Below are 137,997 nucleotides of genomic sequence, written 5' to 3'. Positions count from 1 at the left end.
GCAGACTTGCGTTGAAGAGTGTGGAACTAACAGCGAAGTCTAAGACTGGATGACTCCGTCTTTCGCACGGAAATGATTCTTATCGCTCGGTCCACATCGTTCTGATAAGAGGCTCTTCACTACGAACGCCTGAGCTCCTCTAACAGCGCTTGTGATGGTTGAGTTCCAACAGTCCCAGAATATGGTACGGGGGCGGGCCCTGAAATAGCCTAAATACAGGTTTCCTGTGCAGTGTCCGACTGTACAACGGGGGTACAGTGTCATTTTGTAGGAAATGTGTTGTTGATACAGTGTATTTATTATTTGTGCCTGGAGGATCGAGCTCTTAGTTCTTGGATCCCGCCTTTCTAACCGTTAGTTTGTCTAAAGTTCTAACTCCTGGCTTGATTTCCTCTCATATCTGTTGTATATACTTCTCTCTAACAGATACACATATCCCCAGGAAGCAGCCCGTAGCAGTTATCTAATTCACAGGTTCCTATTTGCTGCTAGGTGAACGGAGGCATCAGGGTGCGAGAAACTCTGCCCAGTTGTTTCTGCCTTGGTTGGGGATCAAACCCGTCCCTTGGGATTACGACCGTTGAGCGTTCTCCACTCGGCCATGTGTGAAACACACATTGTATGTATGTAATTACCCAAGTGTAAATTACCTAAGTGTTGTTACAGGATGAGAGCTACAATCGTGGTGTCCCGTCTTCCCAGCACTCTTTGTCATATGTACCCACCTATTTGTGCTTGCGGGGGTTGAGTTCTGGCTCTTTGGTCCCGCCTCTCAACTGTCAATCAACTGGTGTACTGGTTCCTGAGCTTACTAGACTCTATCTTATCTACACTTGAAACAGTGTGTTTGTGTGTGTTTGTTTTGTATTCACCTAGTTGTGCTTGCGGGGGATGAGCTCTGCTCTTTCGGCCCGCCTCTCAACTGTCAATCAACGATCATTTTTTCCACACACCCCCAGGAAACAGCCCATAACAGGTGTCTAACTACCAGGTACGTATTTACTGCTAGGTGAACAGGAACATCAGGGTGAAAGAAACTCTGCCCATTTGTCTCCGCATAGTCGGGGATTGGTCCCCGGTCCCCAGATTGCGAGTCCCGAGTGCTGTCCACTTAGCTACCAGGCTGAGTGGACGAATTCCGCTCAGCTACCAGACGCCCCTTTGTACTCACCTAATTGTGCTCACCTAATTGTGCTTGCGGGGGTTGAGCTCTGGCTCTTTGGTCCCGCCTCTCAACCGTCAATCAACTGGTGTACAGATTCCTGAGCCTATTGGGCTCTATCATATCTACATTTGAAACTGTGAATGGAGTCAGCCTCCACCACATCACTTCCTAATGCATTCCATTTGCTAACTACTCTGACACTGAAAAAGTTCTTTCTAACGTCTCTGTGGCTCATTTGGGTACTCAGCTTCCACCTGTGTCCCCTTGTTCGCGTCCCACCAGTGTTGAAAAGTTCGTCCTTGTTTACCCGGTCGATTCCCCTGAGGATTTTGTAGGTTGTGATCATGTCCCCCCTTACTCTTCTGTCTTCCAGTGTCGTGAGGTGCATTTCCCGCAGCCTTTCCTCATAACTCATGCCTCTTAGTTCTGGGACTAGTCTAGTAGCATACCTTTGGACTTTTTCCAGCTTCGTCTTGTGCTTGACAAGGTACGGGCTCCATGCTGGGGCCGCATACTCCAGGATTGGTCTTACATATGTGGTGTACAAGATTCTGAATGATTCCTTACACAGGTTCCTGAACGCCGTTCTGATGTTAGCCAGCCTCGCATATGCCGCAGACGTTATTCTCTTTATGTGGGCTTCAGGAGACAGGTTTTGTGTGTGTGTGTGTGTGTGTGTGTGTGTGTGTGTGTGTGTGTGTGTGTGTGTGTGTGCGCGCGCGCGCGCGCCTCGGTTTTATAATCATAATTTATCTCAGATAAACTGTTATCGTTATCAACCAGTGATCCCTAGGACGCCCAACGTGCCTTCATTAGCTATGACATATAGGACACAGACACACTAAGAATCACCGAAGCAAACATACCTGTCCGAAAAACAAACAGACGTGGGCCTAAAAAAAACACGTATGTGTGTAAAACAAACACTCGGATCGAAGTACCGTACATTGAAACGGATTGTAAGCCAACGTGCGAAATCAGGCGTTTGGAAACGTGCCCATGCAACAGGAACGTAGATGCGCATTCGCTCAAACACACATGAAAACTGCCCTACAAGCACATACGCAGTTATTCATAGCGATGCGTATACCCGTACAGATAAATGCAGACAGAAATATACATCTATTCAAGCGCATACATAATATAAAAGCATTCACCCATACACACATGCACACACACTCAAGAAGTATATCCATACTAAGATACACATGAAGCAAATCACAGGGTTTGAGTCGGGACCAAAGAGCTGAAGTTCAACCATTTGCAAGCACAATTAGGTGAATACAAAGTATGCACTCATGCAAAATCATATATTTATACAAGGGGCATATACAATGTATGCGCCTATATAAATACAAAGAAATACACCTATACAATTGAATACACTCATACAAAGGCATCCCCTCTCATATTTATACATGAGCAAGGCATAGTCACATAAAAAGACATACATGCATACAGTCCACCCCCCTCCCCCCCCACACCCCCACTGCACCAATATTTATTTTGCTTCAAAAACTTACGGCAATAAGATAACCAACACATCGAGCAGATAACGTATGATCATTATCTATGTAACTGCCTCAAGACAGACGTAAATTGCTCGGGGTTAGAGAATATTGTGGCCCAGTTCTTGAACCAACTGTGCTCTTTAATTAAGACTGTTTATATATATAATTAATATATATATATGTATATATATGGTGTGATTATATATAGGTGTATATATAGGTATATATATATATAGGTGATTTGGTAAAAATGCTATGCCCAAGATTACTATCCGAGTGCCGGCGGTGGGGTGGTTCAAATAGCCTCGGCTATCACCTCATTTTGTCCGGTCGTGATGGTCAAGTGGATTAAGGCGTCTTGTACATACCAGTTGCGTTGCTTCTGGGAGTATGGGTTCGAGTCACTTCTGGGGTGTGAGTTTTCAGTTGCATATTGTCCTGGGGACCATTCAGGCTTGTTCGCATATATATATATATATATATATATATATATATATATATATATATATATATATATATATATATATATATATATATATATATATATGCACCTTTTACTGTGTAACTAGCTTATGTAGATTATCTGATTGGCTAAATGAATTTTGGGGTTCATTTCCTGAGCCCATCATGTGCTTCTTTAACCTTTACCCACTACCGCCCATGGGATGGGTATGGGGTCCACTACCGCCCATGGGATGGGTATGGGGTCCACTACCGCCCATGGGATGGGTATGGGGTCCACTACCGCCCATGGGATGGGTATGGGGTCCACTACCGCCCATGGGATGGGTATGGGGTCCACTACCGCCCATGGGATGGGTATGGGGTCCGCTACCGCCCATGGGATGGGTATGGGGTCCACTACCGCCCATGGGATGGGTATGGGGTCCACTACCGCCCACGGGATGGGTATGGGGTCCACTACCGCCCATGGGATGGGTATGGGGTCCACTACCGCCCATGGGATGGGTATGGGGTCCACTACCGCCCACGGGATGGGTATGGGGTCCACTACCGCCCACGGGATGGGTATGGGGGTCCACTACCGCCCATGGGATAGGTATGGGGGTCCACTACCGCCAAGAAAATGGCCATTAGGTGCATAATAAATGAAATAAAAGACGAACCACGAGCAGCCCCACATTGCTGGGGGCAACATACTGTATCTAACATAGGGAAAGGTTTTAATATTTAAGCCAATTGACCGAACAGGATTGTTAATACTGCAATCTACCTTTCTTTCTATTACAGCAAACTTCTGGATCAAGGTAGAGGCTGTGTATATTTTATATATATATTATTTTACAATTTCCCAGTGTAATATAATTGATTGATAAAGATTAAGCCACCCAAGAGAGCAAAATAATTATTATGGTCTGATCTTATCAGCAAAGACTGAGGACTTCGTTATCATGTCGCCAGCGTTGAGATAGACGGAACTGCAGTATTGTGATAGTTCCCACCAGTGTTGTGGCGTTCTGCTTGTAATTATCAAACTGTGATGGAAACTGCGGACGATGGACGATGAGGAAGTACAGATGGATTCTTTTTGGGGAGAGATAATGGTGAGTTTAGTGTTGGGTTTAAGGCCTATCTATCATCCGCTGGAAGGGTGTTACGGCCACCACAATAGCTGGCTGATCCATCAGCAAGTATAATTTAGTTCCGAACAGAGTCCAGAATTAAAGTAAACTCGATGTATATAAATCGATTAATGGGGTAAACCCCCATTAATCGATTAATGGGGTATATATCCTTTGTTGTTGTGAGAGGTATGTCTTGGCTGACACTCCACTCCCCGAACCCCACTACTAACATCCTGTCAACAGTGCAAATGTTTTAAAGAATTAATTGTTTCCTGGTCCTCTTCACCTGTTTTTCTAGGTACCACTAAATGTAGAATATGATGACCAAACCACACAACAGAAGATGGAGGAACGACACCGTTTCGGTCCGTTCTGGAACATTCAACAGTCTCCGTGGTGTAGTGGTAAGACACTCGCCTGGCGTTCCGCGAGCGCTATGTCATGGGTTCGTATCCTGGCCGGGGAGGATTTACTGGGCGCAATTCCTTAACTGTAGCCTCTGTTTAACGCAACAGTAAAATGTGTACTTGGATGAAAAAACGATTCTTCGCGGCAGGGGATCGTATTCCAGGGACCATAGGATTAAGGACTTGCCCGAAACGCTACGCGTACTAGTGGCTGAACAAGAATGTAACAATTCTTGTATAGATCTCAAAAAAACCGTGTGTGATGGTCCAGGACGGACCGAAACGTCGTCATTTCTCCATCTTCTGCTGTGAGTTTTAGTCATCATATCTTCAGTCACGTTAATGTAACTCATCGACGAAATGTATAATACTTAATAGTGGCTAAGCTAATTGTTCAAGAGGTCACTTAACGACCACTGAAAGGCCAGTACTTAAACTGCTAGGGTAGATATTTGAAGTTATATAAAAGTTAACCAAGAGCAACTGATGACCTGTCTGGACATCATTTTTATGTTGTTTTTGTTGTTTAAGATTCAGCTACTGGGAACAAAAAGTTCCAAGTAGCACGGGCTATGGTGAGCCCGTATTAGACTTACCTGGCACAGGAGCGGGGCTGTAACTGCATCCTTTTTTTTTAAGCTCTTGCATTAATACTAATACAGAATCAGCATCCGGGTGAGATGAACCTGGAGGCGGTGACGAGTGCGCTGCAGCAGGGAGCTCCTGTGGATGGAGACGAAGGGGCCCTTCTGACGCCCCTTCAGCACGCAGCACACACTTCCAACCTCCGCCTCGCCCGGATCCTCTGTGATTTCAACGCCAGCCTGGAACTCCCAACCAGATTACACGAAGGTAACTCCTTCGGGAATGTGTGAAATCATATATACCTTTATTGAGGTAAAATACACACAAAGGGATGAGGTAGCTCAAGCTATTCTCACCCCGTTCAGTACAACGTGTTAGTACATACATAGACACACATCACAAACAATAAACCTGTTACCTGTATCCCATTATTGAACCTCGTATATGAGTTAATGAACAAATATGTAAATTTCTCAGATCTGATCTTAGATTATTTACTTGGTTAAGCAGGATGTACAGCAATGCACTTAGCTACGCGGGCAGGAAACGAGGCTATGGTGCTGCTGCTGGTGGCCATGGGTGCCCGAGTCGACGCCAAGGATGATAGAGGTAAATTAAAGCAGTTTACGGTATGAACTTTTAATTCCAACATTTACTGGAAAAGAAAACGTTCGTTTATGACAGGCAAGACTCTTCACTCGTCCATGTGGTCACAATTGTTCTGCTCATTATTGTTGTATCATTGTACCGTTTAATTACTGTTCACTGTATCACTATGTTATTTTCATCCATTTTACCATTTTTTTAGCTTACAGGCGCCACTGTATTTTTTTTTTATTTATTATTTTCTACCCCAAACGTGGCCACACATTTACAATGCTAAGCAGCATATATACATTATCTTCTGTCCTCCATGGACAGGGTTAGAGATCTATTAAACATATTGTTCAGTGATTTATTGAACAATCAACCACAGAAGATGATTGTAGTGCTTTTAAAAGGTTAATCAAGCCTACATACATAAATGCACAGAGTCGCTGTTGTGGTAGGAAAGAGTCGTGGTTTCATCAATTACGCAAGTACTTACAAACCTGTACAGCTTTTTTCCGTCTTTGGCGGCTTTGTTTACATTTATTACACAGTTTGAGCTACGGAGCACCAAGAGGCTGTTTATAACAACACCATTTGATTGGGAAGTTTCGATGTTTGTAAACATCGCTAGAAATTGAGAAAAGATGTGCAGGTTTGTAAATATTTGCGTAACTGCTTGATGAATCCTGGGTTAACCCAGCCGCTTGACTAATAGCAGGCTGAAGGGGAAGTCTTGGTCCTGGGAAATCGCCGTGGTGCAGAGTTCTATCTTCATTCTTGTAGGGTATCTTCTTTCCTCTTTTGGTGTCGTCATTCTTGGTGGTGTTGGCTCTCCTGCTAGTGCTGCTTCGTCTGAATCTTTTTTTCTGCTTCGCTGGACTCCTCGTAGTCACGCTGCTGGAATTATCATAACCGTCTGGTTAAAGTTGGTAGTATTGATAAGGTCTGAATGAAGAATGACGGTATCGCAGACCTGGAAGATTGTTTGGGATTAACTGGCATCGCTTTTTCACACGCTGGATCAATTTCGTTATCTTGCTTGTGTTTTTCAATAAAGACTGTGCTGGAGATTCTTCTGTTTTCTGGTGTTCCTTGAATTCCCTGGAGTATTTTTTATATTCGAGATCTTTGAATATGTGGATCCTCGATCTTCGCATAATAAAAATTATGCCTTGGGTGTCATAATTTTTGTATGTGGCTACTTGATCGGTAGATGTGGTGGATACATCAGTGTCATCCACTCGTATTTCGTCATCAAATGAAGTGAAGTCGTCGTTATCAGAAACCTCGGTTCCTGCAGCTGGTTTGGTGACTGGTGGTGCAGACGTTGAAGTTGCAAAGTTGCAGATGTAGGTGGTTGAGGCTGAGTTGCAAGGGTGACAGGATCAGCTGAAAGATCTGTGGGATCTGTAATCTCAGCAGACGGCATTGCTGGAGCAAGAAGCTCTGCTTTGCAAGTTTCAGGAAGTGCTGTTTTTTGCAAGTATTGTAGATTATCTGATGAGCTGTTGCTAGAACAGGAGGTTCTGGGGTCGATGGTGCGGTTTCAAGAGAAGTAAACAAATTATCTTGTATATAGACGGCTGGCAATCCCTGTCCAGCAAGTAAACTGTTGATTGTCATGAAGATCAGTTTGTTGATGGACCCAGCAATCCTTTTCGCAAGGTGAAGTAGTACAAGAACTGTACAGTTGTTTGGTTGGTGGTAGAGTAGGATTCTGGCTGTGGCTTCCCCAGGGAGTAGGCCGTAGTGTGATAGCACCATTGCTTGTTAAAGCTCGAAACATTTCTGGCTGCATGTTGTAGGATGTTGACGGTCGAGTGGTGGTTGAAACTTGTCTGTCGCCAGACAAGTTTCTGGATCTCTGTTTTTGTGATCGGGCATTCAGGTAAAATTACTATGTGTGCTTTATCACAGAGTATGTACCGTTTGTGCAGCACATTGCAGTTATTGTAGTTGTGATCGAGGGAACAGATGCTACACTTTCCCCTCTAGCAGGGTACACTTCTGGGTGTAGTGGTCGCATCTGTAGCGCTTGTAGCATTGCCGAAGTTGAAAGAACCTCTCTTTCGTTACTTGGTTGACTAAATATCAGAGTATTTGAATCCATTGTTTATAGAGAGGGTAGCTTTCATTAGCAAAGTTGAAGGTAAGCCTCAGTGTCGGTCGCTCGTGGCCTTCACTCTCAAAGATTTTTTCTGAAACCGCAATTGGTGCAGGATTTTGGGTTTTGATGTTATCGATGATGTCGACAGTAGGCCGGTCGGGGAGATAGAGGTGCTGAGGCGCCTAACAAAGACGATCCTCTCTGCCAGGTATCGTCGTAAAGGAGGGAAATAATGCTAAGTTGGCTTCATTTTGCTCGCTCAGGAGTGAAGGCGTCTGAAGTGCTTCCTCTCTACAGAACAGGAGTTGGGCGCCATTGCTGACTTATTTCATGTCACTCGGTGCAACTTCAGTGATGCTGCCAAGAATGCAGAGTATTTCCTTCCTGGTAAAGGTATCGGTTCCTCGAAACTGCACCTTAATTTTGTGAACTATGGTACCTGTTAACTTGAACCGTGAAAGAATTGATGAAGATTAAGCCACCCAAGAGGTGGCACGGGTATGAATAGCTCGTAAGTGGTGGCCCTTTTGAGCCATTTCCAGTATCAAGAGCTGATACTGGAGATCTGTGGAGGTGCGACTGCACCCTGCGTGACGGGAGATGTCTCCCGGACCAAGTGGTGACCAGATGGTGTTGAACCGTGGGCGAGAACTAATGCTGGAGCAATTCAGCTGCTGCCCACCTCAACGGCCCGCAATAGCAATGGAAGATTAGGTTGCTCTCTCACTTTTCGTAGAGATTGCCTACACTGTCATTTATATTTGGACCACATGGTTTTTTCGATTCAGCTACACGAAACTATAAATTCCGTGCAGCACACGCAATTATAATCTAGTCAACTTTTACTTCTTAAAACGGTTATTGTTAAAAATCCGTTATTTTGAACAAAAAGTTCTAAGTAACACGGGCTATGGTGAGCCCGTAGAGGACTTTTCTTAAATGTTGTTGTTTAACATTCGCTACCTGGAACAAAAAGTCCCAAGTAGCACGGGCTTTGGCGAGCACGTAGTAGACCCTTCTTACAACACCAGTAATACTTTAATTTGATACTACTGTGTACAATAAGCTTAGAGTATTACTGTGCCATATTATTATTCTTAGTATTCCTCACTATCACTTTAGGATAATATCACCATTATTTTGCCATAATATTATTATTACTTTATTACTTCATTCCTATTATCTACTATAATATCACTATTTGTGTGTGGCAGTATTTACATAGAACTAAGTGTAATATTTTCTCGCAGGACGAACACCGCTACACTTTGCTGCAGAGGCTGGTCATAACGATATAGTGGACCTCTTGCTTAGTTACGGAGCTCCCGTTGACGTCAAGGATGCAGCAGGTATATAACGACTACCTTTGTTTACAATTTGTTGCAAACTCTGACAACCAATTGTCTGCTGTCAGTGTCTGTTGCAAACTACTTACAGCTTGAACCCCTGTTTGCAACAAAAGTTCAAGATGCAAACTTTAACTATCCCTCATTATCTAATGTTTACATCAAAGACGCAGAGGTAAGCTCCGTTTAATATTTTATTTCCTGTGACATCTGTTCAGTCCTCTCATTACTCTAAGATGCACTATTTCCTTATTCTAAGTTTAGGGCTCTATAGTAAGTTATGGGTTTGTCTTTTTCATACGTAGACGATTTCTTTAAGTTTCACGCTGCCTGCATGCTGTATCTTGACTGGAGAAACTTTATTTCTGTTATATATTTTTTCTATATAAATATTTTATCGACGATCGTTCACATCTAACTTGTTTTTGTATCTGATACTGTTAGATTAAGTTAGTTTAGAAAAACTTAAGAGGCTTTTTATTCGAATTAATTTATGGCAGATTGACTGTGGTATTTGGGACAAACCACTGCAACCTTAAAGTTAACCAGGGCTTAGTATTCTTATCAGTGTGTCTACAGGTAATTTTATTTCTGTAATCTGTGGCATACTCTTGAATATCTTATCTCAGGTACTATCTGCACTACACTACCTTTATGCACTACATAATTTAACACAAATATTGTTTCCAATTTTTTTCCACCCACTTGGGCTGGACGGTAGAGCGACTGTCTTTCTTCATGTAGGTCGATGTTCAATCCCCGACCGTCCAAGTGGTTGGGCACCATTCCTTTCACCCGTCCCATCCCAAATCCTTATCCTGATCCCTTCCAAGTACTATATAGTCGTAATGCCTTGGCGATTTCTCCTGATCCCTTCATTCCCAATTATTTAATTTTATGTTTACTTTTATATTCCATATTGTAACTTTTCCAAAATTGTATTATGATACACTGTTTTTGCATTATAAATATTTTTTGATCGACTTCTGAGTTTTGGTTACACGTCAGGTTCTTAGTTTACCTCTGAAGAGGTGCAGGTGAAGAAAACAGTTTTGGAAATGTGGTATATAGAGTAAGTTATGACAGCAGGCGGGCTGCCCGCCTTTCTGACTTGCTTACCTATCTATGTTGGAGAATTTACACACAGCGACCACCTAACAACGGGTTACTTTAGGGGTAACTTTTTGAGCCATAAATGTTTTAACCGGACGAAATAATGTGTATGGCCCTCTCTCATCTCTGTATATAATAGTTATATATTTCCATACTAATATGTGTAATATCTATACTTATAAATCTGAATGTATCTGAGGTTGGGGCCAAACACTGGCCCCCAACTGTTGGGAATTGGATTAGAAGTTAGACGACTTCAAATTCTTTTGTACAGTCAGTGTGGCCTAGTGGTAACAGTACTGTACACCCCAAGGGGCATGGAGCCCTGGGTTCCAATCCTTCAGAGGTAAAGAGTATTTGATGCCAACTCAACCCACCTATTACGTACCTAACAGCAATTACTTGGACAAACATTTCCAATTATAAATGGCAAACACAAAAATACAGTCAACGTAAGTGCCCAACACTAATTGTAAATACTTAGGAAGCATTGATTTTGAACCTGCAAACACTGATCTATAGAAAGAATAAAACTGTGGTAGATGAGGCTTATTCTCTTTGTTTACTAATAAATAGGTCTCAACCTCTCCTCTCGAATAGTACATCTTTTTTTTAAGTAAAAATCCCAAACGTAAAAATATGATATACTATAAATCATAGCGGCTCGCTAAATTGACGACTGTCACGTTTCCTATTCATGGAGTTATCGGTTAAGTTCGGGCAAATTGGTTCATCATTTTTTTGATGTGGCAACTCGAGAGGCCGTGTAAATAGTTAACATTATTCACATTAAAGTTTAACATGGAATTTATCCTTAGTCTAAGGTATCGTAAGTAACCGCTTAAATAAATTGTTACGAAAATATAATCACCCGGTTCTTAAATCCTAATTACTTGAGTGTACCATAATTATAATTTTGACTCTTTTTATGCATTCAAATGAGTACTTCTCAGCATTTAGAGTCAAAAACGAATTTTGAATGTTGCAAATAAACATTATTAATTTGTAGATTATCGTTCTTGTGCTCTAAACGTCCTAGCATAATTATACAATTGGCATGAAACCCTATTTAATATGCTATCCGCAGTAGATTTATTTATATCAAAACAGTATATTTAATATATGTAGAATAAATCATTTAAATAAAATTTTCACGCCTTTTCAAAAGAGGTTAATTAAAAGTTATTAATAGTAGTACTTATGTAACGTATTGGAAAATGAATGAGGAAAGAAATGAAGTAATGGGTGAGTTTGGGGTAGAGAGGTGGATCATCATTGAAGTTCGAACTTAATAGCCAGAGTTGCCTAAGAAGACGAATTTTCCTGAAATATTTTTTTTTCTAATGGAATGATGATTTTTCGTTGTATTATATATTAAAAAAAAAATTATATGAATCAAAATTAACATGGAAATATGAAGAAACCTAACCTACCCAACCTAACTTAATCAAATAAGTCCTAACTAAACATAACAAAATTAGGAAAATAATTTATATTCCAAATATAAAATAATATTGTCATAGTAGAACTGATTTGAAAAGAACGAAAATCGCTCTTCCTGTTAAGCAAATCAGACCTTGCTATGATCGATTTGAACCATTTCTAAAAAAATATATGCATGTCAGTAACCTTTTGCAATCTTATAAACAAAGTGTTAAAATAATCCAAATTATAATGGTCTAATCCAAGTATTACAATATTATAAATTCATACGTAATAAAATATAGAAAATTATTTTGAAATTTTATATGATTATGAATCACGGAAAATAAGTCCTATGGCACATTGGCCAGCGAGTTCGAGTTCAATTCCCATGGCAGTAGAGAAGCGTTTGAGTACCGTTTCCTTTCCCCTGATGGTCTGTTCGCCAAGAAGTAAACAAGCACCCGTAATTCAGATATCGATGTTGGGTCGCATCCTGAGACTAGTCGATAGCTGGCCTAGAGGGATCTCAGTAATCCTAACAGACTATTAATCCCAGACCATTCGAAACCCCCAGAGTAATAAATCACAATGGAACATTACATTATAACGACATAGGAAAATATTCGACCTGAGATAGATACGCAGTTGATCGGAGAGACCTGTCAAGTAGCAGCATTGAAGCACATACTTTACAAGGGTACAGAAATGAAAACTGATGAAATTAGGATCTGGCTTGCAAAGGCCAATAGGCCTACTACAGTGCACTTTTCATCTAACGTTCATACAGATTGACCAGTGTGTTGCAAAGCAACTAGCAGCAATAATTACTAGTAAGTTCTAATATAATAATTCTGCAAAAATTATCAGATTATCTGATCAAGGAATTCCCCAGAGCAACATATTTCCGGTTTGAGGATAACATTACATTCCCTCTTGTCGTTACTGATAAGGTCGCCCAGATAGGTTAAGTGCTTGTTTATACTGATGAAACAATCAGTAAAATAGGTTTTGGTGTATTTGATTACGACTTTCAGCCTCTTAGATGCAGTGACCATATTTTCTGAATATTGCATATCATTGACATGTTCAATTGTATATATCAGTTAGCTGTTGCAAAGTCTCAACACGGGCAGGAAGGCGTGCCATACCTTCAATATAGCTTTGATTGTTAACACAAGCAATTTATAATTGAAAACAGCTGCAGAATCTAAGAAGCATGAGAACTCCGACGACCCTTTCTCTTTTGAGTTATGTGGTTACTTATAGTCCTCAGGATTTAGAATATGCATATCTTTGCACTAAGTTTTAAGTATGTTGTTAAGCGTAGATATTTTTTTTAGTATATGATTACTTAGTTAATTTAGCTTTCGATCATCATCAGAATACTAGTATTCTTACTGGTTGGTAAGTAAGCCATTTCGGTTGCCTTAATAACCCTCTAATAGCTTATAGGTGTAAACCCAACACCAAACCAAATCTTGTGTAAACCGAAATTGGGTGATTGTAGTTAATCCAGGATCAGAATTGTTAAACATTTGATTCCGTTGGGGTAATTGCTACAAGAATTAAATTTTATTTATTTTGTTGGATCTATTGTATTTGGTGTATTAACAACCTCAGCTCATTAGCACATGAATCTGGGTCAGCAAAATGTTAGCAAAGTACAGAACACACTAGACCATGCATTAAGGCTTTTATTAAAGGGTCTAAGTCAGACGATATCTATGAAAAATTATGTAAGGTATGTTTGCTTCCGGGGTTTTAATATAGTTATCACTGTACATGAATGAACACAAGAGTTGATAACGTACGATCGAAATGACTGTCCATAATTACAATGTCTTATGAGTAAGAGTACGTAGCATCTGGCTCACATTATAAAAGTTAATTTTGTTGTTTAAGTAGCTGATACTGCTACTCGTATACCATTGAAATTAAATAATGAAAGAAACAGAGTGTGTGTATGAGAAAAACACAAAATAGTTATACCAATTAAATACATAATCATTCTGTTCTCGGACAGGCCATACTCCTGTCCTGTACGCCGCGAGGGAAGGCCACACACACACTCTAAAGACACTGATCGACCATGGCTGTAGTCTTCACACCCTTGACCAAGATGGAGCGACGCCGCTCCACCTGGCGGCCGAGCGAGGTCACCTGCGCACCGTATGCATGCTCCTGGTGAGCGGTGTTTCGCCTGACATTGAGGACAACAACCGGTGCAAGGCCGAGGACCGAGCACTCCGCAGGGGATGGACTGTGGTGGTAGACTTGCTACAGCACCCACAGGACGCCGGCGACATCTTGGTCAGTATGATACGAGTCAATTTGATGTAAAATACTGGGGCCAGATTCACGAAAGCACTTACGCAAACACTTACGAACCTGTACATCTTTTTCTCAATCTTTGGAGGCTTTGTTTCCAATTATTAAACAGTTAATGAGCTCGGAAGCACCAGGAGGCTGTTTATAACAATAACAACAGTTGAATGGGAAGTTTTCATGCTTGTAAACTGTTTAATAAATGTAACCAAAGCCGTCAAAGATTGAGGAAAGATGTACACGATCGTAAGTGCTTTCGTGAATCTGGCCCCTGGTGTCTTAATTCATGGTGGCTGTCTCAGCTTATACACTCTTTCAATAATGATAGTCCTACAACAACTGTTTGGTTAAATGTATAAAAATGGACTGTTGGATCCCAAAAAATTCACGAATTGAATTGTTGAGTTAGCCCAAATGGCATACTAGAAAATGGAAAAGCAGCTAGGCTGCTAGAGAACCTAATCTGTCCAAAGCAATCCTAGGCCCATTATTCGTTATCTTAGGCCTAATTTAGCTCATATCTGTGCTATACTAGGCCTAGAAATGTTTACTTTGACTTTTGGCTTATTTTCTCATGCCCATCTCCAAATTCAGTAATACAAAACGTGAACATTTTACAAAACAGTCACACTTTGTACTTTCGACTAAATAGTTGCTTTTAAGTACTATCTTTTTATGAATAATTGCACTTAATTCCTGCATTAAATGTTCGGGGGTATCAATTACGATTGTGTGTATATGTGTACTCACCTTGTTGTGCTTGCGAGGGTTGAGCTATGGCTCTTTGTGTGTGTGTGTGTGTGTGTAATTACTATTTGTTTCTGCAGAATCGAGCTATTAGCTCTTGGACCCCGCCTTCTAACCAATTTATTTTCCCTCTATTATGTCTACTACATATATATTTCTCTTGTACTCGTGTACACACACACACACACACACACACACACACACACACACACACACACACACACACACACACACACACACACACACACACACACACACATCCCCAGGAAGCGGCCCATGGCAGCTGTCTAACTTCCTGGTGCCTATTCACTGCGAGGTGAACAGGTGAAGCGCATCAGGGTGAAATAAACTTTGCCCATTTGTTTCTGATTTCCCCTGGTAATCGAACCCGGACCCTAAGGACTATGACCCCCCGAGCGCTCTCCACTCAGCCGCGAGGCCCCCTATTTGGTCAGTATTTGTGTGTGTGTGTGTGTGTGTGTTAGTGCCATGCAGTGAAGATAGCGTTACACAACCAGTAGAATGCCATCAAACCGCAGAATTTTCTTTTGCTTCAGGAGCAATTTGCACTTGAGGAGAGAGCTGGAGGCGGCGATGAAGACGACAACCTCCTAGACAGCCTGGACGTTCGTAGCGAAGTCAGGGGCTATCTAAAACCTGATGACCGAACCGCTAGTGGAATGGAACCCGAGTTATCAGCTTTTGATGACAACACGAGAGTTGAGCCTTCATCTGCGTCCTTCGTTGATATTGATGTGGATCCAGAAGCTTCAGGTCTTGCAGAAGCTATTAATAAAATAAGATTAGTTCCTTTGGCAGCTCTTGATGATAATGGACCGGAATCCTTGGCTCCTCCTGCTTTTGATAATAACAATGACTCAAGAATGTCTTTTCTCCCTACTGCTGATGTCAAGCGTGTTGCCGAAAGTTGTATAGAACAAGAGTATTCGTATCCTGCTGGTGGTGATGATAAAAGCCCAGATCTCCTGAGGTTTGATGATAGAGATGATGGTACTTGCAAAGAATCCTCAGCTTCTTCGGCTGTTGGGGATAGTTTAGAAGCAGGGTCCTCGATTAGCACTTGTGGGGCTGGAAATATAGAACAAAGATCCTTACCTATTGCTAGAGGTGACAGTATGGAAGCACAGACTCTGTGTTTTTCCAGCGGTGATGATGGTATGGAACCAGAGCCTTCATGTCTTTCCAGCGGTGATGATGGATTGGAACAAGAGCCTTCGTGTCTTTCCAGCGGTGATGATGGATTGGAACAAGAGCCTTTGTGTCTTTCCAGCGGTGATGATGGATTGGAACCAGAGCCTTCGTGTCTTTCCAGCGGTGATGATGGATTGGAACAAGAACATAATGATGGTTGTAGCGTTAACACCGAGCCTAATCGTTCATCTGCTTTTGGTGGTGGATGTGTTGTGGAGCAACAGTCTCCAGCTAATACTTATGACTCTTGTACTACTGGAGATCCTCCAGGTAGAGGAAGTGGGGACCCAGGCCTCAACTTAGACAACATTAGGCCATCCAAACAGGATTTAAACAAAAAGGTAAGAAATTGGGAATTGTCATCTGTTGATAGTGTTTTTGTCATTATTACTTTTATCCGTTCTCCAATTTCATTATCTGAGGAGAATTCGGAATATAATAAGTGGCTCAGAAAGGAAGGGTTATGTTGCGAGAGATCACATTAGGGACATCGTTGACACTAACACACTCATTATCATCACCGAGGACGGCTTGGGGCTGTACTCTGCAGTGTACCAATATATATATATATATATATATATATATATATATATATATATATATATATATATATATATATATATATATAATATGTATATGTCGTACCTAATAGCCAGAACGCACTTCTCAGCCTAATATGCAAGGCCCGATTTGCCTAATAAGCCAAGTTTTCATGAATTAATGTTTTTTCGACTACCTAACCTAACCTATTTTTTTCGGCTACCTAACCTAACCTAACCTATAAAGATAGGTTAGGTTAGGTTAGGTAGGGTTGGTTAGGTTCGGTCATATATCTACGTTAATTTTAACTCCAATAAAAAAATTGACCTCATACATAATGAAATGTGTAGCTTTATCATTTCATAAGAAAAAATTAGAGAAAATATATTAATTCAGTAAAACTTGGCTTATTAGGCAAATCGAGCCTTGCATAGTAGGCTGAGAAGTGCGTTCTGGGTACTAGGTACGACATATATATATATATATATATATATATATATATATATATATATATATATATATATATATATATATATATTATTGGTACTCTGGGGCCATTGGTACTTGTTATAATATTTATGATGTAAGGCAATCACTAATTACATCCATTGTTCTGTGTCAGCTGTTAGCAGCGGCGGCGGAGGGACTGGTGAGGGAGATGGAGTTAATGGTGGAGCGTGGGGCCGACCTCTCCAGCACCAGCACCAACCCTGGCGAGGAAGGTCAGTCTACACCCGCTCCTCTACACCTAAAACTACATCTACCAGACTTAGAATACACATTTTACCCGTCACTATATCTGAGAGCTCACCCGAAACACTGTTGTCCGCTAGACTTAGTGTGATATTACAGTACAGTCACTACAATCACGCCACCTTTACACCCAACCTACCGTCACAGTCTTCTTACCACAACACCCTACTAATTACAGTATTCTCCAAGTCATCAGTAACCTCCATACTCTCCACAGGGCTGCAGGCGCTTCACCTGGCGTGCTGGGGCGGCCACACCGAGGTGGTGGCGAAGCTCCTGGATTATGGTGTCGACCCCAGAGCTGTGGCAGCTGGTGAGACAGAGGTGTATCCTGTATCTCGGTGTTTATACAATGAGAATACACCTACTGGTTCACTAGTAAGCGTGTGTAGCAGTGATAACTATTCTGCTGCTCATACTCTCGTATCAATCCGTCAGGTCGCGAGGGTGTTCACTGGGCAGCATTTGGGGGTCACGTGACCGTGTTGCGACTACTGAAGGAGCGAGGGTGTGACGTCACTGCTGCTTCCACCCCGGACGGGTCGACACCACTCCATCTGGCGGCCGACAACGGCAACCTGGACGCTATCCGCTGGCTGGTCCAACATGGGGTTAAGATCCATGCCGTCGACGGCATGGGACGCACTGCACTGGAACTGGCTCAAGCTTCCAGAGCCAAGCTTGTGGTAGATTATCTGGAACGTAAAAGTGATGAGGTTAGTTCTGGCAAAATACAGAAGTTAGTTTTAGTTTAGTCCATGCATTATGAACCTGATACGCATCTGTAAATTGGCGACTCTTGATCTCTTGCCTTAACATCTTCATTTTAATTATAAATTGTTAATTTGAGTGTGATTTTGATGACAAAATATGTAACTTTATCAACCCTGATTGTCCTAATTTATAAATGTATTTATTTGTTATTTTTGTGTTTACTTTTTTCTCATTTAACTAGAGTCAAGAGCAAAAACAGAAATCATCTTTCAGTTGACAATGAAATCCGCATGTGTTTATTTAAGTACAACCCGGAATAATTTCAAGGGTACTTTCTAGGGGCCGATATCGATCTCCAGTTAAGAATGACTGGTACTATCGTTACAGTATATTTCAGATTTGAAAAGTAAAATATGCGAGGATAGGTTGGCCAAACTAAACTTGTAGTTCTTGGTGCATCGCAGATGAGCTTCTTCCTGGATCGTCTAGAAAGAAATTTAATCGAAAATGTTTATATTAAATGATATTATATTAAATGATATATTTATAATTGATGTTGAGGGTAAACCTACTCTTCAAATCCAGTTCTCAGACCTCTCAGCTTCTGATTCCCTACCTGTCTTCCTTGCCATCCTCCTTTCTCCTCCTACTTCAATCTCCTTCTCGTCCTCCAACCTCCCCCTCTACACGAAGGCGGGTGTGGTGAAGTCGGAAGGTATGGCTTAACATCTCTGGTTCCTTCACTAGGAGCTACTATTGCGAGCTGCCGCGTGTGGGCTGACTAACTCTGCAAAGACGCTGATAGAGAAGGGAGTGAACGTGAATGCTGGCAGTTACTTAGAGTCCCAGGAGGGTAAGACTTCGGTCAAACAATTATTATTATTATTAACATCTTTATTGACAAAATTAATTACAATTTTGCCCAATCTGAGGATTTCAATTAAAATCTTATTAAAGTGAGAATAATGCTGGTATAGATTGGTTTGATCTTGGGCTTAAGAGCTATTAACCGTGGGAAAGTTATTTGTAGGTTCAAAATAATAACAGAAAGATGGCACTATTAATTTAGAAATCAAGGTGATTTTCATATTCCATAAAGACTTCAGTTATATTTTATATGAGCTACATGTTGTGTATTTGCAGTAATACATGTTTCTATAAAAACACAGTTATGGAAATTTAACTTAATCTGAATGATTGTTATTTCTACTGACTGCTTACTGCATTGTAGAAATTTAAATTTATTTATAAATCTTTGTAATCGACCGACTCCAAGGGGGCCCGTCGGCCGAGCGGACAGCACGCGGGACTTGTGATCCTGTGGTCCTGGGTTCGATCCCAGGCGCCGGCGAGAAACAATGGGTAGAGTTTCTTTCACCCTATGCCCCTGTTACCTAGCAGTAAAATAGGTACCTGGGTGTTAGTCAGCTGTCACAGGCTGCTTCCTGGGGGTGGAGGCCTGGTCGAGGACCGGGCCGCGGGGACACTGAAGCCCCGAAATCATCTCAAGATAACCTCAAGATATAGCTGCGTTAGTCACAACTCTTTAGCGCTTCCTAACTTTTTAAGACCCTATTTTCTAATACTCAAAACACCTGCGTTCCCCTTCCTCCCCCGCAGTTTAATAATTTAAATAATTGCATAATGAAGATACCACTTACTAATTTTCCATGCTTCAGATATACTAGTACTCAGAATTTAGGTTCCGCGACTCAACAGAAAACGTTTCACGACCTACCAGAAAACGTTCGCAGTCTACCAGAAAACATTTCTCGACCCTCCGGTTGTGAACCCCTGCTGTAGAGGAACGCCAATATTAGAATAATAATGATAAAGTTTCCCCTGAAAGGTCTCAACCAAATTTAATCAAACCTTTCACAAGTTTTCTTAAAGAAGTTTAGTCTGGTCTTTGTTTTTCCATACAAAGTAGAATTTGGTCAGAGTTAAAACAAAATATATTTTAGATGTAATTGTGAACTAATGTAATCAAGAAAAACCAATTGAAATATTAAATTTCTTGTTCCTAAACCCTGTAAGTTAAGTTTCTTAAGTTTTACCACATTATTGAGTTTATTGAATAACATAAATTGAGTCGTGTTGGTTGATAAATGGTGAGGTTCAAACGTCACGTGAGTATTACATGTACAGGTATTCAAGGAACATGAATGTGTAGTTATTGCTTGATTCATACCTTTGTGTCAGTCATACCTTTGTGTCAGGATGGCGAGCGCTTCACCTGGCTGCTGACGGTGGTCACAAGGGAGTGGTAGAGGTCCTCCTCCAGGCCGGGGTCCTCCTCGACGTTACAAACGCTCAAGGTTAGTCTTGGAATATTTGCTGAGGAAAAAGTTCGAGAATGAGTATGTGTTTGGGGGTGGGTGGGTGGGGTGTACTCACCTTGGGAGCCGAGCGGACAGCACACTGGACTTGTGATCCTGTGGTCCCAGGTTCGATCCCGGACGCCGGCGAGAAACAATGGGCAGAGTTTCACCCTATGCCCCTGTTACCTAGCAGTAAAATAGGTACCTGGGTGTTAGTCAGCTGTCACGGGCTGCTTCCTGGGGGTGGAGGCCTGGTCGAGGACCGGGCCGCGGGGACACTAAAGCCCCGAAATCATCTCACGATAACCTCAAGATAAGATAACCTTTGTCGGAAACAAAAAACGCCACATGTTCCTTGTGTCAAATTCATCAATTTATTAGAATAATTCATGTATTAATGTAACCGTAATTAATAACCTCATTTGTGAAGTACTTAGAATAAATTAACGTAATTTTAATGTAAAGAATCAATTTCTCTTAGTCAACAAAAGCAGATTCCCATATAGAAGATGGGAATTATTTTTCAGTACACAGAAATTAAGTACCACCTTTGGTAATTCAGTAAATTAGAGAAATAAATTCAAGTATGATCCAGTATTGTAGTTATTAATCAACTCTGCTCAAGTATCTAGGTAATTTTCCAATGGTTTTGAATAATGATTAGGTCACCTTTAGTGACAAATACATGATTAAGTTAGTAAACATCTTTGAAGATTAATTTGGCAGCTAAGCCTAGGTTGAGCCATCCCTCTTAGCTTTGAAAGAGCAGGTTAAAGCCAATGTGGTGGGCTGGCATCTGAGGTCAATATCTACCTCCAGAAGGCCAGGCTAACATCTGGCTTGGCTTGGGATAACGGTAAAGTGCTTACGAGGTGGTACAGTTCCTTTTTAGATTCATTAATCACTGCCTCTATTTTAGAGAGAATGCCAGTTAGAATATATTTCAGTTGAGTGAGTGTTCATTTGTCTCATTATAATAATTTTGTTTCAATAAACATGAGTGATTTCAAGTTTAGTAAGTCTTACTCAAAAAGATATATATAGTCTTTATCACGGAATCCACGTGTCGGTAGTTTTTTGAATGAGTCGCCGGTGTACTTTTCAAGCAAACCTTATCTATTTAATATCGTATATATATTCCCTTGGGTTTCGAATTAATCCACACTTAACGTAAAGTCATCCATCCCTTTTCAATTAATTGTGGATCAACCCTCAAGTTCAAGTATGTTTATTGAGATAAGCAATAAATACATCTCAAAGGGATAGAGTAGCTTAGGCTATTTCTACCCCCCAAGGATCAACCCTCTCGGAATTAATATGTAATTGATTGACTCAGCCCGGAATCAATTATTAGTTAGAAGTAAGTCAGGTTGGTGGTGACAGCTGGAAGATCTTGAGTTTGCTAGGGACCCAGTACAGTGTTCTCGTGTATGTAGTATCTGGGGCGATCAACCGTCTAAGATCACGAGGATTGGACTGAAGTCTACAGTAGAACTCTGGTTTCTTAAGTATAGTTAACTAACGACCAGCATTTAATTAGTTAAGTGAGGTTAAAGCCTGCATGGTCCCCCGTTACAGCGCAAGCGGGTGCTAATCTAACTGTGCTTGTGATGACTGAGCTTTAGTTTCTGTGTCTCGCCTCGGAAACCTTATTCGACTAGAGTTGCAGTTCACTAGCCAATTGGTTCAGCCATATGAACCGGTAGGTATGAACATCAGAGGTCCACGGTTGTTCAACGTCCTACCAGCGAGCATCAGAAATATTACAGGAACAACCGTGGACATCTTCAAGAGGAAACTAGACTGTTTCATTCAAGGAGTGCCGGACCAACCGGGCTGTGGTGGGTATGTGGGCCTGCGGGCCGCTCCAAGCAACAGTCTGGTGGACCAAACTCTCACAAGTCAAGTCTGGCCTCGGGCCGGGCTTGGGGAGTCGAAGAACTCCCAGAACCCCATTAACCAGGTATATAGCTTCCTTAGCCAACGGGGAGACTGTTCGCCCAACAGTTTATTACCAGAACACGAGTGATCGAGTGACACACACATCAACCATTGAGCCAGTCTACTGAGTACTCTCCATTGTATGATGTGTCTGTAGCCAACCTTTTCACGCACTTCACTGCTCAAGGCATGCCGCTTATTCACTCATTAGTTACCAAACAAATTATGTCTATTGCTCATTCGACTTGTGCCCCTTTTGCTCGTGTACCAGCAACATCGTCATTAGGTCATCTCTGTGGCATCCGACGTACATAAGCCATCATTCATGGCTCTTATGGTATAAAGAGGCTTCGGCAATCACTATACAGAGGTGGTAAGAATAAAGAAAACATTTCATATATGATTTTCTTCCTAAAACACCCTTAAAGAATTCAGGATTAAAATGGACTTTTAGTGAATATATTTCTCTTGATGCATATACAATAAGTATATACACTTGCTTATTTTTGGTGTCGATCACCGTGTACTTAATCTCCAAACATTTCATAATTCCTAACAGAGATGAGGAAGAAAGTTAATGAAGTGAATATATAGTGAGATATACTCAACTCGGCATATTTACCTGTTAATGTTTAAGAACCTTTCCCTGTCAGCATCTTGTAGGCTGCAAACTATATTTTCAGGAATTTCTAACCTAACTGAGCCTGCGAGAAGTGTAGATGAATGTGTCCACTGGTGGTGGGTAAAGTGAGCCTGACTCACCTGACTCGCATGAGTGTTTGGCAATGGGATCTCTGATGATGTACTTAGATAATACAGATATTTTCTTTACAGGAATGACTGCGGCACATATAGCGGCCCAGGCGGGCCATCTGGAGATTCTCCAGCTCCTTATAGGCAAGTTGCCTCCCATAGAAGCAGAAAATAACGGTATGTTTATATTATAACTTATTTAATTATATAAATAATTCATGAGTCAATGTATACTCAGCAGTACAGTGAAGTAGTCTCTCAGGGCATCAGCTAGTGAACTCAGCAGTTATATATTGAATTAACGGGTTAATGCAATGGTGCATTGGACAGCTGTTAAGAAAACTAATCATTCTTTCAGGAACTTAGATGAAGAATTACTTGGGCAAATATTGGTTTAAAAAAAAAAAGGTTGTTGATTAACGGAACTAATACATGAGGTATCACTGTATTGTTTCAAGCGTAGGTTAGACATATGTGTAATTTTTGGTGATAATAAATAAGAGCTGTCTCGCATGGGTCAATAGAACTAAGGTGTTGTTTTTAGATTCAGCTATTCCGAACAAAAAGTTCCAAGCAGCACGGGCTATGGTGACCCCGTCGTACTTACCTGGCACATGAGATGTGCTCCGCACTCCTGTGGGTTATTATGTTCTTAGGGCCATAATGCAACTGTAACCCTTCCACCACCGCCCACAGGATGGCCATGGAGGGTCAGAAATTAATTAAGCTCACCTATCAGGGCGTCATCTGGTGCACTGGGCAGCTATAGGAGGGTACGTACCAGTGCTGAATTATCTCCAGACGAAAAAGTACAACTTGAAGGTTACAACCGGCAAGGAGGAGACAGCGTTGCACCTTGCGGCAGACCACGGTAACCTGGAAGCCGTCCAGTGGCTGGTCAAGCAAGGGATCAACTTCAACCTGAGAGATAACAAGGGATTCACGGCCGAAGACTTCGCCAGGAAGGAGCACCACAGGGAGGTTTACAGCTTCCTTCGTAACTTAGCCAAAGTACAAGAAGCCAAGGTAATTAGAACTATAAACTGACATTGCAATTATATTTCTTTTGATGAGTTTAAGAAGCTTGTTAGTGCATAAGAACATGCATGAATCGCCAAGGTTAGCTAGAGTGTATTAGTATAACATAGAGGGGAATAGGATTCCTCAAGGCTGTGATGAAGAGAGGGTTCTTTCCCACAGTTGCTGGAGGCAGCGAGTGAAGGCCACATGCGCGGGGTTTCGCGGCTGCTTGACTGCGGCGTCAACGTTGACTGCGCGTGTCAGGACGCCGACAACCGTGGTGAGTGGCAAACTGCCAATAGTTATAGGGCCTCGTTAATCGCTAACAGCTTAAGTAAGTGTGAAGCGAACCTGTTGCCGAACTGGACTATTCTACACTTATTTAAATAGCAATTAGAAAGTTTAGTTTAGTGCTTAACACAAGACTAACTTTAAACTTTTATATATAATTATAAAATATATTATATAATAGACTAGACGTATTTTGCATAAATAGAGACATTATTATTTTATTTTTTTTAAATAAAATATTAAAATTAATATTGATTTAAAACGTTAATATATAAAATAAATATTTGAATAACAGAACTTGTAAATTTTATTAATCAAGTCATTCCAGGTCGAAGACCGATACACTTCGCGGCTCATAAGGGTAACCTAGATGTCCTGCAGGCGCTTCTCCTGGCGGGCGCCAAACGCGAGGTAACCGACATCAAAGGTAAGTAGAGAACAACCTTCACGATTTAGCCATCATAACTCTGCCCCCTCAACTTGCTCTTCCTTGAGTTTTTCAACCCGTTCTCGCACTTTCGTATAGTCAATATTGACTTATTAAATACGTGCATATGTGACATACTAAACAAACTAGTTTACCATGAAAAGCTTCATAGAAAACACCGACCTTACCTAACCTTCTTAGTATGTTAAGATAAGCATCTTATTGCTTCGTAATTACAATTATTACTTAACCTATTATAGGTATAGGTTAAGTATTAATTGTAATTACGAAGCAAAAAGATGCTTATCTTGACATACTAAGAAGGTTAGGTAAGGTCGGTGTTTTCTATGGAGCTTTTCAAGGTTAACTAGTATGTTTAGTATGTCACATATGCACGTATTTAATAAGTCAATATTGACTGTAAGAAAGTGCAAGAACGGGTTGAGTTTTTAGGCCTGTCATATGGCTCAAGTCCCATCACCCACGGAAGGGTTATAATCCACCACAATAGCTTACTGACCAGCCAGCAAGCATACTTTAGCCTTGAACATAGTCCAGAACTAAAGAAAACAGTGTATACACACCAGGAAGTGGGAGACACGTGTTAATGTATAAATTCCTTCCTAGGAGGTTGGGCACTGGCTGTCGTGGGGTGAGGTCGTTTCACCTGACCCCGTGTTGTGGGCTCACACTGTCGGCCTCGAGTTTACTGGCAAGACTACCCTGCCGTGGAGCTGGTGTTTTGTGAGGTGCTGGATGTAGACATGGGGGTCATCCATGGTGTGGAACTAGTCTCTTCTCATCGAGCAATGGTGAAATTTGCTGCCGCTGAGGGTTATCGGGGTGTTTTTAAGCCGCTTAGTGGGGCGGTCTTTCTACGGCCGGACGGTGCTGGTTCGGTGGTTATCTCCGATCGGAGTGGTATCCTCACATACGTCATTGTCTATGGTGTGTGTTTTGAATTCCCGGAGGCACTGCTGAAGCCGTACTTCGGGCAGTTTGGCATTCTCTTGAGTGTGGGTTGAATGTGATTTCTTCCGGGCGGTTACGCGGCATACGGAATGGTATCCGGATTCTAGGGATGCGGCTGCGTTCAGACTTCCACAGCCGACTTCAGACTGTGAAGCGTATGGACTTGTGTACTATGTGCGGCAGCCTCTCACGTGCTTTCGATATGGATTCTCGGGCCACCTGGTTGCTGGCTGCCCGGCTGCTGTCGTCGTGAGGGCCAATCTTTTTTGAAAAGGATTTCCCACTGCTGGCTGTCGACGAGGTTCCGGCATGTGGGGCTGTGCAGGTGCCCGTGGATGTCGTGTCTCGCCAGGTATCGGATTTAGCGCCTGCTCTTGATGAGGTTCGGGCGCCAGATGCTGTGTAATTGCCAGGTGTGTGTTCGGTGGCTGTTGGTGGTGATGCTGGTGTGGATGTGGCCCGGTCGGAGGCTTTATCTCTGCCTCTGTCTTCTGTGGATGTTCTGTCCGGTTCTCCTGTGGCAGGGACCCTGTAGTGCCCGAGTCCCCTGCGGTCAAAATAAAAAATAAAATTCCTTCCCAGAGTTATGAGGGTCACAGCCCATTTTCAGAGATATTGGCCAAATGCTCGTTAATCCAGCCTCCAAACCCCCTGTTTATGAATAAAAAAAAACACTTTACACACGACTCGCCTGATTACTTTCCAACTTTTCTTGAACAGCGCTTTGCTCACTTCGTGTGTTCGAATCGGACCTCTCTAAATTCTTCAACCGCACTGTACTAATACAAATAATTGCCTATAGAATCAAAACACATAACCTGTCCTATGCTTAGGTATTCATCAAATTATATATTAACATTAATTATCGGGCAAATACTCTTATTAGATAAAGAGTAAGTTTAACACCTGCATCTTTGGGGTACATCGCAGCTTGGACGAGAACACTGATTACGGGATGGCTTCAATGGAGAAAACGTTTGCTGAATAAACTACTGTTTCAGCGGAGAAACTTATAATTTCATGGTATAATGTAGATCAGGTTTGACCGAAATTGGTCATGTTGTTAATGAGAATTGTCATCAGATCACTAGCTTACAAACCACACACACGAGGATGACCAAAGCTAATAAAATAAAGTGCAGATTAGTAGTGCAAACTTTGTTTACTTCAGTAATAAAAAGAATTATCTGGAAAGCAACAAAATTTATTAATTTAACCCATGTAATGAATTTATTGATGCCTCATTTTGTATTATTCACATGATTAATCAACTACATACAATATTTCCATGATTAATCAACTATATGCGATTTATTATGAAAATAATCCTTACTTTCGGTTGTCCCCCAGGAAACACAGCCATGCACTGGGCAGCACTCGGAGGGCAGCTCAAAACCATGCAATTTCTCCGGGCCAACAACTGTAAGGTAGCAGTTCTAAACTGCTGCAGGGAGACCCCTCTACACTTTGCTGCTTCGGCGAACCACCCGGAGGTGCTGAAGTGGCTACTGGCGCAGGGTGTCGACCGAAACATCAAGTCGAGTTCGGGGATCACAGCTGAAGACATAGCCAGCAGAAGACGCCATCATGAGGCTGCCGAAGTACTTCATAACTTCGGAAAGAACATCGATGCTATTACTGCCTAGAGCTTTAAGCCTGTGACAAAACAACCTTCTGTCCCCCTTTCGGTCTTTCATCAAAAGCTAAACACTGCTGGGGTTTTACGAAAAGGTGGGCCTTTTTTAAGTTTAATGAAAATTTAACTCCTATCAGATTTCATTGAAAACTTGGGATTGATTTTAGGTTTCATAAAAAGCTGTGCCCTTTTCAGGATTAATAAAAAAAATGCCTTTTTCAGGTTTCATCAAAGCCGAACCCTTTTCGTATTTCCAAACCAGCACATATCCAGGGGCCATGGAAAAACAGCTGTTCAATCCATGGTATTAACTTTTTCGGGGTCCAATTCGAAAAAAACATGACTCGAAGCAGTAAAAGTTTGCTGACAAACACAGAGTTGCTCAAAACATTGTGGTAATGTTGCATGTTTGCTGGGCAAAGATTACGAGAGACAGTAGGGTACTGCAAGAAAACCTTGACTATCTGCTGAAGGGAGATAAATTGATGCCTGAGTTCAAACCATAACTGTTACCAATGTTAACTGGTAACTGTTTAAACTGTTACCACTTTGGTAACTAACCCTTGTTGCCATACGGGGTACAGTAAATAGATGCAGACTTCAGGGAGTTATGTTGGATAGTGAATATATAACCGGCTTTTATGTTATGATGTGTGTATTGTTAAAGCTGTTCATTCCATAGCATCTGGTGCTGTGTAGCAAGATATCGTCTGGCCAGTGTTGGAAACTAGATGGCTGTTTTGTTTTTGTTGAAAGATTAGGGGGTGGGGGGACACGATGATGTAAGGCGTATACCTGCTTCTCAATTTCCAGTTTTTATGCTATTATTTTTTTTTTTACTAATGGAGACATTTATTAACTTTGTCAAGTTTTGTACTAGTTAAAATGATTTAATTGTTATTTTACCGATTGACCCCTTTATGATTAAAGTATAAATCCTGCATATTCGCAGTATAAATTCTACATATCCACATTATAAATCTCCAGTATATATGGGCTCACCATAGCCCGTGCTACTTGGAACTTCGTTCCAGGTAGCGAATCTTTAACAACAACAAATCTACAGTATAAATCCCGAGTATTAATCCTGCTTACAGACCAGCATGTATACTTTGGTCTTGAACCTAGACCAGAACTAAAGTAAATTTTCAGCATACACAGAAAACCGGGCTATACACCCCTCGGTGTGTATTTATCGCTTGATTCCTCGAATCACACACCTTTCAGTTTTGGGTCTAAATCTGCTGACATGCCTTTCAACTTTTTTCCAACTTAAATTTATGTGAGAGAATAGTTAAATGGATACATCGGTAGATAGATACATCACACTATTGTGATTTCTGTGTGTAATGAAGTAAGGGCGAAGAGGTAGAACAGCTTATTGACAGAGCTCTGGTGCATGGAATTGTGTAAAAACCTGGTTTGTGTCTTGGAGAGACTGCAGGATCCGTGGTAGGTCAAGTCGATTTCCCGGTTGCAGTTCTTATACCATGTCGTAGCTCAGTTGAATACGGCGCGTCTGGGATCCTCTCGGACGTAGGTTCGAACCCTCGTCACGGCCCTTGTAGATTTGTTCATTAGATATCTGACTCTTAAGTGAATATAGACACTTGTAAGTAAAATACATGTTGCAACATAGTGATTCGACAGTATATTTTTAATGGTAATGTATTGTGAGACACCAGTATGTTTACTGAGGCTGTAAAAGAAGGCAGGGATTTTACACCGTGCGAGGAAGGCAGTTGCAGGACTCAGGAAAAACATACAAATATGATAACACTGGCTGCATATAGAATGCAGTAAACACTCACACACCCAAGTTCGATTCCCGGCAGTGGCAGAAACAAACTGGCAGCGATTTTTTAACCTGATGCCTCTGTTCATCTTGTGAATAGGTACCTGTTGCGGGCTGCATCCTAGGGATGTGTGCGTGTGCAAATAAACGGACCGTCGGAAGGAGGGGCTGAGGAGTCCTCTTGGCAAGACACTCGCCCGGTGCTTCGCGAGCGCTTTGGCCTCGGTTCGTATCCTGACCGGGGAGGATTGACCAGGTGCCAATCCTTAACTGTAGCCTCTTTTCACCCAGCAGTGAATGGGTACCTGGTGGTTAAACGACTTGGCGGGACGTATTCCAGGGGGGAAAAATTGGGTTAAGGACCTGCCCGAAACGCTATGCGTGCTGGTGGCTGTACAAGACTGTAAGAACTTTTGTGTGACATTATATATATAAAGGGGGGGGGGGTGAGAGAAGACAATATGTGCCAGAGCACGAGAGCACGACAAGGCTCCCCAGGGTGCTGCATATCGTCTTCTTCGAGGCCTAAGGGTCTTTACAAACAAAAAGAGGTGGTACCGCATATATATATATATATATATATATATATATATATATATATATATATATATATATATATATATATATATACATATATATATATATATATATGTCGTACCTAGTAGCCAGAACTCACTTCTCAGCCTACTATGCAAGGCCCGATTTGCCTAATAAGCCAAGTTTTCATGAATTAATGTTTTTTCGTCTACCTAACCTACCTAACCTAACCTAACCTAGCTTTTTTTGGCTACCTAACCTAACCTTACCTATATATATAGGTTAGGTTAGGTTAGGTTAGGTAGGGTTGGTTAGGTTCGGTCATATATCTACGTTAATTTTAACTCCAATAAAAAAAAATTGACCTCATACATAGTGAAAAGGGTAGCTTTATCATTTCATAAGAAAAAAATTATAGTAAATATATTAATTCAGGAAAACTTGGCCTATTAGGCAAATCGGGCCTTGAATAGTAGGCTGAGAAGTGAGTTCTGGCTACTAGGTACGACATATATATATATATATATACATATATATATATATATATATATATATATATATATATATATATATATATATATATATACATATATATATATATATATATATATATATATATATATATATATATATATATATATATATATAATACGGGTACCACCTCTGGTATATATAATATAAATAAGAGAATTCTCTCCACCCACAAGCACATTTACGTGATTACATTAAGATAAGCACATCACATATACACCTGTTACAACACCTGTCAATTCTTTACATTTTAGTAACTTTAATCTTAAGAGTGTTAAGTCTCAACAGATCTACTATTATTAAATCGCTAACGTAAAATCGCTAACCTTAAAAAAAAAAAATTTCATTAAATAATTAAGTTTACCAAACATTATTCTCGTTTTCATTGGTGTTATGTCTATAGAAAATTTTATTCTGCTATGGCTAATTTATTTAATTCAATTTTCTTGTTCTTACAAATAGTCTTGTAAAGCCACTAGCACGCATAGCTTTTCCGGCATCTCCTTAATCTTAATTTTCCCTGGAATACGACCCGCCAAATCATTTAACAACCAGGTACCCATTCACTGCTGGGTGAACAGAGGCATACAGTTACGGATTGGTGCCTGGTCAATCCTCCCCGGCCAGGATACGGCTCGAGAAGCGCAGGACAAGAGTTTATATTTATATATTGTATTTATTTAATTTACTTGTTCATAACTAAATGTGGTTATTAGGGATATCTGCCTGTGCATAGAGTGCATTGATTTGCTCTCATTTGCATTGATTTGGGATGCTGGGAACTCGTTTGCAAGACTGTGGTTGATGGCACTATACCCTTACCAAATAGGAATATTGATTTTTTTTATTATTCTTTATTATTTTTATTTATATACAAGAAGGTACATTGGGGTGTGAGTACTTAATAGGGATGTTCTTTCAGTATTGCAGTCACTAACACGCACAGCGTTTTGGACAGGTTTGATCCAAATATTTGGGGAATATAAATACTGTATATAATATAAGTACGTACTATAATGTAAGGCGTACTATAATATAAGTACGCCGTGTTAAGCTGTAAACGCAAGAACACTACAGCAGTTCAGAATGTAACTCGATATAATCAATAGGACAACTAACTAAAAACTAACCTCCCACACACAGCTCTTCTATATATTAATCACCTTCAGTGATTAAGTGCTTAATTGCACACTAGTTTCTCTGTCAGCTATCTCACCCTGTCAGAGTAAGAGACAAATGTATGTATATATGTATATGTACGTATGTGTGTATGTATATGTATGTGTATAAAGTATATATGGAAGCTGATCCATATATACTTTACATTTCACCTTTGTAAATGCACATTAATGACACTATGTAAAAGACACATCGAACACTTTATGTAGGGCATACGAAAATCTGTGTATCTATGTATTTACGTATGTAGGTTAGCTTAGTATTTTAAAAGCACCGAATCACCTTCTGTGGTTGAGTGTTCAATAAACCCTTGAACTATATGTTTAACACATCTCTAACTCTGTCCATGGTGGACAGAAGAAAATGTATATATGCTGATTAGCATTGTAAATGTGTGGCCACGTCTGTGGTAGAAAATGATGATAATAAAAAAAACAGCTCTTCTGTCCTCGGCGTGGCCACTAGAGAGATAGTGGCCCTCAAGTAGATTCAGGTATGTTATTTCGTGTTATCTTTCATTAGATTACATTCATTTTTATGATAGTTTGTTTCCGTTTTTTTGTTATATTGGCAGTAAAAAGCACGTCTTTGTTTATTTATTAGAGAATAACACATCCTGTATTGTGGTATTGAAGAATTTTGTTGATTTAAGTATGTCTTTAGTAAGCCTTGGGTTATTTATCCTTTGGCTTGTCTTGTTTAGGCAGCATAGGGCAGTGAATGTTAAAAAGAGGCTTAGATTTTTATGTCGAAATGATTACACACCTGTAAGTGTTTCACATTGAATTTTTCTTCATCCTAGAAAAATTAATATTTTCTATTTCTCAAAAAAGACCCGATCTTATGCCCTTATTATATTTTTAACAAGAACACGGACTTTTTAGTACTTGAAAAAAGTGTTGATTTGTATGTCCGTTTAGAGTAGAAACATTCAGTTTGACCCAAGGACACACCGGTGCTCCCTCTAGTATAGATGTATGCCTCTATTGTGTATATATTCCAAGATAGCTCTAGTTAATAGTGCAATCTTAGAATATATATGTACACTACAAGAAACTTGGAAAATATACACACTTGAGGAATCGCAAGTGACTCTATTGTCGCCTAGCTTGTCACATGTACTCGCCCAACCCGTTCTCGCACTTGCTTTCTGTCAATATTGGCTTATTTAATAAGTGCATATGTGACATACTAATTGATTGTGAATATTTTAGTTTACCTTGAAAAGCTTCATAGAAAACACCGACTTCACCTCACTCACCAGAGACCTATAGGAACATACACACTAGAGAGAAAACGCCAGTGACCTGTGGCTCGGTTAAAAATCAAAACTTTAAATTTTGACCCTAACGTCACAGTATTCGAATAAAATGATTGTAACATAAAGTAAAAAAACAAACACAATCCTTCGTACATTTTATTTTGTTATTATTTAAGGTACAAAAGAAATACATAATAGGCAAAAATTAAAGGATGTATGAAATTAAAATGCACGTCCAGGTAATGTTTATTTCTGACATCCGTTTTCATCGCTCTTGTGAGTTAGACGTTTCGGACACCTTATACGGCTATACACCGTGAGAGCGAGACATTTTGGACACGGCTGAACCCAGATGAAACACCACCAAAAAATTAGGGCATTTATAGTTTGTTAAAAATTGGGTGTTGACAATATGGCCTTTCAAAACCATTCGCTTATTGTTGATCATTATTTGTCCATTCCTAATCGTATATTTCTCCTACTTCCTCGTCTCCTCCTCTCTCGTCTCTTCCTCCCTCGTCTCCTCCTCCCTCGTCTCTTCCCCCCTCGTCTCTTCCCCCCTCGTCTCTTCCCCCCTCGTCTCCTCCTCCCTCGTCTCTTCCCCCCTCGTCTCTTCCCCCCTCGTCTCTTCCTCCCTCGTCTCTTCCTCCCTAGTCTCGTTTTCGTTAAAACGCCGTTTTTCCCATTGCTTATATGCAAGATCTATTAAGTGTTCTATACCTTCAAAACTTGCTGCTAGTTGCCTCTCGTTTTCTATGAAATATAAAATTAAAGTTTCCGCTCCTTTTTCTAGTTAAAAAGAAAACCTGCCTTTAATTGTGATAAAATCAATCTTAAATAGATTTACAACATTTTTTTACATCTTCCAAAAATATTCCCACAGCTTTGCCACAAACAAGTGTCAAAGTATATATCAATATTGCTTCAAAAGTGCTTCAGAATCTATCTCAAAATATATTCAACATTTGTCATAAACAGGCAGAGTAAGTCACGTTAACGTAGCTGAAAATTAGATACTCAACCCACACATATGATAAGAGTTGGAAACGTCGTCACAAAAAGATCCAGAACGGACGGACCGAAACGTTGTCACTTGCTTCTTTTTCAAATGTATTAGTTGGGTGTTTTGTTGTAAACATTCTTCAGTGTGTCTGAAAACGAGTACCAACTCAAACGTATTCTCCAATACGATTCTAAAATCTACGCTATATGGACTACAACCTGCACGCTTCACAGGTAATACATGTTTTCCCTACCCCAGCTAAGGGACTGAAGTACTTACTCCTGCTCTTACACTACTTAAAACAAAATAGGAACATCCATTTCACTTTGTACCTTAAACTCAACCTGATTTGTGTTTATGTAATATATATATATATATATATATATATATATATATATATATATATATATATATATATATATATATATATGTCGTACCTAGTAGCCAGAACTCACTTTTCAGCCTACAATGCAAGGCCCGATTTGCCTAATAAGCCAAGTTTTCATGAATTAATATATTTTCTCTAATTTTTTTCTTATGAAATGATAAAGCAACTCATTTCATTATGTAAGATGTCAATTTTTTTTTATTGGAGTTAAAATTAACGTAGATATATGACCGAACCTAACCAACCCTACCTAACCTAACCTATCTTTATAGGTTAGGTTAGGTTAGGTAGCCGAAAAAGTTAGGTTAGGTTAGGTAGGTTAGGTAGTCGAAAAGCAATTAATTCATGAAAACTTGGCTTATTAGGCAAATCGGGCCTTGCATTGTAGGCTGAAAAGTGAGTTCTGGCTACTAGGTACGACATATATATATATATATATATATATATATATATATATATATATATATATATATATAATGTCGTACCTAGTAGCCAGAACTCACTTTTCAGCCTACAATGCAAGGCCCGATTTGCCTAATAAGCCAAGTTTTCATGAATTAATATATTTTCTCTAATTTTTTTCTTATGAAATGATAAAGCAACTCATTTCATTATGTAAGATGTCAATTTTTTTTTATTGGAGTTAAAATTAACGTAGATATATGACCGAACCTAACCAACCCTACCTAACCTAACCTATCTTTATAGGTTAGGTTAGGTTAGGTAGCCGAAAAAGTTAGGTTAGGTTAGGTAGGTTAGGTAGTCGAAAAGCAATTAATTCATGAAAACTTGGCTTATTACGCAAATCGGGCCTTGCATTGTAGGCTGAAAAGTGAGTTCTGGCTACTAGGTACGACATATATATATATATATATATATATATATATATATATATATATATATATATATATATATATATATATATATATATATATATATATATAAAGGAAGAAATCACAGAAATCATTTTGGCGTGATATATCAGTGAGGAAAACCTTTTTCTCACTGACATGTCAATGAGAACATTTTGATTTATTGATCACCCCATTGTGATTTCTTTGTTATCTGAAGGAGAGGCGTATGGGTGTAAACCCCCATTACCCGCAGGCCGTAGTGTAGGCAGACCGACTATAAAAATCCTAGTTGGGCTACAGCTCAGGGCCTCCAGAACCTCCCAGTGAATTCAGTAGTTAAGGATTGGTCGGCTTTTGGCCTATCGTGGCCGAATGGGTTAAGGCAGGTGTTTGGGAATCACCAGAACGCCAGTTCAATTCCCCCTATTGCCTCAAAATGATGACCTTATATATATATATATATATATATATATATATATATATATATATATATATATATATATATATATATATATATATATATATATATACATACATACATTTATATATTTGACGACGTGGTTTCAAGCACCACTAAAAGCCCCTTAAATTGTTTTCTTACAAATTAGAGTAATTCTCTTTACACTTCAACACAGCGATCTGTCTCCGTTCTTAAAATGTATGGTGAAAGGCCCTTCACTGCTACATAACCGGAGTGGATAATTTTGTGCACTTCGCTAAGATTGATGATGATAATTAAGCCACCCAAGAGGTGGCACAAGCATGAATAGCCCGTAAATTACTAAGATTTGAGCCAAGTTTTATATAGGCAAGCCTCACCTCAGTTTATTGACAGATCCCTGGTAACTGTTGACAACGAAACATTGTCTTAAGGACCATACATATATAACATTTATATTAAAGGGAAAGGTACAAAATAAAAATTAACATTTATGTAAAAATAAATATTCTAAAAAGGCGTTCAAAGCAGGAATCCCCTCACCTTTTATCCGCCACAAATATTAAATGGCACCAAACCACGAGTTAAAACAAAATACGAGAGTTTGCTATTGGGCTTAGGGCCTGTCAACCTCTCAACCCGTTCTCGCAAATTTAATAAGTCAATATTGACTTATTAAATATGTGCATAGGTGACATACTTAACATAATAGTTTCCCTTGAAAAGCTTCATAGAAAACACCGACCTGACCTAACCTACTTAGTATGTTAAGATAAGCATCTTATTGCTTCGTAATTACAATTATTACCTAACCTATACCTATAATAGGTTAAGTAACAATTGTAATTACGAAGCTATAAGATGCTTATTTTAACATACTAAGTAGGTTAGGTAAGGTCGGTGTTTTCTATGAAGCTTTTCAAGGGAAACTATTATGTTTAGTATGTCACCTATGCACGCAACTAATAAGTCAATATTGACTTATTAAATTTGCGAGAACGGGTTGCAACCTCTGGGGGGTTATTAAGGCGGCTATAAGTGCTTACTGACCAACCAGCAAGTATTCTGTAGATACATTCATAAGCCAGGACTTAAATAATATCTCGTCGTATGTATATACGAGAACAGAGGAAAATCTTTCACTGTACCTAACCTTGAGAGAGGACCTAGACTTAAATTATAGGAAAGATTACCCAATAGGGGGAAGAGAAATAGATGGTGAAGATTTTAGTGGGAAAAATTACGCAAAGAAATTAGCCTGACGCTCTGAGCAGTTACTACTGAAGATTTCCTTGAGTTTGCCTCGTAGTGGACCTGAAGTTTGATGTTAATTTTTTCACTTTTCTCCTAGGCCCCTCTTCCTCTTTCTCTTCCTCCTCCTCCTGCTCTTCTCCCTCCTCTTCTTCCTCCAGATAACCAAACGGTAGTATATTTACATTCATGGTTGTTAAAATAAAGGCTATATAGAGAATATATTTTGTCTTGTGACAGACCTGATTACCACCGTCTACATAACTCAAAGCATCGCTGTTTGTACATTATGTAAGACAAACGCACAAATGTAGTTGTGTAAATAATAAAAGCACATTCAGAATTAACTCTAACTTTTTTGTACAAATGATCAGTGACGAGTTTGATGAAAGTACATAGATTTACGAGGCTTTGGTTACGATATAACTTTAAGTAATTATCTGCTCATAAAATCCTGAGATTAGACAGATAGTATAAGAAATTATAAGTCTTTCTTCGCGACAGGAGAAGCGTGGAGTCTCTCTCTATCTCTCGATATCTTTACTCGTACTAAGTAAAATATGGCATTATATATGCCCTGTTATATATTTCCTGTTACAGATGGCGAATCTTTTGGAAATAGATTAGTTAGGGGTAAAAGTTTAATATATGAAAATGAGTCATCAAAAATTTGTCAAAGAAAATGGTGAGCTGACTTTATTGAAACACTTTCCTCACAGGTCGCTTCCCTTTATAAGACATGCGGCCCATCAGCTCCCCTCAGTGGACTCGCGTCCTGTCACCTGCGAATGCACTCGCTCGCAAAAACTCGCTCGCAAAAATAACATCCAACCCACGGAACCATTGTGGACTGGAAAATATATACATTTATCTTCCAAACAATGGAATTTCACAATCTGAAGATTCCCCCAGAAAGCTTTCCCAGAAGAAACCCCATGAAGGAGTCTCTGAAGACGTCTCAAACAATGCCCACCAACACACTCCCGCTGGAGGTAATCACCAAGAGATACAGTATTTTCCCGGGGCACGCAACACAAGTCGCAAGATAAATGAGACCCACGAAAATACAAATTAACAAATAATCCCAAGCAAATACAAAAAAATTAAAAGTATTGATACAAAATGTTCTCGGTCCTGTAGTATGAATTGTAGTTATGAAAAATAGAAAGATGGTACAGAAAACGATGAAAGAAGAAAGAGATAAAGAGTGAGAATAAGAGACAGTTGAAATAAAAGTAATAAACTATAAATTTTTGAGATGAAAACAGGTGGTTAGGAAGAGTGATTGAAGTATATATATGTAATAAAATAAATGAACTATCAAGAAACTTTGTAGCTCTAACAAACTTCAGAATATCTTTCCTGAGATAAACTCGTACAATTCCAGTTGTAAACCCCATTGGTGTGGGGTCGCGTGTGCCTCTCTAGCAGGGGGTCAAGTGTACCTCTCTAGCAGGGGTTCAAGTGTACCCCTCTAGCAGGGGGTCAAGTGTACCCCTCTAGCAGGGGGTCAAGTGTACCCCTCTAGCAGGGGGTCATGTGTACCCCTCTAGCAGGGGTTCAAGTGTACCCCTCTAGCAGGGGGTCAAGTGTACCCCTCTAGCAGGGGGTCAAGTGTACCCCTCTAGCAGGGGGTCAAGTGTACCCCTCTAGCAGGGGGTCAAGTGTACCCCTCTAGCAGGGGGTCAAGTGTACCCCTCTAGCAGGGGGTCAAGTGTACCCCTCTAGCAGGGGGTCAAGTGTACCCCTCTAGCAGGGGGTCAAGTGTACCCCTCTAGCAGGGGGTCAAGTGTACCCCTCTAGCAAACCGGTACAACCATAAACATTTCCTGAGGTCCCACTCGTAATGGAACCAACTGCATTGTATTCAAGAGCAAGGCTATTAATGTTGATTTTACGTAAAATCAACACCGTTCTTGGATATAGCGCCCACTGCTGTCCAACTGGGAAGCACATCATCGCCGAAAATTGTTTTCCATCATAATGTGAACACAAATATAGAACAGTAAAGATCCCTGAAACTCTTGCTTCCAAAAAAAATAAGAGCTATAAAAAGTCAACATCGACGTCACAAAGCTTATTTTTTCTCAGTCATGCGCCCCCCCTCAAAGGAAGACTCGACAGCAGATCTAAAAAAAATAAGATCATTGGATTCCTTTGGCATCATCTTACACCTGTTTCCAGATTCTCTTGAGGACTTTCAGACTTTCTTGATGTAGAAGACGCAGAGGGCAACCTGGACGAGCAGGAGGAGGAGAATGATGACTCCGCTTATCACCGCTGCCCGTCCTGCTGCTCCTGCTGAGGCTGCTGCAGAAGCATGGTCTGATGCTGCTGAGTCTCTGTACCCATAGTCTCGTCCCCCCGCCACGCCTGGAGAAGCTAACCTCGAAGTGGCAGTATCCCTCTCTCCGGGCTCTGTGAAGGAAGGGAAGTATCAGGAGAAAGCGCCAAGCCGTTACGACTATATAGCACTTGGAATAGATCAGGATAAGGATTTGAGATGGGACGGTTGGGGCGGGGGGAAGGGGAAGGAATGGTGCCCAAGCACTTGGACGGTCGGGGATTGAACGCCGACCTGCTTGAAGAGAGACCGTCGTTCTTCCGTCCTTTCCAAGTGGTTGGGCATCATTCCTTTTCCCCCGACCCGTCCCATCCCAAATCCTTATCCTGATCTATTACAAGTGTTATACAGTCGTTCAATTTATTTATTTAACTTGAACGTTAATGATGGATATATAAGAATTTCTCTCTCTCACTCTCTCTCTCTCTCTCTCTTCTCTCTCTTCTCTCTCTCTTCTCTCTTCTCTCTCTCTCTCTCTCTCTCTCTCTCTCTCTCTCTCTCTCTCTCTCTCTCTCTCTCTCTCTCTCTCTCTCTCTCTCTCTCTCTCTCTTCTCTCTCTCTTCTCTCTCTCTCTCTCTCTCTCTTCTCTCTCTTCTCTCTCTCTTCTCTCTTCTCTCTCTCTCTCTCTCTCTCTCTCTCTCTCTCTCTCTCTCTCTCTCTCTCTCTCTCTCTCTCTCTCTCTCCTCTCTCCTCTCTCTCTCTCTCCTCTCTCTCTCTCTCTCTCCTCTCTCTCTCTCTCCTCTCTCTCTCTCTCTCTCTCTCTCTCTCTCTCTCTCTCTCTCTCTCTCTCTCTCTCTCTCTCTCTCTCTCTCTCTCTCTCTCTCTCTCTCTCTCCTCTCTCTCTCTCTCTCCTCTCTCTCTCTCTCTCTCTCTCTCTCTCTCTCTCTCTCTCTCTCTCTCTCTCTCTCTCTCTCTCTCTCTCTCTCTCTCTCTCTCTCCCCTTCTCTCACGTGTGGTCATGACGGTGAGGGTGACCCGATCCGGCTGAGCTTGTGGAGCGACGCAGGCGTACGTCCCTCCGTCCGACGGATGGAGCGACCTGACTTCAAGCTCCGACTCCACCACGGCACCTCCCCAGGACTCTCGCACCACCACCTGCATCACGATACGACCAGGTCAGCACCAGTCAACCAGGTCAGCACCAGTCAACCAGGTCAGCACCAGTCAACCAGGTCAGTACCAGTCAACCAGGTCAGTACCAGTCAACCAGGTCAGTACCAGTCAACCAGGTCAGCACCAGTCAACCAGGTCAGTACCAGTCAACCAGGTCAGTACCAGTCAACCAGGTCAGTACCAGTCAACCAGGTCAGCACGAGTCAACCAGGTCAGTACCAGTCAACCAGGTCAGTGCTTGTCAACCAGGTCCGTACCAGTCAACCAGGCCAGCACCAGTCAACCAGGCCAGCACCAGTCAACCAGGCCAGCACCAGTCAACCAGGCCAGCACCAGTCAACCTGGTCAGCACCAGTCAACCAGGCCAGCATCAGTCAACCAGGCCAGCATCAGTCAACCAGGCCAGCACCAGTCAACCTGGTCAGCACCAGTCAACCAGGCCAGCATCAGTCAACCAGGTCAGCACCAGTCAACCAGGTCAGTACCAGTCAACCAGGCCAGTACCAGTCAACCAGGCCAGCACCAGTCAACCAGGCCAGCACCAGTCAACCAGGTCAGCACCAGTCAACCAGGTCAGTACCAGTCAACCAGGCCAGCACCAGTCAACCAGGTCAGTACCAGTCAACCAGGCCAGCACCAGTCAACCAGGTCAGTACCAGTCAACCAGGTCAGCACCAGTCAACCAGGCCAGCACCAGTCAACCAGGTCAGCACCAGTCAACCAGGTCAGTACCAGTCAACCAGGCCAGCACCAGTCAACCAGGCCAGTACCAGTCAACCAGGCCAGCACCAGTCAACCAGGTCCGTACCAGTCAACCAGGTAAGCATTAAATATATATTCAGGGATAATATATCTTTTCATTTTTTAATTTATTGTTATTTGGTAATGAAACTAAAGTTCCAACAAATTATTGTTCTCGTGTAAATAATGGAACAGTTACTCAACAAGTTACATACATGAGTAATAAAGTGTACAAGGACAAAATTATTCAAGAAAGAACAATTAAATACTCATAAAAACCAAAGGAAATACAAAATATGAAAGGAGTAGAGGAAAATTTGAAAAAAAAATCAAAGTATAAAAATCACATTTGTAAGACTAGACAAATTAGAAATTATGTAAGAGACTAATTAGTAAATAATTGCACAAGAAACAGAGAAGTAGAGAAATAATGAAAAAGTGGAGAAGTAGGCTAAAAAGTAGAGAAGGCAAAAAAGTGAAGAAGTAGGCCAAAAAAAGTAGAGAAGTAGGCCAAAAAAAAATAGAAAAGTAGGCAAAAGTATGTCAAAAATTAGAGAAGTAGGCAAAAAAAGTAGAGAAGTAGGCCAAAAAAAGTAGAAAAGTGGGCAAAAGTAGAAAAGTATGTCAAAAATTAGAGAAGTAGGCACCAAAAACGGAAGAGAAGTAGTGTAGTAGTAGCATCACAACATCACCTTATTGTGATGCCAGAGTGTGGTGACAGGAATGCCGTCTAGGGTCCAGGAGATGAGCGGATCATTGTAGAGCAGCGAATACTCGTGCAGTTCCGTCAAGGCCTTGCCCGAGGCCTCGCATACCAGCCGCAGGGCGCCTCCCGCAGGCAGCCGCACCCACCGCTGCCCCAGCACCCGCAGCCGCAACGTCGCTTCGTCCTCTGCGGGTTTGGCTGGAGGTGGGGGAGAAGATAGGGGTTAGGCCGGGGTGTTGGTGGTCATTGTGGTGGTTATGGAAGAAATGGTGATGGGGGGAAATGGTGGTAGTGGTGATGGGGGAAATGGTGGTAGTGGTGATGGGGGAAATGGTGGTAGTGGTGATGGGGGAAATGGTGGTAGTGGTGATGGGGGAAATGGTGGTAGTGGTGATGGGGGAAATGGTGGTAGTGGTGATGGGGGAAATGGTGGTAGTGGTAATGGGGGAAATGGTGGTAGTGGTGATGGGGGAAATGGTGGTAGTGGTGATGGGGGAAATGGTGGTAGTGGTGAAGGATTTCATAATGATTTTATTAAATGATTCCCCCCCCCACCCTTCACTGTATTTTGCATTATTAACTAAGTGTCTCACATAGTCACACACACACACACACACACACACACACACACACACGCACGCACGCACACGCGCCTCTCATTTGAGAGGCGCGCCCAAAGAGCCAGAGCTCAATCCCCGCAAGCACAACTAGGTGAGTACACACACACACACACACACACACACACACACACACACACACACACACACACACACACACACACAGGTCTGGTAGCTGAGTGGACAGAGCGCAGGGCTCGTAATTCTGTGGTCCGGGTTCGATTCCCGGACCAGGCAGAAACAAATGGGCAAAGTTTCTTTGACCCTGATGCCTCTGTTACCTAGCAGTAAATAGGTACTTGGGATTAGCCAGCTGTTACGGGCTGCTTCCTGGGTATGTGGACCCTAGGATTATGAATCCCGAGCGCTGATTACTCAGCCACCAGATCCCACCCCCCCCCAAAATACCCAGGTTTGTGTGTGTGTGTGTGTGTGTGTGTGTGTGTGTGTGTGTGTGTGTGTGTGTGTGTGTGTGTGTGTGTGTGTGTGTGTGTGTGTGTGAAAACATCTATTTATGGCGTAGACTGGTACATCGCAAATGAAATTCTAAGTTGTTGCTTTTGGAAGGAGTGTGTTTACACTGAGAGCCACACACGTGTAGGTAGAAATTCGTCACATTTAATACGTCCTGCGATGGCCCAAGTGAGTCGATCTTTACAAAATAATCAAAATAAATGTATGTAACCTGAGGGCCACTAACACTCTAGTGGCTTTGGGGTAAATTCAGGCAAATATCTGGATTAGGTTGATATCTTCATGCGTCTAGAAACCTCTCTCCTACTCTTACCCTCACATTACGCCTTATCTTGCAGTTTTGCCTCATCCCCTACCCTTGCCCTCCCATGCCTTCCCTCCCTTTCCCCTATCCCCTCCTTCATTTCCCCCACTTCCCCAATCCTCCCAAAGACCTCCCTTCCCCACAACTCGGTCACTTACCTTCGGGCTGGGAGATGACACCAGTGTCCGACACAGGGATGTCCAAGATCGACACTTGTCCTGCCAAGAAATAATAGATATGAAGGAACTTAGTCGAGAGGAAGACTGTACTAAAACACATTCATTATTTTTCAAGGTAATTGACGCTTTAGGCCCTAATGATTTGAAAGAGATTGACACATTGGCCTATTCGTTTGAAGGTGATTGACGCCTTAGGCACAATAGTTTGAAAAGTGATTGACGCCTTAGGCACAATAGTTTGAAAAGTGATTGACGCCTTAGGCACAATAGTTTGAAAAGTGACTGACACCTTGCTCTAATAGTTTGAAGGTGATTGACACCTTCACCTAATAGTAATTGTCTCCTTTGAGTTAATCATTTGATCTGGTTAAGATGTAGCCTTCGTTACAAAAGACCCTTACAAGAAAACTTACAAAACCCTACAAAAAGCTACAAAACTACCTTACCTCTAATGAGGAGGCTGGCTTACATTATATGTACTTGGTGGTCTAGATGAGTTGACAACACGTACATCCATTTTTGCTCAGAACTCCGCTCTAATCAAACATTTTCCAGCTAATATAATGAGTTGGGAATTCATAGACCCATTTCTAACACAATTTATGTATTTGCTGATTTATGGTGCCTACAGCTGTGTGGTGGTGAACTGGAGTGTAGTGTTCATGGTGAGATAATGTGCTCTTGAGCTGCATATAACTGTGAACTGGTAACTGTTCATTACATTACTGTGAACTGTAATTCGCAGTTCCTCTTTCTATGTAACATTATATATCTGTTTTCTGATTCACTTATTTTAGTTTTATACTTTACAAAACGAGGTTTTTTACTATGTACATAAAGGTATAGTACAAATATGAAGATGGATTGTATACTGCATATTGCATATAATAGAATGTAGGCTGCTTACCGTATGCAACGTACTGTATGATGAGAAAACGGGACATAACACTTGTGAAGGATGGATATTGTCAATGGCGCAGACGATCAGACACCAGTTAAGGCAACAGGTGGACCTTCTCTCGCTTGCAGGTATTACCTCACACAACAGTCTTGATTTAAGTAATTCCTTTTATCGTCGCTAATAATGTTTACAGTGGAAACCTGGCAATCACAGGAGTGTTTGGAGGGAGGGAGGTGATGGGAAAGGAAGGAGGGGTAACTGAAGCAAACACACAGCTATGCAGACCACAGCTGGTTAAAGAGCACCTTAATGAGGGTAGCACTAGAGTGCTTGATATTATCAAGCACTCTAGTGCTACCTGGTGAGGCAGTCTGCCTGGTGAGGCAGGCGAGGCAGACATTTATCACTAAATGCCCCGACCGAAAACATCTTCCGTGACCTTGTATGATTCTCGGGCGCCAGTCCAACATCTCGGACGGCAAACCAGCCCAGAAACAAAGCCCACCCTGGGAGGTTAAACTCGTGTGGGTCCTCCATGTTGAACTCAACATCGCTCGTCCCTTTGAGTGCGTTCACGGCACTGAACAAAAGCTTTGGTGGTTCATGCGTGGGTTCAAGATCTCTTGTTCGAAATCTTACGGTGGCTGTGGTAGTTTTTAGAGTTGTCTGAACGAGTTAGAGACCTCGCGCCCAAGATCTTCACATACAATAAAATAAGGTCGAGCAGTGCGTTGGTGTGCGTGAAGACTTCCGTTTTAGGTAGGACAATATACTCGGGATTTTCCATTAGCAACCCCGAAGGCAGTAAGAGGCACATGTTGTAAACCTCTAAACCTTCGCACTGCTGTGGTTCTCAGCCTTTCTGCCAAAATTCACACCGAATAAAGGGTTATTTGCGGCGAGTCAGAAACCGACAACAGACCACGATACACAACCTCAAAACCACCGCATTTGAAAGGAAAGAGTCACGTCTACGCCGGTGACCTGACACCAGAAAAATATCAATATTGTTCTTGTGGTAAAAAGTGCACTTCACCAGATCAATTAAGCACACAAGTATCTCCAGTGTAACATAGCCTGGACATGCAAATTGGACGCATAATCCCACAACATATCAATTATATTCGTAATTTGATATTTATAATAATAGCAGGTCCAAAATGGAGGCAAAATAACATATAATGTTAAATTAACCAGTGAAATCATTAACCAATAAAATCGTAATCCGATAAAATGTTATTAGATATTAAAATAATAGAAGACCCAATAAAATGTTAGTAACTTAATGACTGATAATTAACAGACTGTTAATGAATTAACCAATAAAATGTTAATAATTTCATTACGTCTGTGGTATCCGTGAAAACTGAAAGTTAAAATTAATGAAGTGGAGCTTTATGAATCGTGAAGGATGACCTTGAGGTCAAACTTGGCGTCCTTTAGGTATGATTCCAAGGCGGTCTGTGATGCACATGTGTAACACAGTCTCTTTGCCACTATGTAAATAACCCAACTAAACTATCGAGCCTGATGCATAGAAAACGCATATGTTTGTGACCGTTACCTTAAAAGGTGGCATTTGTAACGTCAATCGATAACGTAAAAAATGTGACCTATTGTGAGGGCGGGTTCCTGTTCAGTGGACTTGTTATGACAGAACTTGATGCACCTGTTCAGGGTAAAGGACCTTGATATGGAACTATCATAAGCCTCCGTATCAAGAAATAAATGGGTTAAGTTTGAACTTTTAAATACGCGTATCGGATGAGAGCCATTTAATGTGGAACTTGCGATACCTGTATTGGGTGGGGCAGCTAAAGATTCAGTGTGAACTTGGCCTACCTGTGTCAGGTAGGATCTTGAGGTGAAACTTGGTGGAAATCTTAGGGTGAGTATTTACTTGGCAATCATAGGTGCCATCGTCAGAGATCGTCACTCCACGCACTTCTAGTAGCCAGTCTTCGGTGTCCTCGGGGTGCACAACCTGAGGGCAAGACAGACTCATTACCACCTGAGGAAGAGAGCTTCATTATCATTTAGAGAGGAGGGACTCAAGAACACAATCTCCAAAGCTCTAGGACACACTCTCATCTCCAAAGCTCTAGGAAACAATCTCCGAAGCTCTAGGAAACAATCTCTAGCGCTCTAGAAAACAATCTCCATGGGCTCTCGCAAGAAATGTCCGATGCTCTTTGAAATAATCTCTGAGGGGTCTTGGTAAATATCTTTGAGGCTATTGACAATATCTCTGGGCACTTATCGTTATCTTTAAGTGTCACTTGGCACCCTGCCCGCCTCTCACTACAGTTTTTTGGGCATTCATCAATCTGGGAAGCGGAGGAAGATTACAGGGGAGGGATGGGTACAGGAAAGTTAGGGGTTACAGGGGAGGCAAGATTACAGGCGAGGCAGGGTTACAGGCGAGGCAGGGTTACAGGCGAGGCAGGGTTACAGGCGAGGCAGGGTTACAGGCGAGGCAGGGTTACAGGCGAGGCAGGGTTACAGGCGAGGCAGGGTTACAGACGAGGCAGGGTTACAGGCGAGGCAGGGTTACAGGTGAGGCAGGGTTACAGGCGAGGCAGGGTTACAGGCGAGGCAGGGTTACAGACGAGGCAGGGTTACAGACGAGGCAGGGTTACAGGCGAGGCAGGGTTACAGGCGAGGCAGGGTTACAGGCGAGGCAGGGTTACAGGCGAGGCAGGATTACAGGCGAGGCAGGGTTACAGGCGAGGCAGGGTTACACGCGAGGCAGGGTTACAGGCGAGGCAGGATTACAGGCGAGGCAGGGTTACAGGCGAGGCAAGGTTACAGGCGAAGAATGGTTACAAAATGTGATAAATGAATGCATCGTCGTATGTTCAAAGCGAACAGAAACAGCACGATGGAACACAGATGGAAAGTTCACCACACAAATAAGTCAATGAAGTGCAAGAAAGAACCTGATACGTAAGAGTAAATACAATTATAATTAAGATAACAGGGGTCATTAACGTAAATAATTAGTCCACGCACACACGCGCACGCACGCACGCACACACATAGGCGGGACCAAAGAGCCAGAGCTCAACCCCCGCAAGCACAATTAGGTGAGTACACAGATGAGTACCCAGATGAGTCACAGAGACGTTAGAAAGAATTGTTTCAGTGTCAGAGTAGTTAATAAATGGAATGCATTAGGAAGTGATGTGGTGGAGGCTGACTCCATACACAGTTTCAAAAGTAGATATGATAAGAGCCCAGTAGGCTCAGGAATCTGTACACCAGTTGATTGACAGTTGAGAGGCGGGACTAAAGAGCCAAAGCTCAACCCCCGCAAGCACAATTAGGTGAGTACAATTAGGTGAGTACACACAGTAAAGCAAAGGAAAGAAACAAAAGGGCGTTGAGGAAGTTCCTAAATAACAGAACAGAAGAAAGCAGAGAGAGATACCAGAGAGCCAAGAATAAGTATGTCAGAGTGAAAAGAGAAGCAGGGAGACAGTATGAAAATGATACAGCAAATAAAACTAAGACCGCACCAAAACTGCTCAACAGTCACATCAGGGGGAAAAACAACAGTGAAAGAACAGGTGTTGAAACTTAAAATGGGTGAGGACAGGTACACAGAGAATGACAAAGAGGTGTGTGAAGAACTCAACGAGAGGATCCAGGAGGTCTTCACAATAGAACGAGGTGAAGTCCTTGAGCTAGGAGAGGTGGTGGTAAACCATGAGGCCTTGGAAGGGTTCGAAATTACCAGAGATGAGGTTAAGAGGCATCTGTTGGATCTGGATGTGAGAAAGGCTGTTAATCCGGACGGAATCTCACCATGGGTACTGAAAGACTGTGCAGAAGTACTTTGCTTGCTACTCTCCATGGTGTATAGTAGGTCACTGGAGACGGGAAACATACCAGAAATATGGAAGACGGGTAATGGAGTCAAAATATACAAAAAGGGTGACACTACAGGCCAATGTCTTTAGTATACCGTGCAAGGTGATCGAGAAGATCATGAGAAAATACCTAGTAACACATCTGGAGAGAAGAGACTTCGTGACACACCATCAACATGGGTTCAGGGAAGATAAATCTTGCTTCACTGGTTTAATAGAATTTTACGATCAGGTGACAAAGATTTAGCTAGAAAGAAAAGGTTGGGCAGATTTAATTTTCTTGAACTGTCGGAAAGCGTTTGACACATTACCCCATAAGAGGCTGGTGCATAAGTTGGAGAAACAGGCAAGAGTAACTGGTAGGGCGCTCCAGTGGATAAGGGAAAACCTAAGCAATAGGAACCATGGAGTTACACTGAGGGGTGAGACCTCAGATTGGCGTGAAGTCACAAGCGGAGTCCCACAGGGTTCTGTACTCGGACCTATCCTGTTTCTGATATACGTAAATGATCTTCCAGAGAGTATAGACTCATTCCTCTCAATGTTTGCTGACGATGCCAAAATTATGAGAAGGATTAAGTCAGAGGAGGACAGCATGAGGCTTCAAGAAGACCTGGTTAAACTGAAGGAATGGTCCAACAAATGGTTGATAGAGTTTAACCAGCGCAAATGTAATGAAATAAAGATAGGTGTAGGGAGCAGAAGGCCAGATGTCATTTGGGAGATGAAATTCTTCTAAAATCAGAGAGGGAGAGAGAGAGAAAGACCTGGGGGTTGATATCACGCCAGACCTGTCCCATGCATGAAGCCCATACCAAGAGGATCACATCAGAAGCGTGTGCCAGGTTGGTCAACATAAGAACGGCCTTTAGAAACTTGTGTAAGGAATTATTCAGAATCTTGTATACCACGTACGTCAGACCAATTCTGAATTATGCAGCTCCAGCATGGAGTCCATATCTCGTCAAGCATAAAACTAAATTGGAGAAGGTTCAGAGGTTTGCCACCAAACTAGTGCTCGAATTGAGGGGCATGAGCTATGAGGAAAGACTACGGGAATTAAACCTCACGTCGCTGAAATACAGAAGAGTTAGGGGAGATATGATCACCACATACAAGATTCTCAATGGAATGGATAGGGTAGATAAAGGTAGAGTTTATTTAACACAAGGGGCTCACACACTAGGGGACAAAGGTGGAAATTGAGTACCCAAATGAGCCATAAAGACATTATAAAGAATTGTATAGTGTCAGAGTAATTAATAAATGGAATGCATTAGAAAGTGATGCGATGGAGGCAGAATCCACACAGAGTTTAAAATGAAGATATGATAAGAGCCCAGTAGGTTCAGGAATCGGGACACCAGTTGACTGACAGTTGAGAGGCGGGACCAAAGAGCCAGAGCTCAACCCCCTCAAGTACATCTAGATGAGTACAACTAGGTAAGTACAACTAGGTAAGTAAACACACACACATACACACACACACACACACACACACACACACACACACACACACACACACACACACACACACACACACACACACACACACACACACACACACTTACTCTCACTCTCACACATACACCTGTTGATGCACAGTACATATTTACTAACCGAAAACCGTGCATCTGTTGTAACGGTGAGCTGGTCCACCGCCAACACCGTAAGGTCCCGTGACCTTATCCATGACACCTGTAACGACACAGAAACACATCTATTAACAACGATCCACAATATCAAGAGATGATGATTCGTCACATCTGTCAGCCAGGACGGCACCTGTTATTAATGTTCAACAACACCTGTTAAAGGTTTTATACGCAGCTGTTGATAATCTTAACTGCTTGTGAATGATCAATACACATCTGTTAATAATGATCGAGTTATGCACCCGTTAAAAATTATCAGCAGACATCTCTCAGTATTGATCTAATACACACACACCTGTTAAAACTGATCCAGTAACTAGCTTTTGCTAAGTATTGATCACATGTGTTACTTTTATGTCACGTGTGTTAATATTGATCCCCAACATCTGTTAAGGGGACCAAAACATACGTAATTGCTATACCTTTATTATTTAAGTATCAGTATTTTAATTTTTTTCTCTATTATTTGTGTATCTAAATAACAAAACAATTGATAATTTTTTTTTAATGTTTTAAGACTAAAAAACAATAATCAGTAGTGGGCGTTTTCGTGTTAGGTGTAAAACCGTATTGATGTGAAATCTAAGTGTACTTAATTGTATAAACATTTGAACTGCTCAAGCAAGGTCCTGTTAGGACCTCAGTACATCAGTATGTGTGTGTGTGTGTGTGTGTGTGTGTGTGTGTGTGTGTGTGTGTGTGTGTGTGTGTGTGTGTGTGCTGGCTAAGAGCCACACTTCCGCTACAAATCCACTCTACTCATCTCGACAGCCAACACCCCTCCCCTCTATCCCCACACCCCCTAATACCCCTCTTTCCCATTTCCCCTCCCCCCATTTTCCCTCTTCCCCCATTTCCCAATGTTCCTTCCCTCCCCTGCACGTAGCATCCCCTAGAGATCACATCTCGGGAGAAGAAAAATGATCTTCGCTCCATCTGACATTATTTGTTCTCAGGTGGGCAATTCTACTCCAACAGATCTTCCAAGTTGAGATTAGTGTCCCAATTGCTGGCATCTTTGATCGAGCACGCTGTTATTGTCTGCAGGTTACCCTCAGGCAGCAGACTCCACCCCTGACGACAGCTGAGGTAGCAGACTCCACCCCTGACGACAGCTGAGGCAGCAGACCCTACACCTGACGACAGCTGAGGCAGCAGACCCCAGCACGTGACAACAGGACTTTTATGTAGATCTGCCTAATGGACTTGGTATAGTAACAATGACGCCAATGTCTGGAGAGTTTCCAAAGCTCTACTGCTGTTGTTACTTCTCCCTCTCTCCCTCCATCCCTCCCTCCCTCCCTCCCTCTCTCCCTCTCTCTCTCTTCCCCCCTCTCTCTCTCTTCCCCCCTCTCTCTCTCCCTCCCTCCCTCTCTCTTTCCCTCCCTCCCTCTCTCCCTCCCTCTCTCTCTCTCTCTCTCCCTCTCTCTCTCTCTCCCTCCCTCCCTCTTCTAAGCTATCAGGAGTGTTCTTGAAGGAATTCCTCTTCTAAGACCTGTACTATGTGTTCGACGCCATCCTGAAGGAATTTTTCTCCTCTCTGGGTACACCGATCACGTGGGCTTGGCTGGCTTCTTGGTGCTTTGCTTCCTTCCACACCGTGAACGTTCTCACAAAGTGAACTTACCAATAATGTGGAGATACTCATCGATAAAGTAGGCTTACTCATCAAGAAAGTAGACTTACTCATCGAGAATCATTAGTATGTTGTGGCGTAGTGGTCTGCGCAGGCGACTCTCAACCGAAAGGTTCTGGGTTCGATTCCCGAGCAGGACGAGACGTTTGGGCACGTTTCAAATGCACTTGATGCCTCTATTCACCTAACAGTAAATAGGTACCCGGGAGTTAGGCATCTGTTGTGGACTGCATCCTGGGGAAGGTCAGACGTTGGCTTAATTAAGGCGACCTCTATATAAGCCGTATATAAGGCTTCCTGTCCCCATCAATGGAACGCCAAGTATCATAGACAACTCAAGTAATTAGCACCAGGTCAAGATTGTATTATTGACGCGTCGAAATACGCCCAAAAATTTGTTAGAAATCAGTGACTAAATATGTCTTCAGACTAACATAGTTTCCCCCTTGACCAGGGCCTCCAGTCAGGCTGGACAACCGCCAGGTTGACTAGGCTTCTTTACCAATCTTTTGGGAAATGCACTTTAGCGCGCGGGAATGTATGATATTTACAACCTGGAGGTCAACCTCGGGGAGAAAATACACCAGATGGTATTTCAGGGGACGTAAATTCACTGGACAAGTGTGCGCGGTTAGCTTGGAGTACCGGCAGGTATTTTCAGTGAATTGTGTTGAGTATTTCTCGGTTCTCGTGGCTTTGTTTAACCTCAGATATATAAACAAGGTATTAGTCCTCCCACTCGTGAAGTGTTTTGTGTGCGTGCGTGCGTGTGTGCGTGCGTGCGTGTGTGTGTGTGTGTGTGTGTGTGTGTAATTACCTAAGTGTAGTTACAGGATGAGAGCCTACCGTGGTGTCCCGTCTTCCCAATAGTTTTTGTAATATTTTGAAACTGATGCTGGTATTGGCATCCACCACGAATGTACCTCTCATCCTGTAACTCCACTTTGGTAATTGCCCTCAGGTAATTACACACACAGAATCATGGCAGAGCTCATATTTATGACGCTTGAGAATGGTCTAAATCTCACATGAACGTACAAAATTAAAAATAACTAACCCGGTTCCCTGCGAATGTGCTGAACGAATGTCATCTACACATCCCTCCATTATTTGCGAACGGAGAGGGTGAACGACCTTCCCTTCGAACACACAAAATATTTTTTTCTGAAGTGTGAAACACTCCAAAAGTCAACGGCTTATTGATTTAGTTATACTTGTATTATTCACTCATAGAAAACGAAATATATACATCGAGATGCATTTGGGTTATGCATTGGGATTAAGGCCTATCATCCTCTGAAGGATTATTGATTCCACCGTAAGAGTTTACTAATCAACCAGCAAGTATACATTAGTCTTGAATATAGTCCAAGGTTAAAGTAAACTCAGTGAATTTACACCAAGCGGCAGTACACATCTCGTTGAATATGCTGGTTGAGAGTCGTTTTCCGCTTATCAGTGTGTTACTTACTGAGATTTAATACGCACTCCACAGTCATCTTGTAAGCAGTAGCGCAAAAAAAAAAAATACAGAGGGCACAGAAGATCTTAATCAGACTTCAGCGGAGACATTTACATTAATAATAACATCTAACTTGCACACTTATAATTATAATGACACCTAGTTACAAACACTTTTATTACAATATCCATGTATTTACAATAGAATATATTGTTCATTGAAGGTAGGTAATTTGTTAACAAATAAAATCATTTCTGAGAGTATTCTTTAGTTCTGGACTATACTCAGTACTAAAGTATACTTAAGATATAAGCCCACACACACACACACACACACACACACAAAATAAAAAATTCTGATCATAATATTTTTCGTTTGGCTTGTCGTAGGATGAATAAAGTATCAAGTGATTGCAGAAATAATGCTGAATGATGACATTGAATAAAAGACCAAGTGTGGTAGAAATTTTACAAAGGGGATTTGTTCATGTTACACAAAATACTGAAAGAATGAAATACAATGAAATACAATGAAAGAATGAAATAATGAAATACTCAAAGTAACGCTAGTTCACCGCATTTCTAACATGCTTAAGAAATTATATGTTTTGTAGAAACTATCTTAATAGACTGGGAGAGCTAGCTTATGGGGATTTCTGAGAGGAGCATTTGCTTGAGTGTTTTACATATGTACAAAATGTATTTAATAGGTTAATATGTTAGGTTTTGTGTTGGGCTTAAGACAAATCAACCTCTGGAGAGTTTGCTGTCCAGCCAGCAATTATTAAGACCAAGTCTTCAAACAAACAAAAAATAAGTTCCTTCGACAGTAGGGTCGCATCTTCTATTTGTATGCAGGCGATGAGTCACAATAACGTGGCTAAAGTATGTTGACCAAACCACACACTAGAAGGTGAAGGGACGACGACGTTACGGTCCTTCCTGGACCATTCTCAAGTCGATTGTGTTAAGAGAGTCGACTTGAGAATGGTCCAGAACGGACCGAAACGTCGTCGTCCCTTCACCTTCTAGTGTGTAGTCTGGTCAACATTCTATTTGTATGTTGTTTTAGATTTAGCTTCTCAGAACGAAATGTCGACGTAGCGCGGGCTATGGTGAACCTGTAATTCTATGTGTGAGACATATGCCTCCATATTCATAAGGCCTGATTCTTCATTAACAAGTGAACGTGAGGCCCTGGAAACACAAACCTTAACTGTCTCTATTTTCCGCTTGTTACAACTTGTAATAAAGTTGTTACATCTTGGCTTAACGTGTTTATGACGTATTAGAACGTTGTTACAACTTGCTATATTGGTTGTTATAACTGGTTAGGAGGTGTTAAAACTTGTTCGAACGTTGTACCAACGTCGTAGTTTCGGTGTGTGTTTGGCGGGGGGTCTAATCTTTCATAAATAAATTCCCCACATCTAGGCAATAGCTTAAGAGATTAGAATCACGGCTGCAACCACCTCTTTCACTTCCCCCATAATCCACCACCCCCAAACCAGAGACTTCCCCCATTTAGACCGACCCCCACCAATGCAAGACACCCATACTAAGAACCCCCTCTGTGAGATCAACACCTTAAGACACCCCTCCCCCACTTCCCAATCCCCAATACACTCTCGCCATTCTCCGCCCTGTCGGAGTATATCAAGCTCCATACTAAAGATATACTGTGTTTTCTCAGTCAGTATATTCAGTCCTTTTTTAATTATAAAGACGTAGTATGTCGCATACCTTTCTGCGTGATGGTAGATATTGAAGGGGTAGTAGGGTCTCCCTGGTAAGAGCAACTGAGATATCTTCCACTCTTGTGTTGGTATATTCTATATGTTGTGTGTGGATTGGTATATCATCCGTTTTGGTATATTCTGTTTGTTGTGTATAAGTTGCGTCAACTTGAGTTAACTGGAAGTGTTTCGAACCAGGTATACTTAAGTGGATTGTGGCGTTTGTTCATGAAGCGAGTTGATGAGCCGTTAGTAATTGATGTGTGTGTGTGTGTGTGTGTGTGTGTGTGTGTGTGTGTGTGTGTGTGTGTGTGTGTGTGTGTGTGTGTGTGTGTGTTTACTAGTTGTGTTTTTACGGGGGTTGAGCTTTGCTCTTTCGGCCCGCCTCTCAACTGTCAATCAACTGTTTACTAACTACTTTTTTTTTTTTTTCCACACCACACACACACACACCCCAGGAAGCAGCCCGTGACAGCTGACTAACTCCCAGGTACCTATTTACTGCTAGGTAACAGGGGCATTCAGGGTGAAAGAAACTTTTGCCCATTTGTTTCTGCCTCGTGCGGGAATCGAACCCGCGCCACAGAATTACGAATCCTGCGCGCTATCCACCAGGCTACGAGGCCCCTGTGTGTGTGTGTGTGTGTGTGTGTGTGTGTGTGTGTGTGTGTGTGTGTGTGTGTGTGTGTGTGTGTGTGTGTGTGTTTGTGACTCAGACTTATCTCCACTAAGATATCCCCTTAAAAGTCTGATTTTGGAGCTAATCAGTACGAACGAACCCATAAATTTCAACTGCTTGTAACTTTTTGACAAAGAAATTAACAAAATCCGCCACATAATAGCTCCCTTACCTTGAGATCATTTCGGGGCTTAGTGTCCCCGCGGCCCGGTTGTCGACCAGGCCTCCTTTGCTCAACGCAAATTTAAACGTGTTTGGTGGCATGACGTTCATTTCTTTCAATTTTTACTGTATAATTTGCATTATTTTTAATATTTTATAATCCGACCAAACTTTTGTCGGATTGACATGTGATATCCTTACACATGTCATACACGTGTACGATTTTCATAGGATTTTCCATTTCTGCTTTGATACTGGTGCCCGTATTCTGATTTTCGACTAGGCCCTCTAACGAGACTAGTGCAAAAACTATTTTCCTATTTCACTCTATTTTTATATATATTTAACTATATTTCTCTCATCCCGCTCCCTTGCCAGGTGAGGGGGGTATCTGGGGATCGGGGGTGGTGGGGGTATTCAAGTTCAAGTACGTTTATTGAGGCAGTAAGATAGATCTCAAAAGGATAGCGTAGCTTAGGCTATTTCTAACCTCTACGGGGATAGGGGGGGGGGGTTGGACGGGACGTGGGGAGGGGGGAGGGGGAGGAGGGGTGTCGCCCGATCAGATAGCACCTAAGATATTGGACACCATCGGCGCTGACATCAGACATTTCAGCCTTGCACGTGGGGCAAGGGGAGGGGGGAAATAGTCCCACGGGAGCGTAAAAGATAGACAGTAAGGCTGTATATTATATAAATCATCAGGACTTCGCGGTTAATGCAACATCGCAGAAACTCACCGCCATGTATAACCAGTTCGCGGCGATAATGAAAAACAACAGTTTTGTTTTTTGTAATATTTTTACTTTTAACGGGATAAGTAATGCCGATTGCTTTTTACTTATCACTTAAGGGATTGCCGACAGATTACAGCAAATGTATATCCCCATTTCAGTGAGAAATAGAGTTGTATACCATCTCATCATCCTTTAATACGACTTCTGCAGCGGTCGTGTTGAAATGCTGCAATATGTTTATTATTGTTCGTATTCCTGTGCTCGAATTCATTTGGTTCACGTCATACCGATTTCCTTAGAATGTTTTCAGAGTAGGAGGCCGTGTTGACTTCCTGGAATGGACGACACCATGAAACATTAAATTTTCCTTAATGTAATCCCAAGGCCGATTCTTAGGCTTTATGACAATAGTCTGCAAAAACTTTTAGAAAATCCAACAGAGGCTGAAGGGTATAGAGGGAAGGAGACACTGGAAATGTAACTTCCAGAGTGCTGGAAAAGATGGGAGAAGTAGCAGGAGGAAAACTGGGACTGGCAGAGAGAGAGGAGAGACAGTGGAGACGAGGAGAAATAGAGAGTGAAAGATTAGGAGGACGAAGAATGAGAGAATGATTAGTGACCGAAGGAGATTTAATTCTTTCGAAATGGGGGACACGAGATGGAACAGAAACATATAGATAAGATGAAGTACGAGAATAAATGAGGGAAAGTAATTGAGAAAGTAATGATCAAGGAATGAGAGGAATATGGAGGAAGGGAAAGAGAGCGAGAAAGAGAGGATAATGAGCAAGAATGGGTGGAACATGGCGTCAGACAGAGCTACACATAAGCGCCAAGGTTTACCTGCCTTGTGTTAGGCTCTAATGCGCAAGTAATTTGATATATATCATTATAATGTTAACTTACTGTGCATGTAAACAGCGCGAAGCCCAATAGACGTCGGTCGTGCGTACCATGTGAACTTAACCGAGGAAATATACTTGACAAAGAGGGCGGAACATATTGTGCCTCTTTGTTTTTTAACAGGTGGCTACAGTTGTAGGCGCTTTACCCTACTAGTTTTACCCTGGAACACGATTCGTTAATAGGTTTTACTCCCAGATGAAGGTTGGGTGGACAGGGAAGAGCGGTAGTGGATTGGTTCCCAGTCAGTCCTCCTCGGGGTTTTATCACGGGACGAATGAGAGTGTATCATGTATGCGGTGTATCCCGTGTGTAGTGTTGCGTATGTGTACGCGTGTCTGTGTATGCCTAACTATGAGGTCAATACTTGGGATCAACCCAGGATGCAACCTCCAGAAACTTCCAAGTCCCAATTTACTACTAGGTGAACAGGGCCATGAGGTGAAAGTAAATGCTGTCAAATTGTTTCCTCTCATGCCGGGATTCCTTCGGTTGAGAATTGAAGTAGTTCACTGTTAGACCTCTCAGCTCTCGTCTCTCTCTCTCTCTCTCTCTCTCTCTCTCTCTCTCTCTCTCTCTCTCTCTCTCTCTCTCTCTCTCTCTCCTTCTCTTTCTCTTTCTTTCTCAACAGGATCCACCTGGTTCATATACACCAGGACAGCACCAGCTGGGCGAGGCCTTGGTCTGGCAGGACCACACACACACACACACACACACACACACACACACACACACACACACACACACTATTAAGCACCAACTGTTCCAACATTTCTAACATAAGGAAAACGGGGGGTACAGCTGACCGCCTTTTATATAAACATTATTGTTGCTAGTTGTTACTAGTTGTTGTTATTTCTTACTTTTGTTGCTAATTATAACTATTGTTACTATTGTAAATGTACCTAGTTGACTATTGTTGCTGCAGTTGACTTTTTGATGAATGTGACTTGATGCTAGTTGCTTTCATTGTCACTAGATGTGACTACAAGTCTTTTTATTAAATATTATTTTTCTCTATTATTAATATTGTTGATTAAATTATTATTGTTATGCTTCACGATTAAATGTGTTTACCTTTTTTATGTTATTATTCTTTTTATAAACATATCACGTGTTAGTTACTAAGTTATTCAGACAATAGTATTTTTGTACAATTTCCTGTAGGTTATTAGTCGTTTATTTGCAAGTCGTTTGAACGTTGAAGGTGTTTGTTTTGGTAAACCTATTTTAAAGATAAGTTCCATGTTATTTTGTATTTTGCATGAAACGAGCCATTGAAATTGCTCTTCGAGCATAGGAAATGTATATTTTAGTTATCTGTGGCACCTGTTTGGTGTGTTATTCTTGAGGGAGGGAATTGTAGAGATCCTTAGTGTAAGGTGTTTTTTTTTTATAATACACAGACCAGCCATGTCTCTTGTGTTGACAGGGCAGAATCTAAGATTCCAAAACATTGGGTCGGGTTATTTCAGTTTAGTGAACCTGTATTTTTTGTTTTTTTGCAACTTTAGGTAAATACGAAGACAAAACTCCAAAAATATTACCTAGTATTTAAATTCATTTAATTTAATTTATTTACTATACACCCCATACCCATCCCGTGCGCGGTGGTGTAAAGGGTTACAGAGGCACATTAACGGTTCAGGAACTGAACCCTCATAGTTCGTTTAACTAAGTGACAAATCTTGTGAAGCTAGTTACACAATTGTTAGTACAGTATTACATACATATGTACAAATATTTAACTGTTCAGTATATTTAATGGCAACATGTCATTCAGTATATTTAATGGGGGCCTCGTAGCCTGGTGGATAGCGCGCAGGACTCGTGATTCTGTGGCGCGGGTTCGATTCCCGCACGAGGTAGAAACAAATGGGCAAAGTTTCTTTCACCCTGAATGCCCCTGTTACCTAGCAGTAAATAGGTACCTGGGTGTTAGTCAGCTGTCACGGGCTGCTTCCTGGGGGTGGAGGCCTGGTCGAGGACCGGGCCGCGGGGACACTAAAGCCCCGAAATCATCTCAAGATAACATGTCTTATTCAGATTTGTTTTCAATATCTCTGACAAATACATTATACGCTGAAGGATGTTCAGGTAGATTTTAATTTTAACTATGAATTCAATTAGCATTTATCTCATGTTACTAATGATTATAATGATTAGAATTATAACCTGCTGGTATTTCTGATTTACATATTTGTTTTTCGAGCAGAAAAGAACAAGGCAGTGCATTTTGTTTCCCTTTTCTATTATCTGTAGTGTCGCAAGCATCTGAGGACAGGGGAAACTAATGGGAATTCTTCGAGTTCCCGGATAGATAAGCTCTGTAGGTCATGCGGTAATAAACACCTTGTAATGTTTAGAGAGAGAGAGAGAGAGAGGGAGAGGGAGGGAGAGAGAGAGAGAGAGAGAGGGAAGGATAGAGGAGGAGGGAAGGAGGGAGGGAGGGAGGGAAGGAGAGAGAAGAGTTATTACACACCAGCTGTGAGGCAAATATTTGTCAAGTAAACAATGTCACATTCCAACGTTAAAATGCTGCTCTCTAAAGCGCCTCGCTCTGGTGTCGTTCCTTTCACTAATGAGTTGATCATAGTCAATATTATCACTAACATTACTACACTATAAGAGGCATACCTGACCTGTCGTGCAACAGAAAGGTTTCACATTTTCGTTTGGACTTTCAAATTAAATTCAAACTCAAAATCTCGGGCCGACTAAGATAAGTAGAGTTAACCAGGTAATGATGTTAGTGGGAATGACAAGAGTGTCCCACTGAAAAAACTTTTAATTCATCTTTATCTACAAATTAAAATATTTAGCTCTCTGACGATGAAAGCCAGACACTTGGGGCTAGCCTCACCCAATTTTAACAGTAATTGTTGTTGGGTAAATACCCAACATGGGCGGGTATCAATGAAATGAGTACCACTTGACAATGCCAAAGTCACCTCGCACAACAAACCTTGCTATATAAATCTATATAAAACCTTGCTATATAAATCGACTCTATTTCTTACTATACTGTAAAACATTAAACACTGATGTTCGCAAAATTTTTAACTATCAAATTTTGGTTGTAATAACCATTAATGTGTGTTCATGTTGTCATCAACACTGGTTTCTTTCCCACCACACTCCCCCATACATCCATACCCGGCCTCCAGTGTCTGCCTACACACTGGTACCAAGTGAGACACAGACCAAGAAAGACAATGACAGACGATCAAAGGGGCAGACAAAAAAACACAAAAACAAACAGACAAATATTTGGCAGACATTTTGAACTATAGACAACAGCAGGGAGAGAGAGACAGAAACTGGTGGAATAGGGTGATGTGTCCTGGTTCAGTAGGGTGAAGAGTCCTGATACAGTAGTGTGAGGGGGTCGTGGTACAGTAGTGTGAGGGGGGTCGTGGTACAGTAGTGTGAGGGGTCGTGGTACAGTAGTGTGAGGGGTCGTGGTACAGTAGTGTGAGGGGTCGTGGTACAGTAGTGTGAGGGGTCCTGGTACAGTAGTGTGAGGGACCCCCGATACAGTAGTGTGAGGGGTCTTGATACAGTAGTGTGAGGGGCCCCTGATACAGTAGTGTGAGGGGTCTTGATACAGTAGTGTGAGGGGTCCTGGTACAGTAGTGTGAGGAGTCCTGGTACAGTAGTGTGAGGGGCCCCTGATACAGTAGTGTGAGGGGCCCCTGATACAGTAGTGTGAGGGGCCCCTGATACAGTAGTGTGAGGGGTCTTGATACAGTAGTGTGAAGGGTCCTGGCATTGTGGGGGGGGGGCGGTTACAACCATGGGGGGGTGGTATGCGGGTACAGCTGGTGAAGGTGTGGGTACAGCCGGGTGAAGGTGCGGGTACAGCCGGGTGAATATGTGGATGCTCTTTATATCACCAAGATGCACCACATCAAAGCCTCGCGCCGCATATAACACTGTTATCCCCCGGCTTAACGTTTCCTTGACCCGTCTGTTTCCATCAAAGCCTTGAGGTACAGCACCCTCTTACCCCCAGCGTTGAAGCCTCGGAGTAAAAGCATTGAAGATTTGTTTGTTTGTTTGTTTGTTTACAGGTGCATAATTATTTAATTTATGGGACCTTGAGCGTTGACTGTCGTAAATAAATTGGTCTGTTAGTTTATTTAATTGTTTTGTAAATCCTTTTGCTTTATCATGAATAAGCAATGAGGCGAGTAATTCTTCAGTGGCTGAGCTTGGTTGAGCTAGGCTGTGCTCGGTTGAACATGGCTGAGTTTTATTGAGCATGGCTGAACTTGCAGGAGCTTCGCAGAGCTTCGTAGAGCACGGCTAAACTTGGATGTGTTCGGCTGAGCTCGGTAACGGGCTTAATCACACCTGCTGGGTCTAAAGTGACATATATATAATATACCTGTCTTTCTACGTTGACAAATATCAGTTCATAAGGTGACGGGTTTATTTAATTCAACCTGGACGCTCTCTCTCTCTCTCTCTCTCTCTCTCTCTGTCTCTCTCTCTCTCTCTCTCTCTCTCTCTCTCTCTCTCTCTCTCTCTCTCTCTCTCTCTTCTACAATATCACCAATAGCACTACAAGAGTACATGTCAGCATGTCTTTTATAATTAATTTTTAAAAATTAAATCATTCCCCATTGGTTTAACCGATAGTCAGTTTTATGCTACCTAAAGTATGATAGATAAAAATATTACATTAACTTTCCAGAAGTCATTGCATAATGGTTCAGATTTAAACTTTTATGCAAAAAATATTTAAAAACAAAATAATTGCTTTGACATTTTGTTTTCAAAATATTTAGTCAGGTGTAGACGGCAGCCAGGGCCAAAATCAGTCATAGAAGGAACAGTATCCAGTCATGGTACACTGATGCCCTCTTGAATTCTTGCGACCCATTCCCGATCATGTTGGGCACGTACCCAACATGATCAGGAATCAGGGTACAAAATTGTGTGAGGCTAGCCCCAAGCATCGAACTTCGGACAAACAGATAGACAGTTCATAAATCAATACACAGAAATTGTACCCACTGGAAGAGAGGGATCTGTATGCAGTGGAAGAGCAGCTTGATGATGAAAGAGTTGCAGAAGTGGAGAAGATAGTCAGGGTAAGGATATTGCCCTACCCTAACCTAGCAAGCGCGATAAGGTTTGGTGTTCGATGGTTTGAAGAGCCACAATACTGTTAAGGGTGTTCTTATGCAGCCTGTCCTCCTAAAGCTCCAAAACGTCAAGAAAACGGTTAATTTAAAGTGTCCTCTCCAAACTTACCAGAGGACCCAAAACAGAAAACGGGACAGTACGTCACTTTCGCGAGCCACTTCCATTTTCAAATACGAAAATGTTTGACCTTAGTAACGCATACAACCGAAAAGCGACGTTCTTTGTAGGACAGGTTGTCTTATGATGGCGCATTTCTATCGTCCAGCTTTTTAGATGTGGCTCGTTGGGTCTTCAAGACTCCTGTGTATTTCCTTTTCCTGTCTCTTGCAAGGGTACATTGAACTTCTTGGTACCATATCCTGTGCTGCCACAGTCGCCGTGCTAATTCTCTGTCGCAGTTGATAATAATAAAGGGGGGGGGTAAAAATAGCCTAAGCTACTTTATCCCTTTGAGATGTATTTATTGCTTATCTCAATAAACATACTTGAACTTGAACTTGATAATAATAAAAAAAAGTATACGGATAACCTCAGCAAAAATTTACATTGGATAATAAGAATTAATTGAAATCGTCAGATAAGGCAAAATTGTAATTAATTTTGTCAATAAAGATAATAATAATAATTAGATGATATTGTAACCTCAAATGAATTGCATAAAAAATCAAATTCGAAAGCATAATCAATCGTGAAGTGGTACACACACACACACACACACACACACACACACACACACACACACACACACACACACACACACACACACACACACACACACACACACACTGTCCACGGGCCTCGCGGCTGAGTGGACAGCGCTTGGGGGTCGAAGTCCTAATGGCTCTGGTTCGATTCCCGGCGGAGGCGGAAACAGATGGGCACAGTTTCTTTCACCCAGATGCTCCTGTTATCTAGCGGTAAATAAGTACCTGGTAGTTAGACAGCTGCTACGGGCTGCTTCCTGGGAATGTGTGTGTGTGTGTGTGTGTGTGTATATGTGTGTGTGTGTGTGTGTGTGTGTGTGTGTGTGTGTGTGTGTGTGTGTGTGTGTGTGTGTTTTAGAGAGAAATATATGTAAAAGATATAACAAAAGAAAATAGATTGGTTAGAAAGGCGGGGTCTAAGAGCTAATAGCTCGATTCTGCATACACGAATAGTAAATACAAATAGTAAATACACACCAGTTGATTGACAGTCGAGAGGCGGGAGCATAGAGCTGAAGTTCAACCCCGGCAAGCACAACTAGGTGAGAACGAAACACAAACACACAGTCACCCGCATGCATATAATATCTGTATTAAGTATTACAATCACAGCAGGGGTTAAATTTACACTCACAGCTGCACGCAATATCACCCCCCCAACGCTCACACACACACACACACACACCCGCCCATCTGCTACCCGCCCCCACCCACCACCATACAGATACATATGTGGAGGGACACACTCAGGCAGATATGTAAGCAACATCCATTCACAGCTTCAAGAGCGCGTACGAATATGAACTTCAGGAAGGTATAAATATCCCAGGTGCAAAAGACACGCGGATCTCTTGAGCTAAAGCACACGCTCCATGGATACCACTAGATGGACACATATAGGTTAGAGCGAAAACACGAAGATTCACACACAAACAGAAACGACTTGTGACTTGTCCTCTACCGCTGCCAAAGAAAAAAGTTATTTGTCGTTGATGCCAGAGCCCTGCTCCTGTTACCTTTACTCAACACACACACACACACACACACACATAGTTGTAAGGTTTAGTGTGTGTGTGTGTGAGTGAGTCTGCACACACAATAAACTTCACAACCATAGAGAAGAAATAGTAGGAATATGATCACAACATGCAAGATACTGTTGGTCATGTGGAATGCACTCAATTCATGGAAGCCACATGTGTCCTTCTTAATGTGATCACCGTTGGGTTCTGTGTACGCAGAGTTCAGCATTATGGTTCCCGTGTGCTTGTAGCACAGACAGATCTTACTAATTCTATCTTCAATACTAAATAACTTCTGGCAACAAAGTTTATTTATTTTGGGAAATATATAACAATCAAGAAACATGAAATCAATTTGACTATATAATATCTGTATGGTTTCAGTGATTAACAGACATCAGCGGTGGGAGACTGATATTGATTGATTTTAGGCATCATATTTCTAGCATGAGTTTTGATATTGGAATTAGGGTCACCATAATTACCGACCAACTAGCAAGTATACTTTAATTTCTGAACATAACCCATAATTAAGGTATAGTCTTAAGTGTATATTTCCTGAGAAGTGAGGAATATCTCTCGGAATGCTTGGTTTAAGGCCAGCACAACAGCTTATTTACCAATAATATTACTTATATATATATATATATATATATATATATATATATATATATATATATATATGTCGTACCTAATAGCCAGAACGCACTTCTGAGCCTACTATGCAAGGCCCGATTTGCCTAATAAGCCAAGTTTTCATGAAATAATTGTTTTTCGACTACCTAACCTACCTAACCTAACCTAACCTAGCTTTTTCGGCTACCTAACCTAACCTAACCTATAAAGAAAGGTTAGGTTAGGTTAGGTAGGGTTGGTTAGGTTCGGTCATATATCTGCATTAATTTTAACTCCAATAAAAAAAAATGACCTCATACATAATGAAATGGGTAGCTTTATCATTTCGTAAGAAAAAAATTAGAGAAAATATATTAATTCAGGAAAACTTGGCTTATTAGGCAAATTAGGCCTTGCATAGTAGGCTGAAAAGTGCGTTCTGGCTACTAGGTACGACATATATATATATATATATATATATATATATATATATATATACACACACACACACACACCCATGGAGGGTATATATATATATATACCCACCTGACGCCATGGAGGGATGGTAAGCAGGTTGTGTGGGACTACACATGTGCGTATACATTGACTGATACATATCTATCTCGCAATACAGGTGAGGGAGGCGGGACGGCCACCTTCAGGGAGACCCAGAAAACTAACAAGTATAAGGACCTCGAACGTTGTTACAGGTTCGTGCTGAGCTCTGAAACCCTGGGCGCCTGGGGTAAAGGTGAACTTTAGTTCCTAAAGGAGGTGGGTGAGGAACTCATTGGGAAAACTAAAGACTTGAGACTGCCCAGTTTTCTGTTCCAGCACCTCCTTGTCGCGGTCCAGAGAGCAAATGCGTGCAGTATCTTGGGCACGCATCCAACCACCAAAGAGCTGGATGAGGTCTTCGAACATTTTTATATGTGTGTGGTTTTCTGTGAACTGTAGCAATGTAATAAAACAAAATAAAATATAAGAAAACAAAAAAATACGAAAATATCAGTGTTTAGTAAGAATCCACAAGGTGTTCTCTGAATGCCCTTTATTTTCTTCTTGGAGGCTGTGGGTCCCTACAATTGCACCAGAGGTACCCCTGGTAATATATATATATATATATATATATATATATATATATATATATATATATATATATATATATATATATATATAATATATAACTTTGTAGCAAGTTCTATTGCATCTTCATCCCTATCTTAAAGTCTACTGCAGACGGAGAGGTGAACTGAACTGAGGCCTCGGAAGAATGTCACAGATCAGCATCTCTTGGCTGTTTGTTACTGTCGAAACCTGGATTCAGTTTGCGATCTGTCTTCTTTCTTTTCGTTTATGTCAATTTTTGGTGATTCATTTTCCCAATTTATATTTTGCATTTAGACACTCTTTTTAGGTATCAAGATAAAATTTACTAAAGAGCCGCCAGACTCGGAGCCTCGTAGATTGCATGGTCGCCAAGGAACGAGTGGGACTTTGCTTTGACAACAAGAAAAGAATAAAGGAAGGAGGCTGGTAGTCGCGAATCTTGAGGATAGAATGAGGTGAGAGAGGTTTAAGGATGTTAGGCAAGTAGATGGACGGATGATTAGGCTGTTGGTTCTGGCGGTGCTGTTGTTGTGACTCCATTAATTAAGACCACTTACCAGTTTTAGGACCCTTCGCGACCCACTCGACCTTCGAGGGGAGCGCAGCAGCAGATGGATTTGAGCAGGGCGGTGGGCGGATGATTGAATTTCAAGTCCCTTGCTGTTTTTGTCTCCCTTCGGCAGACGTCATCGCTATCATTATACTGTGAGGGCAACGCCATCATTGTCACCATCATTATACACATTTGTTATTGTTGGTAGCATTATACAACAACGCTACTGCCAACGTTATCAGATGTGACTAATATTGGTACTGTCATCACTACCACGCCACCACCCCCCACCACAACCACCACCCCCCCATCACCATCCCGCCACCTCCCACTACCACCCCTTCACCACTTCCCAGCACCATCCCATCACCACCACCACCACCCATTCTTCCCAGTGCTGACAGTGAGTAGTTTTTCTCGTGCTTACGAGGACATGTCTGGTGTCAGCCATGTAAGATAGTGGTCATTTTCTTGCTCGCTGACACCTGTGGCTTGTGACTGACACTCTTGTCATCAATGATGTAGCACCTGTCACTTCGTTGTCATTCCGAATCTAAATGATGCCGACAGTAATAGTTGAATTGTATGGACCATGAATCTAGCAAATTGAAGCAGATAATGACAGACGTTAACCATTATATATTCTTATGTAAACATTAACAATAAACATTACTAGTCAACATTACCCATCTACATTATCATATACATTATCATATACATTTCCTTACACATTAATATACACATTGCCGTACACATTTATTGTGAGTAGAGCAATAATACACTCAGATCATTTTCCATTATATTCGAATCTAGTACATTAAATTCTAAAATGTGACCTCACTCGAGTCTGATCTCATTCAAGTGCTACCTCATTAAAGTGTAACCTCGACTGTAAACTCAAGCTGGTTTTACCGGTTCAGATATGGAGGTGTTACTGGTTACTGTGGAGTGACAGGGTGATGTGGTCGTGTTAGCGTGGGCTGTACCTGGGAACATGACTGTACCAGGCAGGTGATAGGGGTGTGTTGACGTGGGGGTCACACATTAACATTTTTTTGTCGTTCAATGGTGCTGGCTGGATTGTGTGTGTGGTGTGGTGTGGTGTGGTGTGTGTGTGTGTGTGTGTGTGTGTGTGTGTGTGTGTGTGTGTGTGTGTGTGTGTGTGTGTGTGTGTGTGTGTGTGTGCATGTGAGTGTGTACTCGCCTATTTGTGTTTGCGGGGGTTGAGCTTTGTCTCTTTGGTCCCGCCTTTCTGTATGTGCGCATATATGTGTGTATGTGTGTGTGGGCTTGCGCGTGTGTGCGTTTAAATGAGTATGTGTTCGCAGGCAAGTACAATGCAGGTGTATGAATTTGCATGCATACCTGTATGAATGCTTGCATATATGTACATACATCCTCTATATATATATATATATATATATATATATATATATATATATATATATATATATATATATATATATATATATATATATATATATATATATAGGTAGCAATCTTTCTTGGAAACATATGTTGTTGAATATAACCGAAAAGGTAAGACTAATGATTCTAACACGAATCTTCTCAATATTTCTTATGTTTTTCTTCACTGTCGAAGGAAGTTGAAAAATTAACTTTCCAAAGTTCATTTTCACGCTATATTTATGGTCTGACGCCTAAGGAAGCATTTCGCCTGGCACTCCTCCCATAGTAGAACCATTGACAGAGCCCGGGTGCATGGGGGGAATTGTGTAAAACCCTGGTTTGTGTCTCGGAGAGGCTGCAGGATCCGTGTGAGGACAGATGAACTCCCGGTTGCAATACTTTTACCATGTCGTGACTCAGTCGATTAAGGCGCGTCTGTGATCCTCCCGGACGTAGGTTCGAACCCTCATCACGGCCCTTGTGGATTTGTTCATTTAACGCCAACTTCCCCTTGAGGGTAATCATGGCTTCATATTGCTAATGTATTTTCTTAAATAAAGATAAAAAAAAATGTTATTGTATGGTTTAACAGAGAAGGAGTTCAAGGCGATTATCTTCCTCATTGTTGCCTTCAGATTGGATCCTGTTTCTTGATTAGGAGTGTGTGTGTGTGGGGGGGGGGGGACGCGGCTCCTGTGAGTCCCGTCTCTTGTGGATTGGAAGGGTGTGTGTGTGTGTGTGTGTGTGTGTGTGGAGACTCCTGTGAATCCTGTCTCTTGAGATCTAGGTGTGTGGAAGGGCTCCTGTGAGCCTTGCCTCTCAAGTACCTAGAGGGCGTGTGTAAGAATCCTGTGTAACACTTACCAGGATCGGAATGTCTTAACAGATGTTTATGTAACACTAACCATAAAATACGATCACTGTCCCAAAGGGTTGAGGCGGCTGACTTAGAAGAGAAAAGCCTTTAAGGTTTACACACCTAAAAAAATTAAAACAAATTAAGTTTTACTTTTCATTTTTAAGTGACGTGGTCCTTTTCGTCTTCGAGATGTTATGTTGTGTTTACATACAGCCGTGTACGAACCCAACCACACACGCGTGCTCGAGCGCACACGCACACATAAAGGAATTGACAGGGGGTAGATAAAGATAGACTTTTTAAGAGAGGTGGCACTCACACAAGGGGGGACACAGGTGCAAACCGAGTGCCCAAATGAACCACAGAGACATTAGAAAGAACTGTTTTTTTTTCAGCGACAGAGTAGTTACCAAAGTGGTGAAGGCAGACTACATAGACAGCTTCATTACCCGGCAATGAACCTGTACACCAGTTAATGAAGCGGGGACAAAGAGCCGAAGCTGCACCCTCGCAAGCTCGCACGCACACGCACACAGGCGTCAGAAGCACATAGATCTTGTTGACTGGCGGCAGGAGGCAACACAAACCTATTATCACATATACCTCCCGGGACCCGGATGGTGGCTGGTTGGTCTTGGTGTGTGTGTGTGTGTGTGTGTGTGTGTGTGTGTGTGTGTGTGTGTGTGTGTGTGTGTGCGTGTGTGTGCGTGTGTGTGCGTGTGTGTGTGTGTGTGTGTGTGTGTGTGTGTGTGTGTGTGTGTTCTCTCCTGCCCTGCTATCTTATATTGCCCCTTACCTCCACCCCCTGCCTCTAGTGTACCCGTCTACCACCCTTACCTCCACCCCCCCCTGCCTCTAGTGTACCCCTCTACCTCCCGTACCTGCACCCCCCCCCCCCTGCCTCTAGTGTACCCCACTACCACCCTTACCTCCACCCCCCCTGCCTCTAGTGTACCCCACTACCACCCTTACCTCCACCCCCCTGCCTCTAGTGTACCCCACTACCACCCTTACCTCCACCCCCCCCTGCCTCTAGTGTACCCCACTACCACCCTTACCTCCACCCCCCCCCCCCTGCCTCTAGTGTACCCCACTACCACCCTTACCTCCACCCCCCCCCTGCCTCTAGTGTACCCCACTACCACCCTTACCTCCACCCCCCCTGCCTCTAGTGTACCCCACTACCACCCTTACCTCCACCCCCCCTGCCTCTAGTGTACCCCACTACCACCCTTACCTCCACCCCCCCCCCTGCCTCTAGTGTACCCCACTACCACCCTTACCTCCACCCCCCCTGCCTCTAGTGTACCCCACTACCACCCTTACCTCCACCCCCCCCTGCCTCTAGTGTACCCCACTACCTGCCTTACCTCCACCCCCCCCTGCCTCTAGTGTACCCCACTACCACCTTTTTCCTCCACCCCCCCTGCCTCTAGTGTACCCCACTACCACCCTTACCTCCACCCCCCCCCCTGCCTCTAGTGTACCCCACTACCACCCTTACCTCCACCCCCCTGCCTCTAGTGTACCCCACTACCACCCTTACCTCCACCCCCCCCCCCCCCTGCCTCTAGTGTACCCCTCTACCTCCCTTACCCACGCCTCCACGGGGGGGGGGGGGTGGAGGTAAGGGAGGTAGAGGGGTACACTAGAGGCAGGGGGGGTGGAGGTAAGGGTGGTAGTGGGGTACACTAGTCCCCCACGCTCCTCCCCCGGGGTGACACAGCTGGGGGGGGGGGTGTAAAGTATATAGTATGATGTTTTTCGCATGATACATTTCCTAGTTATGTGTCTGGTGAGGTTAACGTAATGGGGGGATGGGGGGGAGGGAGACGTGAGTGGGGATTGGGGAGGGAGGAGACGTGAGTGGGGATTGGGGAGGGAGGAGACGTGAGTGGGGATTGGGGGGATGGGGATGGTGTTAGCGGAAGAAGGAAGAATGAAGCTCCTGGCCTTCCTTTACCTTCTTTCCTTCCTTCCTTCCTTCTTCCTTGATCTCCTTCTTCACCCACTTGGGCTGGTGGGTAGAGAGACGACTTCGCATTTTACAGGTCACAGCGTTCGATCCCCCGATGCTCTAGGTGGTTGCTTGGGACGCCCTTGTTATCTTTCTTTACATGCGTGTTTATTCACTCTCTAGTATTTGATTGTGTTGGTTATTTGGCCTTGATTTTTCACATTTTTCCAGATATACAGAAGTATAGTCTGGGTGCTCTATACGTGCTGTATAGAGTAACATCATGGTGTATGGTAACTGCACAGTGAATGCTTCTACATATACTATATAGGCATATATATATATGCCAAGTGATTCCTGTATATTTCTATACTAGTGAGCGAACTATATACTAGGAGGCCTGGTCGACGACCGGGCCGCGGGGACACTAAGCCCCGGAAGCACCTCAAGGTCAAGGAACTCGTGAATGCTTCTATATATGCTGAAAGCCACCTTGTATGTTAGCATACCTACGTATGAGCGTAGATGCTGTCACTGGAACATCATTTAAGAGAGGGAGTTCGAGATTATCACGTGTTTACCCAGGCCGCCATCCGAGATAAGGACAGCATTACCCAGACAACCCTAAGAGGCAACAGAAAAAGTTTGGGACCTTCACGTGCTGGCCAATGAGAGCCGCAGAGGCAGTGAAAGTGGGTGGAGCCTTCTTTGTGGCAGCCAATGAGAGCTACAGAGGCACTGAATGTGGGCGGTGCCTTTAAAAATTGGCCAATGAGAACAGATAATAATAATACTAATAATTTGTTTTGTAGGGATGGGGCAGGCCACCAGTGTAGGTATATATATGTTAAGTAACCTGTCCTTAAGAATGATGTACTTTTGTGGTAATCACTTAAAAATTACTACATAATTAGAAATCTTATGTTCTCCCTGTTATGTTATGTGGGAGCCGGTCGGCCGAGCGGACAGCACGCTGGACTTGTGATCCTGTGGTCCTTGGTTCGATCCCAGGCGCCGGCGAGAAACAATGGGCAGAGTTTCTTTCACCCTATGCTCCTGTTACCTAGCAGTAAAATAGGTACCTGGGTGTTAGTCAGCTGTCACGGGCTGCTTCCTGGGGGTGGAGGCCTGGTCGAGGACCGGGCCGCGGGGACACTAAAAGCCCCGAAATTATCTCAAGATAACCTCAAGATATAACCTCCCTATCCATGGTTAGGTTAGGTTAAGATTAAGGCTTAGGTTGGGTTCTTTTAGGTTCGGTTTGATTTGATTAGATTAGGTTAGGTTTGATTATGCAAAAAACATTGTATTATTCTCAAAAAATCTGAAATATAAAATTCGAAAACTATTTGAGTATCCCATATAATTTCGCATTAAGGACAACCTAAACCTAAGGACATATCAAAGAAAATTATTTTACCACAGACATATAATACTTTAAACCACTGATTTATAATACAATACAGTTATAAATTTAGCAAATTCCCTGTTTAGGACAAAGGTTCACTTGCCAATTTACAAGTAGACTATTATTGGAACCGTAATATGCTTTCAGATCATCTCAAATCTCTTAGATAACTATCCAGGTGGTGAAAGAGGGAGGTTGGCGTCTGGTGGTAATCACTTCTGACCTTAGGCTGGTATCAAAGACCCTCCCCCCCCCCACCTCGACCAAGGTCGAACTACTACACAAAGTTTATGTGTAGAGTGATACAAAGTTTGTGTAGATTTATATAAATTTTATGACAGGAGTGATACAAAGATTATGAGCAGATTGCTAAAATATTTACGTGGATTGATACAAAGTTTGTGTAGATTGATGCAAAGTTTACACACATCGATTCATACAAAGTTTACACAGAGATTGATACAAAGGTTGCGAGCAGACTGATACAAAGTTTACATGTAGATTGATGCAAATATTACGAGAAGATTTTGATATAAAGTTTACCAGCAGATAGATTCAAGATTTACGAGCAGACTGATACGAAGTTTACGTGTAGATTGATAGACAAATTTAACATAATTTACATATACAAAAGCTTTTCATATCCTGATCTTATCTCCATCATTATCTACTTCCAGCACAAAATCGTGTACCATGCAGGAAATTCAGATATGTTATCATCACTAGTAAAGAAGTGGACCATTGTTCCGTCATGCAACATTGCATTTTATATAAAGAGATTACGGTACAAATATTAGAACTGAATTGAATTTAAATACTTTATTAATAAATGTTTTGTACAATTACTGTATAGTTGGGTTAGGTTAGGTTCGTTAACGTCTACGTAATGAAAATTATATGCTCAAGTTCAAGTTCAAGTATGTTTATTGAGACAAGAAAAAATACATCTCAAAGGGATAGAGTAGCTTAGGCTATTTCTACCCCCCTTAAGTAAAGGGAGTGGGAATAGGCTCCATGCGAACCTAATTGTTCGCATTCGATTGTGTGAAAAAAATTGACAAATTCGGGTACAGAACAGGAATTAGGATCGAATATAATACATGCTCTATCAACACTAAACCACACAATTTGTAATGTTAGAGAGTTATACGAAATTTTGGCAAACTTTAGAATTACCTTCAAGTGTATAGGTTAGAGAAACGTTAAATTAAATATTTATAACGTATGTCAGACTTAAACGGCAGTACGCAGCTGTGGTATGATACTTGCATTTAATAAAACACACTGACAAAGTATAAAATGTTCAGACATGCAACGAAATGGGTTACAAATTTGGGAAAGTCGAGATACGAGAAAAGATTGAAGTTTATAGAGATTAAAAATCTGAAAGACAAGACAGAGGACATGATTACCACATACAAAGTTATTAACGTAAATGCGAAAACAAAGATTATTAAACTTTAAAAACTGCAACAGAGTTGTTGTTATTGGAATAAGAAATCTGAAGAGCTTGTGTGCTAAAGCCATTAGAAGTTTATAAACCGTAGTAAAATATACAAGAAACACTGGAATCTACGAGCACAACTTTTTACCTGAAAGTAGAAATAGATACAATACTTACTAGACACGCACACGCACACCCACACACACACACACACACACACACACACACACACACACACACACACACACACACACACACACACACACACACACACACACATACACACACAGTTATGAGGAAATGCTGCGTGAACTACATCTCACGTCGCTGGAAGACAGAAGAGCTTGAGGAGACATGATCACCACATACAAAATTCTCAGGGGAATTGACAGGGTAGACAAGGATGGATTATTTAATGGTGGTACACGCACAAGGGGACACAGGTGGAAGCTGAGTACCCAAATGAGCCACAGAGGCTGACTCCATACACAGTTTCAAATGTATATATGATAGAGCTCGAGAAGCTCAGGAATCTATACACCAGTAGATTGACTGTTGAGAGGCGGAACCAAAGAGCCAAAGCTCAACCCCCGCAAGCAGAACTAGGCGAGTACGTAAACACACACACACACACACACACACACACACACACACACACACACACACACACACACACACACACACACACACACACACAGTAAATAGGTACCTGGGAGTTAGACAGCTGTTACGGGCTACTTTCTGTGTGTGGGTGTGTGGGGGGGGGGGGGAATTAGTAGTTAGTAACAGTTGATTGACCAATGAGAGGCTGTCCGAAAGAGCAGAGCTCATCCCCCGCAAGCACAACTAGGTGAATAAACTAGGTGAATACGAGGAGTGATGGGTAAGGGGGGGGGGGTGCAGGGAGGTAAACTCATGCCCCACATGATGATATCCAGCATCATAACTACTGTGCCATGACCACCCCTGAGCGGATATTAATCTCAATAAATCGCAGCTGGGACCCGGCCAGCCAGAAGGGTCCCACTATGCCATAAGGGACCCGGGGGTACCAAAGGTCGCAACGTACTATAAAGGGCCCAGTGTACTATAGTGAGTCTAATGTACCATAAGAGTCCAAGCATACTTTAAGGTGCCCACTGTACCTCATCGAGTGTATATATAATATATATAAGGATCCCAGCGTACCGTTAGAGTGTACCATAAGAGGCGCCAGGATGCATTACGGTTCGATGGTGCTTCACGCTCTATGGGAACCATTTTACCACAAAGAACTAACGCAGCCATAAGGTCCCATCCCACAATGGGAAGCAAAACACCGATTTCGATCTCGGTGAATGTTTCTTGAACGTAGACTAATGTTTTGGTCACTACACCAGACTTTGGTTGGTCAGACTTAAAGAAACGTAACACAAATTTGTGCACGTTATGCTGTGTAACAAGTTAATTTAATTCAATATATAACTATCCAACTGGTTATGTCTATGATGCGTTCCACCCTCATAGTGCTTAGTAAAATATTACATATTTACATCACACCAACGTGTTTTACCTTCAAGTGTTCAGGAATATTTACCCGATAAAAATACCTCTAGCTTTAGATATTTTTAGACAATATTTACTACAAAGTGTAAATCAATATGTATATATACACTTCTTGGTGTATATATACATATTGAGTTTACATTAGGCCTGGACTAAGTTAAGAGTAAACTTGCTAGTTAGCAAGTTATTGTAGTTGCCGTTAATAACTCTCCAGAGGTTGAACGGTTACCAAAGATATATCCCAAGCCCAACACCAAGCCTACTACAGGCTCACCATAGCCCGTGCTACTTGGAACTTTTTGCTCCAGGTAGCGAATCTTAAACAACACCACCACCAAGAAAGGACTCAGATACTTCAACTGTAAGCTGCACTTGCAACAACAGTGAACATTACTCACAGTCTTGTCTCCGAGGTTGGTGACCCGACAGGGCAGGGTGACAGTGTGACCCAGGACGGCCGTCACGTTGACCTGGTCACTGGCCACGGACGGCTGGCCCGCGTCCTCCCATCCGTGCCACCACTTCTGTGACGCTGACTCCAGCACTCCTGTTGACAACATCAAAAATATATGTACTCCATATTTATACAAAAATTCTATGTACACACACACACACACGGTGCTACATAGCCTTCCCGGTTTGGTGCCTTCTTTTGATAATTACTTACATACATACATACACATATAGGCAGTGTGTGTGTTCCCCAGGCGCGCTCTAGACGACTAGAGCGCGCCTGGGAACACCCAGCGCATAGGTTCGAACCTTTCTCAGGGCTCCTGTTGGATTTGTTCATTGATATATCACGCTAATGTAATTTCTCTGTGTACAGTAATTGTCTTGAGTCGAGATTAACCTGACAGCGTTTCCAAGCTTATCTGCTGCTCAATAAATACATCCTAACCCATTATGAGGCAAGAAGTCAAGGCTTCGTAAGTGGACACGTAAGTTCTTGATGAACCCCCCCTGGCCTAGTCTCTTTTGCACGAATTTTAAATAAACTTGGTTCCCCCTTGGGGAGTAAATGGTATATGTCTATGATTTTATCTCACCAGCAACCAGCCTCGCTCCTTCAGCCGCTCTGCCAGTCTTAATATTTACAGTGAGGGCCACTTGAGAGCCACTTCTCTCGAGTGTGATCCTCTTCTCACTAATGGTAAGGGACGAGATCCCTTTTTATGGGCTGACGGGTTTTCCGACAGCCTATTGCTACCGTTGTCTTCCACTCTCTCTTCCACTCTTCTCTAAATTTAGCTCGTCGTCTACTTACCAACAGTCTAACGACCAGTCAACCCCTAAAGCAACCACTCACCTACCGTGCCGTCAGTCTGTTAACAGACGAGCCCATAGTCACCCTGCCTGGCTATTCTACTTGTGTACGTGTCACTAACCTACCTAAATGTCTACCTCCATGTCCATCTACTTGTCTAAATATCTACATCATTTTCCATCCACCTCCCTACTTAGCTGTTCAGACAAGCAACTAGTCCACACGCATCTCTTACATACCAATCTCATTTCATATTGACATTTCATCTACCTCCCTTCCTTCCTGCCTCACTTCCCTCTCTCATTCCCCTCACTCCGCCTTCCCCCCCCCCTCTCTCTCTCTCTCTCTCTCCCTCGCTTCCCTTCCATTACAGCATACTCATGGTACTCTTTGTAGTACTTTCCCCTTTGCTACTTGATATGTTTTGAGTAATCCTCCTCTGCACGCCCCGGGAGTAGTCGGCCCCTCAGAGGCTAGATTCACGAAGAAGTTACGCAAACACTTACGAACCTGTACATCTTTTCTCAATCTTTGGGGGCTTTGTGTACAATTATTAAACAGTTAATGAGCTCCGAAGCACCAGGAGGCTGTTTATAACAATAACAACAGTTGATTGGCAAGTTTTCATGCTTGTAAACTGTTTAATAAATGTAACCAAAGCCGTCAAAGATTGAGGAAAGATGTACACGTTCGTAAGTACTTGAGTAACTGCTTCGTGAATCTGGCCTCAGGAACCCGCAACACAGTCTAGGACACCATTGTCGACTTGCTGGGAAGGGGAGACGTTGATCATGTTATCTTGAGATATCTTGAGATGATTTCGGGGCTTTAGTGTCCCCGCGGCCCGGTCTTCAACCAGGCCTCCACCCCAGGAAGCAGCCAGTGACAGCTGACTAACACCCAGGTACCTATTTTACTGCTAGGTAACAGGGGCATAGGGTGAAAGAAACTTTGCCCATTGTTTCTCGCCGGCGCCTAGGATCGAACCCAGGACCACAGGATCACAAGTCCAGTGTGCTGTCCGCTCGGCCGACCGGATAATTGTCTGTCAACAACTCTGCAGTGTTGCATAAAAACATTCGATATAATACGTCAGTATGGCAACGTTCCCCAAGCAAGTATACTGCAGTATATTCCTACAGTGTCAATATTACTTTTTGTTGTTACCAGTGGGATATATTGCTCGGGTATACCCAGTACTAGTTAGTGAGGTCTTGACTGTCAGGTATATGGGGTCTTGACTGTCAAGTATATGGGGCCTTGACTGTCAGGTATATGTGTCTTGACCGTCAAGTATATGGGGTTTTGACTGTCAAGTATATGGGGTTTTGACTGTCAAGTATATGGGGTCTTGACTGTCAGGTATATTGGGCCTTGACTGTCAGGTATATTGGGCCTTGACTGTCAGGTATATGGGGGTCTTGACTGTCAGGTATATGTGTCTTGACCGTCAAGTATATGGGGTTTTGACTGTCAAGTATAAGGGGTTTTGACTGTCAAGTATATGGGGTCATGACTGTCAAGTCAAATATACGTGTCTTGAATGTCAAGTATATGTGTCTATTAGGTGAACGGCGGCATCAGGGGTAAGGAAAGGTCCCCAAACATCTCATCCTAAGAGTGTTTAAAAGACAGGTATGGAGTCAGGAGAGGTGATTATTAGTGCAGTGGGAAGTATAGTTAAAAATTTACCAAAATATTTTCCCAGTGTAAAATGACTTGTGAAGGAGTGCGAGGATCTTACTGTTTGTTCAAATATTGTTTACTTCTCTTATGCTATAGTTTGGAATACTTGCATCTTACAGTCTTCTCCCTGTAGTGACATTAAATTACCATATTACATGGACGTTCACTACCCAACATGGGCGTACGGGTCTATTTACGAACGTTCGGTTGCTAGAGTGAAAATTACGCCTGTAGTGAATCTGTAATTATATTGTCTGAGAATATTCTGCACATCTTGTAATCCTGTATATAATGTATATCTTGCAATCCTGTATATCCGGTACCTGTGAATGGGATCCCAAATATGATCTATTTCCGGTAACCAGAGAGAGAGAGAGAAGGGGAACACGTTTCCTTCTCATCTGGCGCTCTTGAACTGTGAAAATGGTAACAATTAAAATGTAACTTTGTCACCACAGAAGGAAATTCGTCTTAATATCATTTACCCTTTTACTGTTGTGCATTACGATGAGACTGGAGGAGCCAAGCCATTACGACTATATAGCACTGGTAAGGGGTCAGGATAAGGACTGAAGGAGAGAACAGCAACATCTGCTGGTGAGGAAACTTCGATAACGAGAATGACCGCCAGACAGCAGAATGAGACACCAGAGATTTGAGAGGGACAGAAGAGGGAGTCTTGGGGGCTCGGCAAAGACATGGGTAGAATTTGATTCTGATATGACCATGAAAAGCCACACTATTTACAACCAGTGCAGCTACGAGACGTGTAACATCTTGCCGGTGCTTGGCAGCAACATACGCAAATTTCTACACAAAACACAGGTTACTCACATCATCTATAGTCTCTCGTACCTCTCTCGTTTCCGGGGCTGCATACTGAGAATGGTCAGTGTAAATATCTGTGATATCAAATGTATATGATAGAGCCGAATAGGCTCAGGAATTTGTACATCTGAGGCGGGACCAAAGAGCCGAAGCGCAATCCCCCCGCAAGCACAATAAAGTGAGTACACACCGTTATCTTGAGGTTATCTTGAGTTGATTTCGGGGCTTTAGTGTCCCCGCGGCCCGGTCCTTGACCAGGCCTCCACCCCCAGGAAGCAGCCCGTGACAGCTGACTAACACCCAGGTACCTATTTACTGCTAGGTAACAGGGGCATTCAGGGTGAAAGAAACTTTGCCAATTTGTTTCTGCCTCGTGCGGGAATCGAACCCGCGCCACAGAATTACGAGTCCTGCGCGCTATCCACCAGGCTACGAGGCCCCTTACAAAACAACGGGGGAGGATTCACAGGGAACCAATCCTTAAATGCTCGCCCCTCTTCACCTAGCAGTAACTGGGGACGTGGGAGTAAGTAAGACTGATTAGCGCGTCGGGATCCAGTGAAAAACTATTAGGCTTACCATGAGCTATGGGAAGGAAAAGCTCTCAGCCGGCTAATAGGAGTCAGAAGTCATTACTGTACCAACTGGTGTTTAAAAAAAATGAGAGAGAAATGGAGAGAGCGTGAAAGGGGAGGAAGCTCTTGGACTCTTAGTGGGCAAGTTTCTTAAGTCATTCTGTCACATCTGCTACCCACATACCCCGCCATATTACCCCTACCATCATGTCGGGGGAAATATTTCCCTCAACGATGTGTGGTGGTGATGGCGTGGTGGTGGTGGTGGTGGCGTGGTGGTGGTGGTGGCGGCGTGGTGGTGGTGGTGGCGGCGTGGTGGTGGTGGTGGCGGCGTGGTGGTGGTGGCGGGAATTGACTCTTAGAACTCATCAAAATATAAATGTCTTTAGTCTCGACTTTACTCATAGTTTTATTATTGTTTACATTCCAGCTGTTTAATGGGCAGTTTGCTGTCAGCATTTGGTGCAAGTTTTATATAGTAATGAGTAATGAAATCAGTAATAAAAATTGTTTACTATAAACATTAATATTATTATTTATTTCACCATATAATGATACATTTAATCTGGTTTTTGTTGTAAACAAATGCAATGAATTTATGGTTACAAAATAACAGGAAATGCTGTTAACTTTTAGTTTCTTAAATATATATAAAATATAAACTAAAGCATGAATTTACTTAATAAAGCTTACTGCGTACTTTGATACAATTTAAGGAGAGATGGAGAACAATATATGTGAATATAAATTATTGTTTAGAAATTTGGCTCTGGTATATAAAGAATAATGTATGTGTATACATTTAAATTAAGAGTCATTGTTTTTTTAACTGGGTAATTTGAGTAGTACCTGTCCACCATTGACAGTATATCACGTGTCGCCTCAAGTGGACGAATCAGTGTCCAGAGGACAAAGAATTGTGTCCAGCGGACAAAACATTGTGTCAAGGTGACGATTTATATTATCAAGTATACGAATCATCGTGTCAAGTACCCGAATCATTGTAATAAGTGAGCGAATCGTCTCAATGCCGTAGTCAAAATATTGTTAGAAAAGTCGGGCGCTTACACCCTTTTGGCTCTAACCCCACTCATCTGGCTAAAGATGAAGTCTCTTCTTTGAAATATGTGCAACCCGATGCCTTTATGGCCCCTGTAGACCACAGCGCTAATGGGCGTAAGCCGCGTATGTCGAGCACGGAATGATTTTAAAAATGATTTCCTCTGAGGCTGGATTAGGAATGACTTTTTAAGGCTTAAAGCCTAACTACTGCCATCAATCTTTTTTTTTTATCCATTAAAGTCCATTCAAATATTTAATAGAGATCAGGATTAGCCTAGGCTAGATTTCTTGCGAGATATATCCCAAGCGTTCATATAACTCGACTTTCAGCAGCTCATCAACATGTCATTTTATCACAGTGAAAATGTAATTGTAAATAAAATCTATTGCTTGTGCAAATGACGAGTCACAATAACGTGGCTGAAGAAATGATGACCAAACTATAACTCAGAAGTTGGAGAAGCGACGACATATCGATCTATCCTGGACTATTATCGAGTCGTTTTTTTTTATATTTATCACGACTTGATAATGGTCCAGGACGGAATGAAATGTCGTTGCTTCTACATCTATTGAGTTGTGGTTTGGTCATCCACAACTGCTTATTAGTTGGTAAACAAACCACTACACATACAGCCATGTCACAAACTTTTAGTTGTTTTGCTCAGAACAGCAGATTGTTATAGATTCATCAATGTCACCGTTCATATATGTAGTACTTTCAATAGACAAATGCTGGACTGCAATATGATATCGAAATAACAGGTGGTACTGTTATGATAACAGGTGGGACTGATATAACATCAGGTGGGACTAAATGACAGCTCAGCAAGTTGCTTTAACAGGTGATATCTCTGAAGTTTAACAGGTGATATCTCTGAAGTTACCTGGCAATGTACAAGGCATTAGCTGGACTGACAGGGAAAGGCCTTGTGATAAGAGGAAGAGTGGCAACATTGCCAGTCATGCAATATCTTATAATTAAATGCTATTATATTTAGCATTTTGGATGTAATTCGCGGATTTCGAAGCTACGATTCTTTGATTTGATAATAAAGAAAATGTTTCAAGTTCGTATCTCCTACGTATGATGTCATGTGGCCACTTTTTTGCGTGGTTTGTTTGTATGTGTTTCAACTCCCATGGCAAAGTGACTGGCACACTCTCCCATGAAGCGGTGGCTGTCCCACGGTATAGTGACTGACACCTTTCCTTCTAGAATTGATGTGGCTTGCTCTTCTCCCACGGTGAGATGGTTGGCATCCTCTCTCCCATGGTGTAGTGGCCAGCTCCGCCCTCTTACTCAATCGAGGATCGAACGCCGATCCTTTAAGAACCAGTCCAAGAAGTGTGTTTGGTCGTTCCGCCTAAATAATCCAAATTGAATAATATCATATCACCCAAACGTTTGTAAAAGTTAAGAATTCGTAAAATTAAATATACTAACGAATTAACACGATATCGTGAAAACAACTTTTTGTTTTCTTTCAATCTAAAACCCGATTTAAGTTTCGAGTTAGTATTTGAAACTGTCTAACGCCCTTAAAAAGTTATTCAGATATTGTTAAGTGGTGTAAAAACCGACTTAAAACCTCGATACACTTATCTAAAAAACTTTAAGCACATAAACAAAAGTAAACAGGGAATCAACAACACGTTTTAAAGCCTAGGAGTGACCTCCCCCAACATACACACACTTTACACACATACACACACACACAGCTTTAGCAGCCTCAAAATGCTTGACTGTGGGTTGAAACTCATCAATTGCTTCAAAGCTCCCTAAAGCGTCGCACATCCCTTTGAAATTCTCGCCAGCCCATATATTGCACGACGGTATAAATCTCAGAAACTTTTTTTAATGTGACACTCTCCCTTTGCAGTCCCTCTTCCTCTCCCTTCCCCTTACCTCCCTCCCCCCACCCCATCTCTCCCTCCCTACCCCCGTCTCTCTCTCTCTCTCTCTCTCTCTCTCTCTCTCTCTCTCTCTCTCTCTCTCTCTCTCTCTCTCTCTCTCTCTCTCTCTCTCTCTCTCTCTCTCAACAGGTCATAAGTTAGAGGCGGACGGGAGTGGAACCCTGAGAGTGCGTGTTGATGGGAGTCACTGTAGACGTATATCTTCGTCTAAGGTACAGTACACAGCAAGATGCTGCAGGGTCCAACCACGCACGTGCGAACTTGATTGGCAGTTGTGCACTCTCAGCGGTGTTAATCGGTTATTGGCGCGCCACCGCGCATTCTCGAGTGTGTTCTCGTCACCCTTTCACCCTGGTCCTCACCCTGTTCCCATCGTCCCCTCACCCTGTTCCCCTGAGGGGCCAGATTCAACAAGCAGTTACGCAAGTACTGTACTTACGAACCTATACATCTTTTCTCAATCTTTGGCGGCTTTGTTTACAATTATTTGACAGTTAATGAGTTCCGAAGCACCAGGAGGCTGTTTATAACAATAACAACAGTTGAATGGGAAGTTTTCATGCTTGTAAACTGTTTAATAAATGTAAACAAAGAAGCCAAAGATTGAGAAAAGATGTACACGTTCGTATGTACTTTGCGTAAGTGCTTCGTGAATCTGGCCCCTGGTCCTCACCCTGTTCCCTTGGTTTCACTGTCACTCGTCACCCGAGTCACCAGTCCCAGCTCTCCTATCTTTCTCTTCTTTTCTCTTCTCCTGTTTTCTCCTTCTCCAATACCTTCAAGATCCTCACACACCCCTCCTAGCTCCTCTCTCAAGTCCACCTCATAACTCCTTCCTCATCACTCCCTCATAGATCTTCCAGATATTTCACACAAGCTCTTCCTTTGTCTCCTCTCAGTGACTCTCTTAGGTTGTCTTACCATCTCCTCTCCTTCTTGCTCTCCCACCTACTCTCTTCCTTCTATTCCTCCGAGTCTCTCATTCCTTTATCGTCCTCGTGAGCTCTTCCATCTTAGCTTCTCTTACGATAGCACTTCTTAGCGCCATTATCCTAGGCTAATTTTGTTTCTGTCCACTTAGTCCTAGCCTCTCTTCCTTCTCCTTCTCCTTCTTCTCTACTACCTCCTTCTCCTCTTCCTCCTCCTCCTGACCCTGTGGTCTCTTGCCTTGTGTAAGTCGAGTCTTTGCATCACCAGAACAGAAAATTTGCATTTGAATGTGTAGCTCTGTTGGCGGGACCTCCTAGCTCGAGCCTAATATATATATATATATATATATATATATATATATATATATATATATATATATATATATATATATATATATATATATATATTATATAATATTATATCTCGCCTCAAGTTATATCTGTGCTGCCCCTTAGCCTCTGAGAAGAGAATATGTGGCATTCTATTAGGCCTTGCAGGGTTCCTACAGATACACGTATATTGCCTCCTTTCAGTAGTTATTAGTTGATGAAAGGCTAAACAAGCATTGTTTTTATACTTGGATTGTAAATTGTTATTGTAGGCACTGTATTTGTCATTGTTATTTGTGTCTTTATAGTTGGTCGTCTGAATCACTGAATGGTTGCTTGAACCAGTAACTGGTCGTCTGAACCACCAACTGGTCGAATGAAGCACCAACTGGTCGATTGAACCACCATCTGGTCGAATGAAACACCAACTGGTCGCCTGAACCACCAACTGGTCGTGTGCATCACTAAGGTCATTATAGTATAGATGGTTGTGCTCAGTGATCACTAATGGAATACTACTTTCCCCCTCTGAACGTGAGTGATGACCGTCATTAATAATTCCTAGTGTGTGTGTGTGTGTGTGTGTTTGCGTGTGCGTGTGTGTTTGCGTGTGCGTGTGTGTGTGTGTATGTTTATATGCGTGTGTTTATCCTTTTGTTTATCCTCTTTTCATCCTTTAGTTTAGTTTAGTTTATTATGCACCCCATACCCATCTTGTGGGGGGTAGTGGAAAGGGTTACAGAGGCACATAATGGGCTCAGGGACTGAACCCCACAATTCATTTAACTAAGCAAGTTACAACCAAACGTTAAAATATCTCTTCTTATGTTCTTGATCGCGATTTGCCACTCCGTTAAAAATGCAACTGTTTTACCTATCCAGAAACGTACGAACCCCAGCAACCCCCCTAACCAATCGAGGTCTATCCAATCGAAAACTAGGAAAACGTCGATATTATGGCCCTTTAATACTTACTAATATGTCTAATGTTTAACTAATTGGTCAATTCCGTCTAAAATGAGACGTATTAGCGGGAAGACCGGTTGGTCAAAACAGGATTTGATCAACCGGTTACAGGAATCATGCGGTTAAGGAAATTATCAGCAATGAACCTTGTGGGACCCCAGTTAAGATACTCTACTGAGGTCAATACACAACCTTGTGGGACCCCACCAGACCCCAGTAATTTACTCTGTCAGAACTGAACCTGTTTGGGACCCCTTTAGTTACTCCACTGGGGTCAAAACGCCAACACTTGCGTGTGAGTAACTTCCCACAGCTGAACGAGTTTTTTTTTTTTTTTCATTATTTTCTACCACAGACGTGGCCACACATTTACAATGCTAACCAGCATATATACATTTTCTTCTGTCCTCCATGGACAGGGTTAGAGAAATGTTAAACATAGAGTTCAGGGGTTTATTGAACACTCAACCACAGAAGGTGATTCGGTGCTTTTAAAATGCTAAGCTAACCTACATACGTAAATACATAGATACACAGATTTACGTATGCCCTACATAAAGTGTTTGATGTGTCTTTTACATAGTGTCATTAATGTACATTCACAAAGGTGAAATGTAATTCTGATCAGCTTCCATATATACTTTATACCCATACATATACATACATATACACACACATGCATTCACATACATCTGTCTCATTTACTCTGACAGGGTGAGATAGCTGATAAAGAAACTAGTGTGCAATTAAGCACTTAATCACTGAAGGTGATGAAGGTGCTTTTACAAGCTCAGGTTATATAGTTACATCATATAACATTGAATAAATGATATATTGAATATAACATTGAATAAATGATATATTGAATATAACATTGAATAAGTGATATATTACATGGTCAATCTTGGATACAAGTCCAATATATCATCAAGTGTTCCAGTACTCATATAGTAATTACAGAGTTCAGCAACGAGTGCCACACCCACCAAGCACCAGATAGCCCCCCTGGCTGAGGTCATCTCAGCGGTCTGTCATGCCGTTACTCATGTCAGGGGATTTGGAGGCTCGTGTACTCATCTCATGAGTCTCTGAGACTCGTGTACTCATCTCATGAGTCTCTGAGACTCGTGTAGTCAATCCCTCTGATGGCTGTCATAAGCTTCTTCAATTGCCGTAAAAAAAAGGAAGGCATCAGAGACGCCCCGAGTGACTGTGTAATTAGACTCGGTGTCGCGGGACTCACGATAGTGGAATGTCTGAAGAGTGGGGGAGCGCCGCCAGAACCACCAGGACCACCAACAGGACCACCAGGACCACCAGGACCACCAACAGGACCACCAGGACCACCAGGACCACCAACAGGACCAACAGGACCACCAGGACCACCAACAGGACCACCAACAGGACCACCAACAGGACCACCAACAGGACCACCAACAGGACCAACAGGACCACCAACAGGACCACCAACAGGACCACCAGGACCACCAACAGGACCAACAGGACCACCAGGACCACCAACAGGACCACCAACAGGACCACCAACAGGACCACCGCCAACACCACCACCAGGAGCGGCACCACCTACACTAGAGTCACCACCAGATCCAACCCCAGCAGCAGCAGCGGCAGCGGCAGCAGCGACAGCAGCGGCAGCAGCAGCAGCAGCAGCAGCTGAGTCAAGTCAGTTCGTGGACATAATTAGTGGAATGAATCATAATATCACTCAGTTCACGTCTGATATAACGCCTACAATTTTCCCCATAAACAACAACACTTATAATATTATCATCTTTAATAAGTGTCAGTCAGACGTCCCAGGCTTACTCAGCCCCTCACCTAATAAGACTTATTTATTACAGAATCTACCAACCAGGCGAAAAATGCCATGTATTAGTAGTACAAACCCTTAAACTACGCACGGGAAAAAGAATATTATAAACCCATAACGATCGATCATACATTGACGTTTTGAGCAGTGAAATGATTAACACAACATAACATTAACGTTTTGAGCAGTGAAAGGATTAACGTAGCACAACATTAACATTTTCTATGTATCAACCTCGATAGGTTAGCTTTGTAACGTTTTCGGTTAGACGAAACAGCTGCATTAATTACGGAGAGGTAAATGGGGAGAACAAAAGGGCCGAAAGAGCCTTTCGGAGAGGCCTGTCGGCAACAGTCTGAGAGACTGTTGCCGCCTTGCGGGTCCCAGCAATAAAACGGAAACGACTTGGGTTTATGGTCGTGAAACAGAGCACAACGGCAGTGACTCAGTGTTCGCGTGAACACGTTGAATTTGATGGCCCAGGAAGGTACACTGATGTTCCATGGCGATACATTGATGCCTCCAGGGCGGTATATTGATGTCTCGTGGTGGTAAATTGTTGTCCCAAGTGGCCCATTGATGTCCCAAGGTGATACTTTGATGTACCAGGGTGATATATTGATGACCCAAGGTAGTACATTAATGTCCCGGGCTAGGACATTGTTATTACATGTCGATAAATTGATGGCCTAAACTGGTAAAGTGAGTCCCTGACCACTATAATTCGCGTCCTACGGTAGTATATTGATGTCTGGGGCGGTAAATTCATGTCCAGGACCGTTACATTGATGTCCCAGGAATGTACATTGATGTCCCAGGGCAGTACATTGACATCCCAGTGATGTTCATTGATGTCCCATTGATGTCCCCTTGGGCAGTATATTAATGCCCCATTATGGTGAATTGATGTCATTCTCATAGTCACATTCGGCAAAATATTAATGAACAAATCGAGAACAATACAAGAATGGGAACATAAAGACGAGGAAAAATAATAAGAATATGAACAAGATGAACGTGAACAACAATAACAAGAGGAATGACAGGATAATTGGTATAATAATGAGTAACGCTGGCCGTCTTGGGCATGTGGTAACACTCGTCGGGGGGGAGGGGCTTGTCATAGGTCAACACCAAGGACGGGGGTAAAGGGGCAGCTGCTGCACAGGATCCCAACCCGGCAACCTCTTTCAGCTCCCTATGCCACAAACGCTGCCATATGAAGAGAGGGACATAAAGAGAGTCACATAAAGGCAGAGGGATAGACGGATAGACAGACGTACAAAAATTTAGACAGGAAGAGAATCAGCAAGAAAGATAGACAGGCAGACAAGGGCGAGAGCGGAAGGCGATTTATCATCAATGCTGCACTAACCCGCCAAACACACACCGAAACTACGACGTTGGTACAACGTTCGAACATGTTTTAACACCTTCTAACCAGTTATAACAACCAATATAGCAAGTTGTAACAACGTTCTAATACGTCATAAACACGTTAAGCCGAGATGTAACAACTTTATTACACGTTGTAACAAGCGGAAAATAGAGACAGTTTCGGTTTGTGTTTCCAGGGAATACACGTCTGGTGAACTGTCCACTTTAACTCTCAATCTCTCAGGGAATCGTATATGGTGTGATCATGTCTCCTGCCCAGCGTGGTGAAGCCTTGAGACTCGGTTCCGTTTCACCAACTGCTTGTTGTCTATTGTCTACTCAAGTGACACGAAAACTCTTATCACTTCATTGTTTTGGCTGATGCAGTCTCTCCCTCGTGTCCATCCCATTTGTTCGCCTAACGGGGTGAGAATAGCTTGAGCTACCTCATCCCTTTGTGTGTATTTTACCTCAATAAACTTATTTCAATTTCAATTTCAATTTCAATTTGTTCGCCACACTTGAGTAAATTATTTGTATATTTAACGTCTCGGTGACGTGACTGTGCAGTAAGTTGTTTATATGAGTATCTCCTTATTCGTCTTTATTGTATGCTGATTTTATCATACTGTCCTTTTATTGACAGTGAGAATTTTGTATGTTGTTATCATGTCTCCTCTTTACTCGCGTAATTGTTTTTGCGGGGGTTGAGCTTTGTCTCTTTGGTCCCGCCTCTCAAATGTCAATCAACAGATTCCAAACAGAGGTGTACAGATTCCTGAGCCTACTTGGCTCTATCATATCTACATTTGAAACTGTGTATGGAGTCAGCCTCCACTACATCACTGCCTAATGCATTCCATTTGTTAACTACTCTGACACTGAAAAAATTCTTTCTAACATCTCTGTGGCTCATCTGGGTACTAAGTTTCCACCTGTGTCCCCTTGTTCGTGTCCCACCCGTGCTGAAAAGTTTGTCTTTGTCCACACCCACCAAACCTGTCAATTCCCCTGAGAATTTTGTAGGTGGTTATCATGTCTCCCCTTACTCTTCTGTTTTCCAGGGACGTGGGGTTCAGCTCACGTCCTGTAGCCTTTCCTCGTAGCTCATACCTCTCAGTTCCGGGACGAGCCTGGTGGCATACTGCTGAATCTTTAACTTTGTCTTGTGTTTAACTAGGTATGGACTCCAGGCTGGAGCTGCATACTCCAGGCTGGAGCTGCATACTCCAGGCTGGAGCTGCATACTCCAGGATTGGTCTGACATGTGTCGCATCTCTTCAAGTGTGGTGAGGCTTTAGCAGCCTCAGCCACTCGAGGTTTAACCCCCACAGAATTCTGGTTCGAGCCTCGATGCTCACTGTGTGTTTGTCAGTCGAATGAACGCTGGGGATGTTTATATGGGCCTCTGGGGGCTAAGGCCAGAGGTTATGGCCCCCTATAAGGGCCCATAATACTCCAACCTTTCCTCCAAAAATGGCCCCAGATCACTCTACCATCTCCCCACAAGGGAGCCCAGATCACCTCCCACCATCACCCCCACAAGGGGGCCTACATCGCCCCACATGGGGGCCCAGATCACCCCCACCATCGCCCCACAAGGGGGCCCACATCACCCCACCATCACCCCCACAAGGGGGCCCACATCACCCCACCATCTTCCCCATAAATATCTTCCTGCTAATCTTGAGACCATTACAACAGACAACAAATATGGCCACAACACCGTCTGCCAACAATGGTAGGGGGGAGGCAGGAAGACTGAGGGAGGGGGAGAGACATTGAGGGAGGGGGAGAGACATTGAGGGAGGGGGAGAGACACTGAGGTAGTAGTAGGGGGAGAAAAAGGGGGGATTGCAAGAGGGAAGGTAGTGGAAACTCAGCGATATTGACCTAAATCTTTGTGACCTATTGAGGCCATATATCGGGCCTTGACCCAACTCACGAGCAATCTTATTCTTCACCTTTTTTGCACCATCATTGTAATCATTGTTATCTAGATGTCTGTGACGGCGTGACCTGTGTCTACTGTGACTCCAACGCGTGGTTCACGGTTCACAGTAGAGGTAGTAGCGTTGACTTCCTTGATGATAAATACAGACTAGTTTCCCTTTAAAATGCGCCAGTGTTTCTTAACCTCAAAGTGAAATTTTCCTTAGTGCAAGTCCATGAGGTTGGTTTAATTGCGCTTGTTGAAAACTCCCCAGACGGTTATGAAGCATCAAGGAGACCGTAGAGGCTTTAGTGCTACGTTGTTTTGATCCATCTTTCTTAGAGGTGTGTTGCTGTTAAGTTTGTGTAGCATGTGTAAGGAGTGCTGTCTATCGTTTTCTGTGTGTTTTACCAAGCATTTATGTAATATAATTTATATTATATAAATGCAAGGTAAAACACAAAACGAAAGACAACACACTATACACATGCTACACAAACATAACACATTTTTGAGTGTGTTTGCAAGAGTTTAGACTCTGTTATATTAGGTTAGCACGGGTTAGGCTACGTAACTTTGGGTAAGGTTGGGTAGATTTATAACACTATTGCGAATTGTCTTTAGCCTCAATCCCACTGAACACAGCGCACTAAAATTTAGTCAGTGCTAATAGATTTAGATTCGCAGCACAACTCAAAATATTTGCATTAATACTGCCCATGCAACAACTAGATCTCAATGTGTCTTAAAGTCTTTCAACATTTGTATTAAGATAGAGGGCAAATATGATTAATCACAGTTCCCCTGGTTGTAATGGAATGTGAAGAGATTTTAAGAATTGTACTTCATTTATAAATGACTTCATCCAAAACCCATATTCTTGAGAATAACCTCAAAAACTATCCAAAGTTTGTCATGATAGGCAACTTATCACCTGCTGCAATATAACTTAACCATCCTGCGAGACGGGAATCTTAGTACCGAATAGCTGCTATTCTTGACGCAGATCTGTAGCCCTTCGTACAGTTTATGGAAGCCGTAAGTATGGGGATGTACCTAAGAATATTCAGACATTAAAAGTGTGGGAAGAAACTTGTGGTTGAGAGCAGTGATGGAGGCGTTGTACCACAGTCTGCCAAGTCAGTTTAGTTTAGTTATTATGTACCCCAATACCCAGCCTGTGTGTGGTAGTGTACCCAATACCCAGCCTGTGTGTGGTAGCGCACCCAGTACCCAGCCTGTGTGTGGTAGTGTACCCAATACCCAGCCTGTGTGTGGTAGTGTACCCAATACCCAGCCTGTGTGTGGTAGTGTACCCAATACCCAGCCTGTAAGGTGGTAAGTGCACCAGCATACCCAGCCTGTGAGTGGTGATAATGCACCCAATACCTAGCCTTTGAGTGGTGGTGGAAAAGGTTAGAGCCACATAATGGACGCAGGAAATAATCCCCCCCCCCCCCCCCAACATACATTTTTACCTAAGCAAGTTACAGAACTGATGAGCTAATTACAGAGTTTGTTAACATATTCCATAACAACCTATTCACAGTTTTGGTTAGTTTAGTTTAAAATACAGCCACATCAAGGGTTCACAAGCCTGAACACCAATTAACATGGGTTTAGTATGCTAGTTACAGGTTTAATTGCCTGTAATTTGTGATAAAGCTAAGGGTGTTGATCTCTTTGCATCACTGTAGCCAGCGTTACGAGACAAGGCCATGAGATAAGCCAGTAAGAAACTTGCAGGCGGTGCAAGCTTGCAGTGTGTGCACTATTTACAACAGGCAAGCTTGGGATATTTGGCTTGCATTTTGGGTAATATGTCATCCTGAATAAAATACGTGGACATTTCTTGACTCAGATCACTGCTTTGTTTACAATGTCTCTTGTGTAGACACTCTTAATTTTAAGTATTTTGTTTCAAATCTTCGCATTAACTGTTTTTTTTTTTACCATTAGCCTTAATACACAATCTATTCTATCGCACCTCCTTCATATAACAAATTTAAAAGGAAGTGAGATTGACTGGCTGAATACTTATTTCGATATCACAGCATGATATTCTGCGTCCAACACTTGCGTCTCTTACCAATCATAAACCTCTCTACCGCTCTAGTGTAACAGTAGGTTTTAATACAGTTGCTATTTCATGTTAAAAATAGGGGGTTATGATATAGTTTATATAATAGAGGCACCACAAGGTCAAGTTGGCCGTTTGACATCAGTGCGTGACGTCAGGAAGCCTCTTGGCGAAGGACGCGGCAAGAAACATATACGCCACGCAAGCCCAGCCACCTGGTGATAAATACTATAACGGATAATATTTCGGGTAAAAAAGAACTATCTTGAAGATGTTTAGATCCTCGTAGACTGTGGTAGTCGGGCGTAAAGCGCTCAGGGTAACCGTCTCGCAAGCTTTATTGACGGCCCTCTTGGTAATCCAAAAAAGTTGACGTCAAAAGTCTACAAGAATATGTCGTCGGGCTATTATTACACTAGCTCGTGCTCAGTTGTGCTTGCGGGGGGTTGAGCTTTGGCTCTTTGGTCCCGACTCTCAACCATCAATCAACTGGTGTACAGGTTCCTGAGCCTCTTAGGCTCTTATCAAATTTATGTTTGAAACTAAATGGAGTCTGCCTCCACCACAATATTACATTATATTTATTGCATTCTATTTATTAACTATTCTAATACTGAAAACAAAATTATTATGTCTCTGGCTCATCTTGATACTAAGCTCCACCTGTGTTACTTTGTTAGTGTTTCACGAATGCTAAATAATTTCTTTGTCTACCCTGTCAATTCCTCTGAGAATCTTGTAGATGGTAATCGTATGTGTGTGTGTGTGTGTGTGTGTGTGTTAAAATTTCTGGAAGCGGGGATGGAGGTGGTCTGCTATCAACTGCGCCGCCTGGTGGCACTATCTATTTTTATTGGCGTGAGCATTTGTATGTATGTTTTGTCCACAAAAATACCAAAATGTATATTTTACCCTAATTTTACCCCACCTAGCGTAGTGTTTATGGCGTAAGATATTACGTAAGAGTTAAAGTAATGAGGAATTTAGGTATTATTATTGTTGGTGACTATAGTGGTTTGCTAACAAAATAAATATTGACCATAGAGAGTGTAAGGAAGGGCAGTGAGGGAGGGAGGTGTTGTAGAACGGACGGAAATACAGAATAAGAGAGAGATATGAAGAGGAGACGATACCTTAAGCTTGGTGAGGCTACCTGCAGTTACTGTGCGGTCACTGACTAGTCCATCAACCAGGAAGCCTATTCAGACAATTTCTAAAGCATGAATCGCAGTCCAGCTGATCAGATAATGGCATTGGCCTATCGATCTCTGGGTGTCCACCTCAATTGCTTACTGACCAACCAGTACTTTAGTCCTAAACATAGTTCAGGATTAAAGTAAACTGAGTGTATATACACAGAGAAGCGGGATACTCTTTTAGGTGAGTATATACTCTCCTGAGCCCCACAAGGGTTGGCGAATTTTAAATTTGATCCATAATCTTCAGTCTTTTAAAGTACCTACATACTTTCAGTTAGAAAATATGTAGGTACTTTATAATGTACTATTACAAATTTATTATTAATAAATTTCTAATAATGTATTACTAATAATATATTATTTCGTAAATTTCATTATACTAATTGATAAAATGTATAAAACAAGGGAAAGAAAAAGAGCTTAAAATATCAACAAACAATTGTTTCAAATTGTACAAAATAGAGAGAATTGATAGGTATCGGCAATTAATTATCTCATTAACATTAAAACAAAACATTGATAATAAGAGAAAGCTAAAACCAATTAGGAACAACACATGAATAGCCTCGTGCGTGACAACACGTTCACTGACGTGAGCCTTTTTTCTCAAATTCGTAAGAAACTCGAAGTCGAAGATTTTTCTAATCTGCCTTTCACAAAAACATTAGCATCTGAATCTGTCAGGAGTGACGATTGATTGATGAAGATTAAGCCACCCAAGAGGTGGCACGGGCATGAATAGCCCGTAAGTGGTGGCCCTTTCGAGCCATTACCAGTATCAAAAGATGATACTGGAGATCTGTGGAGGCGCAACTGCACCCTGCGTGACGGGAGATGTCTCCCGGACCAAGTGGTGACCAAATGGTCCAGGAGTGACGAGTTCCCTCCCGTCTTATCCTCTTCCACCATACCTGTTCCATCTGTCCTCTTCCACCCTCCTTCCTCAACAAATACTAGCCAACTCAAATCAAAACTTTACTCATAAATGTTGGAAATTTGTATATGTGTAAGTTTATGTAAAAATTACAGTCTCACCTTCCCTGATGTTTAGACATTGTTCTCTGATTGTGTCTATGGCACCTCTTCCTCACTGGTTCTATTCTACATTTCCCTCCTTATCTTTCGCTCCTGTATGCTTTTATTCTACTGTGCAAATTTAGGACCTGGCCCATACCTTTCTCGTCTCCTTTCCAGAGAGTACATCTTGAAAGCTTTGAGACAGTCCCAATAAGTTAGATGTTTTATCGTTTCTATGCGTGCCGTATATGATCTCTGTATTCCCTCTAATTTAGAGATCTCTCCTGATCTGAAAGGGAAAGTGAGAACCATGCAATACTCAAGACGGGACAGCACCAGTGATTTACGCATTGCTGTGGGTCTCTGGATTTGAACGTTCTCATAATCCATCCTATCATTTTCCTGGCCGCCGCTATATTTGTTCGGTTATGTTCACTGAATGTCAGGTCTTCAGACATCATAATTCCCAAATCTTTTGCATGTTGTTTTCCAGTTGAGTAAATCTGATTGTGTCCTGTACCCAGTATTTCGTTTAAATTTCGTTTAAGTTCCACTATAGTGGAACTCGTTCAACTCGTTTCCACTATACCTACGTACCTGGAACTTATCACAGAAATTTCGTTTAAGTTCCACTATAGTGGAACTCGTTCAACTCGTTTCCACTATACCTACGTACCTGGAACTTATCACAGTTAAACATCATGTTTTTTTCCGTTACCCAATCGAAGAATATATATTTTTTTATCTTTATTTAAGAAAATACAATATAAATCATATATACATAAGTTTTACAAGGCAATACTACATTATAATTCTCATTGAACAAGTGTTTCATTATCACCGGCTTGTAGAGTTTCAGTGTCTTCTACAGAGGAAATTTGTAAGCATATTTTTTGTATTATCAGGATGACACGACCAACACTGATAGGGAAAGAATTCCTTAGAAAATATGGAAACAAGTGGAAAATTGTGAAAAGTATTTGATCATTGAACTATTGTTTCTGCTGCTCTTGTTGCAGCTGCTCTTGTTGCAGCTGTTCTTGTTGTTGCTGCTCTTGTTGCAGCTGTTCTTGTTGCTGCTGCTCTTGTTGCAACTGCTCTTGTTGCAGATGCTCTTGTTGCAGCTGCTCTTGTTGTAGCGGCTCTTGTTGCTACTGCCAAATCCTTCTGTGGCTGCTGTTCCTGCTTCGAGTGTCCCACAACAACTTATCACAGGCGACGGTCGCGTCAGAATTATGAATGCGGCCATTAAAGCCGACTAATTTGGCGTGGACATTCGGCATTAACATTAAAACTGGCGGCGTAGCAAATGAGGTGAAGGTGGATAACGACCCTTACTTATAGGTGCCACAGAGGTGACGCGAGCCCTTAGCGTCCCGTCGCCTCCACTTACGTCGCAAATTAACTCTAAATGAAGGGTGATTACATATTTGATTCAAGTCTGAGATCGAGACGTGAGGAGAGGGGTAGGAATGGTAGAGGGCAAACGAGATGGAAAGGAATAGATGGGAAAGGATTGGGAAATGGTTAGGATCCGTAATTCTGTGGCGTGGGTTCGATTCCCGCACGAGGCAGAAACAAACGGGCAAAGTTTCTTTCACCCTGAATGCCCCTGTTACCTAGCAGTAAATAGGTACCTGGGAGTTAGTCAGCTGTCACGGGCTGCTTCCTGGGGGTGGAGGCCTGGTCGAGGACCGGGCCGCGGGGACACTAAAACCCCGAAATCATTTCAAGATAACCTCAAGATAATCTAGGAATAATGATGTCTGGCGACTTAACGTTTAGGGAACGTAACCGAGCAAATATTGAGTCAGCTAGAAAAATGATAGGATGGATTACGAAAACCTTCAAGTCCAGGTATTCCATCACAATGGTTGTACTATTCAAATCACTGGTGGTGGTCGCACCACCACCAGTCCAACAGCAGCCGCGTCCAACAGCCTGGTTGATCAGTCCGGCAACCAGGAGGCCTGGTCGACGACCGGGCCGCGGGGACGCTAAGCCCCGGAAGCACCTCAAGGTAACCTCAAGGTAAGGTAAGGTGGTCCGCCTTGAGTACTGCACGATACTCACTTCCCCCTTCAGAGTAGGAGAGATTGCTGAAATAAGAGGAAATACAGAGAAACTCATATGGCATTCAGACACGATAAAGCACCTAAATTTTCGGGTCCGTCTCAACGTTTTCAAAATTACTTTCTGGAAAGGAGACGAGAGAGGTGTCCAATGATGTATACATGGAAAATGTTGGAGGCAAGGTCCCAAATTTACACATTAAAATAACAGCATACTGGAGTAAACGATATGAAAGGAAATGCAGAATAGAACCAATGAAAAGTAGAGGCACAATCAGAGAACACTGTATGAATATCACAGGTCTGCGGCTGTTTATTTTCCTACCAGCAAATATAATTATATACAGTATTGCAAGAAAAAAAGTAAACTAAAAAACAACCGGACAGTTTTCGAACCCATGTTGAGTCGGACCCAAATCATGTTGTTAGTGGATACGTAGGGTGGCCAAGGCTGTTGGACCAAGCACCCTCAAGTGAGGCCAAGCTTGGTGCGTTGACAATTTTTTAAAAGCTTTAAGCTTTTTCTAGATTTATTAAAGATACTACCACTCAAGTATTTATCTAATTAATGCCTGAAGCTTTACAGCGAGTTGGATTCTATTATGTTATTTTAGAACTCATTTTATTAATATGGAACCATATTTCCAAAGGAGTGTATTTATTTTCTAAACATAAAAAATTCAACTCTAATAAATTATTTGTTTCATATAATGAGCACGGCAATTTTATTTTTATTTTTTTGTCTGCTCTTATTCAAAGCTTATCAGGGGAAGAAAATTTGATTTCGTTGCTCTTCGTAAGGAGAACTTTCCTAATTCCTGGTATTATCTTATCAATCCGTTTTTGTAAATTTTCCAGTTGCTACAGCCTTTCTACGGCACTGAAAATACATTACGGGCACACCATAGCCCGTGCTATTTGTTCCAAGTAGCTGAATTTAAAACAATACGGCACTGTACTCAGAACGACTCCATAATCCAAATGACGTGCTGAGGCCCAATCTTTGGCGGTTTCAGTGACCCTTATCATAGGCTTGCTTACATGGGTTACGCTAGATCACGTGATCTTTAAAACATGGGTCAACGGATGTGACGCCAGAGCTCTGCTAGGCACTATCTTGTCTAACTGAAAACACATACTACAGACATAAACCTTATTACACAAACATCTTAATTTATATAAAGTAGTCGCTGGTAAATGTGTAAAATCTCTGAGAATCCCTTGGAGGATATAGTTGACAATGGAGTAATCTTCAAAGCTAGTAACAGCTTAACGATAGAAGATAACAGATGAATCACATGAATGTTGGAAAAAACTTTAATGTCAGGGTTGTAAATAGGTGAAATAGGTAAAACAAAGAAGCGCTTGAAGTTAACTCAATACAAAGTCTTCGGCAGGCGGGGGTCCAACCACTTGGTCTGGGCGGTAGAGCGACGGTTTCGCTTGATACAGGTCAGCGTTCAATCCCCGACCGTCCAAGTGGTTGGGCACCAGTCCTTCCCGCCGTCCTATCCCAAATCCTTATCCTGACCCCCCCTTCCAAGTGCTACATAGTCGTAATGGCTTGGTGCTTTGTCCCTGACAATTTCCTTCCTTCCTTCGGCAGGCGGGATTACGAGCTAATGCTCGACTCTGCAAGCACACCTAGCTGAACGCACGCACAAGTGAGAATAAGGTCAAGTGTACGCAAGAAACAATGTCACCAACGACTCTATACTGTGCCAAACTTTGTATTTTCGTAACATCTAATAATTAAATCAGAAAACAAACACGTTAATTATACAACACAGATAAATTATAAATGTAAATGACCGTCGTACACGTAACGATTCAACCCACGACATTATTTTCGATAACAGTTTTATGAAGATTATAAACGTCGCGTCAGAAAATTTTCAAGTGCAATATAAAGTCGCTAGCTGGCAACACAGGCGAGTCTGTGCACAGTTGCCAAATGCCTAAAATACGAAGCCCTTGTGCTGCGTGTTTTGTTTCTGGGTTGATTGTTCGTTCATTGTAGAGTTGTGTTGGTACACCTGTGAGGTGCAGCTCACTCTACAGCCCATCCTCCTGTTCAGTTAGTACTTATAGTAACGATGAGAACCATCGTACATATATTGACGTAAAAAGGCAATTTGACAGTAGAAATCGGTACTATTGAAATTGGTCAAACCGGATAGTTTTTGTACAGATGTTGCAAAGTTAACTTAACCTTCGTAGGCCTAATACACGCTATCTGGGGCCTAATGTACTACGTATATGTAGGAATATGTAAGTTTGGTTTTTAGCTTTATTTTGTCGGACTCTTAGACAGTAAATAGTACCAAATTCAACAATCTAATTGTCCATTACGGCTACGTATATACGATGGTCCCACATTGTTACAAAAAACATTATCTAAACAGGATGATGGGTTGGACAGACAGTGTCTGCGCGCCAAAGAAATTCGAATAGCAGCTACTAATGGGTTCGTACTGTGTATATATGTGTGAACTCGCCAAGATGCGTTTATGAAGGGTTAAGCATAAGCTCTTGGGTCCCCTCTTAGCAGTCAGTTAATTGGTTATGCACCTCATTTTTTTTTATTGTAAGCTATGAAGTCTGTCTCGATCATTTCACTTTTAATGCATTCCACGTATTTACTGATTTGTTTCATTCTAATGTATCTTGCATGTGGTGATCATATCGTATTGTTTTATCTTCAAGTGACGTGAGATTTAATTACTTTAGCATTTACTTGTAATTCGTGTATCTCAATTTCGTGTTTGTGTAATCAGATTATATAATCAGACTGCCGGAAACGCTATGCGTGTTAGTGGCTTTGCAAGAATGTAAAAATATCAGTCTTATGTAATCTCATACACCTTACTTTATTCACTCTCGTGTTCTTGAGGATATCCTCATATTGCACCCAAAATTTGCCAGTGCAGGCTACTGAACGTATTGGTCCTGTATGACTAACCACCCTACGAGAAGGGAACTTTCAATATCACTGCTATCTTATTCATTCTTGTGTTCATGATGATATCCTCATAATGTACCCAGAGCTTGCCAGTGCAGGCTACTTATCACATGCCTTTGTATGACTAACCATCCTGTGTGATGGGGATTTTCAACATTATGTAGCTAGCTTTTTGACACACTGTACTCCCCTTCATATAGTTTAGGGTAGCTGCACAAATGCAGTTGTACCTAAATGTGTTAATAAACAAGGCTTAGTGATATTTAGTGTTACGTACAGCTATTGGAGTTAGTCCTGTGCAACATATACTAACGTGCTGAGCATATCAGATTATAGAAAGAATGGAAGATGCCTAAGTGCCATAGTGATAGTCTTAGAGGTGGTAGTAGTAGTAGTGATAAAACAGTATTATATTAATAGAACGATTATACAAAAAATAATACTTTTCTTTTAATATACCTTTTGTTAACTTTCCGTGAAACCTATTTTCTGTTGACTACATAATTTTAGAAGAAGTTCTTTAAGAAGTCTGCTATTACCGGAGTGTTGACGGAGGCTAACACTTCCCATAATTACAACATAATGTTTATTTACAAATTCCTCCTCAAAGTCGACGTTTGTCTTTCTGAGCTTTGTGTTGGCTGGAATGATAATTGACTCAGGAATTGTTAAACAGCAAAAGTGAGCCAAATACAAAGGTGTCTGTTTTTCTGGCTTTTAGTCGTAATTGTCTTCAGAATTCCTCACAAGAGTTACCCGTGAAGAGGTAAACACCGAAGAAAACGCTTCACTGAGTATTGGTTCAGGGCGGTTATAGCAATGTGTCTTGGACAAGGAAGGGGGAAATAAGAAAAAACAAGGTGAAGAGAATTATTTGGGGAGTTGTGTACGTTCCCCTGGACCGTGATGAGTACTTGGCTCTAGTGTGTTTCTTGTGTAGTCGCGACAGGTGTGGCGGTGTATACCTGGCTCTGGGCCACCCCACCGCCACCCCCCATTATCGCCCCCCACAACAACAGCCAACCCCCCCCCCCCTCCCCTCCTCACAATCACAGACATCCCCTTAAGGACACACAAAAAAAATCACCATCACCACCTGCACAACAATATATTTAGTTTCCATATGATAATATTTATCAAAGATATGTATATTTGTCTTTATATATATATATATATATATATATATATATATATATATATATATATATATATATATATATATATATATATATATATTGGAGACGTCAGAGTAAAAGAAGCAATAGGAGAAGAGAGGAAAGGAAATAAATAATATAAACATTATGTAAATCGTGAAAACACGAAAGAAATATTAAGTATAAAAGATAAATAATAAGAAAAAGAAAGAGAGGGTGAGAAGGAAGAACAGGTAATGACTGTCAGTGTGCGCGAGAGACGCATCGTAGCAGGTGCAGGAGTGTGATGTAACCTATCCCTCCCTCCCTTCCCCCCCCCCCTACATCACTCTTCCTCCCTCTTCCTACATCACTCTTTCTTCCTCCCCTTACATCACTCTTCTTCCCTTTCTATATTTACCTTCTCTCTTCCTCCGTCATTCCCCTGCCTCCTCACTCCCTTCTCCCTCACTAAACAGCAACAACAGGTGAACACATCAGCAACAACAACAGGTGAACACAACATTAGCAATAACAGGTGAACACAACTGCAGCAGCAATAACAGGTGAACACAAAAGCAGCAACAACAACAGGTGAACACATCAGCAACAGTAGGTGAACACAACAGCAGCAACAACAGGTGAACACAAAAGCAGCAACAACAACAGGTGAACACATCAGCAACAGTAGGTGAACACAACAGCAGCAACAACAGTTGAACACAACAGCAGCAACAACAACAGGTGAACACAACAGCAGCAACAATAACAGGTGAACACAACAGCAGCAGCAATAACAGGTGAACACAACAGCAGCAACAATAACAGGTGAACACAACAGCAGCAACAACAACAGGTGAACACAACAGCAGCAACAATAACAGGTGAACACACCAGCAACAGTAGGTGAACACAACAGCAGCAACAACAGGTGAACACAACAGCAGCAACAACAGGTGAACACAACAGCAGCAACAACAGGTGAACACAACAGCAGCAGCAATAACAGGTGAACACAACAGCAACATCAGATGTATAAACAATAACAGGCGATCGGAGTTAAAGCCTCACAAACCATGGTGAGTGAACTGAGGCTTTTACGGAGTGGCAAATAAAGAGAACAACGGCTGAATACTCACCGTATCGTCCATGCTGCATCAGTAACGCTGCAGGGCCAGGAAAATTAAGTAAAAAATTAATTAAAGGCAAACAAACAAACTACTAGAATAATTATACTAGAAAAACAGGTGAGAATTATACTGTTGCTGCTACTAGCAAAACGGACGTTATTGATGAAGTAAAACTAATTAAAAATATTATAATACAAATATTATTGTTATTATTATTATTATTAGTAGTAGTAGTACATACTATAACTTTATGAGAAAACAATATGCAATACAGACATTGTATTGCCACCACAAAATCTTTCTGACTGACCGGAATGTATACTTTAGTTCAGAGTGAAAGCGCACATTCCGGTCATGTTCTGGATTAGTATAAAGGTCTGTTATTTTGTAAACAATATTGCAGCACTTTATTTTTGTTTACTGAACATCATGATTGACTTTGGTTCATATGGAGTGTCACTTCTCCTGGCCTATTGACACCGGAAGTGAACAAGCCTATTCCCCCTAGGTGACAGTATTGTGAAGATGTGAGAGAGAGAGAGAGAGAGAGAAAGAGCGTTACAGACGAGGCTACCTCCTCAGTATAAAATATATATTACTTAATCTTCAAAATATAGTGAAAGCTGTCTGAGCTCGTCTCGACAATCACATTATATACCTACGCGACAAATATGTTTCATCTCCTTGGAATTAGGGGGGTGAAAAAAGTAGGCTTGAGGGGGCAGCTTCGCTTAATGATGTTTAGAATCGTGTTTTTTGCGAGATTAGGAAATGTCTTTGGATTTGTAGAGGTGATGGTGGTGGTGGTGGTGAAAGCTTCAGAGCCAGAAATGCCACTGGCACCAGTCACCATCACCAATACCACCACCACCACTATCACTACAACCACCATCAACTTCAGCACCACTATTATCACTGCCACCACCATTAACCTCACCACCACCACCATTGTCATAATCACCATTAACACCGACACTGTCACCTCCACCATCAGAGCTACCACCACAGCCACCCTAGGATGTAGTAGGAATGGTAGACTGGTAACACTGCCACGGCAACACCAGCACTACTGTTGCCAATCCCAGCAGGAATGTCATGTGACACTGGTTAAGGCCAGTGGTACTACAAGACCGCCGCCGGCTCCACCACCTCAACCAGTCCTCCTTACATTTTTTATTGTTATTTTATTATTTTTATTAACACATTTATGCAGCTACGCTAGACTACATGAAGGGGAGAGTATTGTGTCACAAAACTAGCTACGTTATGCTAAAATCCCCATCTCACAGAATGGTTAATTCGCATTTTGACGCATACTTTACTTAAGGGCAAAAATTTTCGTACTAGAAACTGGTAGCGGCTCGTAAAATGGACATACTGTCCCGCTTTCTGTTTTGGGTTCTCTGGTAGGTTAGAATAAGGGCACTTTAGTACGACAGTTTCTTGACGTTGGGGAAATATTAGGAGGACGGGCTGCATCACCAGCACGCCGCCTTCCCCTCGGTCATCTCTTCCCCTCAATTAATTTCTTGTCAACTTCCTGCAGGTGGATCCACGCTCTGCTGTAGTCGCCTCAGCCATAGTTTCACTCCCACCTCAACCTGTTCTTGGCTATGGCGTGGCGCAGTGAATGATATAAGCCTCCCACGATCTGGAGAACCTAGCCCATAGGTCAGGGGGGTTTTCGATAAGCCTAGCAGGTTTAAGGTTTACTCTTCCCCTACACTGGTAAAAAAGATCCCAGTATAGTCAAACAATATATCGCAGTCTCCGCTGGCTCTTAAGAGGATCTCTTGTTCTATTGTTTTCGCCTTTGCCTCATTATGGGTAAACATTGGGTTTAGTGTTCTCGGTAGTTCTCCTCTTGCTCGTGTCCAACAATTTTTTTTTATCTTTATTTAATAAAATATAATATAAATCAAATATACATAAATTTTCCAATGCAATACTACACTACATATACAATAGTATAATTCTCGGTAATCCAACATTCACCAAGTCTCATATTCTACATTATGGGCCGCTAGCATCAATATTAAAAAAAAAAAGTACTACGGGCTCACCATAGCCCGTGCTACTTAGAACTTTGTTCCAGGTAGCAAATCTTTAACAACATCAATACCGATCTTTATGGCTGAATTTTAATTTTCCCTTCAATACCTTTGGTTTTGTGTTGGGCTAAATAAAGGTCTATAACAAGCTCTGGAGGGTTGTTAAGGCCTAACTACCTCTGGAGGGTTATGAAGGCTACCACAACTGCTTAACGATCAACCAACAAGTATACTTTAGTCCAGGACAAACGTAAACTTTTAGTGTACGGTGTACAAGCCGAGAAGTGGCGTACATAGCTTTATACTATTTTTTGGTGTTTTTCCTTTAGTTTTACGTGGTAACGACCTTTTTCTGAATATTTTATATTATTAAATAATCTAGTATATGGTTATTATGTTCGTATATATGTTGTTGGTAAATTTTAAATTTTGCCCCGAGGGGCGAGTTTATTGGGCAGCGCCACTCATCTTGTGAGTTGTTGTTTTAGATTCGCTACTTGGAACAAAAAGTTTCAAGTAGCACGGGCTATGGTGAGCCCGTAGTCGTATATATGTTTTGTGTATGTACTCACCTAGTTGTGCTTGCGGGGGGTTGAGCTTTGGCTCTTTGGTCCCGCCTCTCAACCGTCAATCAACAGGTGTACAGGTTTCTGAGCCTATTGGGCTCTATCATATCTACACTTGAAACTGTGTATGGAGTCAGCCTCCACCACATCGTATACGTACGTGAGTGTATGAGCACATACGGGTGCCTCCAGCACTAGGTGAAAAAGAACATTTTATGTGTCAGTATTCTCCCCTCTGTCTCCCTACACTACTCCCCTCTCAGGCTCTCCACGGCCAAATACCCCGAGACAAGCCCCCCCACACACGCGTACACACTTGGCAACCTCGCCAGCGCCTCCATTCCTGAAGTGGTTGTTGTGAGGTGCGTTGGTTTCCACTGTGGGGGGGGGGCATCAGTGCAGTAGTGTGTGTGTGTGTGTGTGTGTGTGTGTGTGTGTGTGTGTGTGTGTGTGTGTGTGTGTGTGTGTGTGTGTGTGTGTGTGTGGAGGTGGAGGAAGGGAGAAGAGAGAAATGGAAGAGATGCAGACTAGCAGAGAGATGCCCTCTGGTGTTTGTCATTACCTGCTTGAATGGGGTCCTGGGAGTTCTTCTTCTCCCCAAGTAGACTTTTGAAAGTTTGGTCCACCAGGCTGTTGCTTGGAGCGGCCCGCAGGCCCACATACCCACCACAGCTCGGTTGGTCCGGCAATTCTTGAAGAAAACTATCTAGTTTTCTTTCTTGAAGATGTCCACGGTTGTTCCGGTAATATTTCTTATGCTCGCTGGGAGGACGTTGAACAACCGCGGACCTCTGATGTTTATACAGTGTTCTCTGATTGTGCCTATGGCACCGCTGCTCTTCACTGGTTCTATTCTGCATTTTCCTCCATATCGTTCACTCCAGTATGTTGTTATTTTACTGTGTAGATTGGTACCTGGCCCTCCAGTATTTTCATGTGTATATTATTTTATCTCTCTCGTCTCCTTTCTAGTGAGTACATTTGGAGAGCTTTGAGACGATCCAAATAATTTAGGTGCTTTGTCGCGTCTATGTATGCCGTATATGTTCTCTGTACTCCCTCTATTTCAGCAATTTAATTTCATTGCTTGCCACCACACCTTCTCTACCACTGACCACTGGCATATTCATGCCCGTGCCACCTCTTGGGTGGCTTAATCTTCACCACACCCTCCTTACTGGGAAATAACGCGAAGAGTCATTTTAGCAAATTTTCTATTTCGAGGAAAAAGAGTAGGCAGTGAAGAGCTCAAAGTAGACTCGACATTTCACCAATAAAGGCAATAAATTACACCAATTATCTTAAAACAAACCGTTCCCTGTGCCTGGTAACTCCACTACGGGCTCGCCATAGCCCGTGCTACTTGTCCCGCTCCTGTGCCAGGTAAGGTACGGGCTCACCATAGCCCGTGCTACTTGGAACTTGTTCCGAGTACCTGAATCTATAACAACAACAACAACTTAAAACAATAGATACATGATTCAATTCAAGTCTTCTCTCATCGTGGCTTTTTCCACATCATCAGGAATAGGAGAGAGAGGAACCATTCACAGTAATATTCGCTCCAGCGGTCATTCACTTGTCTCTTAACTCGTGTGTGGAACATGTCCTCACATCTAGCAGATATTGATGAAATCAAATCGGCTGAACACATGTAGTTTCTAATTCACTAATGGATCAAACATCACAATGTACCATTATTTATAACAAATTAGTATTAAAGTATACATCTCAATGTTAATTGATATAATAATAGGAAATGTTCAGGTCAGGGTTTAAAATAAGCCGAAAATATCACTTTATACATAGAAAATAAATTAAAACACTGGCATCATTAATCCCGTGGTATCCACTATGTTGATGTGAAAGAGACAGAGAGACAAATAGACATTGACAGACAGGCAGAAGCATCCTCGCGACATTATCCACAAAACAGCAGCAACAGGTCAGGCATATAGGGTATTATGTCTCCTTGGCACACAGACCCTCCTTCACCTGAGAATAGCTAAAACAGGTGCTGTTGTGGGTGGCTGGAGGTGCCACACAACACTCACTGTTCGACCCTGTTCGAACAGTAAGTGTGAAAAGTCCTCGTTTACAATCGAGGACCAGATTGTAAATGTTTCACGGATCATGTTCCAGAGAAAATGAGTAGGATGATTAAGATGATTGATGGGAAGAGAGAGATCTTTGCCTGCACACAAAAATTAAATCATTTACTCCTGTACCCTCCAGTGTAAACAAAACATATATCTGTTTTAATATGTGGATGCCTTATAGAGGCAGCAGGAGCATGGCATGCAACTAGGGCTCTTAATGATCATGTTGCAATGCCTTTCTGGTGAGATACAGCGTTCCCTTAGTACACACACACACAAACAAATACAAATATAAAAGTCATTCGCCTCACCACTGACATTCGTTGCCAAATACTTGCCTTCGGAAAGCCATTAACTTGAGAAGAAATAAATCACATTGTTTATACAACACTTCAAAGCAAAAGGAACGAGAGAGAGAGAGAGAGAGAGAGAGAGAGAGAGAGAGAGAGAGAATTCATTACGTATTTGCGTAAACAAATGTTGTGCGTCACTTTTCTGTGCCAATGAATGTGTACACTGATGACGTCCGTGTGTAGCATGAACAGTTTAAAAAGGGATAGTCGTTTTCTGTAGGTTTCAATCAAAGCTGGTGAGCGGTGGGGGCAGACTACAATCATTCTTGTTAACTAAAAAAAGGGGTCTCAGGTTAGTATTTTTAAGAACTAGCTTCCACAATTGGTTTCTCCAGCTAGCATCTACAACTAGTTGATCCATCTAGCATCTGCAACTAGTTGATCCATCTAGCATCTGCAACTAGTTGATCCATTACACACAGAGATCACACTAACGTGATAAATCAAATGAACAAATCCTCATCACGGCCCTTGTGGATTTGTTCTTTAGTTGATCCATCTAGCATCTGCGACTAGTTGATCCATCTAGCTTCTACTATTAGCTCCTTCAGCTAGCTTCTGCAACTTAAAAAAAATCCAGCTAGCTTCTACTATTAGCTCCTTCAGCTAGCTTCTGCAACTAGTTGCTCCAGCCAGCTTTTATACTAGCTCCTCCAGCTAGCTTCTACTACTAGCTCCTCCAACTGGCTTCCACAAGAAGTTCCTCCTGCTAGCTTCCACAACTAGCTCCTGCTAGCTTCTATAACTAGCTCCGCCACTCTTATGTATACATACACATGCATGAATGTTCATACTTCAAAATTTATACATACAAGCATAGTATTACTGTAATACTAATCATTAATAATTATTATGTACAAATATCGAGACATATGCAAATTAACATAATTGAAGAATTGTATTTCTACAAGGCTTGAAATCGAGTAGCGGAAATACAACGGACGCGCTCACATAACTCAAATAACTTAACCTCTAAACCGGCTAGAGCGAAGATATTTACATCGGTTACTAGCCAAATATAGAAACAACGAATGGATAAATCTCAAAGCTATACTAAGCCAATACCTGCCCTGTCCACACTCAGATCTTCGAACGTCTCCGTTATTTGACGTCGAACCCAGTTTCCTAATCCTAAAGAGCTCTCCATTGTAAATTACTGCGAGCAGGAATTGGGTTATGCACTACATTATATTATTAAATGCCCAGTTATTCAGACTTGTCAGTCTGAGATACCTAGAGCTTGGTAATTACTTTATTTCCTGTTCTTGAGGATATCCCGGTATGTAAACAGTAGGTCGCAAGGGTGTACTTTGAAAATTGGACACCTAACCCACACATCAGAAAATAAAGGGAGTGACGCCGTTTCAGTCGTCCTGAACCATTATCAAATGGTAATCTATTCAAAGTTTGCTAGTACTGGCTAACTGATGGGGATCTAGATATTACATAGCTGTCTTATCTCATCGCACCTGAATTTAATTTAGGATAGCTGCATACAAGCCAAAGAACTTAAGCGTGAACATATTAGAAAAAAAGACACGTTCCCACGTGCCAATGAGCAATAGGGCCATTACACAACCACAGCTTACAACAAACGACAGAAGCAAGAATACTGAGGACGCCGAGCAAGAACATCTGGGAGTATACAAGTTATATCGTATACATACATAATATGGTTCACTAACGTGTTTTCAATTCTACTTAATTTTATCCAACTTGACCTAACTCAAACCAACCTAATCTATCCCAACGAAACCTAATCTAAGCTAATGCATCCTAATCTAACGATATATACGGGAGTAACAGTTAGAAACAAGACATTTGGTCACACGGGAGACATCTCCCGTCACGTAGGGTGCAGTCATACTGATACTGGAGATACAGATCTCCAATATCATCTATTGATACTGGTAATGGCTCAAAAGGGCCACCACTTACGGGCTATTCATGCCCGTGCCACCTTTTGGGTGGCTTAATCTTCATCAATCAATCAATCAATCAGAAACAAGATTTGTCGGAACACCTGTGCACGATTTGACCATACGCCGCCTGTGTCGGTGATGGTCCCCCCGGCAGACGCCCACAGCTGTTGCCCAGCTGCTGCTCTCTGGCTGTCAAAAGTGTTTAGAACGATGTTTTTCTTTTTTCTATTGTTTCGTAGCCTAAAATACATAACGTTACTTGTTGCGTTTGTATTCGAGTGTATTGGAAGATAGTTTGTAAACAGATGTTTGTACCAGTTTTCGACTAACAAGTGATATTATTTTTGTAATATTGGGTGTGTAATTTTGTGTGTAATGACACACCCACACTGACGTGGAGCTGGGGAAGCTGCACTTTGTATATAGTATTTACTGATGTGGTCTTACGGGCGCCGTCTGACATTTGTCGACATGATGTGGAACAATTTCATGCATTTGTAATGCTCAGAAGGGGTCGGTTAGACGTGGAATTCAATGTTGGGTCATTGCACTGCACTGAGCCATACATTACTTCAGATCAAATGATCCTTATTAATGCCACTGTTGACTCGAGCGATACCTTACAACACTCAAGATGTTTAGTGCTATAGCTTCATACTTTTTAGAGCTATAATATATTCCATGATTAAGTGTTTTTCAAACAGCCATGCCTGTAGAATTTTATCATGTTGCATTTACTGTTTGCATGCGTCATTGTCGTAGTTCTCTACAAAGAACTCGTGCGCTTCCTTTCTGGAACATGTTCATCATGACTGGTACTTTCTACATCTGTCAACACTGTCTCTCGGGAGTTCCCGTATGGAGGAACTTCCAGCAGCATGAGTGACGAATGAAGGTGAACCAGCCGTGGTATGGTCCACGTTTCTTTTTACGATATATACAGTTTCTTGACTTACGACTTGACATAGTCCACGACTAAAGTAAACTCAGAGTATATGCACCGCTTATAGGCGCCTGACAGCTGGGTGGACACTGCTTCGGATTCGTAGTCCTGAGGTTCTGGCTTCGATCCCCGGTGGAGGCAGAGACAAATGGGCAAAATGTTTCTTTCACCCTGTTGCCCCTGTTACCTAGCAGTAAATAGGTAGGTACCTGGGAGTTATACAGCTGCTACGGGCTGCTTCCTGGGGATGTGTAACAAAAAGGAGGCCTGGTCGAGGACTGGGCCGCGGGGACGCTAAGCCCCGAAATCATCTCAACATAACCGAGACGCAGGGTATGCTTTTATAGTGTAACCTGGATTGGTTTTGTGTTTAGCCTTTGAAGAATTATGAATAACCCCAACATAATTTACTAACCTATCAGTATGAATATTTTCGTCCTTCATAAAATCGGCGACTAATGTATGATTTGTGTATATCCAAGTACTGAGAAACACCTTTAAATGTATTTCGGTTCCTGGAATTTAACATGTAATCGTTGGTGTTGTTAAAGATTTGCTACCTGGAACAAAGTTCCAAGTAGCACGGGCTATGGTGAGCCCGTAGTGCCTTAACAAAATATATAATCAAAACTACAACATTATTATATATCTCGACTGAAGACCTCATGCTGGTTTATGTTCGCCACCTGAAGTTATGGAATTTCTTCTTTGATGTTACTGATCGCGGTGGTTAAACAAATTAACTTAATAACGTTCTCATAATAATTTCTTTCAAATCATATTGATAATAACTTTAGACTTTCACCTCGGGATGTCAGGAAATCCACTTGAGTTAGAATCCACAATGTCCACTGATGTGGTTGTCACAATGACTTTAAAGAACAGATTCTTAAAGGTTCTTGTCCTGCAAAGCCAAGCATTCAAGAAATTCCTAAATTCCTTGGTTGACAGGCCGCTTCCTGGGGAATGCTAGCCTGAAGCATCCACTGATTGCAACAGTTTTAGTGATTGGTGGCCATTTTTTTTTTTAGATAAGTTTAGTTATCCCTCACTTCCCGATAAGTTCCTCACAAGGGAGATTTGTACAGAGTCTACTGACTTTGTTACTCTGGTGTGTAACGAGTCCCCTAGTTCTCCAGTTATGGTTTGTGCAGTCATTCGACTATAGCTGTGACTATTCGGAAATTCTATAGCTCAACGACTGTGTTTTTTCTTGTTACGTTTTCCTTGAATTTTAAATTAAAATAATTATCAACACTAAAGTGATCAGGCAGCTCGACTGTTCCATTGTTATGGACAGACTCATCAGCAGGAATCAAACCGGAGAAGATAGGCTGTGAAACCTAACAAAACGAGACGGATTATCACAAGAGGAACTGAACACTTTTTGTCTATCTCAGCCTGAGGCGGGAAGAAGGGCTTCATAAGCCACACTTTCCTGCTCTTCGTGACGTATAATCACGTATTCCACCCCCACCCCGGACAGCTATTTTTCCAGGAGGGAAAAGTGACGGTATACAATGGTTGGGAAAGAGACCTGGATAGGAATCTGGGGATTCATCTACTCCTCAAGCCTGGCCCCTGATGCTTGAGAGCTTGGTCCAACAGGCTGTAGGACAGTACACCAAGGAAAAGTGAACTAAACTGTTATTGTCCCGTGGATGGGAAGAGCTTAAAAAGGAGGAATGAATTGAAACGATGAGTTGACAGGAGAAAGAGAAGAGTGAATGTGTAAAATTAACAGAAGAGAGAAGCGAAGGCTGTACCTAAGATAAAAGCAAAAATTCGAACACACCGTGAGAGAAAGGTCGTGCTAGACATTAATAGCTAAACGTCCATGGCAGCTTCCAGAGCGTTACATTAGGTTTACCGTATAATAATCAAACTTCAGTTTTTACAAGTCTAATCATTTTAAATAAAAAAGCTTGTCAAGTCTCATTTTGTGGATAGGTACTGAGATTGTCATTATCCTGAGAGCTAACACATGTGAAATGGTGTTGACATTCTTAGTCAAACTATCCTCAGGCATCCCAAACGCTCCCATTGAGGATCAAAACAGATATAAAGGATTGTCCGGGCTCAAATGGAGTTAAGAGCAAGAACATCTGTAGAATTTGTTCGGAGGTTATCAAATCATATCAAAAAATGTATTCAGAAAACAATTGTATATATATATATATATATAATTGATTCACTTTCCTATAAATTATAGTACATTATTCATTCGCACAACGAAATAAACATAATAGCCTAACACACAATCAATTTAATTAAATACTATGTAATAAATGAAAAGGACAATTACAAGATGATGCTCAATACATGAAAATAGTCATGGATATATATATATATACACACCATTAATTGTATCCAAATTTTTTATGTATATACCCTGAATTTACTTTAATCTCTCTGACAATGTTAAAATTGATGAATGCATTTTGGGGGTTGGTAAGTGATTGGATGAGCATAGCTTGAGAACGGGTTGAGTTATGGGTAAAGTATTTTTCATTCATAATCAGGGGATTTGGAGGCTGGATTAACAATTGTAAATTGTCTATGAGGACATGCTACAAGAACAGAGCAGACAGATGGGCTCTCCACAGCATCAACGTGGTTGATCACCAGTCACATTGTTACAAACCAAGCTCTAAAGTTTTCATGTGGCCAAAGACAAGCAAATTCCAGACGTTAGTCCAACAATATATACACACACACAGAAGGCTTACCTGGGAGAGGTAGAACAGGTGAACACCAGGAGAGTGTCAGCAACATGAGAACAGTGATACCCCCACGCCTCGCTCCGTCACATGTCTGGAACATCGCCGCCATGATCGTGGCTCGGCGCACCTCACACCACCAAATACACCTCAGATGTGCGTTTAATTGGTTGGGTTTTTCTCTTGCTGATTTTTGTATCCCCGTGTGTGCAGAGTTGATATTATCGTTCCATAATTGTTACCGGTTAAAACTTCTGATTAAGCTGTTTGTTTGTACCGGGTATATTTAAAAAACCAATAGTAAATTTAATCCTGGCATACAAGTTTGTCTGAATTATGTCAATTTCCTCTGATTATTAATATATAGTTTGGTTGTCAAGATATGCATACTGCTGTTAACACTTATATTTTATGACATATTTTGAATTGAATTTTGAATTGAATAATGAATTAATTATTTAAACACTATTAACACTATATTTTCTGTATTTATCTGTGAGCTTCCAGGAGTCTGTTTTATGTTTACACTGACTACAAGTTATTATGTCCTTAATTGCTTCACACTTCAGAAGGCAGATAAGTCATATATCTCTGGAATTTTCATAGGTTTTTCTTCCACATTCATCATTTTTCCCTCCCCATCGGCTGCTGGAACTGGTGGGTCAATGCTTGCTGGAGGGGAGGGCTTCAGTGAATGAGATATATATATCACCGAGGTCAAGCAGTAGATAGTTTCAATTTGCCCCTCATTAGGTCAGCAACACAATATTATGCCTGTTTTCCATGGATTTGTTAAAATTATTTTTCCTGAATGCCATTGGCAGTCACATTTCTAAATCACGTTTGTTTGTAAATTGACTCAGATCAACTCGTATGAGTTCAAAGGTCACTCGAGATTAGCTGGCAATGTTTCAAACGACCCCTATATTGTCATCACATTTTCTGAAGTGTCCTGAAATCAAGCAAATATTCTGAAAAAGTTATGCAAGTAAGTTTAGCATATTGCCTAAAATTGTTGTGAAACAAAATGTTAACATAACGATATATAATATTTATAAGACATACGCTCCATTAAGTTATGTTACAACATTTAGAGAATATTTTATGAACACCACAGGTCCACAGCTATTCAATATCCTCCCGGCAATAAAGAAATATTGCCGATACGAAAGTGAACGTGCTCACATGAAAACTAGACAAATTCCTTCAAGAAGCGTCTGTTGCTTGGGAATACGCATAAGGCAGTTGCCACAAATCAAGCCTAGCCCAGGCCGGGGTTGGGGGAGTAGACGAACTCTCAAAACTCCCTCCAGGTATACTTCAGGTATACTCCAGGTATGAGAACATTATCCGCAAGGATAAGATTTTCCACGTGACAATAAGATTTTATATTTGAGGATAAGGCTTTCTATGTGAGGATAAGATTTTCTCCTGGTGATAAGACTTTCTACCTTATGACCGCGAATAAGACTTTATGCGTTAGAATAAGACAACATGTATGATAATAGGTCTTTATACGTCAGGGCAAAAAAATTATGAGTGAGGATACGGTCTTATTCGTTACGATAAAACTTTGTGTGACGATAAGACTTTTTTCGTGAGGATCAAATTTGATGCGGGACAATAAGACTTTATGCATGTGAAAAAACTAATATAAAAAGGATTAGAATTATTTAAACTGTATATAAATGTTGTATTTTCCCTTGTAAATTTATGTAAATATGATCTTTATATTGCATTTTATTTAATAAAGAAAAAAGTTAAAAAGGATAAGACTTTATGCGTGAGGCTAAAATTTTGTTCGCGATGAAAAGACTTTATAGCGGAAATAAGACTTCATAGGTGTGTGTGCAAGATTTTTATACGTGATAGAATTTTATCACTGATAAGACTCTATACATGAGGATAGGAGATGCTTCAATACAGGGAATCTTGCATCGGAAGAAAGTTAAAATGTCAGGACACAAGAACAGTATACACCAGGACAAGAACTTACGCATCATGGTAAGACATGCGTCTGCACAAGACATATGCGTCGGTCAGACATAAGGGAATCCTGCGCACACTGAAGTCACTCAAGTCAAAACACGTATCGTATTCCCTTTCCGTTTGATCCGCTAAAGCCTGTGTTTATGTTTGAGTGTGCCTAAGGTATGTTGTCATGACTGTGTGAGTGTCAGGTGTGCGGGAGTGTGTCCGGGTGTGTGTGGCAGTGGGTGTATCACATGTGTAAGAAATGTGTTTGTTTAAAAATGAGATACTGTATGATACAAGATATACAATATTTATTATACAGCGAACCCCTTCTTGTGGATAATTGTCTGTACTTCCGTATCAGTGATAATAATTAACAGTTTGAAGCTCTTTGCAGATCATAAACATTATACAAACACTTGCAATTGAACTACAGAATTGCACTTCAGCAACTGCTCTTAACTCGCATGCTTTACACTACGATTATACCGTTAGTTGCGTGGTTTGCAGCTAGTTTACATCTGCAGTTTCTTGTATTATACAATGTACTTGTTCAGCTTATACACTGTACTTGTTCAGCTTATACACTGTACTTGTTCAGTTTCCACAATGTTTGTACTTGTTCAATTTACACTATGTTTGTACTTGTTCAGTATTCACAATGTTTGCACTTATTCAGTATTCACAATGTTTGTGCTTGTTCAATTTACACAATGTTTGTACTTGTTCAGTATTCACAATGTTTGCATGCGTTCAGTTTACACAATGTTTACACTTGTTCAATTTACACAATGTTTGCACTTATTCAGTTTTTACAGTTTTTATTTTATTTTACATGATTTTTTCGCTTGTAAGTACTTGTTTTAAAATAAAAAAAAATGTAATGCCGTTTACAAATTCATGTTTGTTTTTGACACTTTCTCCCATGTTTCTTTATTGAACATTATACTTTACTCACTGTTCAATAGTTCAACATTTTGCATGCTTGTTTTAGCAGCTGTAAATGTTCATTGTGTACATTTGCGCTCATTGTCCTTTCAAGATAGCGAAAAGTTTTCTTTGGTGGTGAGCTTAATACCTATCAACTTCTTGAGTAATATTGTAATTGGTCTTACAGTTTCCAACCTCTTGGGTATTGTAAGGCCACTGCAATAGCCCAGTGGATGCAACATCCAAGAGTTAGTTTAGCGTTGAATTTGGTGTTGCTCTTGGTTATTGTGGTAGCTTATTGACCAACCAACATATATACTTTAGTGTTGAATCTTGTCCAGGACTAAAGTAAACTGTGTATAAACACCGCCGAGAAGTGAGTTCTGTATAATTCTTGGTATATATCCTCCTTTTATTTATATATATATATATATATATATATATATATATATATATATATATATATATATATATATATATATATATATATATATATATATATATATAATGTGTGTGTGTGAGAAAAGTGAGTGAGCTCAGAAAATGCAGTAACAAACATTTTGCTCATTACGGGCTATTCATGCCCGTGCCACCTCTTGGGTGGCTTAATCTTTATCATCAATTTTGCTCAACATTCTTCATTACTATATGCTAAATGAGTTTGCCAAATATCAGCGCGTACCCCGTAAGAACGAAAGAGAAATTGTAACAGGCAGAGTGAGAACGAGTCCATTATCTGGAACAACAGGTGGTCAGCACAGATCTCCATACATAAACAAAAGATTGGATTATTTATTTAACATGATAAAAATGATACCGATTGTTTAATACAAGAAAATATACATTTGCATTGTAAATATCGGGTATCGCATGTTAATGCAGAAATGTCTAAATTCTTTTTTCACTAACAGATCACAGCCTACTACATCACAAGATAATTTTCTATTATGACGTAAATGAAGAAGACTTTGAGGACAGGCCTCTGTCATATTTTTATTATTGCTCTTATAAAACGTTGTTTAATAATGGAGCTTCGTTACTAAATATTATAGTTCTCCAAAATAGCTGCATGAAAGACAAGCGAATAATTTACCTTTAGTAAATTATCCTATTATTATTAATTTAATTCACGCGCGAAAAAATGTCTTTCAATGGTGGTTATTTCGCAGATACATTATTTTACATTGTTGTGTTCTCACTCTGTCATATACAAGAACAGTTCCCAGGTCATATTGCTAGAGCGAAGTGTTTGGTTTGGACGCCAGTTGGCAGCACTGGTCGAAAGCGGAGGAAGTTTGGCGGGCACCTTGCGAGAGGCCGCCTGCCCGGCACGTCTGTACTCCACACGGGCTAAGTTGGCACTGGCGAGAGGTACCCCAAGCACTGCCACCCCGACGTCACCATCATCACTGCCACTGCCATCACAGCTACTGTATTATCATCACTACTAATATAATGATATGTTATAATTATGTTGTCATATCCGTCCCATCACCTGCTTTGATAATATTCAAAAGCACAGTACCCTTGTTATTCTTGACTTTACTTAACAAATATGTCGAGCTTTTCACCATACATCCAATCTTTAATCTGGATTCGAACATATACTTGTCTAATCCCATATTGACCTTTGACCTTTCCTGAATTATGACAAAGACTAAAATATACTTGTTGGTTGGTCAGTAAGCTATTGGCCACGGCTTTAACTCTCCAACCGTTGATAGGATTTAAGGGCAACACCAGACCGGTCTTTCATAGTTCCTTCACTGCTTTTATTTTTCTGTTAGCTGGAAACATTCCCATCCATGTTGTCAACATCCCCTCCCCCTCTATATGTTCTAGCTTCCAGAACAGCGTTTTGTATGCAACTCAACGAAAAAGCTTAACACATTTAGCTCCAGATATTTAGTTCCAGCTGGAGTCGACCCAGCCCTCGAACTTTCTTGTAAGATCTCCGTAGTTCTTCTAAAGGTAATATAATGTTTGATAAATTCAAGAAAATCTGCATTAATGCAAACACTGCTTCGTGTATATAGTTCTATAGGAGGCTTTGGGTAATTCTACGGATCGCTTTGGAACTATTAATTTAGTGTTAACCATATTTTCTTTTTAGTTGTTGAATCTCTTAATCTTAATCTATGGATTTTATGTTAATGCAATTTGCTCCTTACAAGTTTATACAATAGGCTTCGTTCGGCTTAGCATTTGTCCACTATACCTTTCTCTAAATTTCTTTCTGGCTCTACTCTCATCGTTGTGTGTTTATAGTTGTTTCGAGTCTTTATATGTTTATGGCTTATTTTGTTGATTTATTATGCACCCGATACCAATCCTGTGGACGATAGTAGGAAAAATTAGATGCACATCAGGTTCAATTAGATAAGCAAGTTACAAACTTATGAGCTAATTACACAGCTTAAAATATATATATATATATATATATATATATATATATATATATATATATATATATATATATATATATGTTATATATAATATGTTATAGCACAATTGGTTCAAGAATTGGACCACAACAGTCTTTAAGGTGAGCAATTTGCATCAGTGTCAAACCAGTTACATAGACATTAGTTTACTGATCATGCTTCCCACACTTATCCAGTGGTCTGGATAAGTGTGACTATAGTGTGTGTGAGTGTGTGTATTTGCAGCGAAGTGGTGGTTGACAGGTGCGGCCAGCATGGCCTGCTCTGCCGAAGTACAGGGGAAGGCACTCGAGGAATAGTGAACTTAACGGCATCATAAGAGGATAGTTACCTGTATGTCCAGCTGAGAGTTTTTCATTCACTCATTTATTTATTAAGCTCCCCATACGCATGGCGTGGGCGGTGGTGGAAAGAGTTACAGAGGCACATAATGGGCTCAAGAACTAAACCCCATAGTTCATTTAGCAAAGTGACAATCTTGTGAAGTTAATTACACAGTAGTTAATATTACATAAACATATACATATATATGCATACACAGATATAAGTAATGAGAGGGAGTCCATTACATAACGCTCCATAACTATGATGTTGTAATTGGTCGAAGTGATGTGATCAGAGTAAACCCCGGGAAGAACGGCAAGCAGTTTGTGAGTTACAGAATTTCCACATAATTTGTCGCAGAATTAAACAATCTTGGTTTTTTGCTGAATCTTTTCGCAACAATGCTAGTAAGGAATATTTGTTACATTGGAATTGTGTTTATAATTATTAATATAATGGCAATAATTATAATTATTATTATGATTATTGTATTTGACATTATTAATTTATAAGAATTTGGTTACCTTAAAAACTTATAAAATAAATTTTGCTAAAAATATTGGGGATCTTTGTCCTGTGATATTTCACTGATTCCATTTGTCTGCTCGAAGGCCATCCAGGCGACAGTGTGAGTGTTTCCCCAGCCTGGTACCTTGCTGATCGTTGCTATAGAAGATGGGTTGTCGTAGGCGACGTGCCCGTTAGGAATGAAGCCCTGGCTAGCATATAGCCTCCCCATGACCTTGATTGCCAGTCTACCAAGACCCAGATTCCTGTAGCTGTCGTCCGTCCCCCACATGCCGATGCTTCCATACATGGTGGGTGATATCCAGGAGACAGGTGTTTCCTCATTTCCGGAGTAGGGCAGGTGCTGGAGGTCTAGGGGCGAGTCCTTAGTCACGCTCGAGTCGAGGAATACTCCAACAGATGGCAGATGCTGCGATAGGCTCCACGTGGACTCCAGCGGTTGGGTCTTGTTAAAGCTGCTCCTCTCCAGCAGGTGTTGGAGCCCAGTTTTGACAAGTTTACAGACGCGGAAACCTGGCTTGTTCCTGAAAGCAAGAGCGAAGAATGATATGCTGGGTACAGGCTATTTCCTAGTCAGGTTATGCCCCCTTTTTACCCCCTACACAGAGATACTCGCGGCAGCATCCCCAAACCAGCCTCTGTCGCCACATCTGGTGTGATGGGTGTGTGGAGGTGTGGCGGTAGCAAAGGGAGACGCCGCCGGCGCCAGGTGAGTGACCACCACCCGTCATAGGCAACCTGCTCCTTAAACTAGTTGGCGGGAGGTATAGGCTTTCACAAGAGTTAAAGAGGCGCGATAGCCCACACACACGGCCCCCCCTCCCCCCCCCCCCCCGACGAAGTCTCAATATGCTGGGTACAGAGCAATGTTATTTTTTAAGTAAACAGCCAAAGGCAGCAAGCATATTTGTTGCCTGAGTTATACTCTCACAATAAAAGTAAATTCGCTGAGGGAAGTGTTTGACTGGTAGTGCAAGTACCATCAGTCCAGGTTAATCATACATTTAACTTCAGTTCTGACTTCGAACTCCATAATATTTTAGAACATTTTTTTTTCCATGTTCCACGTGTTAAAATCCATGTTTATGTTTTTGAACATGAACATGGATTTTTACACGTACATATATATATATATATATATATATATATATATATATATATATATATATATATATATATATATATATATATATATATATATATATATATATATATGCAATACAGTCAACGGTAAGAAATATATCATTTAACTATATATAATAATATAATCAAATACAGATATTGCTTGTGAAAGCATTGCTCTGTGACGACCCGGGTACATGCCCTACCATACATACACCACAAGTGTACTACATGATCCTTCGACTGCTATCATGGCAGACTTAATAATTGTTGTTAAATGCTTGTAAAGTGTTCTCATACTTATGTTATGCTAAACATTGCTTAATTGTTTCATCATTTTTGTCAGCTTTTTAATATCATTCGCATTTATTACAACGTATTCAGTATATTCATTCTGTTGAATTGTTGAAATTGCCGTTACATATTGTCTGTTTTTATAATTATTCATATTATATTCCATATAATTAAAGCTATTTTTCTTTCCTATCTTACATATGTTAATAATTGTCTAAGCCATTCCCTGCCTTACATACAAGACGTCTCTAACATCTAACACCATGAAGCCTGCGTAGTTATAGAACTGCTCCCTCAAATATCAACCTGCCTCCTCAACAGTCTCCGTGGTGTAGTGGTAAGAGACTCGCCTGGCGTTCCGCGAGCGCTATGTCATGGGTTCGTATTCTGGCCGGGGAGGATTTACTGGGCGCAATTCCTTAACTGTAGCCTCTGTTTAACGCAACAGTAAAATGTGTACTTGGATGAAAAAACGATTCTTCGCGGCGGGGATCGTATTCCAGAGACCTGCCCGAAACGCTACGCGTACTAGTGGCTGTACAAGAATGTAACAACTCTTGTATATATCTCAAAAAGAAAAAAAATGAATTTGGCAAAAACTTTCCTGAGTTTCCACTCTATGCGACGTTTAGTTTGGTGAAGGGCTTAAGCCTTAAGGCCTATCAACTGTACGAGGGTTATTAAAGCCTTGACACTAGGTTACTGACCAACCAGCAAGTATACTTTATCCCTGAACAAAGTACATAACTAAAATAAACGCAGTGTGTGTATACCGAGAAATGGAGCACACTTCTTGGTGTATATATCCCTGCACGGTTGATATTGCCACTTTAAAGTTCACTGTATGGTAAGGTAAGTACCAACCTGAGGAGTTCAGTATCCATGTTAGGGCGGTAAGTAAATGTGTAAGTTGGTTTCCAATAGACGAGGGAGCTCCCCAGCTCTTGGGCCAGCATCTTCAGCGGCTCAACCAGGAAGTGGGGAATATCATAGATCAGGTGTCGTTGCCAGTCCAATAGAGGCGTCTCCCTCAGCGCCTCTATCAGTTGTTCGAATTCCGCTTCCCGGCAGTAGACGGCAATACTGGAGGGCACGTTCTAGAGGTATAGAAACAGTGTAAGAACACCAGCATTTGTGAGTCTCTATTACTTGGAAATGCGCGCACGTAAGTACGAGAGGTCATAGATTCAAGCTAAGGAAACAAATGTCGCAGAAAATATTAGAAATTTCTCTTTACAAAAAGAATAGTAAACGATTGGAATAACTGAAGTGTGAAGGCGGTTGATTCCAAAACTGTTATTACATTTTGGTTTTGGCGGCGTATGGCTGCCGGCTTCATAACATCACAAAAATGATGTACTAAATTACTCGAACCAAATCTAATCGAGGACCCGCGAATAGAAAACTGAACATCACATTGATTTTGTAGCACATCAGTTTTTGGTCTCGGGGGATTTATACGTCAAAATGCGATGTACTATGCGAGAGGACAGGATGCAGGAGATACGCAGAACTTACCGTCTTCTGCCACAAGAGTGTGTGAGAGAGCGGTTGGGCAGCCAAGGTGTAGAACCTGGTCGTGGACAGCCACCCTCGAGCGTGTAGGAGCAGGTTGTTGTACATCTGCCGCAGTTTATACTCACGTTAACTACTAAACAAAAATTATGATTAAAAGGAGAATTATCTGCATTCAAGAACTCATTCTTGTTAATAAACTGACTTTTACGAAATTAAATGATATTATTACAAGGTCTTGTGCAATATTATTGTAAGACAAAGCCTTTTTAATATTTTACTTGATCAATAATAATAATTACCAAAATTTTGTAGTCCTTCTGTGGGGGAATGTTGAAAGCAATATATTTCAGTCCATATATATATTCAGTGTTATGATCTCAGGCTGCAGGAGAAACGAGTCTCCCCTTTAGAGTTATTCTGCCAGGCTCGGCAGAATAACTGCTGAGCCGCTGTGGGGAGTCACAGCGGCTCGAGATGGGTGTGTACACGTGACAACGAGGCCAGTGTTGAGACCGCACCCCCTAAAGGTGTGACGTTCGGCCCATCTCCGAGAGTAGGAAGCGTACAGAGTGATCTGATCTAGAGATAAGCACTCTACAAATTTTAGGTTGGTTTGTCCGTAAAGGACGTGCAACCGACAAAGACAACACCATAAAATCAGCTACATGTATTTGTAACTCTAAGTCTAAATCAGATATATTTTTAAAAACCAAAATATATCTGAAACAGTTTTCGTCTCACTGTTGCCAAGGAAGAAAAGTTGACTCATTGTTATAAATTAAGGCAAATCGACTCAGTTACTGAATACATGAAGTTGTCTCACGATCAATGAATAATGAAATAGTCCAATTGCTCTCTTGAAATTAAATTGAGCCATAATCGTCATTCATTAAAATAGTTAACGGAGCTTCTTGAAAATCATTTTCAAAAAGAGAAGGGAATTATCAAGAGAAATCGGCAAGTCACTAAGACTATATCACTTGTAAGTGTTAAGGTTTTAGCTAGTCCACAGTTCTCTCCCGGAGCTACAGTCGGGTGAGGGTCAACTCACAGTGGCCGAGTAGGGTAGGTCCGCCATGAGGCTGTCAGCAAGTTCCATAAGTTGGCGCCTACTGGTCACTTGAGTGAAGACTCGCGCAGCCATGATGACTCTCCCTTTCTCACTACTGGTTCACTTGAAAGAAATGCATAGTGTAGGAAATACAATCATGGGACTGATAAGAAATTTATACATAATATTTAACAAATAAAATAATAGGTTGCTCATATTTATGCTTCTGAAGATTTTCGGCAACATTAAAAATAACCAGAATTCTTACCTTACCTTGAGGTTACCTTGAGGTGCTTCCGGGGCTTAGCGTCCCCGCGGCCCGGTCGTCGACCAGGCCTCCTGGTTGCCGGACTGATCAACCAGGCTGTTGGACGCGGCTGCCCGCAGCCTGTCTTAAGGGACAAAAAGGAAACAAATTCCGTGATGACATATTCATACAGAATTCAAAGAAACTGCTGGATCCTTTACCAAGGAAATACCTTTTTAAGATAAAAGTTGAACCAAAATGTCTTGATGTAGCAAATGAAAGTTCTTATACTCAAAGTCCTCCATCCACGACCTGAACATTTGATTTGCCCATCGTATAGCTGCTGAAAGTACTGTGAAAACGTTTGCAGCATTTGCTGAAATGATTTGAAATAGAAATATAGGTACACTGTCAAGGGATGCAGAAAGAGTTAATATAGTTTTTAACATATATCAGAACAATATCAAAGGTAGCTAAAGAAAAGGCTCAGGCGCATGAAAAATTATCCTATTAATATGATAATTTCAAGCAGTATGATAATCTTACTCAAACACATGATTGCTTTTTGGGCATCTATTCGAAATGAAACAAATTACAAAAAATCTTTTGAATCTATTGGAGTCGAAATCTACCGTAGACTGTTCTTCAATACGTTTTTTCGTCATCATAACCATGCTTTGTTATTTTAAATTGACTCTTTTGCTTTAAAACAGAAATTGCTGAGATGTACATGGTATTTGGTAAAGTAAAAAAAAAATGTGGTTTTCTTTGTTTTTTTAGCAATATGCACAATTTTCCGTGATATAGACCATTTCCTGATACTATATGCACTGAGTTTACTTTATTTTTTTAATTATCAGGGAAAGCGCCAAGCCATTACGACATTATAGCACTTGGAAGGGGTCAGGATAAGACCTTGGGATGGGACGGGAGAAGGAATAATGCCCAACCACTTGGACGGTTGGGGATTGAACTCTGACCTGCATGAAGCGAGACCGTCGCTCTACCGTCCAGTCAAAGTGGCTGGACTGAGTTTACTATAGTTCTGGACATAGTCCAGAACTAAATAATTATTATGTGTCACAACGGAAAGATTGATGATATTCTGGAGAAATATAAGAATTTTGCACCAAGATTGTAACCTTTTGTTAATTGTCTGATTGTCTATTGCAAATTGTCTGTATATCTAGTCATAAAAGTATTTGTGTGTACGTCTGATAATATACTACATGTGTAAAGGAAGAAATGTATATGTTTATCACTCAGAATGTTCGGTAATATGTTTACGGTTTGTGATGTGTCCATATATGTATGAACACGTTGTATTGAACGAGGTGAGAATAACTTAAGCTACCTCATCCCTTTTTGTGTATTTTACCTCAATAAACTTATTTCAATTTCAATTTCAATGTAAACTTGTGGTTTTGATGTGGCACGATTGGCCAAGTCATCCGCCACCTCGTTGAGTACTATCCCAACATGAGATGGAATCCACATAAATTTCACTTTGTGACCTTTCAGCTGTAACTCATTTATCCTTTCTTACACCGTCGATTATTGTGCTGTTAATCATGATTATCCAACTTGGAGAGTTACTAATGGCTCTCCGTTAGTCTTCTGTTTAAACTTGGTCACTAATTATTAAGCGTTTGTAAGTTTTGAATGATTATTAATTTGTCTTGTCTATTTCTTCACTCGTTAAGCTGGTCTGCTGAGAGTAAGTAAACCGTGTTGTATTCTGAATCGATTTGTCTGAAATCACTGACTGGCAAATGGCTGGGGAGGCGCTGATTCAAGGCCGTGATGACTCTTCTCTCCTACCAACACCCCCCTCCCCAACTCCCCGTTATCCAAAACAAACTATTATAGTTTAATTTGTGCTGTAGGGCAGTTTGGGGACTTCTGGGATATGTCTGGTACTTTTCAAAACTATGTAGTACTTTCATGATTACAATTTTTAATATATGAACTTGACTTATTTTGGATGAATACTTATATAATTAGGTTTAGCACAGGAACCTGTTATGTACGATGAATTCTGAATTTACCTTTATGTTGAATATGTTTGCTGTTGATTCTCACACTTTGAAACTGTAAAAAGCTTCTTTCATCCACAGCACTGCTCTATCTTGTTGCGACTATAGCAAGAAGAAAATGTTGTAGGAGTGGAAGCCAGCCAGGGTCCTTCACCCTGCCACACACCTAGTACACTGAGCTCCCGGGACTACCATGAGATGTGTTTAGGAAAGCTTCCAATGAATTAAGGTGGTCAGTTTCGTAGGCAATTATATGTGGCTCTGCAAGCTCTTCCACTAACTTATCACATGCCTCTGTATGACTAACCATCTTGTGTGATGGGGATCTTTTAGTACAATGTAGCTAGCTTTTTGACACACTGTACTCCCCTTCTCATAGTCTCGGGTAGCTGCCCAAATGCAGATGTACCTAATATATTAATAAAAAAAAACTTTTCCACTCCCACAGGAATGGTATGCGTGTATAGTGAATGAACTAACACTACATGAGAATAGTGTTTATTCTTATGAATGAGGTACTTACACATTTCTTGGACTCCATTGATCGTGTTATCTCTGAATTCCGCAATTTTTTCACTTGTCATTATGAAATGACGCAAAGGATGCGAATAGTTCTGCTGACAGAGTTTACATTTAGTCAAATCTACATCAGTAGATGTTGTAAACTCCTTATTGGATGACCCGTAGACGTGTGGTTCTTCCTGCATAATATAATGATGATAGAGGGAGTAACTGGTGTGAATTTCCCCTTGCCTGATCATGTGCCTCTGTAACCCTTTCCACCACCGCCCACGGGATAGTTGTTGTTAAAGATTCGCTACCTGAAACAAAAAGTTTCAAGTAACACGGGCTATGGTGAGCCCGTGGTGCCTTACGCGCGATAGGTATGGGGGTGCATAATAAAAAAAATTAATAGTTCTTAATTAATAAGAATTAAATAAATTAATAATTTATAATTAGTCGAATATTAATTCTTCTAAATTCAGTTGTTCTTTCACTATCAGTGACGAAAATTATCCCAGAAGTGATGATCATCATCATCCCAGAGGATGAGGATCTGAGAGGATCATAATCATCTCCCATACTAGTTAAGGCTGCAGGTCATAGAACTAAAAATTCCGCAAACAAGACACATAAAGGTTAATCTTATTGTGACAAATCATGAACAAGTTTTAAGATCCCAAGTCCAGCTACAGTACTTAACTTTAAAGTGTTTAATGCGACTCTCACAAGAGGTAACAGTTTCACATTTATCTAGCTTCAATGTAGAGCAGACATAATGTTATTTCACACATAGGGTAACCTATGAAACCATGGACCATCTCAAGTTATAAAGAATGAAAGACCTACTCACAAACTATGGATTTCATATCCCCATGATGGCCAGTAGACTGGTCAAGAAAATTAGGCATCCGCTTAATAGGTTACTCTGGCACATTAGAAAAGGATTTTAACTCTTCATTATTCATTATATACCAAGTTGAATGTGTGTGTAGACAGTGAGCATGATGTTAATTATTTGAGAACATTCCACTTCACTTATTTTTAAGTTTTTATGGGTTTTGGCCTTTATTATTATTATTATTATTATTATTATTATTATTATTATTATTATTATTATTATTAATACATTAGGTACATCTGCCTTTATGCAGCTACCCTAGACTATATGAAGGGGAATACAGTATCAAAAAGCTAGCCTGACGACAAAAGTTACATTATGCTGTTAAATTATCCTGTATAGAAGTACCGCAGCCTCATTGAACCTGTATCCATGTAGTGAACAGGGATACGAGTGTCTTCATCTTTTTTATCAATCTTTCATACCATTGTCTGTTACACACCACTAGCTTTCCCTGAAACTACAGTACAGTTCCATAACGCATACAGAAGTCAACTACAGAAATCATAAGAGGATAGTCACCTGCATGTCCAGCTGAGAGAGATTATTCGTTCATTTATTAAGCACCCCATACGCATCACGTGGGCGATGGTAGAAAGGTTTACAGAGGTACATAATGGGCCAAAGAATCAAACCCAATAGTTCATTTAGCAACGTAAGTGACAACCTTGTGACGCTAGTTACACAGTCGTTAATATTACATAAACATATTCAAATATATGCACATACAGACATATATATAATACGAGGGAACCCAATACTTAATGCTCCAAAACTTGGATGTTATTGGTTGCGGAGATTGGATCAGAGTAAATCCAGGGAAGAACGGCAAGCAGTTTGTGAGAAATAAAAATTTCCACATAATTTCTCGCAGAATTAAACAATCTTGGTTTTTTGCTGAATCTTTTCGCTACAATGCTAGTGAGGAATATTTGTTACATTGGACTTGTGTTTATTAATTATTAATATAATGACAATAATTATTGTTATTATGATTAATTTTTTATTTGTCATTATTAATTTTATGAGTTATCCTTTAGAACTTATAAAATATATTTTGCTATAGTAATTGGGGATCTTTGTCCTGTGATATTTCACTGATTCCATTTGTCTGCTCGAAGGCCATCCAGGCGACAGTGTGAGTGTTTTCCCAGCCTGGTACCTTGCTGAACGTTGCTATAGAAGATGGGTTGTCGTAGGCGACGTGCCCGTTAGGAATGAAGCCCTGGCTAGCATATAGCCTCCCCATGACCTTGATTGCCAGTCTACCGAGCCCCAGATTCCTGTAGCTGTCGTCCGTCCCCAACATGCCGATGCTTCCATACATGGTCGGCGACATCCAGGAGACAGGTATTTCCTCATTTCCGGAGTAGTGCAGGTGCTGGAGGTCCAGCGGAGAGTCCTTAGTCACGCTCGAGTCGAGGAACACTCCAACAGATGGCAGATGCTGCGATAGGCTCCACGTGGACTCCAGCGGTTGCTCCTTGTTAAAGAGGCTCCTCTCCAGTAGGTGTTGGAGCCCAGTTTTGACAAGTTTACAGACACGGAAACCTGGCTTGTTCCTGAGAGCAAAAGGGAAGAATGATATGCTGGGTACAGAGCAATGTTTTTAAGTAAACAGCCAAGGCAGCAAGCACATTTGTTGCCTGATTTATACTCTCACACTATAAGTAAATCCGCTGAGTGTCCATCTTCCATAGGCACAGAAGCCGGGTCACTTATCGAGCTTACGTAATCTACTACTGGCTTAAATCAGTGTAATTTCCTCCTAAAAATCTGAGATTTTGACATAAGAAAAATTTTTAAGAGTAGGACGGTGGATCGGTCCCAATATCTTGCTCCAAAGATTTTCTGGTATATCACATTGTGAATTCATTATGTATTCTTATGTAATTTTTTATAATTTCGGCATGTAGTTTCATATTAATTGTTCCTCAATTTACTCTATTTCAATTTTTTTTATTATTTATAAATATTTAAGTACGATTAAAAGTAGAATAGTGTTTTACCGTCTAGGTTCAATGGTAAATTGCTAAGAAAAGACCTTTAAGTAAATTCTATAAATTCCCTGCTTAAGCTTTTCCTGTTTTGTTTTATTCACTTTACATTGTAATAAAATATACACTTCTTACTATGACAAGACTTTCTCTCTCAAACAAAGTTTTTCTTTACTAGTCAAAATCTTTTGACTAGTCAATAGTCAATCAAATAGTCAATTTACAAGAGTTGTTACATTCTTGTACAGCCACTAGTACGCGTAGCGTTTCGGGCAAGTCCTTAATCCTATGGTCCATGGAATACGATCCCCGCCGCGAAGAATCGTTTTTTCATCCAAGTACACATTTTACTGTTGCGTTAAACAGAGGCTACAGTTAAGGAATTGTGCCCAGTAATCTCGCCCAGTATCTCAGAGTTTATTCCACCAGTTACTTACCTGAATATTGTAATTATCTATGTTATAATGAATATAATAGCATTAAACTTTCTGCGCACACATAAGTAACAGTGAACCTAGGGAAAATAATGGCTATGACAAGCACTTAAATTACGCTCCTGTACAAACATCTGAAACCCATCTCTCAGATAATTTCACTATAAAATCAGCTTAAATATATCTGTCAAGTTGGTTAACCTTTTAATTGACAAATTACGACACTACATGAAAATGTAGTGAAATATGGAACTTGCACTTTAATAAGAACATATTAATGTTTATTGTAATGACCAGAGTTTGTCTTTATAAAGGTTTTGATAAAGTTTGAGCTCGAGTGAGAAGAAATTGTAAGGAACAAATTATGAAATCAAAAGGTTTTGGTCAGTACATCGTGCAACACTGCCTGAACATTACTAAATTGTTAAACATAAGCTACTGGCTGGCTTGGAGAGTTTTTATGGAAACAAGTAATTAAGTTGTAAACAGCCAGTAGGTTATATCAGTTAATATGTACTTAGTAAAGTCTGTTAGTGTAAATAAGATATTTGGAAGAGACGATTGGTATCACATGTGGACACATTTCCACCATGCGGTTTAATTTTAATTGTGTCTGGCTGGTGTTGGTAGACCATTACGACCAGGGTAGTCATAACCACCCACAGAAACAAGATTTTGTAGAAAGAAACACAAGGGTTGGCCGTTGAGTGTCTACTGGTTTGCAGTGCTGCCGGCGGTACGATCAAGTAGTGATATGAAAACTACTGGGTGTATTTAAGACTTTGGACTTAGTGGTTGACTAAGTAGAGGGCAGCTAGTAGGGTATTAAATTTATAGATAATTTTGTTAAATATTTGGGCAGAACACATAAGAGAATGTAGATGGTTATGGTATGAGCTTTTTGCAGTATGCAACCGGAGGAGGCAGGCAAATTCAATTTGGGGATCTGTGAGTGAAGTTTTGTCCAGTTTGTCGGCATAATTTACTCTCAGTTACGACCGTTCCTTTATGTATCTGCCATCGAGTTTATATATTTTTATTATTTAGATTATAAATGCAACTTACAGCTCACTCACAGTTTTGTAGCAAGTAAAGTAACCTGTAAGAGGATATGGTATTTATGTGGTGTACCAGTGTTCTGTGTGTAATATTAACTTTTCCACCAGTGTTAATGTATTGTATTTTGCAATGCCTTGTATTTTGTTGGTGTAAATCCTTGCTTCTATCCAACGAGAGAATTGGATTTAAAGTAAATGTCAGTAGACTAAATAATTTGTTATGATTGTAGGATTTTTTTTTAATAAATAGATTGTTACCAAGCAATCTTTCTTTCCTGTGGGCTTGGTGAAGTCGTTATCTACCCTTAGACACGTACTTGGGAATGTCTTCCTGGAGCCGGGTCTAGCAACCCACAAAGTTAGACTATTATACAGATAATGCATGTAAAGAACATTTTGGCACTATCCGAGGATAGTACTTGTGACTAATATTAAGTCCTCAGTGATGAACCGGGTATATGCCCTACCCTAAATATGCCACTGCGGACCCAAGTGTACTGTATGATCCTTCGAATGATATCATGGCAGACTTAACAATTGTTGTTAATGCTTGTAATGTGTTCTTATACTGATGTTATGCTTTACATTGTTTAATTATTTTTTTCATTTTTGTCAGCTTTTGAAATTTCATTCTCATTTATTACAACGTATTCAGTATCTTCATGCTGTTGAAATTGCAGTTAAATGTATAATTATTTATTATAACTATATATATTTATATTTATATATTTATTATATTTATTTATTATTTATTATTTATTATTTATACTATTTTGTATAATTATTCCTATTGTTTATATTTCATTTTCTTCAAACTATTTTCCTTTTCCCACCTTACATGTGTTAATAGCTGTCTTTGCCATCCCTGCCACACACACCAAGACGTTTCTAACATCTAACAGAATGAAGCTTGCGTAGTCCTAGAACAGCTCCCTCAACTGAACTGGTAAACACTTTCCTGAGTTTCTACATGAGCTTTCACTCTATGCGAAGTTTAGTTTGGTGTAGGACTTAAGACTTAAGGCCTATCAACTGCACGAGGGTTATTAAAGCCTTGACACTAGCTTACTGACCAACCAGCAAGTATACTTTAGCCCTGAACAAAGTCCAGAACTAAAGTAAACTGTCAATGTGTAAACCGAGAAATGGAGCACACTTCTTGGTGTATATATCCCTGCACGGTTGATATTGCCACTTTAAAGTTCACTGTATGGTAAGGTAAGTACCAACCTGAGGAGTTCAGTATCCATGTTAGGGCGGTAAGTAAATGTGTAATTTGGATCCCAATAGACGAGGGAGCTCCCCAGCTCTTGGGCCAGCATCTTCAGCGGCTCAACCAGGTAGTGGGGAACATGGTAGATCATCAGGTGTCGTCGCCAGTCCAATAGAGGCGTCTCCCTCAGCGCCTCTATCAGTTGTTCGAATTCCGCTTCCCGGCAGTAGACTGCAATACTGGAGGGCACGTTCTAGAGGTATAGAAACAGTGTAAGAACACCAGCGACTGTTAGTCTATTATTTCGAAATGCGCGCACGCAAGTACAAGAGGTCATAGATTCAAGCTAACGAAACAAATGTGGCAGAAAATATTAAAAATTTCTCTTTTGCAAAAAGTACAGCAGACGATTTGAATAATTGAAGTTAGAAGGCGGTTGATTCCAAAACTGTTAATACATTTTGGTTTTGGCGGCGTATGGCTGCCGGCTTCACAACATCACTAAAATGATGTATTAAATTGCCCGAACCAAACCTAACTAATGACCCGCAAGTAGAAAACTGATCATCGCATCGATTTTGCGAGCCGCTATGAATTGTAGCACATCAATTTTTGGTCTTAGGGGATTTATACGTCGAAATGCGATGTACTATGCGAGAGGGCAGGATGCAGGAGGTACGCAGTACTCACCGTCTTCTGCCACAAGAGTACGTGAGAGAGAGGCTGGGCAGGCAAGGTGTAGAACCTGGTCGTGGACAGCCACCCTCGAGCGTGTAGGAGCAGGTTGTTGTACATCTGCCATAGTTTACATTCACGTTAACAACTAAACAAAAATTAGTATTAAAAATGAGGCTTATCTTCATTCAAAAGCTCATTCTTGTTAATTAACTGAATTTTTACGAAATAAAATTATATTATTGCAATGTTTTGTGCAATATTATAGTAAGACAATAATTTTTTAATATTTTACTTGATAAATAATAATAATTACCAAAATTTTGTAGTCCTTCTGGTGGGGAGTGTTGAAAGCAATATATTTCAGTTCATAAATGTATTCAGCAATATGTATTTATATGCAGGCGATGAGTCACAATAACGGGGCTGAAGTATGTTGACCAGACCACACACTAGAAGTTGAAGGGACGACGACGTTTCGGTCCGTCCTGGACCATTCTCATGGTCCAGGACGGACCGAAACGTCGTCGTCCCTTCAACTTCTAGTGTGTGGTCTGGTCAACATGTATTTGTAACTCTAAGTCAAAATCAGATATATTTTTAAAACAAAAATATATCTGAAACAGTTTTCGTCTCACAGTTGCCAAGGAAGAAAGGTTGACTCATTGTTATAAATTAAGGCAAATCGACTCACGGTTACTGAATACATGAAGTTGTCTCGCGATCAATGAATAATGAAATGGTCCAATTGCTCTCTTGAAACTAAATTTAGCCATAACCGGCACTCATCATTTAAAATAGTTTAAGGAGCTTCTTAAAAATAATTTTCAAGAAGGGAAGGGAATTATCGGGAGAAATTGTCAAACCGCAACGACTATATATCACTTGGAAGTGTTAAGGTTTTAGCTAGTCCACAGTTCTCTCCCGGAGCTACAGTCAAGTGAGGGTCAACTCACAGTGGCCGAGTAGGGTAGGTCCGCCATGAGGCTGTCAGCAAGTTCCATAAGTTTGCGCCTACTGGTCACTTGAGTGAAGATTCCCGCAGCCATGATGACTCTCCCTCCCTCACTCTACTGGTTCACTTGAAAGAAATGCATACATCGTAGGAAATATGATCATGGGACTGATACGATTAAGGACTTGCTCGAAATGCTATGCATGCCAGTGGCTGTACAAAAATCTAAGAATTGTGTATATAAATAAATTCAAAACAATAAAAATGAAATTAACAATAAGATATTTATTCATAATATTTAAAAAATAATACTCCCGAGTGTATAGTACCATGGGTATATACTGACGACCAACTAGCTAACTTTGCCCACAAGTAGATAGCCCCAGGCACTCTACCAAGCCCCACCTTAAATTGGCGGCATGTTTGACGGTCCCCCCCCCCTCCCCACCGGCTAACCGCCTGCAATTATGAGATTAGCAGAGACCAGGTCAACTTCCCGCAACCTGACCTTGGTCACTTGGTGTTCATTAACACTTAGAGGTGAGAGTTTCTTAATTACTCGGGGCCGCCAACCTGACGCCTCTCGAATTCTTGTCTGTGACTCCTGTTCTATATATATATATATATATATATATTAAATACAAAACACCTTTACAGTGTTACAGGACAAGGAAAAATCGGACTGCTCCTGGCGTGCATACAGGCTTGATTAAGAGCTTTGCTCAGTCCAGTGCATCTCCCAGGCCAGGCCTCTGGTGCCAAGACATGCCACCGGACGCTCGGCCGGGCACCCGCACCCCAACGACCAGCACTCCGGCTCCCGGCTGGCTACTGTTACACCTACCACTCGAGGGGGCGTCGGCTGCACCATCACCACCTATACCTTCAAGCACTACTGCCCGCGTTGCCGCAGGCGACACCCTGCTTACAGCCACTGTGCACCGAGCCTGGCCTTGAAGGGCTAGTCTCTGCAAGGGCGAGCTACAGCGACAATAATATCCACGAGGACGACCTGGTTTGCATACTAGGGGCGGTGCACAGCAAACCTGCTGCAGTACGACCACTTCACAAGAACATCCAGTAGTCTGCCTTGCCTATTCATACTCGGGATGGCGCCCCGGCCATTGATCCCATCCCAGGTGCTGCTTAACTAGCAACGGCAGCCTCGTAAGACCGAATCTATATCTTTTTCAGTTCAGGAAATCCTAACTTTTTTAATGGCAGACCAGGGAGTACGGCCACAGATGTGGACACAGACCAGGCAAGCAACAGTGGCCAAGGAAGCAAGCAACGACACACGGCAAGGTGGCTAACCCTGATGTAACTTATGGCCTACGTTATTCTCACATACCCCTAGTCTCTCTGTCCCATCTTGGCATACATACAACGCCTACGTCAGAAGGGACACTGCCGATAACGGCGGTCGGCAGGTGGAAGAGCGAGGCATACAACGCTTCCGTCAAGCAGAACGTCATCCAGCTCCCCAGGTGAGGACGGTTACCACAGCCAGCTGGCACTTGCCCTTCGGGGTGGGGGTTTTGGCATCGCTGGCCTGCAGGATGGCGGTGCTCCGCAGGAACCCCAGAGTGATATGCTGTCGTAGCTGTGGTAACTCAGCTAGTACATAATTGTTCAAGAACAGGTTTAATATGTTACTAAGCATACAACCAAGAAGGTACAATGCTAGGAACATGCAAGTCGTAAATAACAAAGGTTAATTCATCTTTCATAAATATACTAATAAAGGCACAATTAAGTTCTATCATTAACCGGAAAAAATGTATATGTAAATATTTATTTATACTTATGCACTGCCATACTTACATACTATGTAATACTTACCTTCATACTTAGCAATAATTATAAATTTACATTTACTTATGTAATACTTATATACTTGCATCTATATTTATTTCTATGTACCTACTTATACATTTACGTTTATAATACTCATATATGTAATAATTAAAAAATTTATTTATATATAATGAATAAGGACCCCCCCCCTCCACTAGGCGTGAGTTTTTCCTCCCCGAACAGAAAATGAGACAAAGTGAAATCGACACCAGTAATTCCATCTATCATCGTACTATCATGCAAGAGGGGCCACACATCTATGGATCATACAATAAAATCAGCAGACTTCTAGATGTTACTACTGCTCAGCTTAGACATGGTTACAAGTATTTCTGGGAATTCTCATTACTGCTGATGTAGACCTGACCAAATGTATACTGTGTCAACAAAATTATTCGGTGAATTATTCACACACCCTCCGTCACTATGTGATAGAGTGCGAAAAGATACGTGAATTCAGAGACAATTCTATAACAAATGTTCCAAAAATGTGTAAATATTTCATTCAAAATTATCTGCTACCAGAAATTTTAGCCAAATATCCCCAGTTTTCTAACTGTAGGTAGTAACTAAGAGTGATTGTAACCTATCCACGCTGCCCACTGAATGGAGGCGGTTATCTTGAGATGATTTCGGGGCTTTAGTGTCCCCGCGGCCCGGTCCTCGACCAGGCCTCCACCCCCAGGAAGCAGCCCGTGACAGCTGACTAACTCCCAGGTACCTATTTACTGATAGGTAACAGGGGCATCAGGGTGAAAGAAACTCTACCCATCGTTTCTCGCCGGCGCCCGGGATCGAACCCGGAACCACAGGATCACGCATCCAGTGTTCTGTCTGCTCAGCCACCGGCTCCCTAAACATATAAATGCGGTGTGCAGGACAAACATAATTCTAGCTCTCCGCATATGTCAGTTGCTTAATTTAGAAACTGTACTTGTGGTCGATCTCGAACCCATTGTTGATGTGACGCCGTATACTGAATTTTGTAACTAGCACATCAAGACTGTAACTTGCTTAGCTAAATGAATTGTGGGGTTCAGTCCCTGAGCCCATTATGTGCCTCTGTAACCCTTTCTACTACCGCCCACAAGATGGGTATGGGGTGCATAATAAATGAACTAAACTAACTGATCGTCACAATACAAATGTTTGATTCCAGCACAAATTGTATTTAATTTCATATGTACGCTGGGCGACTTAGTTGTAGGATTCCCGTCGATTATTGTGCTGTTAATCATGGCTTTACAAGAATGTTAATTCAACTGCCCAAAACGAATTCTGTCCTGCCCGAAACGCTGCGCGTACTAGTTATAGTGGCTTTACAAGAATGTAATTGCTATGCTATGTATCCTCACATCAACAATGGGTTCGACTTATATTGAATTTTGTAACTAGCTCATCAAGATTGTAACTTGCTTAGCTAAATGAATTGTGGGGTTCAGTCCCTGAGCCCATTATGTGCCTCTGTAACCCTTTCCACTACCGCCCACGGGATGGGTATGGGGTACATAATAAATGAACTAAACTAACTAAAAACTATGTATCTCACAATCCCAATGTACCTTCTTGTATATATATAAATAAATAAATAAATGATTATCCAACTTGGTGAGTTACTATGGCTCTCCGTTAGTCTTCTGTTTAATTTTAGTCACTGATTATTAGGTGTTTGCCAGTTTTTAATGGTTATTAATTTATCTTATCTATTATTTCACTCATTAAACTGGTCTACTGAGAGTAAATAAACCGTGTTGTATTCTGAATCGATTTTTCTGAAATCACTGACTTGGCAAGTGGCCGGCGAGACGCTGGTTCAAGGCCGTGATGACTCCTCTCTCTCCTATCCTCGTCCCCTCTACCCTAAACACACTATTATAGTTGGAACTGTAGCGCAGTTTGGGGACTTCTGGGATATGTCTGGTAATTTTCAAAACTGTGTAGTACTTTCATGATTACAATTTATAATGTATGAACTGGCACTTATTTTGGATGAATACTTATATAATTAGCTTTAGCACAGGAGCCTGTTATATACGATGAATTCTGAATTTACCTTCATGTTGATTCTTAAACACTTTGAAACTGTAAAAAAGCTTCTTTCATTCACAGCGCTGCTCTATATTTTTGGGACTATAGCAAGAAGGAAGTGTTGTAGGGGCGGCAGCCAGCCAGGGTCCTTCACCCTGCCACACGCCTGGTACACTGAGCTCCCGGGATGACCGTGAGATGTGTTTAGGGTAGATGGAGTGCGAAAAGATACGTGAATTTAGAGACACTTCTATAACCAAGCCGGTCGGCCGAGCGGACAGCACACTGGACTTGTGATCCTGTGGTCCCGGGTTCGATCCCGGGCGCCGGTGAGAAACAATGGGCAGAGTTTCTTTCAACCTATCCCCCTGTTACCTAGCAGTAAATAGGTACCTGGGTGTTAGTCAGCTGTCACGGGCTGCTTCCTAGGGGTGGAGGCCTGGTCGAGGACCGGGCCGCGGGGACACTAAAGCCCCGAAATCACCTCAAGATAACCTCAAGAAGATAACCAATGTTCCAACGATGTGTAAATATTTCATCCAAAATTATCTGCTACCAGAAATTTTAGCCAAATATCCGCAGTTTGCAAACTGTAGGTAGTAACTAAGTGATTGTTATTATTTTATTTATTTATACACAAGAAGTTACATTGGGGTTAACAGAGAATATAAAAAATAAGTTGAATTAACATTCTTGTATAGCCACTAGCACGCATAGCGTTTCGGGCAAGCTATCCCATAACTGCCTATTGTAACATATCCACCACTGCCCACTGAATGTGGGGCGGTGTGCAGGACAAACATATAAATTGTGACACTAGCTCTCCACATATGTCAGTTGCTTAATTTAGAAACTGTACTTGTGGTCGATCTCGAACCCATTTATGATGTGACTACTTATACTGAATTTTGTAACTTGCTTAGCTAAATGAATTGTGGGGTTCAGTACCTGAGCCCATTATGTGCCTCTGTAACCCTTTCCACTACCACCCACAGGAATGATATTATGCGAGCATAATGAATTAACTAACACTACCTGAGATTGGTGTTTATCCTTATGAGTAAATGAATATACTTATGAATATACTTACACATTTCTTGGACTCCATTGCTCGTGTTATTCTGAATTCTGCAATTTTTTCACATGCCATTATTTAATGACGCAAAGTATGCGAATAGTTCTGCCGAGTTTAAATAGTCAAATCTACATCAGCAGATGTTGCAAACTCCCAATATTAGTTTAGTCAAATTAGTCGAATATTAATTCTTCTAAGTTTAGTTGTTCTTTCACTATCAGTGACGAAAAATCATCCCAGAAATGATGATGATCATCCCAGAGGATGAGGACCTGAGAGGATCATAATCATCTCCCATACTAGTTAAGGCTGCAGGTCATAGAACTAAAAATTCTACAAACAAGACACATAAAGGTTAATCTTATTGTGACAAATCATGAACAAGTTTTAAGATCTCAATTCAAGCTACAGGACTTAAACTTTAAAGTGTTTAATGCAACTTACACAAGAGGTAATTGTTTCACATTTATCTAGCTTGAATGTAGAGCATATATAATATGGGTCAGCTCAAGTTATAAAGAATGGAAGACCTACTCTCAAACTATGGACTTCCTATCCCCATGTTGGCTAGTAGTGGTCATCACTCTAATCAGGATCTGCTCAATATTTCACTCTGGCACATTAGAAAGGGATTTTAACCCTTCAATAGATACCAAGCTGAATATGTGCAGATACTGGGCTTTATCTAGCTTTTGATTAGGTTCTAATATGTCAGTTGCTTTTATTTCTAGCTAGCAAAAGTGAGCATGAAGTTAATTTGTTGAGAACATTCCATTTTTGCTGTTTTCAAGTTTTTTTGTGGGTTTTGGCCTGAAGATTTTAACATTATGCTGCTAAATTATCCTGTATAAAATTATCCCGCAACCCCATTGAACCTGCATTCATGTAGTGACATACCCCATTATCATATATGCCTGTATGTACAATATTATTTCATGTACTGTAAATATTCCCTCAATGTGTAATATGTAATTGTACCAAATGTCGTGCTTACAATTTAGAGAATTTAGGGCATCTCCATTGTGACGTATTATTGGAAATAAATTAATATTTTATGATGGCAAAAGGATGACAAAAAGATAAAAAATATACGTATAAAATCAACATTTATGCCTGCATTCAGTCCCAAGCTCGTTGGAAAGCAGGATGGGCACTTTATA

The 137,997-nt window shown here is 41.4% G+C and overlaps 4 protein-coding genes across 15 annotated transcripts; 1 reads left to right on the top strand and 3 right to left on the bottom strand.

Annotated features, from left to right (window-relative positions):
• Window positions 1–4,071: 4,071 nt before the first annotated feature.
• On the top strand, window positions 4,072–28,431 carry LOC123770995 (serine/threonine-protein phosphatase 6 regulatory ankyrin repeat subunit B). The gene is made up of 16 exons (XM_045763177.2): window positions 4,072–4,241; window positions 5,332–5,521; window positions 5,765–5,863; window positions 9,203–9,301; window positions 13,860–14,146; window positions 15,466–16,461; window positions 17,283–17,382; window positions 17,631–17,726; window positions 17,852–18,129; window positions 18,875–18,980; window positions 20,347–20,445; window positions 23,224–23,319; window positions 23,882–24,168; window positions 24,343–24,442; window positions 24,782–24,880; window positions 27,203–28,431. Exons 1-16 carry the CDS (start codon window positions 4,194–4,196, stop codon window positions 27,496–27,498), a joined length of 3,276 nt encoding a protein of 1,091 aa, XP_045619133.1. The 5' UTR covers window positions 4,072–4,193; the 3' UTR covers window positions 27,499–28,431.
• Window positions 28,432–37,407: 8,976 nt separating this feature from the next.
• Window positions 37,408–115,980, bottom strand: LOC123770996 (protein amalgam). 4 transcript variants are annotated; one of them, XM_045763180.2, is made up of 10 exons: window positions 115,886–115,980; window positions 111,685–112,627; window positions 101,031–101,057; window positions 75,126–75,274; window positions 49,598–49,675; window positions 45,948–46,089; window positions 43,184–43,243; window positions 41,617–41,828; window positions 40,021–40,165; window positions 37,408–39,144 (listed from the first exon to the last, which is right to left on the bottom strand). In XM_045763180.2, the coding sequence occupies exons 2-10, from the start codon at window positions 111,785–111,787 to the stop codon at window positions 38,927–38,929; spliced, it is 1,134 nt and encodes a 377-aa protein (XP_045619136.1). In that variant the 5' UTR covers window positions 111,788–112,627; window positions 115,886–115,980; the 3' UTR covers window positions 37,408–38,926. The 4 variants fall into 4 exon arrangements, with proteins under 4 accessions (XP_045619136.1, XP_045619135.1, XP_045619134.1 ...); XM_045763179.2 differs by having other exon boundaries at window positions 111,685–112,646; window positions 115,886–115,973; XM_045763178.2 differs by having other exon boundaries at window positions 111,685–112,646; window positions 115,779–115,946.
• Window positions 115,981–117,371: 1,391 nt separating this feature from the next.
• On the bottom strand, window positions 117,372–124,312 carry LOC138354938 (uncharacterized). Of its 9 annotated transcripts, none has more exons than XM_069309457.1 (6): window positions 124,156–124,311; window positions 122,134–122,252; window positions 121,861–121,983; window positions 120,810–120,914; window positions 120,156–120,388; window positions 117,372–118,399 (listed from the first exon to the last, which is right to left on the bottom strand). In XM_069309457.1, the coding sequence occupies exons 3-6, from the start codon at window positions 121,951–121,953 to the stop codon at window positions 117,898–117,900; spliced, it is 933 nt and encodes a 310-aa protein (XP_069165558.1). In that variant the 5' UTR covers window positions 121,954–121,983; window positions 122,134–122,252; window positions 124,156–124,311; the 3' UTR covers window positions 117,372–117,897. The 9 variants fall into 9 exon arrangements, with proteins under 9 accessions (XP_069165558.1, XP_069165559.1, XP_069165561.1 ...); XM_069309458.1 differs by having other exon boundaries at window positions 121,861–121,975; XM_069309460.1 differs by having other exon boundaries at window positions 122,134–122,248; window positions 124,156–124,303.
• Window positions 124,313–126,476: 2,164 nt separating this feature from the next.
• LOC123770998 (uncharacterized) lies at window positions 126,477–135,946 on the bottom strand. The gene is made up of 5 exons (XM_045763184.2): window positions 135,788–135,946; window positions 131,879–132,003; window positions 130,938–131,042; window positions 130,265–130,500; window positions 126,477–127,107 (listed from the first exon to the last, which is right to left on the bottom strand). The coding sequence occupies exons 2-5, from the start codon at window positions 131,969–131,971 to the stop codon at window positions 126,606–126,608; spliced, it is 936 nt and encodes a 311-aa protein (XP_045619140.1). The 5' UTR covers window positions 131,972–132,003; window positions 135,788–135,946; the 3' UTR covers window positions 126,477–126,605.
• Window positions 135,947–137,997: the final 2,051 nt, after the last annotated feature.

This window comes from Procambarus clarkii, chromosome 65 (genome assembly GCF_040958095.1).
Source record: "Procambarus clarkii isolate CNS0578487 chromosome 65, FALCON_Pclarkii_2.0, whole genome shotgun sequence".
Lineage (NCBI taxonomy): Eukaryota > Metazoa > Arthropoda > Malacostraca > Decapoda > Cambaridae > Procambarus > Procambarus clarkii.
This window is presented reverse-complemented; position numbering and strand designations above follow the sequence as displayed.

Excerpts from the sequence above, each read along its gene's own strand:
- LOC123770995 (XM_045763177.2), top strand. The coding sequence starts at position 4,194 with ATGGACGATGAGGAAGTACAGATGGATTCTTTTTGGGGAGAGATAATG. Across the intron at positions 4,242-5,331 it reads CTTTTTGGGGAGAGATAATG|AATCAGCATCCGGGTGAGAT; the intron begins GTGAGTTTAGTG and ends ATACTAATACAG. Across the intron at positions 5,864-9,202 it reads CGACGCCAAGGATGATAGAG|GACGAACACCGCTACACTTT; the intron begins GTAAATTAAAGC and ends ATTTTCTCGCAG.
- LOC123770996 (XM_045763180.2), bottom strand. The coding sequence starts at position 111,787 with ATGGCGGCGATGTTCCAGACATGTGACGGAGCGAGGCGTGGGGGTATC. Across the intron at positions 75,275-101,030 it reads GATGCAGCATGGACGATACG|GAGTGCTGGAGTCAGCGTCA; the intron begins GTGAGTATTCAG and ends TGTTGTCAACAG. Across the intron at positions 46,090-49,597 it reads CAACAGATGCACGGTTTTCG|GTTGTGCACCCCGAGGACAC; the intron begins GTTAGTAAATAT and ends TCTTGCCCTCAG.
- LOC138354938 (XM_069309456.1), bottom strand. The coding sequence starts at position 121,953 with ATGGCTGCGCGAGTCTTCACTCAAGTGACCAGTAGGCGCCAACTTATG. Across the intron at positions 120,915-121,860 it reads ACCTACCCTACTCGGCCACT|ATGTACAACAACCTGCTCCT; the intron begins GTGAGTTGACCC and ends AAACTGCGGCAG. Across the intron at positions 118,400-120,155 it reads ATGGATACTGAACTCCTCAG|GAACAAGCCAGGTTTCCGCG; the intron begins GTTGGTACTTAC and ends TCTTGCTTTCAG.
- LOC123770998 (XM_045763184.2), bottom strand. The coding sequence starts at position 131,971 with ATGGCTGCGGGAATCTTCACTCAAGTGACCAGTAGGCGCAAACTTATG. Across the intron at positions 131,043-131,878 it reads ACCTACCCTACTCGGCCACT|ATGTACAACAACCTGCTCCT; the intron begins GTGAGTTGACCC and ends AAACTATGGCAG. Across the intron at positions 127,108-130,264 it reads ATGGATACTGAACTCCTCAG|GAACAAGCCAGGTTTCCGTG; the intron begins GTTGGTACTTAC and ends TTTTGCTCTCAG.